Source organism: Elaeis guineensis, chromosome 7 (genome assembly GCF_000442705.2).
Source record: "Elaeis guineensis isolate ETL-2024a chromosome 7, EG11, whole genome shotgun sequence".
Lineage (NCBI taxonomy): Eukaryota > Viridiplantae > Streptophyta > Magnoliopsida > Arecales > Arecaceae > Elaeis > Elaeis guineensis.
In genome coordinates this window covers 75652830-75797008 of record NC_025999.2, presented here as the reverse complement: position 1 = coordinate 75797008, position 144179 = coordinate 75652830, and the positions used below count along the sequence as shown (strand labels likewise).

General features: G+C 36.5%; 4 protein-coding genes and 2 non-coding genes across 6 annotated transcripts; 2 read left to right on the top strand and 4 right to left on the bottom strand.

The window, feature by feature from the left end:
- The first annotated feature begins 32156 nt into the window (after nucleotides 1-32156).
- LOC140859241 (uncharacterized) lies at nucleotides 32157-32606 on the top strand. Its single transcript, XM_073260922.1, has 2 exons — nucleotides 32157-32400; nucleotides 32536-32606. The coding sequence occupies exons 1-2, from the start codon at nucleotides 32157-32159 to the stop codon at nucleotides 32604-32606; spliced, it is 315 nt and encodes a 104-aa protein (XP_073117023.1).
- A 7374-nt stretch (nucleotides 32607-39980) lies between these two features.
- On the bottom strand, nucleotides 39981-48392 carry LOC105048920 (large ribosomal subunit protein uL22). Its single transcript, XM_010928408.4, has 7 exons — nucleotides 48208-48392; nucleotides 48089-48125; nucleotides 47681-47721; nucleotides 40987-41217; nucleotides 40800-40902; nucleotides 40661-40728; nucleotides 39981-40270 (listed from the first exon to the last, which is right to left on the bottom strand). Exons 1-7 carry the CDS (start codon nucleotides 48208-48210, stop codon nucleotides 40205-40207), a joined length of 549 nt encoding a protein of 182 aa, XP_010926710.2. The 5' UTR covers nucleotides 48211-48392; the 3' UTR covers nucleotides 39981-40204.
- Nucleotides 42216-42346, bottom strand: LOC114914416 (small nucleolar RNA snoR74). Its single transcript, XR_003801466.1, has one exon. It is a non-coding gene; the product is annotated as a small nucleolar RNA snoR74 (small nucleolar RNA).
- On the bottom strand, nucleotides 43018-43151 carry LOC114914417 (small nucleolar RNA snoR74). The gene has a single exon (XR_003801467.1). It is a non-coding gene; the product is annotated as a small nucleolar RNA snoR74 (small nucleolar RNA).
- Nucleotides 48393-63595: 15203 nt separating the features above from the next.
- Nucleotides 63596-134015, bottom strand: LOC105048919 (uncharacterized). Its single transcript, XM_010928407.4, has 21 exons — nucleotides 133668-134015; nucleotides 133509-133594; nucleotides 125690-125791; nucleotides 120491-120597; nucleotides 120295-120395; nucleotides 117420-117507; nucleotides 111631-111719; nucleotides 101732-101871; nucleotides 101466-101628; nucleotides 101150-101285; nucleotides 97209-97305; nucleotides 91020-91149; nucleotides 89307-89366; nucleotides 73012-73130; nucleotides 70349-70473; nucleotides 69492-69716; nucleotides 68384-68544; nucleotides 65065-65225; nucleotides 64879-64961; nucleotides 64712-64797; nucleotides 63596-63906 (listed from the first exon to the last, which is right to left on the bottom strand). The coding sequence occupies exons 1-21, from the start codon at nucleotides 133878-133880 to the stop codon at nucleotides 63763-63765; spliced, it is 2616 nt and encodes an 871-aa protein (XP_010926709.2). The 5' UTR covers nucleotides 133881-134015; the 3' UTR covers nucleotides 63596-63762.
- On the top strand, nucleotides 84933-88130 carry LOC140859228 (arabinogalactan O-methyltransferase 2-like). Its single transcript, XM_073260899.1, has one exon. It carries the CDS (start codon nucleotides 85520-85522, stop codon nucleotides 85955-85957), a length of 438 nt encoding a protein of 145 aa, XP_073117000.1. The 5' UTR covers nucleotides 84933-85519; the 3' UTR covers nucleotides 85958-88130.
- Nucleotides 134016-144179: the final 10164 nt, after the last annotated feature.

Genomic DNA, 144179 nt, shown 5'->3' with positions numbered 1-144179 from the left:
ATTCTGGGCGAACACTCGTAACGACTAGTTTTCAGTCTATTTTTAATATATTTAATATATATTAAATACACTCCAATGACTCTTAACCGATACTAAGATACTCTCAAGATAAAATGAAGACTATAAATGCTCTCTAGAGGTGGAAAATCAAACAAGAAAGAAGCATTCAAGCTCAAATTCGTGAAAGAGAAAGAAAATCCTATAAAGAAAAGAAAGAAGCATTCAATCAGCTCACCAACCACTCTCCAACAGCATTCAAGTGTTCCAATCATTTGAGGATATTCAGTAAAAGCTTCTACTCTTTGAGTATTATACTTTTATTATTTTTATTATACTCATTTAAGGAGCTGTTTGTGCTGAAATTTTGTACACTCTTCTTTTGCTATTGTACATTGAGTTTTGAGTTTTGGGGGGTTCCAAAATTTGGATAGATTAATCTGAACTTGAAATCGAAGAGTTTGTGGTTGGTTTGTACTCAAAAATAAGTATTCTTGCTTGGATAGCAAAGATCGATGTTATCCGATGTGTTGTATTTGAAAATATTTTTAGTAGATTGAATTCTCAAGTTGGGACTTGGGAGTGGATGTAGGTGCAAGTTACACCGAACCACTATAAATCTTTTATATTTTGATGCTTGCATATTTTTTTTTGGGGCTCTATACTTGTTTATTAGTTAACTGTGGTTGATTTTTTTTTCTTTGATAATCAATTCATCTCACTCTATAAGTATAGCACATTGCTTGTAAGCACTAATCACAAAAATTTTAAAAACCTAATTCACCCCCTCTTGGCTCCATATCTGGGTAACAAGTGGTATCAGAGCCCGATGCTCTAGTCTTTACTTGATTTAACCATCAAGAGCCAAAGATCTATGAAGTCCAATTTGGCACATCTTTAGCCTAGGGGCAATCACAAACCGATCTCTACTTTTCAATGGGTCCAACTATACCTATTGAAAAGCTTGGATGAGAATATTTATCAAGCACTTGACTATGATTATGAAGTATCATAGTAAATGACCCACACACCTACTAAGTTGATTGATGGTGTGTCCCTCCCTAAGTCGGAAGGTGAATGGGATAAATTTGACAAGAAAATAGCTAAGCTCAATACTAAAGTCATGAATGTCTTATATTGTACCTTAGATAAATAAATTTAACCATATTTTTATTTATAATTCAGCCAAAGAAATTTGAGATAGATTAGAAGTTATCATAAGGCATAAACTAAGTAAAAGAGTCAAAAATCAATATGCTTGTACACAACTATGACTTGTTTAAAATGAACCTGATGAGTCTATAATACAAATATTTACTCATTTCACTAATATCATAAATGATCTAAAAATCTTAAAAAGTGTTATTCTAACGTGACCTTGTAAGAAAAGTTCTTAAGTCTCTACCAAGATCATAGGAGGTAAAGGTCACGTGATTCAAGAAGTTAAAGACTTAAACATTCTACCTCTAGAGAAGCTGCTTGGATCTCTCATGACTCATGAGCTGACTATAAAGCAATATTCTGAAGAAGCCAATCTATGCCTTATGGCACATAAAAATGAGGTAACCTCAAACTGAAAATGAATTTTCTTATGATGAATTGCAAAAAATATTTCATGAACTTTTGAATGATTTAAAAAAATTAAGACTTAAAAATAAAGATATAAAATTAAAAAATCAAACTTTGTTGAAAGAAAAAGAAGAGATCTACAACAAAAATAAAGAATTAGAAATGAAATATCAAACTCTATCAAAGAAAATCAGAATCTCAAGAAAAAGTAACCAAATTGAAATCAGTAGTTGATAAATTTATCCTAAACTCAAATAAACTTTAAATGATTATTGATAATCAAAGGACAGTGTATGATAAAGCTAGACTTGATATGATATTTTTAGAAAATAAAAATTTTTAAAAAATATTTTTGTAAATGCATCTATGAATAATTTGCCAAATATTACATATTTTAAATATGGCATGGTAGGACATCAAACTTATGCATACTTGTCAAACAAATATATTAGTATAAATATTAAGAAAATATGGTTCCAAAAGGAACCATTGTGACTAACCCAAAGGATCCAAGTTAGCTTGGGTATCTAAAGTTAAAACTTGATTCCATATGTGTGGGTGTGTCTTGCATCTCAAGCAATGAAGCGAAAGTGGTATCTCGATAGCAGATGCTCAGACACATGACAGGTATGAGTCTCAATTCATCACTTTGGAAGCTAAGAATGGAGGGATGGTCACCTTTGGAGATAATGACAAAGAAAAGATCATCGACATAGATAACATTGGTATCACTCCCTCTACTTGTATTAAAAATATTTTGCTTGTAGATGGTCTTAAGCATAACCTTTTAAGTATTAGTCAATTATGTGATAAAGATTAAAAAGTAGTTTTTGAATCATCCATGTATATTATAAGTAGTCCTTTTGATGATAGTACTAGTTCATTGGACATAGGCATAGTAATGTTTATATGATAGATTTGGATAATCTTTCATTACAAAACATGCAATGTCTTATGGTCATGAATACTAAAATCAATGAGACTAATTGACTTTGGTACCATAGGCTTACACATATTAGTATGCACACAATCTAAAATTATTAAAAAAGATTGATTTTTGACTTGCCAAAGATGAGTTTTGACAAAGATAAAATTTGTGATGCATGCCAATTAAGTAAACAAACAAGAGTTACTTTTAAATCTAAGAATATTGTTTCAACTTTTAAACCTTTAAACTTTTACATATGGATTTGTTTGGTTCTATAAGGATAAATAGTCTAGGAGGTAAAAGATATGGCTTTATAATTATTGATAATTTTTCATATTTTACTTGGGTCTTATTTTTAGCATCTAAAGATGAAGTATTTTCAACATTCTCTAAGTTTTACCAAAAATTTCAAATGAAAAAGTTTACTAATTATTTCAATTCATAGTAACCATGGTACTAAATTTGAAAATAAGAATTTTAAAAAATTTTGTGATGAAAAGGCATAGATCATAATTTTTTAGCACCTAAAACATCCAAGAAAATAAGATGTAGAAAAAAAAATAAAACTCTTAAAGAAATGGCCCGTACCATGCTATATGAGAGCAAGCTCTCAAAATATTTTTTGACAGAAACAATCAACACAGCATGTTACATCTTAAACCATGCTTTAATAAGATCAATTTTAAAGAAAACACCTTATGAATTATGAAAAGGTAGAAACATGCTATATGAGAGCAAGCTATCAAAATTTTTTTAAGCAGAAGCAATCAACATAGCATGTTACATCTTAAATCATACTTTAATAAAATCAATTTTAAAGAAAATACCTTATGAATAATGAAAAGATAGAAAACCTAACATAGGATATTTTTATGTTTTTAGTTATCGTTGCTTTATTTTAAATAATGGCAAAGATAGCTTAGATAAATTTGATGGCAAATCTGATGAAGCTATCTTTCTTGACTATTCCACTTCTAGCAAAGCTTTTAGAGTTTTAATAAAAGAACTCTGGTAGTGGAAGAGTCAATCCATACAATTTTTAATGAAACTAATGATCTTCCATCAAGAAAGAGAGAGGATGCTGATGATGCAGGTATCATAGAAGAAGAATGAAAGAGCTCACTATGAATGATTAAAATGAGCAAAACAAAGACTAGCTGGAAGAAAAATATGAGGATGAGAGCATCAATGATCAAAATATTCAAGATCAACCCCAAGGTACAAGTAATCTTCCAAAAAAATGGAGGTATATCCATAATCATCCTAAAGAATTAATCATTGGTGATCCGGCACAAGGGGTAAGAACTTGATCCTCTCTTAGAGATGTATGTAATTATATAGCTTTTGTCTCTCACTTAGAACCTAAAACAATAGAAAAGCTGAACAGGACTATAACTGGATAAATGCTATGCAAGAAGAGTTAAACCAGTTTGAAAAAATAATGTATGGACTCTTGTTGCTAGACCTAAAAATCATCCAATAATCGGAATAAAATGGGTATATAGGAATAAATTAGTTGAAGATGGCAATGTAATCAGAAATAAAGCAAGATTAGTTGCTAAAGGATATAACCAACAGGAAAAAATTGATTTTTATGAAACATTTATACCTATTGCTAGATTAAAAGCTATAAGAATGCTGCTTGCTTATGTATATTTCATGAATTTTAAATTATTTCAAATGGATGTTAAAAGTGCCTTTTTAAATGGTTATTACTGAAGAGGTATATGTAGAGCAATCTTCAGGCTTTGAAAATCATAAATATCCAGATCATGTCTTCAAATTAAACAAAGTCTTGTATAGTTTGAAACAAGCCCTTAGGGCTTGGTATGAAAGATTAAGTAAGTTCTTATTAGAAAATAATTTTTCAAGAAAAAAATAGATACAACTTTTTTTATAAAAAGAAAAGATGAATAGATACTAGTTATACAAATATATATTGATGATATTATAATTGGGTCTACTAATGAAGCTTTGTGTCAAGAATTTGCCAAGCTTATGCAGGGAGAGTTCGAGATGAGCATGATAGGAGAACTCACTTTCTTCTTCGGACTCCAGATTAAGCAAATGAAAGAAGAAATCTCTATCATCCAAAGTAAGTACACAAGAGAACTATTAAAGAAATTTGAGATGGAGAGCTCCAAAAATGTAAGTACTCCTATGACCCCTTTCTGTAAATTAGATAAGAATGATCATGGTAAGTTTGTTGATTCAAAGCTTTATAGAGGTATGATAGGTTCTTTGTTATATCTTACTACCAGTAGATCTGATATAATGTTCAGCGTATGTATGTGTGTTAGATTTCAGTCAAACCCTAAAGAATCTCACTTGAATGCTATTAAAAGAATATTTAAATACCTAAAAGGAACATAAAACCTAGGACTTTGGTTTTCTAAGCAATCTTTTATTGATTTAATAGGTTACTCAGATGCTAATTTTGCTAGATGTAGATTAGATAGAAAAAGTACTAGTGAAACTTATTAATTTTGAAGAGTCAACTTAATATCTTGGTTTAGCAAGAAGTAAAATTCGGTGGTATTATCTACGGTCGAGTACATTACAGTCGGAAGTTGCTGTGCTTAAATCTTGTAAATTAAGCAACAGCTCATAGATTTTGGGATTGAACTTAAAGATATTTTCATAAGATATGATAATACTAATGCCATTAATTTGACTAAAAATCCAATCCAACATTCTAGATCAAAATATATTAAAATTAGATATCATTTTATAAGAAATATGATCAAAATAATGATGTAATGTTTGAATATATAAATACTGAGAAACAATTAGCTGACATATTCACTAAAGCTTTAAATGAAGATAGAATTTATGCAATTAGGAGGAATTAGGCATCTTAGATCCTTTTGCTTGACCTCTCATCATGGTTCTTCTTTCAAAATTCTTTCAAAAATCTTTTACTTCATCATCTTAAATTTAGAAGGCATCTACTTTTATTTGAGGTCTGTTTCATGCCAATTAAAAATCTTTAGAGTTATTCAGATATGATCTCGAATTTTTTTTCGTTGAAATTTTTCATCAAAAATCATACCAAAATTTGTCTAAGCTCTACTTGACCATCTCAAGTTGACTCAAGCCTCTCCAAAATTTTTTTCCTTCGATTTTTTTCTCATTTTTGAATTTTTTTTCTCATCGTCTGAACCTATCCTAGATGGGACGTCCCAATTTATCGGGTAAATGGGTTTAAGTGGGTCGATCCATTAAATATTTTCACTAAAACCCCAAAGGGCTGACTCATTCGCTATTCCTCTTCTCCTCTTCTTGTCCCAAACCAAAACCCTATTCCAAGCTCTCCACCGGTCACATTCTCCTAAATCCAACCCTTTATCCATCCAAAAATCTCTCATTTCTACCTTAAAATTTTGGATAGATACTTCCTCTCGACCTATCTTTGACCAAAATCCTCTCTTTCTTGCTCTCTACCAAACCCTTAAAACCCTCATCTCAAACATCTCAAAATCCCTTACTCCTCTTTATTCCCATCAATCTTTCACCCTTCACTACTCTCTTGACCGGCTCTCTAACCCTCTTTGGAACAATGGCTCCTAAGATGCGGCTACCCCAAAGAAAGAAGTCTGTGAGGCCATTGAAGCTATAGAAAGAAGAAAGAGGATGGCTCAAATTTTTACTCAAGCCTCTCCTCCAGGACTCCAAGTAAGATCCCTCTCTCTACAAGAAAGGTTGCCTTAGGGAGGAATGTAGATTTTCAATTCTTGAGAAGAGATGGTTTTTCAATTGGTGAAAAGATAATTAAACAAGGGTGGAGATTCTTTTGTAGCCTGTTTGAGCCAGTGTACATAGACCTGGTTAAGGAATTTTATTCAAACCTAGTATTTACTGATGAAATTCTAAGATCAATTGTAAAGAATGTTGAAATTATCTTAAATGCTCCTAGATTGGGTAGACTACTTCAAATGCCCTATGAAGGAAGTTATCTTGATGAGCTTCCTAGGAAAGAGGATGGGCTCATGAACATTCTAGGAGAGATGATGTTGAGGGGTTCATGAAAATTGAGGCTAAGGACTTGAGTGTGGAGATGAGACTACTCCATCACATGATTTCTAGGATCTTCTTCCTCAAAGAGAGAAGATATGACCTGATGACTGGTCGGGATATCTGTCTGATGCATCATGTAGTTTCTGAGTCTCCACTAAATCTTTCATTCCTGATGATTGATACCATGAGGGAGGCCTTGAATAGATCCAAGGCTCCCTTACCTTATAGAATGGCTCTGACAGTTATTTTTAGGCAGTCTGATGTGAGTTTTGAGGGGGAGACTATATGCAGATTGCTGAACACTGACACCTACAATGACCACTCCTTCGATGTATGGGTTTCACTAGAGTGGATGGTCATTGGATCAAAGGTCGTGGTGCTGCAGTGGAGGAGGAGGAGGAGCATGCTAAGGGGGAGGGTCCCTCATCACCACCAGAGCCCATGTCGAGCCCTGATATTCATTTTGTATCGGAGCCTGAGACAGATCCTTCAGTTAGTGCACCCCCGTCTACGAGCCATGTTGTGCTATCATCACTTAGATTGGGGGAGGACGAGATGGGACAGCTAGCTGAGTGGGTTGCAGGCATTCTTTCCATCCAGCAGCAACAGTTGCAGGAGCAGATCCTTCAACAGTTTCTGTAGTTTCAGCAGTAGATCCTTTAGCAGATGCAGCAGCAGCAGTATCACCCTCCTCAGTCGAGCTCATTCTCTGCTTCCTCATCAGATCTCTCAGTTGTGCCACATATCTCCTCTTTGGTACAGTTATTGACTGACCTGAGCTCCAGATTGGAGAGTGTGGAGGGCTTTATGTTCAGATTCAGTGGCAGACTTTTCAATATAGAGAGGGAGATCAGACTGGTCTTGACTTCACTGTCAGCTGGAGCGGGCACCTCGAGCAGTTTGTCATCTCAGTTAGCTGATCTTGCTCAGGAGGTAGAGAGACTTCATGGCCTACTCAGATCGACACTTGAGCTGATCTGGGCTGATATTAGAAACTCGAAGGATCATATTTCATCTGATCTTGAGGGGCTCAGAGTTTCAGTAAGAGCTGCATTATCTAGCTAGATGCCATTGGACTCAGCTTCAGTCCAGACCCTCTATATCCACTAAGCCTATCCTTTTTAGCCTATTACGTTCTATCCCCCAACCTCTTCTACTCGGACCAGATCATCCAGTCGAAGCTGAGGCAGATGCAGTCATGATTTTATTTAGGAGTCATTCCCTCATTTTGTTTCTTCTGATCATGAGCCTGATATCTAGTCTCTCTGATCATGTCTTTGTTATTTTGTACTAGCTACTTTAGGTCTCATGCTACTTTAGGTCTCATACTACTCAATTGTTGAGTGTATGAGAACCTCATAATTATAGATATGTATGGTGATGTATGGATGACTTGATCATGTATTTGACTTTTGTAACCTCTTATTTTGTTATATTTAAATGAGTTTATCTATTATTATCTTTATTGTTAACTTATGATTATGACTTCTTGGATATTTATGAATGAATTTTTATTAAATTAAAATTACTTTGATACCTGCTTTAGGACCGTGGCTCATAACCTACTTCTCTCACTCATTAAAAATTTTACTATTTATAGATTCTCTAGTCCTTTTTGATGATGTCAAAAAGGGGGAGAAGGTAGTCTATTTTTGCTCTGATACCAAAAAAAAAAAAAAAAAAAGAAGGAGTTTTTATAATTTTTTCAATATGGCTACTTTTTATATAAGAAAGGAGAGAATTTTTTCAAAATGGTTAAAATGGTTACTTTCATCTTTTCATATAAGAAATGATAGAATTTTGCTGTTAGAAATACTTTGTGGCAAAACGTTGATATTTTACAAGCAATTTTCAGCAAAAATGAGAACGTATGGTTTAAATATTATAACTTGCTGATAATATGGAACTCATGATTCTCTATAACTTATGTTCAATTTTGGTATGTTCTCTTAACTTTCAAGTGCTTTAAAAACTCAACCTTTTGAGCTTTATGGATCTCTCTTTGTAAACACTCAAATATTTTGTCATCATCAAAAAGAAAGAGATTATTGTTCTAAGAATTGATTTTAATGATCACAAATTATTTGAGAGACTACTAATGAGTTTCTTATCCTAGGAAGATACCTTACTGTTATTTCAGATAGTCCAAAAATATTGAGTTTAAAAAGCTCCTTCATGGATGCCAAAATTGAAGATTCTACAAGTTGGAGATATTTTTGAAGCATTTTTAGAAGTGTCAAATTCATTCAAATCTATTTAAGAGTATTTGATAGTGTTATGGTAAGTTTCAGATCTTAAATATATGAAAAATTGGTTGGAACAAAATGGGTGACCAATTGGATCATCCCTTTTATTGGTAACTGGCACGCACCTGTTTTGGCTTGTGGCACGCAGTAGACGACCTATGGATCAATCCCTGAGACCCTGAGACCAAAACAGAGAGCCTAAATTTTTGTTGGCCAAATGAGGTGACTCATGGGTCTACCCATTCTCAGTGAGGCATCCCATGGGTCGACCCATTTTGGGTGAACACTCGTAACGACTAGTCTTCAATCTATTTTTGGTGTATTTAATGTGCATTAAACACACTCCAACAGCTCTTAACCGATACTAAGATACTCTCAAGATAAAATAAAGACTATAAATACTCTCTAAAGGTGAGAAATCAAACAAGAAAGAAGCATTCAAGCTCAAATCCGTGAAAGAGAAAGAAAATCTTAGAAAGAGGAGAAAGAAGCATTCAATCAGCTCACCAACCACTCTCCAGCAGCATTCAAATGTTTCAATCATTTAAGAGTGTTCAGCAAAGGCTTCTACTCCTTGAGTATTATATTTTATTATTTTTATTATGCTCATTTAAGAAGCTGTTTGTGCTAAAATTTTTTACTCTTCTTTTGTTATTGTACATTGAGTTTTGAGAGGTTTCAAAATTCGATAGGTTGATCCGAACTAAAATCAGAGAGTTTGTGGAATGGCTTGTACTGAGAAATAAGTATTCTTGCTTGGATAGCAAGGATCGATATTATCCAATGTGTTGTATTTGAAAATCTTTTTAGTGGATTGAATTCTCAAGTTGAACTTGGAGATGGATGTAGGTGCAAGGTTAGCACCAAACCACTATAAATCTCTTGTATTTGTGGTGCTTGCATATTTTTTTTCTTCGTTGTGCTCTATACTTATTTATTAGTTAATTATGGTTGATTTTTTTTCTTTGATAATCAATTCATCTCACTCTACAATTATAGTATATTGCTTGTGAGCACTAATCACAAAAATTTTAAAAGGCCAAATTCACCCACCCCCCTTTTGGGCTCCATTTCTGGCAATAAGTTGGGCTACTCTTGTGGAGAGCTCCCCGAAGAGGTTCTACCTCCTAAGAGCACCACGGATGCGAGGTTTTATATGGTAGAGGCGCTCGTTCGAATCTTGTCAGTGATCGAGAATGCACTTTTCATGTATAAATTAAATTCAAATATTATAAATTTAAATAAATTTGATAAATCTAAATTTAAATATTAAAATTTAAAGAGGAGGAAATGATATGTGGTGATGGCTCTATCATCATCGTCATTATTGTCACTAATACTCACCAGACGGCATAGGAAAGAAAAGGAGGCAGTGCAGGGACAGAGGCATGCATTCAACGGTGTGGCATTCTGACAGCACGGTAGGGGAAGAAGAGGGGAGGGGGGGATGGCAATCCGATGAGGGAAAGGTTGATCCAGCATGGGAACAATCAATCGTGTGGGGACGACGGTGGGGGAAAGAAGAGGGGAGATCGGGGCACGGGGACTGGGTCTCCGGTAAGTTTCTGGTAGCACTAGGGGAACAAGTGGAGAGGTAGGGAAGAAGGGGGAGGGTTAGGCTTGAGGATAGCTGATCCACATGAGGATGTCAGATCTGAGGAGGGGACGATGGTGCAAGGGCTGGGGCATGGGGACAGGGGCTCCGACGGCACGACGGGGAAGAAGGGGTATCGAAGGTGGGGAAAGAAGGGGGAGGTGGTAGAGAATGAAACCAAGTAGTCAGAGATGGGGTGATTTTTAGGATAGAGTATTAGCGATGGCTAATTTGTGTCGCTAAAACCATCGCTAATACTAATTATTTAAAATTAAATTGATGGCAATGGCATTACCATCGCTAATAATAAGAAAAGCCGTCACTAATAATTCATCACTCTTTTAATGATGGGTTTAATTTTCATATAAATATCACTATTAGTGATGACTTGTTTGCCCTCACTAATAACTGTCGCTATTATACTATTTTCTTGCAGTGAGAAGTACTATGGAGATAGAGTTGATAGCTCTTGATATCACCTCTCTAGAAGTCAAGTGGCTAAAAATTGATGCCCATCTATTCTTTGATACCAACTCATATATCTCCTATATCTATTTATTATGGTTCTAGAGCTATAATTGATTTTTGTAAAAAAAAAACTCATAAATTCTAAAGCTAATAGACATATGAAGTTAAGACAAAAGTCTATTAGATGTAACAAAAGTATGATATTATAATTTTAAATTTTATAAGATTTGATCAAAATCTTGCTGACTATCTTACTAAAAGTTAAACAAAACTAAGGTCCTTGAGACATTGAGAGGGATGGGACTTTACCCATAATGGCCCTTCCAATAGTGGGAACCTAATCTATGTAAGAGGTGATTTCTTGAAAGAGGTTCTATATAGTAAAGACAAGCTAATTGATTGGTCAAAGAGCATATTTTGTACTATTCTAATCCTATCCCTATGGTATTTAATGTTCTTATGTAGTGGTTAAGGAAGAGCTTTAGCTCTGAATGAGACTCAAGTTAGTATTTTCTAGGAGATGTAACTCTACACACATCTCTGAAGGGATTCACTTATGTGAGAGTATCCGTACATAGCCGTGCCATGAGATATGGGTTGTCTCTAGAAACTCTTATAAAAAATCAAGATACATATATAGGGCTATTAATGTACGGACTTGCAATGGAGAATTCTATACTATGTGTGTGATAGTTGAAATCTAGATAAAAAAAATATAGTTTAAGATCTGATGGACTCCAATTCTTTCAAATGGAAACTATTCATACTAAGTGATTAAGTCTTATAAAGGCATCTTACTCATCGCATAAATTAAGCACCCCATAATCTATAATTTTACTTCATAATTCAGTTTCTTGTTTTAGAAAAATTTGAGTTTTATGAGATTTTGTTAGAGGAAATCCTAATGAAAAACTTAAAATTTTTCTGAAATTCAAAATTTTCTCCAAATATTTTTTTCATTTTATAACTTATATTGAGATTCTTTAGTCCTATACTAGAAAAAGTGGAATCTTTAACACCGTATCTATGTGAACAGCTTGTCTAAAGCCACTTAAGGAATTAAAGTGGTTGAAAAAAAATTCTTTAATATGCATGCGTGAACCAAACCAAATCGGATCAAGTATTGGCATGGATGAAAGTACGGGCCAAGCAACCTACTGACCTGAAATCTTTTTTTTTTATTTTTATCTTTAAACATTTATACTACTATTAGTGTTTTTATTACTATTTTTGAATGTTGGACTAATTACAATTTCTGAACTTTGGGCTCTAAATTAAGGATTTAATTGGGTGAACGTGGGGCTACTAATTACCCAATTAAATCCTTAATAGGTGAGTATTAGGCCTCTAATTATAGGATTTAATAGGCCTAAATGGTCAGATTCAGATGGCTATAAGAAGATCATCTTGGGACCTAATCTATAGGCTCAATTGCTTCTCCTAAAATCTTCTCTCTTTCTGCTTTCTGATTTTCAATCTCTTTGCTTTCCAAGTTTTTCAATTCCTATTCATTTTGCTAGGTGCTGAATGTATCTCCATCAACCCTCTCCTTAGTCGTACTCACAGGTAGAGGATCCCGATCGTATTTTGGATAGTTTTTCTGAATTTTTCTGTTCAAGAGATGAAATATGTCTTAAGACAGTGTTGCACACCCTTTCATATTTGTTAGTTTTTTTTTTATTTATTTTTATGATCTTTAATATTTCTTCTATAATTCTATGATAAGAGGATTTAAAATATTGTTAGTTTTCTTAATCTACATCCAACATTTTATTAGTATTGTTCTAATAGCTACTACTACTAAAAGGAAAAGCTAGTTGTGTGATTATTCTTATAGACCAAATTCAATTCTCAATCGGAGCTTCCCTATGAGTTTTACTAATTGATAGTTAATTAGTACCACCATCAACAACTGATAGTTGCTATGCTGACTGAAAATTCGTAGCATTCTTTCAAACATCAAATTTTATGTTGACTGTGTTCTTTATTGTTCCAGCAAACTGCAAAACATCAAGATTTGGTTGGAGTGTTAAAAAAAAGGCTGCAGTGAATGATAGTACAGTCATAATCATTACACTTAATAAAGCATGGGCTGCACCAAATTCTATGCTTGATACTTTCCTCCATGTTGGTGAACAAATAGAACAATTTTTGAGGCATTTGGTCATTGTAGCAATGGATCCAAAGTCATTTGATCGATGCAAGGCAGTACATACTCATTGTTTCATTTGAAAGGAAAAGGAGGATGAAAGATTCTTCATCGTATCTATTTATTGGATAAACAACAAGTGTACAAGAGTTTATAGGATGAGGCATATAGAGTTCAAAAAATTGTCAGCTAGAGGGGTGATGCACTTGCGGTGCTAAGCTATTCCACAGCTTGCCATGGTTTTCAATCAACTTCTTAGTACGTAGTGGTTCTCAAGAGTGAAATGTATGCAATGATTTTTGAAGAGTTGAGTAAATGAAAGATTTCTTTTTGATGAAGATTCTTACATTTCTTTCCCTCTAAATCTCCCATCATATAGTTGTGCATAGTTGATCTCTTGCACTCTATAGTGATGGCTAAAATTTTTTATACCTCCGATTGGTCCAATGATCATGCATTTTTGAAGGCCACCCTCTCAAGTTCAATTGGACTTTGTTGGAGTTCCATAGGCTAAGAGCAAAGGGGCATTTGGAGAGCAAGTGGGAGATAGATTCTATCCTTAATCTGTAGAGGGTGCAACTTGAGCTTACTTGCTAAACTTTTCTAGCAAAAAATTCTTTAGTGTGAAGTTTGTTTCTCAAAGCAAGCTAGCGAAATACTTTAATTTTTTCTAGAATGGAAGCCTTCTAAATAACTTTGTAGTAAGGGTAGATTGGACCACCATTATTGATAAACCTATAATAGGAGTCAACTAAAAAGGTGTCATTCTGAATAAGCTTCCAAGTTGGCACATCAGGAATTCTTATAAACCTAACATGGAAAAGGATGGCTTGGAGAGTTTACAAGTGACTCTGCTTCTCCAAGTAAGATATCTCAATGACCATTGAGAACTGCTATATAATTTGACTTCAAAGCTCTGGAGTAAAGGTCATCGAAGAGATAGGATAGAGGTGTAGGGCTCACCCAGGAGTCCTCCCAAAAATGAACATGATCGCCATTGTCTAGCTTGAAAGATATATAATTCTAGAATACATCCATCTACTTACTGATATCTTTTCAGATGGGGAAGAGCTTTTTGGCACATTTCTTGATTTTTATACCAAATCATTTTTTTACATAATATGCACTTTTGATTTGTTTCCACTAGAAGTTATCTAATCTTATTATGAATTTTCAAGCCCACTTCAGGAGGAGAGAAAAATACCCAAACCTCCTTGCTCTTGGGACCTACACACACTATCCCAATTAACAAGACAGTGAAATCCATTGATAGTTTCCCTTCCTTTTCATAGAAAAGCTCAGTGATCTGATCGATTTTGTTTACCATCGATTTTGAAGGTTTAAATACTGACATATAATAAGAAGGTAATATAGTTAAAACTGAATTAATAAGAGTGACTCTACCACCCCAAGATAGTAATCTTTCCTTCCATGTAGCCAGCCTTATATTTATTTTCTGTAGCAAAGGCATCTATCACTATTTCGAAACTTTATTGTTACAAAGAGAGAGACCTAAGTAAATGAAAGTGAGCCTTTTTTACAATTCATCAAAAAGGTGAATCTATACACTTCCCTTTCATCAGTATTTGAGTAGATTATGTAGCTCTTGTTAAAATTAATTCTTAATCTAGAAGCACCTTCAAATCCAAGCAAGATAGCTTTAGCTGCTATAATGCTCTCAATTTTACTAGCAAAGAATAGTAATGTATCATACACAAAAAGAAGATTTATGATACCAGAAAATACCTTGTTGCAACCAATTCCTTCTATTAACCCCAATGATCCACTTGTTTAAGTAATCTAGAGAGTACATTTATTGCCAAGATAAAAAGAGTATGTGAGAGTGGATCTTCTTGTCTTAATCCTTGCTGGCACCTGATCCACTTTTCAAGATTTCTATTTACCAAAAGGGCTACAGAAGTAGAAGAAAACAAGTGGTGTATCCAGTCAATCTATTTTAGAGGAAAACCTCAAGCCTATAGTATAGCAAATAAGAAGTGCTAATTTATCTTGTCAAAAGTTTTTTCAAAATCTTGGTTGCATAAGGTTCCTCTCTGACCAGATCTTTTGTAGTTGGCGATCATTTCATGAGACTGAGGAACTTCTTAATAATCGATCTTCCTTTAATAAAAGCTAATTGTGATTCATCAATAAGCAAAGGAAGAAATTTAGTAAGAATGTAGACAGCACCTTTGTAATTATATTGTACAAGCTATTGAGCAAACTAATAGGTCATAAGCCATAGCAACTAGAGTGCCTCTTTCTTGGGGATGAGTATAATATAGGCAAAATTCAACCTAGATAAGTTAAGGGTAATTTTGTGAAAATCATAAACAACACCATGATATCATCACAAAGAAGATCACCGAAGCTTTTAAAAAATGCAAATGTAAAACCTTCAAGCCCCAGGGCTTTAAGGCCATCAAAGGAAAAGACTGCACTTTTGATTTCTTCTCTAGTGAATTCTTGTACCAAGTCATTTAAATTGATAGTTGGGTTATGATCAAGTAGGTTTCAATCTATGGAGAACTTGGGTGATGAGGTGAGATCGATGATATTCTTGAAAAATGAATATAGGTGAAGGATGATGTCTTCTTGATCGTGAAACTCTATACCTTCATCCAAGAGATAGGCTATATGATTTCTTCTTTTCCTTCCAGAGATGACTTTATGAAAGAAGGAGATGATGGGATCCACAGAGATTTCATGTATGCATTTCAAAAATTTTACAGTGAAAAATATTAGATTAAACTATTTAATCTATAAATACATGCATAAGATCTGATCTTAAAACTTCTACAAATGATCTATGACATGAATTTATATGCATAAAAATCTGAATCTAAAATAATATGTGATTAAAAATCAACATTTAGCAATAGATCTAATCTACTAGTACTAGAGTTTCGAACACAATACCTGAGCATGGGTAGTCAAATTCATAATGTGAATGTAAATCTAAAAATTTTTTCTAGTCCTCATAGCCGCACAAGTATCCGACCTCTACGGATGGTCCACACGAAGCCCTCGGATCAATCAGCCTTCGCGGGAGTGCTAGCTCACCAATCAGCTTCTGATAGCAGATCTATTTGATCTTTCTTCGATCCTCAGATCTTTTTGATGTCAAGAAGGATCAGAGGAGGATGCTGGATGGTGGAGGAAAAATAGATGAAGACACTCTTTTCTTTGATTTTTTCTTATCTAGAAACCTAGAACAGTTCTAGGTCTCTCACTCGAGAGAGATAGATTCCTCCCTTGTTCACGCCAAAGAAGATAGAAGCCCATCCAAACCTCACACCCAAAAAAGGTATTTGGACCCTCTTTCCCCTGGCATCTCATAGTAAAAATTAGAGAGTAGTTGGCGCACAAAAATGTGAGCTTTTTATGGTTGTCACACAAATGAGATTAGATAGGATAAGGGCTGGAGTTTGTTGCAATTCAAATCATTTTAAATTTTAATTTAATCTTAACTTTTTCTCACCTTTATCTAACTTAAAGAGGAACCTATCAAAAAATTTTGAGAATGGAAAATAATTAGGAACACTTCCTTTTGGTCACATATAATAGGCACCTTCACAAAGAGCCAACGTATGGATGGATAGGGATGGGGTTTTAGATTTAAATTCAAACCTTTTAAATTTAATTTAAAACCAACCAAATCCTATCCTTAATGAGTGATAAAAAAAATTGAAATGGATTTTTCAATTCACAACCCAATTTGTGTGATGGAATAAGGCATGGAGAGAAGGAAAGGCACAAGGGAGAGAATTCCATTCATCTGGGACTCTAGGGTTTAGCCAATTAGTTTCTATCAAATCTAATCTAATTAAATTCAAATAAAATATGATGAATCTAATTAATTAGGCTTCCATAACCTCAATTAAATTGATTAAATCTATGAATTAATTAAGTCATAGACCTGATCAAATCAGGATCATTTCTTCTTACCGATTAGGTCATCTCATAACCTAATCAGATCTGACCTGATTGAATCCAATTCTATCAGATTTGATCGAGACTTTAATGCTCAATCAAATTGAGTTAATTAATGATCTAATCACTAATTAATCCTCCATTAATTATAAATTTCAGTCCAGTGAGACTCTTCAGCAGAGTCTCCATCCAATGGGACTTTTAGCAGAGTCCCAGTCCAGTGAGACTCTTCACCGAGTCCTAGTCCAGTAAGACTCTTCAGATTAGCCATCTAATCGAAGAAAAATTTTAATGTGTGTGACCCTATAAGTTAAACTTAAGCGGTAGCATAGTAATAGATTTCGGTACCAATGGAGTAACCATCTAGCAATGGCACCCACATCCGGATAAGCCGAATATATACAAAGCAACACTCAAGACCTACTTAGATATAGTTACTGTATAATTCATTCCTTTGACTCTTGATGCTAGGATGACTTAGAGTTTAAACTATAACTCTTAAGTACATTCATTATGTGTCTCAACCAAATAAGTTCTGTGATCTTCACAAAGACTGTCCTGGCCAAGGTCTTACTAAATTGAAATACAAAGTATTCTCTTCAATCTTTTGGAGTGTCAATTCTATCTTGACTCATACACCGACTTCACAAGTACTTGACTGTGCCCAAAAATTTTTTGATCTTGAATTAGAAATTCAGGTAGTTTGGCACCAAAGCATAGTGAGTTACTTGTAAGTCATCGTGATGATCTCAGATCGGAGGGATACTTATACCATATCCCTTTGAATAACTCTTGATAGCAGAGTGCTCCAAATTAATCACGTTCAGTGAAATGTACTCCTACATTTCACCTGCATGCCATATCAGCATCTCCATGCTCCTTGGTTAAGAGGACAATCAATCTATATGGCACATAAGACTTACACTTGATATGTCTATCATCCTAGTAATAGCATATCATTTGATCACAAACTCATTTAAGGACTAAATGATAAATCTCTTTTATTGATTTAAAATAGTCCTAAGAACTTTTTATCATAACACAGAAGTTCGATATAGAAGATGTACAAGCTTATGATGAAAATTACTAAATAAATATTTTATTAATTAATTCATTATATAATTACATTAATTAGCACAATCATCAATAGCTAACGATTGGCTTTGGAAATATTTTTCAAAACTCTCACTTGTCTAAAGCCAATCGGTACAGTATCGTATACCCATCTTCATTTTGTGATCTTCGAACTCTTTACCATAAGGGTTTTAGTGAATGGGTGGTCAGATTCTTCTTTCTGTTGATCTTCTAAAATTGACATCATCTTGATCCATGATCTCTCGAACAAGTGATAGTGACGTAGAATATGCTTTGTCTGCTGATGTCCTTCAGCTCTTGCTTGAGCTATGGCTCTAGTATTGTCACAGTAAAGCAAAATTGACCATCAATGGAGGGTGCCACTCCTAGCTCGGTGATAACTTCTTTAGCCACATAGCTTCCTTTGCAGCATCAGATGCCATGATATACTCCACTTCGCATATGAGTCGGTCATAGTGTGCTGCTTAGAACTTTTCCGACAGACGCTCCATCATTTAGGATAAAGATGTATCCCGATATATTTTTACTATCATCACGATCTGACTGAAAATTAGAATCAGTATATCCTATGAGTTTCAAGTCAGATTCTCTATGAACGAACCACTATCCTTAGTATTTCTTAAATACTTAAGGATAATTTTTGCAACCTTTCAATAGTTCTCATCTGATCTAATTGGTATCTGCACACTACTCCTAGTGAGTATGCCACATTCGATCTCATATATGTCATGCATATATTATAGAACCACTGTCGAGTCACATGGATTCTACTCATACGCTCTCTCTCTTGAGGGGTTGTCGGAAATCTTTTTTCAAGAAAAATTTTTTGATCTATCGAAGATAATTTTTTTGAAATTCTTCATGCTGAACCGTTTCAGCATGGTATCTATGTACGTTGATTAGGAGAGTCTGAGCAGCCTCTTAGATCTATTCCTATAGATCTCATCCCTAGAATGTAGATTGCTTCTCCCAATCCTTCATGAGAACTATGACGACAGCCATACTTTTATTTTCTGTATTACAGAGACATCATTCCTAATTAAGAAAAATTATCTACATACAAAACAAGAAATATAATTACTGAATCATTAGCCCACTTATATATGTAGGGTTCCTCTCCGTTCTTAACGAAACCATATGTTTTGATCACCTAATCAAAATGTATGTTAACTCCGAGATGCTTACTTCAATCCATAATGATCTCTAAAGCTTGCACATCTTGGACTCATCTGTGGATGTAACCCTTAGTTGTATCATATATATCTCTTCATTCAGCTCTCCATTTAGGAAAGTTGTCTTCACATTCATTGTCAAATTTCATAGTCCAGGTATGCCGCTATCACAAGCATGATCCGAATGGATTGAGCATTGCTAAGGAGAGAATATCTCATCATAATCAACACCATAATGCTGACAAAATTTTTGCAATCAGACGAGCTTTATAGGTCTCCACTTTTCGTTTGCGTCCCTTTTTCTTTTGAAGACCACTTACACTCTATGGTTTTACCCCTTAGGTGGATCAACCAATGTCCACACATTATTGATCTTCATGGATTCCATTTTGAATTTTATAGCTTCTAGCCATTTCTCAGAGTTGGATCTCTACATTGCATCCATATAGTGACTGGATCCTCGTTGTTCTATCGAGTTAACAAGATTCTCTTTCGAACCAAGAAATCTAGGTATCTGTCTGGTTGATGTAGTACTTTACCAGATCACCTTAAGGATTTTGTATATTAGGCTTAGATTTGATCTTATCAAATTCGATTCAGATTCAGTCACTGTGTCGGTTCCTTTACCTGATGAACTTCATCAAGCTCAACTTTAGAGGCACTTATTCCTTCACTAAAAAATTACTTTTCCAAAAATATGCCTTACTGCTGATAAATATCTTTTATTCATAGGAAGGTAAAAATAATATCTCCTTATTTCTTTGGGGTACCCTACAAAATTTACTTATGGACCTAGTACAGCTTGTCGTTTGTAATCATTTGACATAAGCGGACAACTCCAGACCTTAAGATAGTAAGGTTCAGTCTATGCCCTAACCATATCTCATATGATATTTTACTAACTGACTTGCTCGAAATATTATTGAGTACAAAACAGGTGTCTCAAGTGCATATCTTCAAAAGAAGATCGATAGACTTACAAACTCCATTATGGATCGAATCATGTCCAATAAGGTTCGATTCCTCCTTTTTGAGATATCATTATGTGTGGTGTCTCGGAGGAGTCCATTATGAAGAATTCATTCTCTCCAAGATATGTCAAAATTTACTAAAAGATATTCACCCCCTCGATCAGACTGAAGAGTCTTAATATTTTTTCAGTTTGTTTCTCTACTTCATTACGAAATTATTTAAACATTTCAAATGATTCGGACTTGTTTTCATCAAGTAGACATACCCATACTTAGATAGGTCATCTATGAATATAATGAAATAGCTATATCCTTCTCTGCACTAATGTTCATAAGTCCAAAAATCACTATGTTTAGACCTAGAACTTTACTAGCTTGTTCACCTTTTTTAGTAAAAGTAATTTAGTCATCTTTTCAAGAAGACAAGACTCATAGGTCGGCAATATTCACAATCATTGATATTGAGGATACCCTCTTGTGCTAACCTATTTATCTTGCTTTTGTTAATATGACCGAGCCTGCAATGCCAAAGTAGGTATTATGACATTATCTAACTTTGGATATTTATTTAAGTGTACATTACACTCACAGGCTGTGACAAAATATAGATATCATTTCTTAATTATCCTCATATTATTGTAACATCATTCATAATGATATCACAATAATCATTCTTTATTGATAAACTATAACCATCTTTGGCTAAAAGACCAATAGAGATTATATTCATCAAGAAAGATGGACAATAATGATAATCACTTAAAATGACACTATTAGACTTGAAAACAAACTCGACAACTTCTAAAGCCCGATTGGAATTTGACTTCCATTTTTATATTTAGGAATTCTCATCGTTCTCAAATTTTCTACTAACTTGAAGTCCTTACAATGATCATATGTGAACTGAACTTCTGGTATTCAATACTCAGGTAGTAGTATCACATATAGAAAAATTACAAAGCATTATCATATAAGCACCTTGACTAGCAACTAATTGCTCGCTTCTCTTTAGCCTATTCGGGTCATAGTCTGCTTGACTCGATTCAGTTCTAAATTTTTAGCTAAATTGGGTTCAAGATCAATGTTCAACTTCTGATACTGGCTATCAAAGTTGGATCCAATAAGCTCATCACTGTCAAATAGTGAGTGAAGCGACAAATTGCTAGCCATTTCTGAAAAGAAAGAAAAATACAGACCTAATTAGTATATGAATTAATCAAGCCTAAAGACATAGACTTTAGTCTAAATATTTTCCACTATTTTATACGAATTGGTAGCCTCTAACTTCAATTCAAAGAATTATCTTAATTTCTTAGCGGCTACTAGAATCCACATAACTGCATATAGGTCGAGTATGGCTCAACCAATCCATATGCATCTATGGGTAGGTTCTCCATCAATTATTTCTTCAAATAATTTTTAGTAATTAATTTTACCTCAGTTTCTTTGTAGTAGGTGATGACTTCCACTGAAAATCCTGATTAGATCCAACCATTAATATGAACATACTCAGTGATTCTAACTAATAAATAATCAGCCCGAATATGGCTCGACCAATCCAACTATTCATCAAATAGTACAACAGAGTCATCATATGATGAATAATAATTCCATCATTCAGAGAAATACCAGACGGATGGCGCCTGCAATGTCAATCAGAAATGATGAACCCATTACCATTCACTTAAATGGAAGGCTATGATCTAGTTATCATCATAACTAGCTTATTTTATGGACTTAATAATTTAGAAGATTTGATTAACATAATTTAACAGAATTAAATACACAGACCAGTTAATTTTAATCCTCCCACTAACTTCATCAAGTAAGATCAGGATGGACTAGAAACATGATGGTTTAACTAACAAGTCATCAATCCTCCCACTGACTTCACCAAGTCATATCGAGAATAAAGACAAGTCAAACTAGGGGCACCTAAATCAATCGAACTAATTTTTTAGTAAGTATGGATTAAGCCCCAATTGTTAAGCGATCTGATCAAAACTTGATTCACCATGTTGGCCAGGTAAGTGAGATCGATGGGAGGATATGCCATTAACTCATCATAGATCCAATCTAAGCGAGTAGCTCCTAATTAATGATCATCGATCAAGACTGCCAAACTTACCTTAGATACCAACTGGTTAATCAGTTTCAATTGGATCAACTTATGGATTTTGGGTTCAACCGCTGAGCTTAAGATCAAAGTCTATTTGGGTCTAATCAAAGATATGGACTCGACCAACTATAACTATTATATTGGCTCTAGAGAAATCCTAATTTAATCTAATTTCTCTCTTTAGTCCATTTAATCTTTGATTCTAACCCTAGGATCTAACCCAATTAGGAGGACCTGATCAAACTAACACATAAACCCATCATCCATGTTTTATGCAAATGATATTAAATCTTTAATTTATAATTCTAGATCTAATATATTCAACTTAATTCTCAATTAAATTTGAGACTGTGGGTAAGAGTTCAGTATTTAAAATAATTTTAAATTTATAAAATACTTATATAATTAATTTTTATGCATAATTATTTATATCTAAAACTTGAATTGGCTCACTCCTGGATTGAGCCGACTCATCACAATGAACCTTCTAAGTTTCAAGACTTAGTTGACTCATTGATGATGAATTATTAATCATAATTCTTAGTCTGTTTCATTGAGTCAACTCAACAAAAATTGAGCTGACTAATCAGGATCCTGAGTCGACTCAACAAGTAAACTACAACAATTATATTAATTTTAGATCAAAATAATTTTACATAAACAGTAATAAAATCAATCATAAATTATTTTAGAACTATTCTAAATATGTTCATGATTCTAAATTTTATTTGCAAAGATTAGATGCAAATACTTTTCATATAATATATCATATACACAATCTTAAGATTTTGCAGAAAAGTAAAATTTTCTTTTCGCATTCATCTTCATGGGATATAGTCACAATGGCACCCCTACATATCATAGGAGGATCCAATTGAATGAAAAAAAGAGATATCTAATTTCTATTACCTTCTATGACTGGACGGTCTAATGACAAATTCGATCCGATTATTTCGCTACCCAGATCATCTAATCTAAATAACTTAGATCGAATCTAAATTATTTTAAATTTGATTATTATATTTTGATAATATTAAAATTAGATAATAATCATCATAAATAAAAATTATATATTTTAATTTAAAATCAAATTTATAAGGATCAACACAGACTCGGACAATCTTTGCACTGTAAGGGGTAAACCTTATAGTAGGACAATCTTATATCAGTTTGTACGATAAGATCTATAACTAATTTTAGATCTAAATATTACATATCAAATTTAATCTAAATTAAATTATAGATCTAAATATATATAATATCATGTCATATTGAACCATTGCTCTGATACCACTGATGGGATGCGCAGGGGTTTCATGCATGCATTTCAAAAATTTTATAGTAAAAGAATATTAGATTAAACTATTTAATCTATAAATATATGTATAAATTTAATCTTAAAATTTTTACAAATAGATCTATGATATGAATTTATATGCATAAAAATTTGAATCTAAAATAACAAGTATGTGAACCAAAAATCAGCATTTAACAATAGATCTAATCTACTACTATTAGGGTTTCGAACCCAATATCTAAATGTAGATAGTCGAACTCTACGATTAAAAATATAGATCTGAAAGTCATCTCTGGTTACTCACAGCCGCACAAGCATCCGACCTCTACGGATGGTCCACACGAAGCTCTCAGACCAATCAGCCCTCTACGGGAGTGCTAGCTTGCGCAGTTGATTTCTGATGGTAGATCTGATTTGATCTTCTTCATTAATCACCTCAAATATTTTCGATGTCGAAGATAGATTAGAGGAGGATGCTGGATGGTGGAGAAAAAATGATGAAGACACTCCTCTCTTTGATTTTTTCTCACCCAGAAACCCTAGAACAGTTCTATGTCTCTCACCCGAGAGGAGATAGATCTCCTCCTTTGTTCACGTCAAAGAAGATAAAAGCCCACCCAAACCTCATGCCCCAAAAAAGATATTCAGCCCCTCTTTTCCTCTGGTATCTCATGGTAAAAATTAGAGAGTGGTTGGCACACAACAATATGAGCTTTTTATGGTTGTCGTACAAATGGGATTAAATAGGATAAGGACTGGAGTTTGTTACAATTCAAACTATTTTGAATTTTAATTTAACTCTATTTTTTTTTATCTTTATCTAACTTAAAGAGAGACTTACTAGAGAATTTTGGGTATGAAAAATAATCAGAAACACTTCCTTTTGGTCACACATAATAGGCATCTTCACAAGGAGCCAATGTGTGGAAGGATAGGGATGGGGTTTTAGGTTTAAATTCAAACCTTTTGAATTTAATTTAAAACCAAACAAATCCTATCCCTAATGGGTGATAAAAGAAGGATTTTGGTATGAATTTTTCAGCACACAGACCAATTTATATGATGGAATAAGGTGTGGAGAGAAAGAAAGGCGCAAAGGAGAGAGTTCCATTCATCTGGGACTCTAGGATTTAGCCAATTGGATTTCTACCTAACCCAATCTAATTAAATCTAAATAAAATATGATGAATCTAATCTAATTAGGCTCCTATAATTTTAATTAAATCTGATCAAATTAATAAATTAATTGAGCTATAGATCCAATCAAATCAGGATCATTTCTCCTTACCGATTAGGTCATCTCATAACTTAATCAGACCTGATCTGATTGAATCCAATTCAATCAGATTTGATCTAAACTTTAATGCTCAATCAAATTGAATAAATTAATAATCTAATTATTAATTAATTTTTTATTAATTATAGAATATCAGTCCAATGGGACTCTTCATCAGAGTCCCAGTCCAATGGAACTCTTCAAATTAGCCATCTGATCGGAGAGAAACTTCTAATGTGTATGATCTCATAGATTCGAATCTAAGTTGGTAGTACCGAAATAGATTTCTGTACCAATCGAAGTAACCATCTAGCAATAGTATCCAATGTTCGGATAGATCAAATGTATGCAAAGCAATACTCAAGAACCTACTTGGATATAGTTACCATATAATTCATCCCTTTGACCCTTGATGCTAGGATAACTTAGAATTTAAACTGTCAACTCTTAACCATACATCCATTATGTGTCTCAATCTAATAAATTTTGTAACTCCTCATAAGGACTGTTCTGACCAAGATCTTACTAAATTGAAACACAATGCATTCTCTTCAATTTTTTGGAGTGATCAATTCTATCTTGATTCACACACCGACTTCACAAATACTTGACTATGTCCAAAAATCTTTCAATCTTGAATTAAAAATTTAGATAGTTTGACACCAAAGCACAGTAAGTTGCTTGCAAGTCACCATGGTGATCTCAGGTCGGAGGGACACTTATGTCCATATCCCTTTGGAATAACTCTTGACAGCAAAGTGCTCCAGAGTTGGTCATGTTCAGTGAAATATACTCCTATATTTCACCTGCATGCCATATCAGCGTCTCTACACTCTTTGGTTAAGAAGACAACCAACCTATATGGCACACAATGACCTACACTTGATATATCTATTGTCTTAGTAATAGCATATCATTTGGTAGCTAACTCATTTAAGAACTAAACGATAAATCCTCTTTTATCGATTTAAAATAGTCCTAAATATTTTTCATCATAACACAGAAGTTTGATATAGAAGATGTACAAACTTATGATGAAAATTATTAAATAAATATTTTATTAATTAATTCATATACAATTATATCAATTAGCACAACTGTTAACAAGCTGACGATTGACTTTGTGACACATTTTCTAACAAGAGATGTTCCCATCGCTTTCCTTAAGCCAAATAATTTTGGCTCTTTTTCTCTAATATTTCTCCTCCTTGTGGTAAAGCTTATCTAAAGATTGCTTTAGAATTCTCCTTATGTTGAATTAATCAGTGGTGAGATCCATACTTTTCCTCCTTTTTATCAATAATGCTCACATCATGCAACAATTTTTCCTTCAGCTCTTTGTTTGTGATTTTCTTTGAAAGTAACTAAGTTTTGAGAATAGATCTGATTTTTCTCAAGTTCTCCACCCATGCTGCCACCTAGTTAGATGCACATCTAACTCTCTTTCAATTGCTCCTCAAAAGATCATAAATTTCTTCTTCTTTGAGCCACCAGCCGTCAAATCTAAAAATATTTGGGCATGGGGATCTAAGTTGTTATCCAAAGCAACTGGAATGTGATTCAAGGTAGTGCTTAAGAGGGCATTTTGAAAGCTAGCTAGAAAAATATTTTTCTATTTAGGTGGAAGAAGGAATCAATCTAGGTGTGCCAAAGAAGGATGTTCACGTTCGTTGCTCCAAGTGAAGTCTCTATCCTTTAAACCTACATCTATTAGACCTTGTGTAGAGATGAAGTCAATGAAAGCTAGATTATCCTTCACAATTGTAGGTTAGCTCTTCTATCTTTTAGCATCTTGGTAATGTTGAAGTCAACTTCCAAAATCTAAGGGCCTGGATAGATATTACGGATATCAATCAATTCTTGAAAAAAGATATCCGTATGTGGTCTTTAATTCAGCCCATATATAGTAGATACGATTAGACTCTTCTTTAACACACAGCAATATAATTCAACTATAAGGGAGAAGGTTTTTTGGATAGGATAGGTCTTAGAAAAAAGTATCATGAATTCCATCCAATTAAGATCCCTCCAGCTTATTTAAGTTCAAGTGAGACCACTCATCAATCCTATTACTACTTATTTATCTAAGAAAGGAAGGTGAAGAGGACAACATTTTTTATTTTTATAGAAGGACAATGTTACATGAGGATGAGATGATGAGGTCCTTAATTGTCCTCCATTTAGTAGCTATACTTGATTTTCTCAAATTGATGAGACAATGATCATGCTAGTATAAGAGGAGATGCAAGCAAGAGATTAAATTAAGATTCTGCACTCATTTCTTTTTCTATACTGTTTCAAGCAAGCTGATTCTATTAATCCAAATGGAGTTTTAATCCATAATTCTCTTCTTAGTTCAGGTATCAAACCATGATGCAATGTCCAATACAAAATCTTAGAATTGGGTATAAGAAATAAGAGAGTAGCACCTCTATTTTTGGATTTAAGGGACAAAGCACTAATTCCAATAATACTACACTAGGCAACAAATCAAGCACAAGTTGAACCACATCCATCCACAATTGGAACAAATAAGTAGTCGGTGCCATAGTCATCTAATGCAAAGTAATAATAAAAAGGTTGCCCATTCACATACCCTTCCACCAATGTAGATACCGAAAACTTAACTCCAAAACCAACCATATGGCACTAGGGAAAACAAGGACCAGGGCCCAAAAATAAGAGTCCATTCACTAGAGCAAAACAAAGAGCTGCAAAAGACTAGCTGGCAATCTTTAGGCCACATCCAACAATACCAAAAACAAGCCAACAAACTATGACTAGCCAAGCATCCATTAGAGTAGGAATAGTTTTGACTATTTGCTACCAAGAAAGATTGCTTCCGAGAATCTAATCAAACACCAAAATATTTTCTTGCAAAAGTCCATAGCACACCACATGTTAAGACCATTCCTTTGCATCATCTACTTTACCTCTACAACGACCTTCTTCTTAAGCTCTAAGAGGGTGCTTACAATCTCAATGGCCACATCTTTCGTGAAAGTGAAGCTACATGCCTTCCCCATTTAAGTAGAAGTTGATGGGGAATGGAACTCAAAGACCTAATATGGTCCAAGTGGTTAGCTTCAATGGTATCTTTTTTCTTTTCACCTTGTTGGGAGTGATCTTATCTTTGCTTCCTTTGCTGCACTGAATGTCCTTGTTCTAGAGGCTTTATGAACTTTGAAAGAGGTATTCAAGATCTTTGAAGGGGCAATTTCAAGTTATCGAGCATGCTTTTCTTATGAGGCATTTTGCTCTCCAAGCACTCTCTCCTCAACACCTGTTACTGTAGGTAAATCGATTTGAAAATCAAGAACAACTGCTAAGTCAACATCCTTATCAGTTGCCATCTCATCATTGGTTTTCATTTGAACGTGATCCTCCATGGCATCGGAGTCGGTTGGTATAGCTTCTACTTTATTCACATGGCTTCAAGAGTGCATGGCATCCATAGAGGTTTCAATTTGGTCTCCAATATGCTTGCAATGGTTCAGCAACCTATAAATATTTTTAAGAGCCACATCCTTATCACACATCAATGAAACATAACCAGAGAAGGAGGGGTGAATTTGGGCTTTCGTAGTATCGATAGTGACAGAGCTTTCAAAGGAGATCAAATTGGTTCATTTGTCAATATTATCGAGCCCCTCGCACCTTAGGAGTGGATTCAAAATTAAATCAGATTGATTACTATCACTTGGTTCAATCATCTGATCATTTGAGCCAGTTTGGAAGGCTGGTTCTAGTTCTTGGTTGTTCTCCATAACTAGTTGGGCTATCATTATCGGAGAAGATGCCTCTGGCAGGGCACCATCTTTGGATTTATCTCCACATCCACCCCTATAGTACCTTGCCAGAGTAGATAGAGAGGATGATTCAGTAGTCCAGAATTCTTTGCTCTCCCAGGTTCTTTGTTGCCTTCCTCTTCTACCTACAGGCCATTAGAAACATGGTCCTCTTCCTTATTTCCATTAGTTTTTTTGGGATCTTGGACTCTTGCCTTGGTATTTTGATCATGAAGCCGCAAGGTTGGATCTTCTTGATGTATTGGGGCTCTTAAACTTTTACCTTATTTGAATAAAGGGCCTCTTTGTATCCAATTTAATTTTCAATCCTACCTTAGGGGAACATCAGATGGAGGTGGATGGCCATAGGTGGCATTCCTAATGTTAATTAACATCCGTTATATTGTTATGAAATTTGCGATAGGTTCCAAGCTCTCGCAATAAGCAAACACTTCATAAGTTAATAAATTCCTACCAACAAAGCACCAGGATGTCACCCTCTCAATAAGCTAAAGCTAGAGATGACCCTTCTAACAGTCGCAGAGTCCAAGGCATGAAAACTCAAAATTGCAAATGCTGAGGTGCTATGCCATTTCAGAAGAACCATGGTTGGATGGAGAATTGAAAAACTGGTCTCTCATGATCCTTTGCCGGCGAGCATGAAGTAGAGATCAGCATGAAAGGGAAGAATACTAGAAAGGTATTGTACCCCATGATGATGGGATCCCACAGAAAGCTGGGATAAAATTTTGTCAGAATTTAGGTGACCTATGGTTAAAGGTGGCAATCAGGTCGGGTCAAGTCATAAACGGATTAGATCATAAACGAATCGGATCAGAAAATCATCAATCCAAACCCGATCTGTTTATTAAACGGGTCAAAAATTCAAATCTGAACCCATTCTGTTTATTAAACAGGTAACACGACCCGACCTATTTAACTCATTTATTAAATAGATCAAATCGGTTAATGGATTAAACAGATTAAATCGGTTAAACAGGTTAAACAGATCGGGTTAAATGGGTCAGAAATAGGTTAAATAAGTTTTTAAACAGATCTTAAATGGGTTAAACAGATTAAACAGATCAATTAAATGGGTCAGAAATAGGTTAAACAGGTTAAATAGATTATCTGACTCAACCCGATCTGAATATTAAACGGATTAAATGGGTTAAATGGGTCAGATATCTAAAACCTAAATCCGATCCACTTATTAAACGGGTTGACTCGTTTATGACCCAAACTCATTTAATCTAAACCCAAACCTATTTATGGTGGGTCGAACACGGGTCGGATTGGTGGGTCGAGTCATATTTTGCCAGCCCTACCTATGATGAACCAAATAGTGGAACACTGCTTCTTGCCAGGAACCTCAGAGAACTCCAGCTTTGGACAACTTATTATATTGTTGTACATGACTTCTTTCATGGAGATGAAGGTTGATATGCTATCACATTGGCCCTAGATGAAGATTAAACCAGCATCATCCATCTTCTTTTTGTTCCTCTAACCTACCCTGCAAATATGAGAGGAGCAGAAAAATTTCTTGTAGAAAGCACTTCAAACCATTTTGTTTATCTCTTCTAGTGGCCAACCTCCCCACAACGAAAGCACACTCTAGGTTTAAATCCCCAAGCTCTTGATCGGGAGGGCGCTTGATGCCTTCTCGGGGCTTGCTCCACAGGGAGGCGAGCTCTATTTTCAGAAGTAGAGGAAGAGAGCCCAGAGTTGATGTTGAATTAATGAATCTTTCCCTGGTAGTTGGAATTGGTTGAGTCATTAAAGAGATTCCTCCAAGATCTTTTCAATACACTTGGCTGACTAGCTGCGGGATTAGGATAGACCACCTATCCACCCTAAAGAGATGCAGCAGATTTAGCAGGTCACTAGCTCAAAAGTCCTCACCTTGTTCCTCATGAACCAACATGATGGAGGTTGTTTGGGCCATCAGCTGGTTGATTCAAACATCATGTACTTACCGCTTATCCATTCTCGATATCCAACTGTGATCCCTATTCACTATAATGAAAAAGATTTATAATAGTAATCTAAACAATGATAAAAAATATAAAAAATTATTAATAAAATCTATACCAATGATTAGTAAACCGCAGCAACAAGTGGTGTTGCTAAAAGCTATTGCCATAGTTTTGGCGAGCATTGGTATGAATAAGTCCATGCTAATGATTTGGAGTCATTTTATAGTGATGATATTGTAACCATCAATATAACTTATTAAAGTGATTATAACCATCGCTATAAATATAATTAAAATTAAATATTTTTTAAAATATTATTATATTTATAATCAACTATTCTTTCTAAATTAATATTAAATATTTTTATAATAAAATATTATCATCTTATATTTAATTAAATTTATAACTTTAATTCATCATCTATATAAAAAATCAAACTTAAGATCTATTGGATAGTTACATATTACTTAGCCACCATAATAACATTAACTTTTGATATAGAGTTATAATTTATTATACTTACTCAAAATATATTCATATTATAAAGAATACTTACTTCAAAAATATTATGATATGTTAATTTTAATAATTAAGTATTTTCATAAAAGTAAAATCAATCCTCTTTTTTTTGAAAGAAAATAAAAAAATGAATTGTTCCATGTTATTCTTTATAATATTTTGAAAACCTTATTATTAAAAATATTTTTAAAACATAAATAATTTTAATATATTTCTATAATCATAAATCTTTTTCTTAAGTTCTTTAAAAGTATATAACTCATGATTTTTCTTATTAATACTGTAAGAAAAAATGGTATTTAATATATAATATTTGAAGATTTTATGTTATATATTTTATATCAGTAATTCATAAATTTTTTATACATTTTTAATGCAAATTAGGTTGGATCAGATCCAAATTCTTTGTTAAATTTTTTTTCATACACGGTAGTATTGTTATTCTGAGGTTGGCTATCTCCAAATATTGGTAATATGATAATATAGAAATCCATTGAAAGGGTCGGTAAACTTTCCTTAGATAATTTTTTGAGAACTTGCAAAAAACAAAGATGTCCTGTATAGTTACATGGTCCAAATTCGACATGAAAGATTCCAACGATTTGAGACCTACCTAAAATGGAAAGCAATTCAAGAATTGCCAACTCGGGCGATTTATTTAGATCCTTATTAATCTATTGCCTTAATTAAGATCGAACCATAGCAACCTATACAATAACAAATCCAAATCTTTACAAAATAATCGAATTATATGAAATTAAATCAGCAATACTGCAACGAATATTCTTATTTAATATAGCATGCCGCTATATATTTAGACTCGTGCATCGTAGTGATTTGGTTGATAAGTCAGATTATACGTACTAGGATCCCTTAAGGAAAATTACCATATTTACGTAAAAAATTCATAAATATCCGCAAGATTCATCTCCCAACCTCCACCAAGAAATCCCTTATAAATAGGGCCATCCAAAATTGCTTTTTACCCAGAGTTAAGCTTCATCCTGCTAATTTCTTATAAGACTAGTACGTAGTCGTCATGGAGTGTAAGCGTGTGAAGGCAATCCTCGGAATAGCTGCTATTCTAGTCTTGCTTGCCGGGCTAAGCTCGGCATCAGAATGCTACGATGATTGTTATGCCAAATGCAGATCTGAGGATAATCCACCTTGGTTGTGTAAATACAAGTGCCGTTTGGATTGTATCATTCATCCTTCTGCTGCTAAGGTTGACTCAGGTTGTAGCTTTGCATGTGCCAAGTCCTCCTGTGGCCAACTTGATCCAGGTGAGATCAAAATTATACCATCTCTGCTATCCTCCCTTGGGTGGTATATCGATCCTATTATGAGCCACTTGTTCGTTAAGGATGGATTTTATCAGATCTATCTCTCTAATATTTATCTTTGATCCTTGATGACAGAGGGTAATGATGTGAGGTCCTGCTTGTCTACATGCTCAAAGAGCTGCACCAAAGTGAGGAAGTCTCTGTGATGGAGGCCTGCATCCAGGAGAGATCTAAAGAATAAGCTCCTGGCTTTAAATTGTAATAGAATAAGAATGCCCTCCTAGTTTGGATGATGTATAAAAGAATATTTGGAAGCTAAATAATGCAGATCTCTCCTCTCCTTTATGAATGCGTCAAGTGTTTCTAAACTCTATTATGCAGCTTGTTTGCGTCTGTGTGATCTCTCTCCACTTAACCAGAGACAGAAATGAGTTTCATGCCGAAGTACGTACTTTAAAAAGAAATACATTATTTGCTACTCCGGTTGCTTCAGCTATGATTATTTTATTTCATATTCTTTTTTTTTTTTCCTTTTCTATTGATTTTTTTTTAAATAATAGAAACAGGGAGGGCTTTGAGCGCTTCTCCATTTTTTTTTTCGGAAGAAAGAGATTTTTTTTTTTTTAAAGGAAGAAATAGAATAAAGAGACTCAAATCCAAATAAGATAATTAATTACAAGATGATGTGGCGTCATGGTTTACTGGGAAGAAGGGAGACGTGGAGTATTATGGAGAACTCAGTTGGGCGGTGGTTTAGGATAATTATAATAATTAATTATTGGAAGCATTTGGCTTCGAGTAGTCGATTTACTTGAAAATATTTTGAATTGGAAATTAGAGTTAATCATATGATGTAGCTTAAAGATGGGGATGACTCGTAATTCATTAGATGATAAAAATTTGTCTTTAGATGAGATCATGTGGGCTATATTTGATGGCGACATATTATAACTATTAAATGACATGGTATAAATTTGGTAATGACATAAGCCTCATGATCAGTCTCTTGAACAAAACTGTCTCCATAACTTTCTCTTCGAGCCTGGCTTATTGGTGGTGCAGCATCATTGCTTGAGCACTTTCTCTAAACGTTTGAATGACAACATTAATTTATGATGATTTAGGGTACGTTCTTTTGTTCTATGTCTGGAAACCATAAGAACAAAAGCAGCTCTCTACTTCTCTTTCATTGTTAGACAACGGTTGCCTATCAAATGGTCCAGAGGGTTATTAGCCTAGACGATGAAGTTTTATGATCCTTTTTTTTTTTTGTCATTACTCCCACATAGAAGAGACTTTAGCTTTTATAAATTTTTAATATAGTACGAAGAATCTTTTTAACAGGGTTAAAAAATACTTGATGATAATTGCAGTTTTTCTCCACGGTCAACTCGGAGGGGCCATGCATCTTATTGGGGTCCAAAAGATTAAAATGGATAACATAAGAGTTAGGTAGGATGATCAGATGCTGCAACGCTCATATAAATATTATCAATATGATATATATTGGCTCTGCTAATGATAGTGTCCATGAAAATTTTTAGAATATATATATATATATATATTGGATGTAAAAGAGAAGCAAAATTTGCCATCGGGGATATATTGAATCAGGACTATTTACAGAGTAGTGAACAGGGCAAGGTAAAATAGGGTGGGAGCAGATTTCCAAGTGAATATAATTTAATCTATTACGGTCGACTCAAAAAAGCCTCTAAGGTGCTAAAACCAATGGATCTTTTCTTACCCGGTGCTTCATTCAAATTGGGCGATGGATGACAGATTGCTTTCTGATTTAACAAGTGGTATACTAACAAATCTCTCAAGAAATCTTTCCTTCCGTCTTCTTCTATACTTTGAAACCGGACATCTCGGCAACAGAATTCTTAGCCTGTACCATCCAAATAACTCTGTTCAAAGATAACATGGCACCGAGAAGTGAGGAGGAAGTGGCAATTCTATTATCGGTCATTATACATATAAATTTATCTTCAGAAGAAGACAAGATTGAATGGTGTTGGTGCCCCAAAAGCATTTATAATGTCAGCGATGCATATCTCTTCTTCACCTATAGGGGAGTTATTCCAGCATTTGCCCGGCTGAACTGGAAGCTTCCACCACCGAAGGAAATTAAAGTCTTTAATTGGCCAACTTATAACAACAGACTACTTACAGCTGACAATCTCGTCAAAAGGAATTTTTCTTCTCCTGTTCATTATCCCATGTGTGGGGAAGAAGAAGAGACAGCACAGCATCTGTTCTTAAACTATACTTTTGCTAGAAGACATTGGAGCTCGTTCTCTGAAAAAATGAATTTGCTTTAGTTATCGACGTCATTCGATCTGCTATAGGGACCATGGCAACTCAAAACTTTTAAAGACTTACTCAACCTCGATATGGAATAGCTTCCTCTCTTCAGTCCGTTGGTGCATCTGGAAATAAAAGAAACCAATGTATTTTCAATTTTGAAGCCAAGAATATTCTCTTGCTAAAGCAACAATGCATTGATCAAACAAGAAGATGGACCCCTTCAGATACTCCCAGGAAGCTGCCTCAGTTGCATAGCCTCTTGAAAAAGCTGGGTGAAGGCAGGACCTAAAAGGATAGGCCTTACCCCCTTAACTAGCAGATAGAGGTGGCCAACGGGCTGCGTCAGCCCAAAGCTGGCCGGGCCGGCCGGGCCCGGCCTAGTAATGAATAGTAATGGGCCGGGTTGGGTTTGGGGTTTGCAGCCCAGGCCCGAGACCAGCATGAGCCCGATAAGGATAAGGCCCAGCCCGGCCCGACATGATGGGCCTCCCATGGCGGGCCGAGCCGGGCACGATTAGAGTCGTTACGGGTTTATCCAGGCCCGTAACAGTAACATAACGGGCAAATTTTCTTTGTTTAGATTTTAAACGGTAAAATTTCATGAAAACATCATTTTTACTCTCTCCAACCGCGGCAATATTTGAGGATAGAGAGGCCATTTGATAATTTATATAATTTTTTGATAAAAAAAATTTTCAAAAAACTAATATATTTCCACAACATATTGCAGTGGATAGTCCAACGGCAACAGCAATCGGGTAGTAGTTCATCTTCATCATCTCTGTCGTCAGAATTAAACTTCTACCTCACCAATGACATCACCGCTGTTCTCAATCCCAATCGACTGAATAATTTTGATGTACCGCAATGATGAAAATTATAACAAAATATATTTTTGGTGCTTGCTACTATGGCACGCGCATCCTGGCAATGCCAAAATCTACTATCACTTTAAAGTTTGCATTCAGCGTCGGTAGATAAGTTTTAGACGAGAAGAGAAGTAGAATGAATAAAGAATCTATAAAGATGTGTATCTGCTTCAAGGATTGGTTAGATGTGAAGAACCGACTCCAAGACATTGATGGACATCTAACAAGTTCCGAAAATTATACGAACACAACCACCACCAATGAATCCATAATCTCTATTATCGAGACAAGATTTCAACAATTATAATTTATAAACATATCAAATTTTATTTTTTAATATGAATAAAAATTATGATATATTTTTTTAATTATTTTTTTTTAAATCTTTGCATTCTCTGTAATTTGAACAATAAGCAATTTAATTATCAATAAAATTTTTAAGATATTTTTTCATAATTTTTTTTATATGTATATTTCAATAACAAACTTTTTTTTTTTTCAATTTGTTTCAAAACCAAAAACTAAAAAATTAAACATTAATCTTAAAAATTAAAAATTTTATTTTTTAAAATTTAATATTAAGTAAAAAACTGAAAATGGGCCGGACGGGCTTAGCACGGCCCAAGCTTGCATGGGCCTAAACGGCCCGAGCCATAGTTTGGGCCGGGCCTGAAAGGGTATTTTACTGAACGGGCCGGTCCCGGCGCAGCCCGTTTACTTCTGGCCTTCCCGTGCCCGGACCTGGCCCCGTTGGCCATGTCTGCCTGTGCGTTCTCTGTCTCCCATGTTTTTCAGGAAGGTAACCAACCGGCGGACGCCCTTGCTTCCTCTCTTGTGGATGCCACCTTCTCCTCTGTTTCATTTCTTCCCTCTTCCTCTCGGTTACTGGTGTTTGCTGACATGACTGGCATCCGGTTTCCTATCCAAGAGTTCATTTCACAACAACTTGCTGTTCCACCCTCCTCCAAGGTCATCTATACTTACGAAGTCTTTGGCTCCCTTTCAAGTCCAATCCGAACCAGTCTTCTGAATCGAAGAAGACATCTTTACTCTTGGAGAAGGTGAAAAGTCAAGAAGAGATATGGAATTTGTTTGAATATCCGTTCTAAAGAATCTAGTGCATTCACAATCGGACTCTAAGCCCTTCACTCGTTTGTCCAGGGGATCACTTGCTTGTAGAAAACTCAAGAGAGAGTCGCATAGCTTTGACCCCTTCTTTTAACCACAGCACAGATGTTCACCTTCATAGTTATTTTGAATGTGTCAGTGGGTGGGAAAACAGGAGAATATATGTATTTGATAATGCTTAGCTTATAATTCCAAATTTATATGCTATCTATCAAAAATTTCTTATTTTTCAACAAATGCAATCAAGATTAGTAGGGAGAGCATTGGACGGTGATTGGTTTGGCACGATATAAATCCATACCTATGTCATTCCAAGAAATAACATTGCAAGAGCCAGGAAGGAAGAGGAGCAGAAGGAGAGAGACGGGAGCGAGGGGGAGAGGAATAGGAAGGGCTTGAAAGCCCCCTACTGCATCTCAAAATAGAGGATGCTTTTTTTTTTTATTTTTTTGTAAATCTCAAAATGAAATTAGCAAATAGTTTGCCGGGTCTCCCTTGGGTAAAGTTGGTAAGCTAATTGTTGGTTTTAGAAATTCTTTGTGTACCACGGACGGTGTAGAAAATTCGACGTGGAATACATCATCTTGTCTGATAGATCCACATAGTCATCACTTTCTAATGCGTATTCAATATCTGTAGGTCGATTTTTTTATTTAAAAATTTTATATAATAAAAATGCTCATATTTTTTAGAAAAAATTATGATATTCTCTGATGTAATATAGTTCAGTATGTCATAATATGGTCTTGGATATTATAATATGAGAGAGATATTTTTTTTCAATCATTTTTCAAAACGCATTTAATGCCAATAGATCGATTTTTTTGTTTGAAAATTCTGAAGAACGAAAATATTTTTATGTCCACTGGAGGTCAATTGCGCGCCGAAATTGGACTAACATCCTGGGCAACCCCAGAAATCCCAGCCCACGAATGATAATGATAATAATATCTAAACACGGTCTATAGCCAAATAGGTAGTCCTCCCCACTCGGCTTTTTTGGAGATTGGATTTGGAGTGGGCCAGGTGAAGAGCGTGGGCGGGAGTAAAGAGGAAGGAAGCCAACGAGGTAGAGAAATTATTGCATGAACCAGGGGACGCTGGGAACCGGATTGGCCGACGAGGCAGGCCCACTTGGGCTTCGGAACCGGATTGGCCATGGTGATGCGGGGCCAGGCTGGCATCTGCATCGACCTTTGCAGGTTTACCCGCTTGGGATCTGCGGCGATGGGGCCCACTGGGTTTCTTTGTCGGCTTCCAAACCCCACCGATTCCTCCCCCAACTGCGAACGTGGGGGGGACGTCGTTTACATCGGAAGTGGGCCCCAGATACGGACACGTATCAGGCGTATACCTGTTGCGTTGGTCAACCGGCCAATGGACATGAAGTCTCGCGCATGCTTAAGGCTGCAAATGGGTTAAATTGTCTCATCATTCAATCCGATTGATCTGATTCGATTTATTTAAATTCAATCTAATATATTTTAAAAAATTCATAAAACTGTTATTATTATTATTATTATTATTATTATTGTTATTATTATTATTATTATTATTATTATTATTATTATTATTATTATTATTATTATTTTGGAACATTGTTCTTATAAATACTTGCTTCACTTAAATCTAGAGAAAAGAAAAGGAAAAGAAAAACCATTCTCTTCTGTTTTTTTTGGATATTTTATGAAATTGGAACATGATTTTTTGGAAGGAAAATCAAAATTAAAGGACAAATGCGGTATTCTTGCGCTGCATTTGTTGTTTTTTTTTTTTTTTTGCTCTTGCTTTCCATTCAACAGGAATGAATAGAGGTTGGGACAGGTGGTGAGTTAAGTTTTTCTTTTTTTCCATTGATTTTCTTATACGTGCATGCCTCTGTATAATCTGAAGTAGAAAAAGATCTCTTCTATTTTTGAGGGAAGAAAATAGTTTCTTCTTTCTACTGTATGTTTGATGCTTGATTTTTTTTTTTTTTTTTTTGTTAGATGGAATACCATTCTTTTGGTGTAGCTTCAGGTGCGGAAGCCCGAAGGCGAAAAAAAATAAAAAGGTAACAGAACGAGAAAAGATGCTGGAGGTAGAAACTTCTGATAGTTGAAATTTCGTTCGACTAGATTTTCCCTTTGTTTTTTTTTTTTTTTTTCTGTTTTGATGAGATGTCAAGGTTCTGGTGTCGATCTAGTAGTAAAAGCCCGGAAGGGAAAAAAAATGGAAAAGGTGGAGAAAAACCCAATGGAGGTATAAGGTTTGAAATCCTCAAAACTATGGTGCAAATCTGAGAGTAGAAACTAACAAGGGGGAAGGGGCAAAAAGAAAAAATAAAAAGGGCAAAAGGTTTTGACGGGAGGTTTGGAAAGGGAGATGACCTATGATTTTTTGTTGGAAGATGGGGCTCGCACCGTGGTTAGCGGAGCGAAGGTGGGATGGATGGCAGGAGGAAGGGGAGGGTGGGTTGAGTCGAGGGGCGGGAGACTGAAATGGGCGTCGGTTGAGCAAAGAAAATGCTCTTTGAAAATACATTTAAGATGGAAATAAAGTTCATAAAAAATTCGATTTTCTGTTCAGGCTGGACCAGGTCTAGGTTGAGTTGGGTTTTTTTTTTTTTTTTTTTATTGACCCAGATTAAACTTAGAAATTATACAGATCAGTTTAGACCATCTCGGGTTAAAAATGCAAAATTCAGACAAAATCCCAATGTAGCCCCCTCTTCAACCCGCCTACAACCCTCCAAAAATGGATCACGGATCTGGTCACAATTCACACGGTTGCCCTTTTACCGTGATGTATTCGCATCAACCGTCAAATACCTTACCACAAAGGAATCATTGGATAACCAACCCACCATCGAAATACCCCAATCCTATCCACAATTTCTATTAGTAAAACATCCACAATCAAACCACTGCATCGACAAGGTTTTACATTCCAATAACCCTCTCTGCTAAAAAATAGGATCAGAATGGGATTTAAGTTGCGAAACCCATCCACAAGGAAGAGAAAAAAAATAAAAATAAAAATAAATAAATAAGAGAGAGAGTGTGAAAGAGAAATAGAGGATATCCTTCCAAATAAAATGAATCGATTTAGTTGTTGGAACGAGATAGAACAGCCAAATATTCTATTTCATGAAGAAATTAGAATACCTTAATCCCATAAAATTTAAAACCTTGACACCGACAATAACAATGAGGATTACTCCAGTGAAACAACGATTCTAATCTCAGCATAGGAAGATTCAATGATCGCGAGTCAGAAACTGACGTGACATTCTGGACAGTACCTACCAACTGGATTTATCCTTTCAGACTTTTGATAGAGGTAACATCCTTACAAAAATCTCCAACGAAAAACAGAAATAACAAATAGTGCAAGTAAATTAACCGAAAATATGTTCCGAAACATGTCAAAACAACCTGCATCACGCGAACTAAATCCAAAGTGGACCACAACCGAGTCCAAAATATCTGCGACTCGAAAACTACTTATGTTACTATTCAAGAAGAGGTCCCAGTGCGCAGAGCCACTTTCTTAGGCTTCCTGGGGGCAATCTGGGTCTCGGGCTGCAACATAGAATGGAAATTCAATCAGAGTCTGACAAACATTGAAAACCAAGTTGATCACATTCAAGGTGACGAAAAACAAAATAACTGCCAAGCACTTCTCTAATGTTTTTGGGTTGTCCATAATGCAATGAATCTTAATTCATCAACTATTTTTAATTTAAATTCTGAGAACTAAAGGAAATGCATCCATGGATAATTTAATAGACCTGCCCATTCGGTGAAAGACATCAAAAGAAAGTCTGAAATGCATTAGATGAATTTATATTGGGAAATGAAAGATGAATTAATTAATCACAAACCAAAAAGAAAACATGAACATAACATAAATTGAGTCATGCAGATCTTTTCAACATAATATACTTTTACACATTAAGTCAACATACTTACCTCCTTTTTGACAGCCTCTTCCTTCTCTGCCAAGATCAGCTCGATGTGACATGGAGAGGACATATAAGCTGCCATAATACATGAATAATTAGTTTTAGAAAAGCTACACAGGTTAATTCAGATCAGGAAAGGAACACACGGTTAATCCGTCCATGAGCACGGTAGGTCCGGCGCCTCTGCTTTTGGGCTTGGTTCACCTGGATGTGAGATATGAAAAGAGAATCGACATCCAAACCTTTTACCTGAAAAACCAAGGCAGCCAGACGCATTTAAGAGACAGCATGGTACTCATTAATCAATCAAAAGAAGTATTCATAGGCCCTTACTTCAGCATTGCTTTCAGCATTTTTAAGTAGATCCAAAATGAATCTGCAAGATTTCACAGGCCAACGCCCCTGTCCATTTGCATGGCGGCTTTTAGCCTGGGCTGTACGCCCTACACCTCCACAAAACCTCCGGAAGGGAATTGCCTGCTTGTGAGCAATCACATCTTCAAGGTACCTCTTAGCCTTGGCCAAAGGCAGCTTCCTAATTGCATGAGCTGTCTCACGGGTATTCTGTTAATGATGACACAACATCTGAGCATGACATTCAACATACTCAAAATTCTACATAAATTGAATAGACAATAATAAAGGACAAATCTGAGAAAGATATATACCAACAAGTTGATAGATATTCATGGTTACCGATGGTTTATGCATCGGTACAGAAACACATGAATTTTAGAACATTTTGGCACATTTGTCCATAGACAAAGGATCTACCTAAGGTATAACAGGTGCATCCCCAATTTAAATGTAAAGATCCTACAGCCAAAACTTCATGAATGCTGACCAAAAATAGTATGATACAACTTCCTGACACTAAAAGAGACCACCAAAAAATATTATGAAAAAATTGCTACGCATAAATATAAGCTAGCTAGATGAGAATCCACATAACCAACACAGAATATCATATAAAAAGCATACACATTAACCTACAAACTAAATTGAAGAAATGATCAGTCATATATAAGGGAATTTTGGGTGTAATAAAATAATAGTTAAGACCTTTGGAAACCGTCATTTCCGTAAAAAGAAATACTTAATGAAGGGCACATGGCATACTGATTTAGAGGATGCTACAAAAGAAACAATTCAAATGGAACCACGATGTTCATGGCGAAAATAACCCTGCTGCTGGTGTTCGAACTAGTCATTAATGGTCGGCAACATTCATACTCTTTTTTCGATGTGCGTTGCAAGCACTTTCATTTTTAGCATTTGTACAGAGCAGTGGCAGCCACTGTATCTTAGCGGACATAGTGCAGGCATATCCTAAAAAAATATTGGAATGATTGTTGGACCATTAAAACCATGGGTTCCATCAACAACATCGGCGCAAAACTTCCCACAACATTTGTGCACAGCATATTGACCCATAAAACAAGGCAGTCTGCCAGAATTCTTGAAACTCCCAACTTCAAAAGCAATATTTGATCCAATGTTCCCGTACAACCAGCAAAAAAAACTTACGACAGTCTGAATAGCAACATCTAAATTGAAAATTATTATGTTTCATTGTTTACTGAACCTTTTGTCATAGACAAAGTCTACAAAGGTTCACCCAATAACAATGCACGTGATTTTCCTAAAGTTTACGAGAGGCCTGTCTATAAGGAAAACAGGTCCCTGCTTTTATCTTTAGGTTATAGAAGTCAAACTTAATGAACATTAATTATACTCATCTCATAATAATCAACCAAATTTACTGATTTCATAGATAAAGAAGCATGGCCTTCCCACTTAGTGTAATAAAAAGCAACAGGAAATAGTGCATGTTACGCTGGAAATATTGGTAAATTGACAAACGCAAAATTTGTTAGTAAATTCTTAATTGCTTGCCTTGCACATATTCCCATGCCTACTGATGTATGAAAATGCATAATAATGTATCCATGACTTTAGGTATGCAGGAGAAAGTCAATTAACATACAAATGATCAGCAATAATGAATACAATATCATGCTGACAAACAATTTTACTGAGATGAACGGACTTTTTTATCATTGAAATACTAATTTTAATGAAGAGAAGTCATTGCTGAAGGTGGAGTAAAAAAGATTTAGAAAGAAATGATTCAGAAAGCAAATATAGTCAGGCTTAACTTACGATCATAAAACATCACACCATCAAATGAATTACAGGTTGAAGATGTAATCCAAGGGAATTCATGTAATGGTAACACCATGGAACCATGTATAATGTGTATCAACGACATGTTGAATGTAGCCAGATCACTACATGCAAAAACAAATAACACTACACAAACAGAAAAAACAGCTATCAGAATAATTGTGCAAAGATTACTGTCAATGTTCCATTGTTTACCGAACCTTTTGTCACAAACAAAGTCTACAAAGGTTCACCCAATAAACAATGTACATCATCTCCCTAAAGTTTACAGGAGGCCAATTATATATGAAGGAAATAGACCCTGCTTTTTTTTTTTTTAGGTAACACAAGCCTAGCCTCTGTTGTTAGAATCTTACGAGTCGCGAGTTGACTCGTACGATTCGTGATGATTCACAGCATAGCCGAACCGAACCAGAATGGTGAATCGGAAAATAAGAAGAATCGCACTTGAATCGCAAGTCCGTTAGCTGAATCGTGCGACTCGAAGGATCGTCTGATACCGTCAAGTCGGAAAAGATAAATTCCGATGGTGATTATTTGCTGTTTTTGGAAGCCGAAGAGCCAGAGAATCAAAATAGAAGTCAGATTTTGGCAAAATCTGCTTTCAAAATTGGTTCGCACAAGCAAATCAAAGAGATTTCTCACCTTTGAACTTCTATTCGACTGTTTCTCCGTCTTCTCTGGCTGCTTCAAGCCTTCGAAGACTACGACGAGAAGAGAAAGAGGTCACATGGGGAAGAGGAAGCCTCGAAGCCTTGAAGCATCCCCGCAAGTTCGCCGTAGGTCCGATAGGTTCCTTTTTCCCATTGCTTTCTTATTTCTCTTCCCCGATCTCTCTATTTCTCTTCTCGAAAGCTTTTTTTTTTTGATCAAACCGAAGACTTCTTCTTCCCCGATCTCTCTGTTTCTCCCCCAAAAACCCAAAGCTTTTTTTTTAATATCGGAACAAAGCCTACTTCCCAATCCCTCTATTTCTCCCTTGTTTCTCTTCCCCGAAGCCGCCCGAATCCCTCTGTTTCTCTTCCCCAAAGCCACCTGCGAACCCCTCTGTTTCCCTTCCCCGATGCCACCTGTGAACCCCTTTTTTTTTCCGATCGAACCGAAGCTCTCTATAAGCTGTGGTCCCTCTTTTTTTTTTTTTTAGGCGGACCTTCTCTCGAAGCTTCGAAGCCGAGAGGGGCAACTGGAGAAGTGTGGTCCCATTCCGATCCCGTTGCCACCAATAGCCACTTAAACCCTCACCAAAAAATAAATAAATAAATAAAAACAGCAATAACAGTAAGATTAAGTCTTTTTTTTAGCAATTTTTTTTAACAATTTTTATTATTTTAATAGGGATTGACTGTTACAGTGGAATTGTGTATTATTATTTTATTGAGCAATGGCACTTAGAAAAAAAAATCAAAAGTTGTGGATCCCACTTGGAATCATTGTAAAAAATTTGATGATGACAAAGGAGGCGATGGAAATTGATTACATCTTGTATGCAATTATTATAACAAGAGTTTTTGGAGAGGAATGAATAGAATGAAAAATCATCTTGCGGGTACATATAACAATGTTTCTCCTTGTACTCAAGTTCCTGAAGAAATTCAGAATTCTTTTGAAAATTTGAAGGGGGAGAAAGAAATAGAGAAAAATTTTGGTGATGATGTTGAGTGCTTTGAAGTAGATGAGCCAAATGCAAAAATAAGGGAACCATGGATTCATTTATGATGAAAGGAAGGAGAAATGTATGTAAACAACGGACAATGAATGAAATGGTAAAAAAAAGAGAACCAATGGTTAAAGATATTTGTAGATTTCTATATGGACATGCATTGGCATTCAATTTAATCAAAAGCCCTTTATTTGCTCAAATGATGAAATCTGTTGGGGAGTATGGGAAAGAATTGAAACTCCCTTCTTATCACGAAGCTAGAGTTACTTTCTTGAAGAAAAAGGTAGAAAGTGTTAATAAATGTTTGATAAAATATAAAAATGAGTGAAAAAAATGGGATGTTCAATCATGTCCAATGGTCGGACTGGTGGAAAAAGTCAGTCTATTACTAATTTTCTTGTGAATAGTCCAAGTGGGACGATATTCCTCAAATCATTGGATACCTCTGATGTTAGTAAAGATTCGAATAAGTTGTTTGAATTGCTTGACAGCTTAGTAGAAGAGATTAGAGAGAAAAATGTAGTTCAAGTGGTGACAGATAGTGCCTCTGCTTATGTTGGCACGGGTAGACTCTTAGAAGAAAAGAAAAAGCATCTTTTTTGATCTCCATGTGCAACCCATTGTTTAGATTTAATACTTAGTGACATTAGAAACATTTCAATTTTTTTTAATACACTTGGCAAGGTAAGACAAATTACAGTTTATATTTACCGCCATACTTGGGTTCTTAGTTTGTTTAAAAAAAATTCTAAGAACAAAAAATTAACAAGACTGACAGTTACTAGATTTACAACATCCTATCTCACTTTGAGAAGCATACTAAATAGGAAGATTGCTTTAAGGACTATGTTTGCTTCAGAAAAATGGACAAAGAGCACTTATGCATGCAAATTTGAGGCTAGAAAAATTCAAAAAATTATATTGAGTGATAACAGATTTTGAAAAGCTATAAAATATTGTTTGAAGTGTCATTCCTTTGGTAAAAGTATTGAAACTTGTTGATGGAGATGCAAAACCGGCTATGGGTTATATTTATGAAGCAATGGATAAAGCAAAGGAACAAATTGACAAAAATTTCAACAATGTTAAAAAGAGATATGATCCGATTTGGGAGATAATTGACACTCATTGGGATTTGCAACTCCATAGACCACTTCATACGGCAGCATATTATCTTAATCCCAAGTAAGTCACACTTTTTTTAATTTATATTATTCCATTAATAAATTTTATTGCTTTAAATTTAAATTTATTTTTTGATTCTTGACCTTTAGGTTTCAATATGATCCTAATTTTAATACTGATGCTGAAATAAAAATTGAATTATTCAAGACAATTGAGAAAATGTATCCAGATGTTGAGACAAGAGTCATCATTAATTCACAACTTGAAAAATTTAAGAAGGCCGAAGGTTTATTTGAGATGGACATGGAGGTATCAACAAGAAATAAAAAACCACCGGATAATTATAATTTTAATTTTATGAATTCATTTTTACTTGTCTAATTTAAATTTATTTTATCTTATGTTATTTGTCTAGCTCTATGGTGGGAGAGTTTTGAAGAATAGTGCAAAGAACTTCAAAGACTAGCAATTCGAGTACTAAGCCTTACTTGTAGTGCCATCGGATGTGAAAAAATTGAAGCACATATGAACATATTCATTTCAAAAAAGAAACCGTTTGGAGCAACCAATGTTAAATGCTTTGATGTTTGTCAAGTATAATATTCAACTTGAGATGAGACAAAAAAAAAAAACAAGAAAAGGGGGAGACATATGATCCGATATACTTAGATGATGAGTGGATAACTGAACAAGAAGAGCCATGCTTACCGGATAATGTGTGTTGGTTGGATGTAAATGAATGTTTTAATGTTGATGAGGGACCTAATAACAAGAAAAAAAAAGATATGCAAATTATTTTCTAATTCTTTTTTTAGTTCTTAATCTTTTAAACAATTGCATTATTTTCTTATTTGGCTTTGTTGGTTCTTAAAATATTTTTGTAGGACCAAAAAACTTAAATGTTGATAGTAAAGATGAAGGGAAAGAAAAGGTTGTTGAGGAAGATATTGAAGTGATAGAAGAAGATGAAGGTAATGAGAAGAAAAGGAAGAAGAAGAGAATCAAGAGATGATTATGCTTGAAGATGATGATGATGACGACGACGGCGGTGGCGATGACGACATTAGCCTTGAGAATGATTATGATGACTAAAGATTCTATTTAATTTTTTGAGTGAATAGTGAATTAGTAATACTTCATGTTTACTTTTAATTTATATTTTGGACTTAGTATTTTAAACTTACCTATACTTTTTGAGTGTTCATTGATTAATAGATTGGTATACATTTTGATTGTGCTTTTTATTACTGAATCTTACGATTCGAGTCACGATTCGAGTCGCGATTCGAGTTAAGACACGGGCGATTCACGAGTCGAATCCCAATTTGACAACTTTGAGCCTAGCTTACTGTGCATCAGTTTCTGCTCATCTAAGGGTAACAAAATGCATCACAAAATCAGACAAACATATTATTTGGTGGGTGCATTCATACATATCAAGTTGGAAACAGTTAGCATCTCAGTACAACATTTTCATCAATGAATGTTACAATAAAATCAAGGTACCGTTACACAAGGGAATATTTAACATGGTATTCTTGGGTATCAAAAGGTCAAAAAGTTGACATGAAATTCTTTTCTTGATTCCATGTTCCTAAGAAAGGTGCGTGATCTATCACAAAATTTGGTCAGGCGAACTGCAACAGACACAGACCCACAAATAAAGAAAGACACGAAGACAAAATGAACCAAAAACACGGATAAACAAGGGCAACATGCTCTTTGATGCAGCCCATGACCTCGGCAACTCCAAAAAATAGAACGGAAAGGAAGAACCACAAAGAGAACATTATCCGATGCAATCAAGTGCAAAATCATGTCTTCTCAAGATATCTACTAACCTGGCCAAATTTGACTCAAAATCTGTGAACTATTCAAAGAATAAATAAGCAAACTAATAGAAAAGTCAGTAAAGCTCCAGCAATCATACAGACAAACAGGTGTACATGAACCAGACCATCAATAGTAACATATTGAAATCAACCAAGACATTGAACTGCAGTGAGTATAAACATCCAAGCACTTAAAACTATAAAGTTATAAACCGCAACGCACCTTGAAGTGAACCCTCAAGTCCCGGCCCATCGCCTTGGCGGCTGAGAAAAAAGAGCCACAAGTTAGAGATCAAACAGCGAATAATCACAATACCATCTCATCCAAAACATCAGATGTTCACAACAAAAAGATGAAAACAAAATTGACGTGAAGAAGAATAACTAATCAAAATGTTCAAAAATAGAACTTCAATAAGCCAGGTTTATCAAAATAATCAAGACATGTGTAAGTCAACAAGCTTTTGTCAAAAGAATTTCGCAAAACTAAACACAAAAAAAAAAAAAAAACAGCATTCGGAGTTATGAGAAGACCAGATCGAAGGACATCAGGTGAACAAACCAAAACTAAAATTTTACGCATGCACCAAATCGGGATAAAGATGGGGCTAAAGAGATCGAGAAAGATTACACTTGGTAGGGTTGTCGGGTTCTTTCGAATACTTCACCTGATTACAAGAAAAACATCAACATAACAAAGGATTAGGGCATCAAAAGAAGCAAAAGAGAGAGAGATTGAAAGGATTCTACCATGGCTGCAGAAGGATCGGGGGAAGGACTGGTCTCCGCTTCCCTTTTCTCTTTGCTCTCGCTCTGCGGCAGAGGAGAGAACAGTTTAAGATGAGGCGGCTTTATATAGAAGTGAAACCCTAACCCTAAAAACTCTTTAAACCCTAGCCAACCTGTTGCATCGCCTTCTGTGACGCTAGGGTTGCAACGCCTTAAGGATTTGCAACTTTGTTGGTTTAGATGGGCGCTCGCAATTAAGATGGCCGGGTTGGGAGGCTGGTCGCCAACAACGCTGGACCTAAGCGAACCCGAACGATAGTTTGGGTTGGACTCGGGTAACACTGGACCCGGTTAGAATGCTTATCCTTTGAAGCCTGTTCTTTTCTCATGGAAAAGTTGGTTAATTTTCTCATTAACCAATTTATTCATATTTAAGATTGTTCATTTGATTTTAACCAATCCGGTCCGATTTGAATCCACTCGATTTGAAAATCAAATAATAAAAAAATAAAAATAAAAAATCGAATCGAATAAGAGAGGAATCGAACCGAGAATTTCGATTCGATTCGATTATTCGATATTTTTTAAAATTTTTTTTATTTTAATTATCTATTTTTAATACAACATATTCAAATAATTATTGTGGATTCATTGTTAGTTTGTTATATTATATTTAATTAAATTTAAAATCGATTGAATTTGTTGATCGATAATTTTTTACATTAAATATCAATAATTGATAAGTAATGATCATTGATAATTGATAATTGATAAATAATAAATCAATAATAAATAAAATATAACATATCAAAAATTACATTATCTATAATACAAACAAGCAATCAAGCATTATACTCAATTATAATAATAGACTAAATCTAAATATCCAATCATCCATCTATATAACCAATAAGTTCTTAACATACTAAATAATATAAAATTAAATTGTGACTTCGATTTTCAGTTTGATTTTCGAATTTTTTGATTATTGACCAAATCAACCTGTGAACCGAAATTCTTAAAAATAAAAATCGAAAATCGAAAACTATATTCGATTCGATTTTTTGGTTCGATTTGGATCGATTTTCGATCTGAAATCGAATTATAAACAATCCTATCCATATTCTTATACTTTTCAAAATAGATAAGTTACTTTTTATCGAGAGTTTTTGCTCATAAAATAAGAGAAAAATCTTATTTACCTAGAAGATGGCTAAATCATTTTTTTATTAGCCAGTAAAGTAGGTATTTAATCATATATATATATATATATATATATATATATATATATATATATATATATATAACAATACTCTATGAAGGAGTATTGGAGTGTTGCCAATTTAGCTTCTCAAATGAGTTTTATTGTGCCACCTAAAAAGAACACCTCTTCATATTAAATTATATTATTAATGTATGATATTATTATATTTTTATAATTAAAGTCTATTTATATAGGTAGTTGAGAATATGAAATGATCTTAAGAATTTGAATGAATATTATTTTATTATTTAGATATAATTTTTTTTCAAACTGATTAGATCTAAAAAAAATTATTTTTATACATCCGATCCCGTGCAACGTGTAGGTTTTCAATTAGTTTTTGTTGGGTATAAAATACCCCCCCAATCGAAATTCGGGTCGGGAGTGACCCTCCCAGGACTCTACCGGCGTCCGACCTTGGGCGACATATTTTCGAACCTCTCCGACGGTTGAGCTTCCGCAACATTCTCAAGTTCTGCTGACGGATAAACTCCCACAGCTTCTTCCGCAAGTGTCGACCAGGTTCCTCCGACGGACGAACCCCTGCTGCATCTCCCGAACTTCTCCAACGATGAGCTTCTTCAGTCGTCTATCAGGCTGCTCCAAATACTCTCGGGATTCTACTGTCGGCCGACCTCCTACAAGGGTCAACCGTTCTCCGAACCTCTTCCAGATTTTTTCCCAACAGGATTCGATCGACTCCAATCCGAATTTCTTCCAGAACTTCATTAGTTCGTCAGTGGCCGAACTTTCCCAACAGCAGATCTCCACGATGGATGGACTCCATCCAAGTTTCTACGACGGTCGACCGCCTTCCGGACTTCGTCCGAGCTCCTACGGGAGCCGGACTCCTTCCCCGAACTCCTACTGCAGGTAGATTTCGTCCGAGCTCCTACGGGAGCCGGACTTCAGCCCTGAACTCCTATTGCAGGTAGGCCTCATCCGAATTCTGACAAGGGTCGGACTCCGAGCCCCCACCACAAGCGATCTACTTCGAATTTCTACTACGAGCGGTCCACGTCAGATTTCTACTGTAAGCCTCCACCTGAGCTTCTATTGTGAACGAATTTCCTCCGAACTTCTATTGCAGGCAGGCTTCGGTCGAGCTTCCTCTACAAACAATCCCCATCCGGACTTCTACGGAAATCAGACTCCGACTGAACTTCTGTAGCGGACAGATTCCAGACGAACTCCTATGACACACGGACTCCAGCAGCCGGACCCCTCCAGCGGGTGAACCTCTCCAGCGCCATCCGACATCCACTGCCGGTCGACCTTTTGCCAGATTCTGCATGAAACCGAACTTCGTCCACAGAAAGCCCCTGACCGAGCTTCTACAGTAGATGACCTTCGCCTGCAGCACTAGCGCCCAAGGTACCCAATGGTAGAAGACTCGCCAGCAACATCCGAGCTCCTCTTAGATGGAGAACCACCTCTCTCCACCAGACACCCCAACCGAGCTTCGGCCAACAAGCCTAGACTCCCTGGCAGGCTACAGTAATGGCCACGACTTTGCTCCACTTCCTGTAACGGATCCCACGCGGCTCCATCATGCTCTGGTGAGTCACGACAACGGACATCACCCCACTCTCCACAACAGACTCCACGTGGCAGGCCACGGTGATGGCCACGACTCCACTCCACTACTCTCCGTAACAAACTCCTCATGGCCCCGAACGGCCCACTACCAGGCGGCTACAGACATCGCTGTCAATCTGTTACGCCCTCCACCTATAAAAAGGGACCCCCAGATACGTTATTCCTTAAGCTCTAATCTCTATCCCAAAACTCTGTTAAAAATTTTCGTTCGAACACTCCATTCTTGTTGAGGTAGAGAACTGACTTGAGCGTCGGAGAGTTTTGCCGGAGCACCCCCAACTCCGGTTTAGACTTTTTTTGTAGGTCCCAGCGGCGACCGCGACTCTCTCGACTCCAGCTTCTCCGACGCCGGCGAATTTTTGCACCAACAGTTTTATTTCTAAAATACTCCATTATTATTTTCAATACTTCCATTATTTTCAATATAGAGAACTAGATATAAATCTCTAGCTATACTTTCAACTTAAAAATAGCTATCTATTTGAGTTTCAAATAAAAATGACTATCCATTTAAAACATAAGTTAAAAACAACTACCCATTTTGGCTGACATGATTTTATAGCCTTATATCCTTTGAAATACTATAGCATTATATTATTATAGTATAATATTCTTTTACAATAAGATAGTATTATATTATATTAGTGTAGTATTATTTTATAATAATAAAATATTATTTTATTATATTATATTAGTGTAGTATTTTTTATAATAAAATAATATTATATTATATTAGTGTAGTATTTTTTTATAATAATGCAGTGTTGCTTTATTGTATTATACTAGTATAGTATTCCTTTACAATAAGATAGTATTACATTATCATAATATAGTATTTTTTATTATAATATTATTTTACAACAATATAGTGTTGCTTTATAATAGTGCAGTATAATTTTATAATAGTATCGTATTACTTTATAATAGTACAGTATTACTTTATAACTACCAGGATAATTAGATTATTTACCTCTATTTAGGTAGTTATTTTTAAGTTATGTTTTAAATAATAGCTGCTTTTACTTGAAACTCAAATAAATATCTACTTTTAAGTTTTAACTCAAATGGATAGTTTTTCTTAGTTTATCTTATTCAATATCCAATAACTTAGTCATCCATTTTTTTTAAACCTAAAAAAATATAAAGGATATTGTAAAAAATATTGATAAATTTTAGCAACTTATCTAGAAAAATAGTGATATTAAAGAACATGGATAATAAATTTCGAAGCTACTTTCTCATATATAAAAAAATATGAATAAATTATTTTTCTGTCTAAATATTTCTAAAAAATATTTAATCAGAAAAATATATATTCTTAGATAATTTTTTTACCCACAAAAAAAGGACTCTCCAGAGAGAGGAGAGATAAGAAATTATATTCTATATGACGTACACCACATGGACATGCTTGCGACTATCATAGCTGGTCATTCCTATAGACCCTATTCATCAAACACCATCTCAATACCTCATTTGATGGTGGCATACACGCCATATAGTGTATGCCATGTAGGATATAATTGAGGGGGGGGGGGGGGGGGGGGGGGACAACATCTACAATGCCCAATTTAGAAGTCTAGAGCCTCTAGTTGCTAGACAAAAGAGTATGACTGGCAAAATAAGCGTCAGTTTGTAGTTAGATTTGTTACTCTAAGATGGATCAAACCTACGAGGTTTGCCAGAATATTTTCTATAGCCCCCATCTGAGCTAAATTGGTAAAAATCATAGTGTTTGGTTGTTTAAGAGTTCTGTTAAAACATACCAGCATTGGGCACGTAGAGTGCATGCATGAGAGTGCTTCTCATCCTTCTACTTGAAGACCGACGATGGCAATGTAGCACAATTGATGCGTGCCACCCTATCAATGTTTAGTCTCAGATGGGAGTTTATGGTTGTGATTGGTCAGTCAAAAAGATAAAAAAGGCAATGCTCCGGCTCATATTACCATCACCACTGGCTCCCACCTTAATTACTGGACCTACGCAGTGCCGTCGTACGCTAAGAAAGATGGCTGCAAGACAAACCCTTTTGTTGGTGATCTTTGCATGGATTGGGGATTTTCTCGGTGATCTATATATTCCATCACAACATCCAAAATCCCAGGTTTCATAATTATGATAAATAATACATCTTAAAACATAACTGCAAGGTCTAACAATCTTCACAATAGATGGAGTGGCATTTGTCTGTATAAGCTGCCCAATTAATAACTACATGTTGAAAGTGCTACCGAGAAGGTTAAGAAAGGGGTGAGAATAAAGTAATTCATTGTCTCCATCAGATAAAGTGAACAACTTTGGCTATTTTATATTTGACTTGGACATCTTATAACCATAGAAAAAAAAAGTTAGAAAATAAAAGAAATGACCATGGATCTTTGTGGTACACTACAATATGTGGTGCATCATAATAGCTGTTCATCACAGAATAGACAACCAGCAAACGATACACTCACAGGCGCAAGCCATATATACACGCAGCACACATTGTTTGCTGCCTAACCATCATGCAATGGATGGCTAGCATGATGCACCGCATATTGCACTCGTTCCAATATTAAAGACTTGATATAGTGTATATGTGACCTAATCGTTAAAGATAATTTAAATAATTAAGATGATAATAAATAATTAAAAAAAATAAAATAAAATAGACTGTGGTCAAAATAAGGACTCCACTACGATAATAATTCTTTGATAGAAAGAAATTGTGTTAATTTAAAAGGGTCCTAGTCTAGCCTATAAATATAACCTATGATTCTCTATCAAGTAACGGGCATCGAGATATTCAGGCATAAATTAGAAAAATTCTTTTGTAGTTTTCTTTTGCAGGATAAAAGCGAGGCAAATCCATCTGACAAATTCGTCTACAAGATTAGTCTTTCAGTATCTTGCAGCATTTTTATCTTTGATTCATTTTGGGCTTGAACAACAATGGCTAGAGGCATGTTTATTTCCACATTCAGATTAAATTTTCTACATTCAATGGTATCAGAGCCCCCTATATGCTGTTTTGTTCAATCCATTGATCTTATTGCTAAACGTAAAATTTTTATATGCCATGTTTCTCTTTATTTTTTAGCATATTGGAGATTATATGATTATTATTTTAAATAAAATGAAGAAAAAAAGGATTTTATTCTTCCGACATTCATAGGATGGACTGACGGTGAGTCCTAAAGCCGAGATGATGTTGGTCTGGATCCATTTTTGGATCTTGTACGGGATGTATAATTAATTTTTTTATTCTTGAATTTTTTTTAAGACTTGATTATTTTTGTAATAAATAAATAAGAATTTTTTTAAAGGAAAAAGAAGGCTGCGAGCCTTCTTTCTTTATCATGGTGTCCTGACCTCCCGTCTGTATTAGTCAGAATCAATATCCACAAAATAAATTGGAAAAAGAGCAAATGAAGAACATCCCATATGCATTTGCAATGAGAAGCTTGATGTATCGTAGGTTTGTACATGACCTAATATTGCAAATGTATTAAGAATTTGGGTAGATACCAAAGTAATCCTGGTCTTGATCATTGGAAAGCTGCAAAAAAAAATTATGTAATATCTATAAAGAATCGAGCATTATATGCTTATTTATAGATATATTGATCATTTGGAAGTAGTTGGTTATTTGGACTCAGATTTTAGTGGATATATGGATATAAGAAAGTCTACTTCATGATATATATATATATATATATATATATATATATATATATATATATATATATATATATATATATATATATATATATTGCTGGAGATGCTGTATCTTGAAGAAGTAATAAACAATCCATAATTACTTCATCTATCATTGAGGTAGTTTATTGCATGCTATGAAGCTACTTCACAGACAATATAGATGAGGAATCTCAATCTTGATTTGAGAGTTATCGATTCTATTGCAAGGCCAACAAAAATTTATTGTAATAACTCTACTGTAGTTTTTTTTTTAAGAATGATAAAAGTGAAAATTACAGCAAGTATATCGATATAAAATATCTTACTATTAAAGATCATATCAAGAAGCATAAAGTGGATATCTAACATATCAATACTGAATTAATGATTGCAGATCCCATGACTAAAGGATTATCAGTCGAACAGTTTAAAGATCATGTGGATCATATGAGAATCATTAGTTTAATTTTTATTTGATTTACTTCTTGTATAAATATTTATGACATTCTTAGAAATAAAAGATATGATTTTATTTTGTACACAAAGTTCATGTCATAAAGTTGGATCCTGAATAACTTATAGGAAGTTATTCATAAAAAAAAAATATAAAGTGCTTAAAAAAAGGTTTCGTGCATGCGATATATGAAAGGGAGTATTCAATTTATGGGATACAACTGCCATGATTCGTGTATTAAAATTTCTTATTTAAATAGGATTTTTGACCTGAGTTAGTTTATGGCCATATTATAGTTTTGTTTATCACTATATAATGTCTTAATTGTAACACATGGGCCAAGCGGGAGAATGTAGTATTCGTCATAATATTAAAAATTTTAAAAATAATTTAAGATACTTATGATGATAATGAATAATTAAAATTTTTTAAGATAAAGATAGACTCTGGTCAAAATAAGGACTCCACTACGGTTATGATTTCTTGATGGAAAGAAAGTTGTGTTAATCTAAAAGAATCTCTGATCTAGCTATAAATATAACCTGTGACTCTCCATCAAATAATAGGCATCGAGATCCTAAGCATAGACCGGAAGAACTCTTTTGTAGCTTTCTTTTGTATGTAGCTTTCTTTTGTATGATAGAAGTAAGACAGATCTATCTGGCAGATTCATCTACAAGATTAGTCTTCCGGTATTCTTGCAACGTTCTTGATCTTTGATTCATTTTGGACTTGAATAATAATGGCTGGAGGTATACTTATTTTCGTATTCAAATTAAATTTCCTACACTGCACACTATGGTACATCCTATGCACCGTAGAGAAGCCGATTCCAAAAGAAAATTCTTGATGTATTTGTCTACCCAACCATTGTAATACCCCAGCTTATCTAGGCTTATCAATGAATTGGGCTTAGTCCACTTGACCAACCCAGCCATTAGAAATTGGGCCCAAAAAGAACTCTGTATGAAGTTAAATCATGAAAAAAAATGGAGGAAGACTCCCGATAGTCTTCTTCTCTGATGGACTCTGATCGGAGTCAAAAATCAATGCCGAGAGAGAGAGTCAAACTCTTCCCCTCCAGCTCTATTTAAATAGAAGAGAGTCTTCCCATCTTGCCCATCATGGATGATGCCCCAAGTTGAAATATATGGTCGGAGTTCACCAAGCTTTACGAGGTTTCTACCAAAATCATAGCCGGAGCACCACCACAAAGGAGGTAAGGATTCTAATTTTTGAGTTTAATTGTATTGCCATCTTTCTTAACCCTCAGAGCCCTTAATTCCAATTAGCAAACGTTGGATTTTTCTTAGAAATCTGATTCTCTTTTTTTTAAAAGGTTTTAAGGATTTTTCAGCTCCAATTGTTGCCCCAGATCACTGGTTTGATCATCTCCAGCTATGCCACCGTAGCCAACATCATCAATAGTAGCCACCACCATCGGTGGAGGCTGCTGCGGTTTGGATTTAAAGGCAACCACAGGTCCCTGTTTTGCCTAGAAAATGAGGAAGAAAGAGAAAAAAGAAAAAGAAAAAAAAAAGAAAAGAGAGATTCTCTCTCTTCCCTTTGTCTCCATTTTCTCTTTTTTTTCCCTAATTTTTTCTTCATTTTCTCTCTCTAGATTGTCTATCTCTTTGAAGGTTTTTTGAATCTTCGAAAAGATATTTTTTCAATAATTTTCACCGACCCTAGTGAAGAGGAATTCTGATCCATGGCTAGTAGAAGTATGCCAATCCTCCACCCGACCCGATCAGGCACCACTAGGTTCCACAATCAATTGCAAATTAGCATGATTCTTAATTTGTAGTTGATCGATTGGAAGTCTTTGATTAAAATCGATTGGAATATCCAGCTCTACCATATGGAGAATTTTGAAATCTAGGATTCTTTAATTCTTAAAATAATTATGATTAAGTTTTGATGATAGTATGATTTTGGATATTTGATTTAAAAAAAAAAATTGAAAAGCTCGTTGTTCGTACAAGATTAAGATGGCTCCACGTCGGACAAAAAGGTCCACTCGAGGTGCTGCTAGAGAAGCATCAAACTAACAGTATGGCGGCACTCCTTGGCAAGTTTGTGGCACCCCTCAACAAGAGGGAGTCATTGATCTTATCAAAAATACTCAAACTAAGCAATAAGAATCAAATATGGCCTAACTAATGCTCACATTAGTTGGCTTGATGCAATCACAATAGTAGTTGCAGTAATAATTATTACAATAATAAGTACAACAACAAACACAATAACCATAAAGATGTAGAGCGTACAAAAGCAACAAAATGATATTGTAGAATTTAAGAATTTGTCTCCATTAGCTTTCAAGGGGACTATAAAATCGTGGAAGTTGAGAATTGGCTTATGGAGATGAAAAAAGGATTTACCAATAAGAGATGCCATGATGATGAAAAAATCTTACATGCATCATACATATTGTAAGATGAGATTTTCAATTGGTGGCAGAGATTGGAATACAAATATAAACAAGATCAGGAATAACTTACTTAGGAGAGATTTCAAAAGACATTTTGTGATCAATATTTTTCTTGAAGTGTAAAGACTCAGAAAGAATAGAAATTTATTTATCTAAAATAAAGGAATATGGTAGTTAGAGAATATGAAGTTAAATTTATAGAGCTTATCAAATTTATTCTAAATTGGTCGAAGATGAGTATGATCAAGTGCATAAATTTGAAATGAAACTGAAGATAGAAATTAAAAAATAAGTGGTACTATATGAATTAACTACTTATACGGATATGGTGAATAAACTATTAATAACTGAAAGAAAGTCAACAAAGAATATGCAAAAAAAAAATAAAAAAATAGATCAAATGATTCTTAAGAATAAAGTAATAAAAATACTGGGGGTTTAAATGAGAGATCAGTGAGTAACAACTAGACCAACCGACAGCATTAAATGTTCTAAGTGTAATAAAGCTCATGCTAATAATAAATGCCATTCGGTCATTGGTGCTTGTTTCAAAAATGATATGATAAGCCACAAAATAGCTGAATACCCATAGAAAATTGAAAGTCAGTCTGCCCTGATAGTTGAATAAAATAAGGATGAAAATCCAAAACCCTAGACCCAAGGAAGGGATGCTTGTATGTAATAAAATGCATAGACTTCTGATTAATGGTAACAGACTCTAAGAGATATTCTAAAATTAATTGGACTGATTAACTAATTTTACTTGTAAGATAAGTAATGATTTATTTTCTTTAGATTTTTCATTTATATAACATTACTTTGAATATCGAATAAATTGTTCATGGATTTATACGTGATTTATAAATTTTACTAAAATATGTTTTGAATGAAAATTGATATGAAATTTCAAAATAATATTTCTTAGACTATTACTATAATTATTTACTAATCAAAATCATATATGTATTTTTTGATTTGATTATGAAATATGTGTTGTTTTATTAAAAAAAATTTGATATGAATTAAAATTGGACTCTCAGTCTAATTATTTTTTAAACCCCGCCAACTAGGGGTTATGCCTAATACGAATCAGAATTCGTACTCTGACTATCACTGAGCTCATGATTCTATATCTGATCTGAGCATAGGATATAAATATGGTATTCTAATCTTATTATAGAGTTTAAGTATGGTATTTCAATCTGACCATAGGATATAAATATGATATTCCAACCTAACTACAGCATATAAGTGCAGTCATAGTTAAAGACTGATGATTTGAATGAAATTTATTTTAAATCAGATTATTAATATGATTGATTTTGAATCAAATATATGATTATATATATGAATATTTTAAAATACTAATATTACTAAATTCATATTTTAAAAATAAATTTGATTATATTATCCTATCTTATATTATCATATAAATTATTTAGTCAAGATATTCATTACTTGCTAGACTATCGAACTCATTATTTCTCTCTTTTTTTTCAGATTTAGATGTTTATTTGTAGATATAGGTACTGCTTTGGAAGTGAGATTAGATGTGAGATTTGACACTATCAACATAGTTTAGATTTGGATTTATTACTATATTTTATAAGACTATTTTTTAACCTTCATTGGATATAAGACTTTCAAATTTTAATTATTAATTGGGTTCATTAATAAATTAAATTTTAAATTTTAATTATTTAAATTAATTTCACTATGATGCATTTAATATTGTATTAAGATGCTTTGTATGTTTGTGAGAAGTACGCTCCATGCGTATGCTGCAGTTGCTATGACCCCTGACTCACGATTTTGAGTTGGGAGCGTAACACCATCCATGAAATTTGATTGGATGGTCGAGAATTTATATTTTTGTTGATTGCTATCAATTAAGTCCATACCATGCTGATAGTAAGCATAGATAACCTGAAAAACTTCTAAACAAAGATCCTTCGATGACCATCGAGGAGTTCCCATGCAGTCATACGAATTTGATTTTGTAATGCAATCCTTGCAAGATAGAGGGAATAAGGAATCCTTCCTTCTATATCCTCTCTACATATATTTTTCTAGTTACTATGCTCTTGATCATGACTGCTATTGTACGACTGTCATCATCCACAGCTATCCATTTCCCTCTCGCAACGAACTCTCCAAGCTCTTACCGTTATCTCTTTTCTCTCCTCTCTTTAGCTCCTCAAGCTTCTTATTCTTTATTGCCACCATTAAGCTGGGTTAGCCTCCATTTTCAATTATTGCTCATGGATCAACATTTTAAGTATGTTTCACCTGTTATTAGTCCCCGATGCTTAAGTCAGGTGATTCTCAAGAAAACAAGGATGTTTTATGTAAGTGGTAGAGAGCAAAAAGAGTTTAGGAAGAAGAGTTCAGTCCCAAATGGACTTTATTTGACTTTATTTAACTTAGCTTTACTTAGATTTCACTTCTTAGAGTAGTTTATATAAGTGAACGCCGGAACCTATCACGATGATGGCCTTTTTGAATAACCGCTCGCATATTCAAAAAATATCGGACATGTGATTCTCCTATGCATTACATGACTATAGAAACTGTTTCTGTGTGCCTTCGGACTGGCAATGTGGCAAAAACTAGTTAGTTTTTTGAGAAGCTTGGAGGAAAGGGATGTTCCCCTGAAGATATTCATTAGATAATGTTAATGTTTATATGTTTTAGTGGGTGACAAGTTCTATAAAGTGGCCTCGATGTTTATTGCCCGAGAGACTCGGGGTGAGATACAGCAGGGGAGTTCAATGTGCCAGCTAATACAGTCTTCGACGTTGCCCAAATAGCGATTCCAATAGTTCTCTTTCTAGCTTGTATGATAATGGCTCTTGGTGGCCATTAGGGTCGTCAACCAAGATAGAATCTGATCTCTGATTATGTGAAGACCTGGCTGCCCACACTTTCCTCAATTTCATACTGTGCGAGTGCATGTGTTTCAACTCTTCACGTAGCTTTAAGTTTTTAGATCCTCCTTGGTCCTTTGCAAGCATTGTCCATTTTCGAAGGTCTGAACAGTTTTCTTTGTTGTTTTCATTGCTGAGTGTGCTTCAAAGCGGAAGATTCTGTTATTGCGTTCTTTCCATATCAACCAATGGGAGGTTAAAAGGAGTGAAGTAAGCATTCTGCCTTGTTCCTTGCATGGGAATGTTTGAATCCAGTCCTTCCATACTTAAGAGATGTTGCATAGAAGCTGTGGATAGTGTATACCGTAGTTTCGTTGCTCCTATAGCATATTTGACACAGCTGCTCAATCTGCACTCCTTTTTTGATCAGATTTTTAGATGTTAGGATTTTATTGTAGAAGGTCAATCAACCAAAAACTTTAAACTTCTCAGAAAGTAGTAGTAACCATAGTATCTTTCCAATGGCTTGATGTATCCCTCCATCAATTAAGAACAAGTAGCAATTTTTAATTAAAAACTTCACTGTCTTACTCCATTTCCATAGTCTTTTTCTTCATCCTTTGATAGACTTATATTTGAGAGGTATTCAATAAGCTTCAGGTAGTCCTTAGTGGCAGCGCAGCCTAAAAGTTGGTCGAAGTTTGAATGCCACTCGAAATGAGAGAAGAATCCATCAACGCTGCTTAGTGGGTTGATAGCAAAAGCATGGAGGTCAGGTAGAATCATGTTTAGAGGCATGTCCTTCAACCAAATATCATATCAGAAAGATATATTTTTATCGTTGCTTATTCTTGAAGTGGTGAAATTTTGGAAGGTACTTCCAAGCTTGATGACACCTCTCTAGAAGGGTGAAGCACATTTTAAAGATATGCTGAGAGAAGGCAATGGCAAATAGGATTTGTAGTAAATGCTCCAGATTAATTTCTTCTAAGATTTTTCATGTTGTATGTAGAAGTTCCACCACCATTTCAGTATCTGAGAGTGATTTAGGATTTTGAGATTTCTGATTCCCAAGCCACCCATGTGCTTTGGGCGACAGACTATTGACCAATTTGCAAGGATCTTGGTTCTTCCACAATGCTCATCTCCTCTCCACAAGAATTTTTTGCAAGCTGTGTTAATTTTCTGTATAACTGACTCTGGTAACAAGAAAACCGATATTTAATAAACCAGTATTGCTTAATAAACCAATATAGCATTAAGCACTGAGCTTATGAGGGCTTTGTGGCAAACTCATGACAAGCCCTGATTGATCTGTTCTACTACATCGATCATGGCCAATTCTGAGGTGTATCACTTCCTATTCTCTCCTATATTCCCATCACACCAACATGTAGCCAAGCACAGTGTAGTGGGAGAAGGGAAGGAAAAAAGAACTAATACAATAGTGGAAGTTCTCCACGCTAAAATCCTTTTTCTATTTTACCCTCATGTATTCGTACCATTTTCAATTAGAATCTATTGGTGTTTAGCGTTGAATTTTGTGGTAAATCACGGTCGGCATGCGAATATTCAAGTCCATGACTTCCGCAGCTTCGGCCATGTTGCCAGTGATGATGTGACAAAATACATGATTTGGGTGCCATGGTATTACTTCTTTTGGCAAGAAGATATCAAATATGATGCAGCAGGATTAAGAAACTTCCTGGCATTGCGAGGTTGCATTTGAAATGCTTCTCTTTCTTTTCTTTTCTTTTTTTGCTTTTTTTTTTTGACTTTTTTTTTTTTTTTGGCTTTGTTCTTATATAAAGCTTCTATAGGCAAACAAGACCAAGTTATAATAAATGTCGTTCATGAAGAATTGTCTATATATAAATTATGAGAACTTAAATAATGATGACTATAATAGTTGCTGTTTTCTATTACACTAAAAAAAATAATGATTATAACAGTAAAGTAGCAATATTGTGCTTTATGGTATGAAAATTTTTTGAGCGGCAATATAGAGTTCATCATCCATGACATAGATCACCTAATCATCAAAAGCAACTGTCTAGAAGAGCAACTGTCTCGCACTTCTCTTAGATGCTCCAATTAACAACAGGAGACAAGGAAAAGTGGGAAACAAATCCTTGGATGATAGGTCCAATTTATAAAACGCATATGATATGATGAGCAATCCCACATCTATGATCCAAATCATTGAATATGATTTATTATTTCTAAACTACTTACATATTAAAAGTCATGTGATTTAAAAACCCCAAATTTATACATCAAATAGTCAAAATATCGAACAATTTAAATAAATACCAAACAATTCATATTTTTTGAATATTTAAAGTTAAGAATCTCTAAATCATAAGATTTTTTTTTTACGCATAACCATTTTAAAAATAACATATTATATTCAATGACTTGAATCATCCTTGTAGAATATCCATCATCCAATCTAAATTTGAACAGAAAAAAGATTCATCTAAATGTGGCAAAGTTTATCACACCTTTTCCCTTTATGTGTACTACATATAAAACTAGTTATTGAAGCAAAATCAAGCGAGGATAGGTCAAACAACACTATTATCTTTCCTCGGAGATAGCCTACCATTTGTATTTTGATATATTGTAGAAACACCAGGCATTGATACCTAAGTTTGCTAGTTTTTGGCAAGTTCTATGGTTTCCTTAGCTCAAATAACTAACATCATTCATGACATTAACAAGCATTTGAAATTAGAGGTGAGTCACAAATATCATTCACTTGCTGCTTTGAATGTTACAGCATAATTAACCACGCTGGCCCTCGAGCCACAAGTAGATATTTATATAGGAGTCACCGTTAGGCTCTCTCAGAAAGAAATCACACAATACAGAGCTCCTTACCCTTCTCTCATGTATCAAGGACAATAGTATACGTAACAAATTACACTGGAACATGATTAACCTTAGTCTTCTGATTTTTTACTGATAAAAGTTAGAAAACTATTAAACCGGATCCCAGATGGAGCAAGGCTGAGATGATGCCATCTCAAAGAACACCACCACCAGAACTCAACCTCTGGGTCTTTGACCATATGTTCTCTAAAATTCAAAGAATGAAATACATGTACCTATAATTACTTATGTGACATTTATAAATCATCAGCATTCACAAGCCCATCAATGGAGATGGGAAAAAGACTAAATATCTGAACGACTTATTGTGTTTTGATCAATGTACAACAATTAATTATTCAGACCAAGAATACATTTGCAGAGAAAACAAAATATGGCTTTAAAAAGAATAGCTTGACAGGAAGGTGGTGAAAGCAGTCACATCTGCCCAACTTGGGAAAAGGTTTTTTAATTTCTGTGTATTGTAGAGAAGATACTGGTCAAGCACCGCAACATCAACTCTCAAAGTTTCAGAACTGTTTGCCTGTTGAATACACAACCAATATAAGTCAACTGCATTTCAGAAAATGTCAAACATAAATACCATTATACAGACTAAAAAATGAAGGGCAGTCAGCCAGAAACAAAGCAGTGCGGCAAGCATGCACCACAGAAGGAAAAGAACGAGGTGCAGTGCACTCATCAAAATACCCAACTCAGACAACTAAGCATTTGATACGAATGTGATATGAATCCCTTTATTTTAGCATAAATTCCTATTCTTCTGTTGCTGATTAGGAGAATCTTCGGGATTGACGTAATCTGACATGAATCCCTTTATTCTAGCATAATTTTTTATTTTATTGCTGATTAGGAGGATCTTCGGGATTGACGTAATCTGGATATTTCTTTTAAAATTCTTTTTCTAAGCTTTTTATGCAGTTTAAAGCTCAAGGAAAGAAGTACTCATTGCGAGATAAGAGAGACCCATCTATGGAAATGATTTTTATTCAGCATAATCAGCCATATGGCGTCTACATTCTTATATAGAACTTTAACAAAATGAAAAATACTAAAAATATTCCAGATTACATCAATTCCGAAGATCCTCCTAATCAGCAATAAAATAGAAAATTATGCTAGAATAAAGGGATTCATATCAGATTACGTCAATCCCGAAGATTCTCCTAATCAGCAACAGAATAGGAAATTATGCTAAAATAAAGGGATTCACATCAGATTCGTATCAGCATCATCAGCAAGCAAAAACTCCTCTTTCTCATATGTACTGCAGTAATGAGGATTTATTTAAATCCTACAGAATGAATCGAGCAGATTAAGCACTATACCTCCAACCAGAAAGTCCAATTCTCGTGGCTTCTTCCACTAAGTCTACAGATATATGATGGTGGCCCACCACTGATTGTTTCAGGAGCTGCAAAAAAATTTCACAAGATAATGACTGTAGTGAAGAGAAAACAAGCAGGAAAAGCAGATATGGTTCATCACATTTCACCTGGAAGCCTATTATCAGCGAAGGACCAATTTGACAATGGACCCGTAATGTTAAGGACTGTAACCCAAATCTCCTCTAATGAGCTGCAACAGTCAGGAAAAGGAAATTCATAAGCAAAATTGAAGTTTTGCATAGGAATGAGAACATATGAAGCTAAAGATGGTTAAAAGTTGCGTCCATCATCACCCCAAATAGAGTTCGAGATGCACTCTGCGAAGCCCAGTAGAAACCGAAACTGGCTCACGGACAGATAAGTGAGGCATGTGTCTGTAATGCTTTGAAACATCATCAGCTTGTGCAGGGAACTTCAAGCTTCCAGAGAACAAGAAAGATACAGGGAACAGTGCCTGAATAGGAGGTGAAGGGGGAAGCAAAATCATCAAGCATTGCAGGATGATTAAAAACTAAAGTAGCATTTTCACTCCAAGAGCATCACTATTTATACAATTTGTAGGCACCTGCAACTACAAGTTAGCACCACTTTCCTGCAGTTGACAAATATCGATGCAAATATGATGCACACTTGGTAACCAAACAACACAAAATCCTGCAGCTAGTTCAGCCACGAGTATGGCAGATTATCAACTTAGAACACGCAATAATAAACAGTTTAGGGCAATGATGTTTCCTCTTAAAGGAATAGAAAAATGGATGCAAGAAGTTTTGCGCCTATTCATTAAAACAGAAAAGAACTATGAAATGGTCACCAGATCCAATATGATACTTTTTCTGCATGATTGCATGCAGTAAGTCAGTTTTTCACTAGTTTGATAGGGCGATAAGTGACATAATGGAAGTCCATCTAGTGCATGGATTGTCAGAATTTTGCAATGAAAATGTGCTTTCCTTTTTCCTTTTTCTTTTATTTTCTTTTCCTTTTCACGTATGGGAGAGGGTGTCTTCTGTAGAGCATAGCCAGGTGTTGAATGAATATTGATGCAATTTGATGTCATGACATAGCATCCGCATACAGTTATGCACCATACAGTTACTTATTTTGTTTTTGATATTTCAAGGGTGTCGTCACATAAGGCTCTAAGCCTTCTCAAAGAAATCCGTGGGATTAAAAGATTGGAAGCATACAGGAAACAAAATATGTCAACAGAATATGTCCATAAATATCTAGAAGAACTGGAGTGTGATGCAAAGTACAACATTCATAAACTAGCATTGAGTTGAACTATAAACTAGTGCTGACCTGGAATTAAACCAGTTCATACAAGGATGCACCCCCCACTCCCCCCCCAAACCCCCCCACCCCACCCCCGCCCCCCCAAAAAAAAACAACGATTTTAGAATAATACCCAATCCACATCCTAGCTTTGACTTGTTAGCAGGCATATCCTAGCTTATAATTATAATCTAATATTTATCCTAGGGTATAACTTAGCACGACCATATACTAGCATAAGTATACAATTGGGGCTAAGAGTTGGGTTGCAACAAAATCTTGGGCAAATTTTCCCTAGGAAAACTCAGGGTTTCAATGGAGCAAGCTTCCTGTAACAAAGAGCATGGATTAACCCAAAACTTTATTTATGAGCTACTTGTAAGTTGTAAAGAAACATAAATATGTGATGTAAGTCTATAATTATACAGAAAGAGATGGAGCAAGAGGCTGTGTGTGATATCTATCTAAGTTTTATATAAAAATAGCTCGAACTTTTTTGATCTTTGAATCCCAGGAACTATGAAAAGGTTGGTATTTCCCTTTTCTTATTGGGATTATAGGAATGCACTTTCAAATGGAATGAGGCAGATGCTTTAATAGCATTTCCAATTCAAGGTTGTTCTATTTATCACACACCTCCCAAAATTTCCTGGATATTATGGCAGACCAACTCGAAGTGTCGAAAGCATCTATCGGGTAGGGCCAACAATTCTGGGAAAAGCTTGTGATCTGGCAGACAAATGCATAGACCCACTCCAATGAGTAACGATGAGTCGCTAAGGTCTTTAATGGTGATAGGCTGGTTGTGATGACCTTGTGGGATGACATTCCATTGCTTCAGAAAAGTCAAATGGGAAAATAAAACTCTCCAATCTTAGTGGGTCAAATTTCAGGATAAGCTCTCATCTCCTCCACCGAGAAACAACCAATCTGCTTCTGTAGGGCCTTAAGGCAAGCCATACCTCCAGAAGGCTGTTTGAATGGCTAACAGGCTCCAGGTTGGAAAGCTCATGATTAGGACTTGAAATGCAATCTAAGTTTAATTATTCAGTAAGTCAATTTGGTGACTTGCTGTAAGTCACATTTTTCCAAGCAAGTAGTAAAAATTAGATACAAATGATATGTTAAATTTAAGCAAACAATAAAATCACAAAAATATTGACTCAGACAAATTAACTTGTTCATCATATGCATTTTTTGGTGAAAACCATGCAAAATATTTTCCATGAAATATTTTATTTTGAAACAGTTAACTCAAAATAACCTTAGAAAACCCAAGACAAAATTTGCAGTATATTGAACGTATCTTTTCTGTTAGAGAACAATGAACTTATTGGCTATTTAAATTGCACTCTAAGAAAACAATGGTGAACGAAGGGCCTGACTCCTGAGTTAAAATAAGGCAATAAAGCCAATCAACTTTTGCAATGCTTTACTTAAGAGCAAAAGACAGGATCTTGAGTTGTGTTCCAAGTGATTAGCATGCTTGCATGATGAAACTAAGATTTGCAAAATTTTGGTAGTAGTAACCTTAACGAAGGATCAGAACTCGAGTTAAAGGTTGAAGAAATGCCAGCAAACCATAGAAAACGTGCGATGCACTCATGCACCCAAAAGTTCGTTACAATGCAATGATATTCATGGCTCTTGGTTGAGAGATGGTCAAGTAGATACGATTTTGCAGTGACCCCATGGTGAGGGATGACCAGTAAAATTGTGAAGCTGAAGGTTTTCTGGAACTTTATGAAGGTAACAATGATGCATGTCTCGGATAGACATATACCTTCTTCTGCTGTGATGAAGTAGATTTGAAGAGAAAAAAAACTACCTTGAAACCCATGAAATAGTGGGATCATCCTAGAGATTCCTAAATTCAAATTAACACAAGAGGCGGTTTCAAATAGTCAATGATGAAAACAAGGTTTTCCTCACATGTTACATATCTACATGCTGTGTACTTATCCTCAAACATCACCACAACGTCATTCCTTCTAAAGCATACAGAATGATGCCTGTAAAAGCAATGAACATCAATATGAAGATATTTTCATACAAATGTGTTATATATCTAAGCTCAACCATATTATTTATTTTATTATCATCCAAGAAACTGCAGGCCCAGGAATTATAACTCAAGTAATTTGGATTATTTGGATCACTTATTAGCTTTGTCTAAATTTGAAGAAAAATAAAGAAGCAGATGCCTGAGCATCTGGAACACAAGGTTGATGCTGGAAGCTGGATGCGCTCTCATAGAAGACATACATGGAAAATTTATGAAGACATCACTCCTAAGCAAATCAAGTAATCAACAACAATCAAGAATTTACTTACCACCCAAGAGCTACTGTCAGAATGATAACCCTCTTCAAAAGACATTTCTGAACTAATATGTAGCATTTTTGCAGCTTCAGGTACATGCTTGAAAAGAAAGGCCAACGAATTTGCATCAACTACAGAAAATTCATAGCTTGAATCTACAATTTTATTTGCATCTGTTAAATCCACCAAAAGAAAATGTTTAAGAATTATATAGTGAGGCAGAACCATCCATGCTTAGATTCATGAAAAAAAAAAAAGGGCATTATAGGACAAAAAATAGTTTGCAAAATCAAACAAACTAGCAATTAAACTGTTGAATATCACAGCAATTTCATATGACAAAATTTCTAGAAAAACTGCATCTCTAAAATAAGGAAAAACATTCTTCTACAGATGTTACTATGTTTATTTCTATTTAGTGTAGCAATAAGATACCATGCACAATAATTTTTTTACTGATAAAGAAGAAATAGCACTTTCCAGGATTTGCAATGTTGCCAAAAAGGAGGAAGAAGAAAATGACTGCAATATCACCAGCCTGAATACTTTTAACAAGCTTGCATATTCGAAGCAAGAAATTGGAAAGATGGAAGCTTGTGATATCACACAAATAATGAACACATGATGTTTAAAAAAAGATTGTAATAACACAGATAACAAAACATTCAAGACCAAGACAATATACACATTAGCTGTAGGCAGACCAAATCAGTTACAGCTACCAGCACATTTAATGATTTCAAAACACAGTAAGTACATAATAAACTTATACTTTTACTGAAAACAACATGCAAGTATATACACTTGAGATCTGGATGTGAAGAATGAGTTTAATTTCTTATATCAAACTAATTCTAGTGGACATTGAATAGCATAGTTATTCAACATTAAACAGCACCAAGAAAAGCAAAAGATTCAAGTTAATTTATGATGAATCTAGAAACTAGAATAACAGAAGTGAACTTAAAAGATTAAAGTTGCAGTGGTCTAAGACCATAAAACACTAAATGCATTTGCAAAGCTGTTCCATGTACCAAAGCACCTAGGAGAAGCATACTAACCAAGGTTACAAAAGCATAGGACTTGTAAAAAAGATTCTTTTCTTTTTAACATAGCATACCTGCAGTTATAAAGGTGTGCTGAAGCACGACCCTTTTAGGTGCATCAATACTGTATGGAAAGAACTGGGATGACAGAGCTAAAGCAATCACTGTAACTTGCATCAAGAACTTTAATATGGATGACCTGGCCAACCACCGACCAACAACAGGTACTAAAGGACCCACACACCACCCTGTCACGAGTCCGATAACTGTCGCAACAATAACATCCGGTGCAAAATATCCTGCAAAGGGGAACATTTGTATGATTCATCTAAGATTGCAACTTTTTATTATTTTATTTTATTCACAAATGGCGACTAGGTCTAACTGATGATGGGCACAAAATCACCTAGATAAATCACATAGGCTTATTGGCCACAATTATGGTAATGTTTGGCAGTCACCAAATTATAACAAGACTCCAGTGGAATCCAATCTTATAAACAACATCAGCATAAAGTATAAGGATGATCCTGTTGATTCTCAATGTAGCAGTAACAAATTTAATAACAGTTTGGTCCAGCATGCACAACTGTCACTCCTATAAAATAGCTCTCAGCTTGTCAATAACAGTCACACTATTAGAAGAAAGCTGATGTTGCCATCACTTATAAATTTCAACTTCTATCTAGTTAAGCCCTTTCCTCAAAAAAAATGTCACCATAAAGAGAGGTGAGTAGTAGATTGTCTATTTTATGCTGGCTGTAGAGACATTGGGAAATAATGGGGTTGCAGAGCAGTATCATGACTGCAAACATCATCTAATTCATAGGCTCAACATTATACATGCCAAAGTATCCCACAGATGTCTAATAATAACACCACCTTAAAAAAAAAAAGTTTACTTGAAAGAGAGGGAACATTGAAAACTAACCATAAGGCTGTGGAAGAGACCCCATCATCCCCATCTTCTCAACCAAGAATTGGTCTAGAAACCCACCATAATAGGCAACATATGTGAGGCATGGAATTAGTGGGACCACATATCCAGCTAAAGACCTGTAAACTTTTGTCATTAGCATATAAAACTGGAAATAAACATGTAAATATACTTTTCTTTCTGAAAAGGGAAACCAGATGTTTGTAACAAAGCAACAACACCTGAAGAAGTGCTAACCATATGCATAACTCTCAAGAAGATTTCAAATTTGAAGATTTGCATCCATGAATAAATGAGAGCACAAAATAGTTGGGAGCATGTTTGCAAGCTACTGGTTTTGGTATTCCTCATGTATAGAAATCTTCCAGCTTAAGCCATAAAGAGACCAGCTAATGAGAGGGTCTTGTAATGCGATTGAAAGTTCAAGAAGAGCAGAATAGTAGCTTGGCTAAGCAAGAAATGATGTCTGTGTACCTTCTATTATGTCCCAACACCCAAGGATATTTTGTAAACTGGCTAAGCATAGTGTAGAAAGTAGAAACTAGTTATGTTAAAATATATCTAGCACCATGCTATTTTAGTATTACAAAGTCAACAATCTTAAACATATGATACCAATATGCACCATCAAATAAAAAATTGAACAGAATATATGAACCATTTAGGGCCTATTTGGGTATTTCTGCAGGAAATTCCTGCAGGAATTTGGCCAGCATCCATTGACAGGGTCAAGGCCATATCAAGACTGATGCTATCAGGCCCGCATCCATGAACAGTAGAAAGGCAAAAAGTCTATTTTCCTTCTGCAGGATTCAGGGAGGGGGGATGTTGAGTCGATTTGGGCCATGCCCGGATGCCCTGCCTAATCCATGAATCCAACAAGAAATCCAGCCCAATCCTCCTGTATTACTCAAACAGGTCCTTAGCAACATCAAATTAGATCAGAAAGTATGCAAAGAAAGTACCCACATGCTATTTAGCATTATAAAGAGAACTATCATAAACATATGAGCTCAATAAGTATGATCATATATATTAAATAGAACATATATGCCACTTCATAATGACAAGCTAGGATCAGAAAATATTCAAGAAAGTATCTAGAATAGTTGGCATAGTAATTGCTGATATCTAGCTTTTAACAAGCACAAACATGAGCAGGTTAAAAGCAAGCTGCTTCTACATTCCTTCCCATGAAAGAGAAATCAACAACACACCATCTGCTTTCCTAACCTGATAGAAGAAATTTGTTGTTCTGTGTAGGTTAAGGGAGAATGGAACTTGGGATCTAGTAAAATTAGTAATCATAATATGCTAACTCTAATTAAAGAAAGAAAATTAGTAAGAATTCATGTCTTTCAGTGTAATGTGCAAAATTCAGCACTATTAGATGCAAGGTCAATACTAATGTTCGCGGACTTGGTGTCGAAATCTGCACCAACCACCGACGATACTGGTCCATACTGAACCGGACCAGCATGAACTGACACAGAGGAAAAGAAGCAACCGGGAGGAGGAAAAGAGAAAGAGAAGAGGGAGAAGTGGGGAGGGAGGGAGAGTGCGACCAGAGGAGATGTCGGTAGTGGCCACAGGCGGGCCGCCGGTGTGCTCGGAGGCCACCAAGGCTCCGCTTCATCCGCCGATCCTCGATCAAGAGAGAGATAAAGAGAGGGGGGAGAGAAAAAAAAAGAGGGAGGGGAAGCCGCCAGAGAGACTGTTGGAGGGCCTCCGGCTGGCACCAAACGGTGCAATCGTGGCCTCAGCGCTGTGAACGTGAAACAGAAGCAGTTGCTCATGTTTCACTAGTTTTTTTTTAAATCCCTGATAACAATGAAGCCGGCAATGAGTTTGCTGGCTTCACTTGTTTCTTAGATTTTTTTTTAAAAAATTCTCAAACAGTGAAACCGGCAAATCCAATGCTGGCTTCACTATTCATTTTTTTTTTTAAAAAAATCAGATGAGTGAACAGGGGCGATTGCCCTTGTTCTGCGGCCACGGCTCCATCCATATATTTTCCACTGACTGGTGGCCATAACAGCCACCCGATGCCCTCCGAAGCCCCTCCACTGGCTGCTCCTCCCTCTGATACGGTCGATCCCCCTCTCTCTTTTTCTGCTCGATTAAATGCTCTATTAGGCGACACCGAGCCGCAGCGGCCTCAGCGGGCCACCACCAGCCTCCAGTGGTTTGTGCCATCTCTCCCTTCCCTCTCTCTATTTCTCTCTTTTCCTCTCCCTCCAGTGTGTCGTTTTCTTCAATCGAACCATTCTAGTTTGCCGCCGGGACGGCTCGGAATGCCCTAAACCATCTAGTTTGGAACAGTTCGGCGTTCCATGGTCAATACTCAATGCTAGCTATAACAGATCTAGGTGTGACGAAAATTGAGGTTATATTTCTTGACCAAATCCTAATTGGAATTTTTTTCTAAAAATCATTTTCTTTTTTCTCTCAAACTGTCTGCAAAAGCTCATGTTTGTACATCAAATATTTACTCTGATTATTTTCATATGAAATCAGCAGTGCAAATTTAAAGGCTGCTTAAATATTGCAGGCTCTCTGCCAGATTTAGAGAGAAAAGCTGAATTCTCAGATAAACTATATGCATGCTTCAACAAGGTCATTGTTAAGAAGCCAGAATTAGCATGAAGTGGACATACCTGAGCGATAGATGACCACAGTGCTTGCTCACTAGATAAAAGGAGAACCATGCAAGAAGCATAGATATTGATATCAAATATGTCAAGAATCCTCCACCCAACCCAGCTAGTAGATAAACCTGCTCATTAATAAATGTATCAGTATTACATTATCTGAATGCGGATTGAGTTAATAATAACCTGAAAATGAACTTGGACACCATTGCGATAATCAATATCATACACCAAATTAAATAAATAATAAGCTAGTCTTAGGAAAACACAAAATACATAAGGGAATAACAGAGCTAGATATAGCTATAACAAGGCTTGAGCTTCTCAAGGTTTTGCTTTCAATAACAAAATTAATTAATTATGAAATGGTTTCCACTTACCAGAACCCTCTCTTAAATTCATCTTATAGGCTTGCTCAGAGTAATAAGGTATTAATGATTGCTGAACTTTTTGTCTGTTCTTTGAGTTCACTATACCAGGAAAAAGAGAAGTCATGAAGATCCTCTTGTTTGCTTTTTTGTTTGTAGATAAGATTTCCTTCAAAAAACTATGAACTTAAATGAAACTATCTAACAAGAAACAGTGAACCAGAGGCTTGATGTTTTCTCTTTCCTTCAAATCACACCTCACATGACAAAACATATTCTATGAAAAGCCACCACTTACAGGGCAAATGTAGCTATTTTTTTGTAAAAGCTCATAACATGATACACCTGATCATAATAGTCATAGTTGCATGAGATAATGATTTTTCTCAACACTTGCTCGCTCCCTCTAGCCTGACCAGCAGTCCTCTATCCGGCATGTGGAATAGAAGTTGGTGTCCCCATCCTCCGAGAAGATGGACAAGCATCTATGCACAGGAATCCATTGTAGGATTCTTAATTATGAAAAAGCATATTGCTTACGAATTGTTTAGAGTCTTTTTAGCATTCCAATTCTGAAAGCATGCCTAGTTCCAAGAGAAACCTACTTGAGTCCCATGTGGATCACCGTCACTGCACTGTTATTGACAGCAGAGAGCTTAACTGTAACACATCATCGTAAGTCCCTTTTGACATCTAGAAGCATGGAGAAGAGTCTCTACAATCAAAAGAGGAATTAGTTTCCTGAAGGGAATGAATGATTTCTAATGTTCTTGGAGGACCTGTACACTTCTATCATTAAAAACCAACATAAAATCACTTCCAGTTGTTAGGTGTATGTCCTAGAAGCCAATATGGCTGACACATTGTAATAAGTCTAGAGCACAATTTTGTACTTTGATTTGATCAATAAAAAATAAATTTATTATTCATTCAAGTGTGATATGTCTTTGAATCGTCCATGGAATTAGTTTTGATACATATTCTCAAGATGTTGAGAATTAGAGACATGTATTTAATTCCTAAATGCTCCGATCATAGGATCATCATGAGGACGATGATAGATCCGATAGACTGGCACACAAATTCTTCCTTCGGGATAGATGAGTCTCTAATCTACTGCATAGAGACACAAGACAACGAGTGCAGATAGTTGTTAGACTAGTACTGAGCGTGACCATACGAGAGATCACTTGGATTTCTATTCGATTGTCAATGATTATCTCGATGCTGTAGTTGTATGACTGGTCCTTTGACTTGAGATGGTACTGCTACTCGCAGTGAGCTGCTGGAGATTGATTGACATATAAACTTGAGTTCAATGAGCCTTGTAGTGGATGTTGATGACAGTTGGTCCACTGTAGAAGTGAGGTGCGCATCAAGATAAGATCTATCGACCTTGATAGAGAGTAGTCCTATGAGATTTGAGAGGCTAAGTCCAAGAATCTGTGGCCACAGCAGTGTGATAAATGAAAAAGAGTTTCCATAGAAATCACAACTGGACTTGAGCTAATCGAATCTATCATATGACTGATGATGAGGTTTGATGATTTATCCATAACCTGCCATCTAGTCGAGACTCACGATAGAGGACTGAATCACACGTTAATACACCTAGAGGTTCATTTCAATTCTACTGGTTGCTACTACATACTGCTAGGTATCACTAATGGATTGTGAGAGCTCACTAGGATTATTCTGGATCGATAATCCTTACTGAGTTAGAGTAAAATTATTCCGACCCATTGAAAAAAATTTCAATGATACAATGATAGAGATCATTGTATGTCTCACTACCAGATAGAATTGAACCTATGGGGTCACACAACAAAGGGATTAGGTCTGAAATAAGTAATTGAGCTTATGAAGTGTCAATTGGGTTTAGATAAATTTATTGGGTTCATGTAACCTTGCTAGTACATGATTGGACCCAATTCCTCTTTCCGTTGGGAATACTTATTTGATAAGATAATTCTAACTTAATTACTGCTAATAACCTATATGAATAAGATTCATGAGACTCCAATTGTTGAGTATATAAGTTATGGATCATATAAATTAAGGACGCAAGTTCCTAATTAATTTTCTTGATAGTTATTCTTGGACGCCACCTTGATTTGACCAAGTTGGGCGTATCCATTGATTAGAGGGCCTTTAGTTCTCCTATGGGGCATCTCTTGGGTGTATTTTGGGGTGTCTAATTATGGGTGCAAGGGCTCCAATTGTTGGCGCCTAAAAGGTCTCCTAAAGTAAGTTGGATAACTTAAATTAATAGGAAACCCAATGCAAGTAAGACTTGTATTATGTGATTGAATAGGATTCAATCCTTGTGCCTATTTAAAAAGACCTCCCCTAAGGTCCCTAGAGCATCCAAATCGGCAGCCCCTCATGCCTAGAAGAAACCCCCACACCGTCTCTTCCTCTCCCTCTCTCCCTCCCTTGGACGTCCAAACATCCTTCACTTGGGGCGTCCCTTCCTCTCCACGCCAAGGGGTGTTGGGGCATCCTCTTGCTGCTACTCCCTGGTGTTTTGTTGTAACACAAAGCAAGGAAAAAGGCTAGAGAAGAGGAGAAGAAAAGATCAAAAAAAGAGATAAATGTTGATCGCGATCCAGGTTTCGTTCAGATTTAGCAGACTGAATTTTTGGAAAAAAAAATTCAGATTGAAGAAAGCTGTTCCAAGCTGATCCAGAATGAATACTCGTGAAGGCCGGACACTTGTGCGGCTAAAAGAGAACCTCTTCTCTTTCAGATCTAGATTTGAAGAAAAAGATTGCGAAACAGATATGTAATTTGATCACAATCTGAATTTCAACATATATCAATTTCAGCATATGAGATATATCCATGTGGTTATATGTTTTCATGCATAATTCAAATTAAAATGTTTTAATCTTGTTCTCCGCTGCGGTGTTTAGAAAATAAAATTTTTGAAACACATATACATGCACCAAACTCCGAATTCCAATAATGGTACCAAAGTCACGGATTTTCATATACTGAATTTTGATATACATATTTTTGAAAAGATTTCAAAATCAGATTTTTACTTGATACATGAGATGTATAGATGGATCTTCAAATCTGGATTTTGATTTTGGATTTAATTTTAGAACATATAGTTGATATGTTATTGCATGCATAGATCTGAATTTTGATCTAGAAAAAGTTCTAGTTCATGTTCATATGATACATAAATGCATGCATAAAACTTGAAATTTTTATATGATCTGAATTTTTTCATATATGCGATATATGTTTGCATATTTAGATCATAAATTTGCTTTTAATCTGATCCATGATTAGTATATGAGATATATGATATCATGCTTAGATCTGAAATTTTATTTAGATCTGATTTTACATGCATATAAATGATATATGTTTGTGTTAAAATCTAAAAATTATTTTCATATTTTAAAATTTACTTTCATGCAAAGAATTTAGATCTGAAATATGATTTTAAAATCTGAAATTTGTGTTTGTGTATGAGGTTTTAGTCATGAGAAAACTATTAATTAGGTCATGTAATAAGATTGCATTTAAGATTTTTGATTTGAGTCATATGGGTCTAATTCGATTAAGTAATTGATCAAACCAAGTCAAATGTTGATTAGGGTTAGATCAATTAAGTTAATGATCATACGATTGTTGTTGATCAAATTAATTGAATCCCATATGTAGAATCGATTAATCTTAGGACCTAATTTGATCCGTTGGTTTGAGTCCGATTCGTTTGAGCTAACCAATTCTGATCAATCGATCTATTGGTGTCTAAAGCAAGTTAATGAGACATGATTATTTTATCGATTCTGTTAGCCGATCTGACCAATTTATTGGTGTCTAAGGAAGGCAACGGGGGGACCCCCACCGTTCTCCACTTGATCAATTTGAAGATTGGGTCTTGAATTAGGTTGCTTAGTGGTTTGATTTAGCCCATGCCAGTTAGATCGGTCATATGATGACTGATTAGATGAGACTTAAACTTAAACCTCCCCACAAAGATTAACTCCATAGGTCTTCCACCATTGTAGATGTGCAGGCGTGCTACCGGCTTGATTGTTCTCGGCTGGTTACAGTGGTTCAGTTGCATCGAGAACACGCAACCACTCTATTAGCAAAGAATTGCTCCATGGTAAAAATGGGGTTGGACCCAATAACTGTTAGGTGAGGGACCCAATGACGGCCTTGCACCTGCTTGTGAACGGTGGATCGGACTTAACTGAGAAATGTGGCAATAACTGCTAGGTGAGTCCACATGACTTAGAGACCAAATCACTGCAACATGCTTAGAGAAGCATCTGGGCAAAGAGTTACCTACGCATCGATGTGCATGTTATCAATAACTGTTAGGTGAGGTGCATGTCATCGGTGGGACCGCAGCATCCACTAGGAATCTTTTGTCGCGTTAGGACTTCTGTTTCCTTCCTGAGGAGTGGAGGGATCTGATAAATTAGTGGAGTCATTATTTGCATCTTAAAGTCCCTAGAAGCAAATTAAACAATAAGTACAAAAGTCTAACTTGAATCTCTACTCTCGCAGTTAAACCATCATGTCAGCCTCAAATCCTCTAGCCCGCATCCTTGAAACCAATCGTTTGATCGATAATAATTTTAAAGACCGGCTCAAAAACCTCAAGATTGTTCTGACCTCAGAAAAGTTAAGCCATGTTCTCGATCAGGATCTCGTAGTGCTACCAAACCGTCCTACTATGAGCAGAGAGCTGCTTTTAAGAAGTGGACGGATGAAGACAGTCAAGTCAAGTGCTATGTACTGGCGTCCATGTCAAACGAGTTGCAAAGCCAGCACGAGCATATGCCCACTGCCTGAGCCATGATCACTCACCTACAAGAGTTGTATGGTGAGCAGAGCTGTACTACGCACTTCGAAGTGTCCAAGAGACTTCAATCTGAAGATGCGCAAGGGGCAGTCTGTCCATAAGCACTGTATGACAGTGACCAAGAACATGAGTTTGAGAAGCTCAGACTAGATATGCAAAAAGAATTGCAGATGGATCTGATCCTTCAATCCCTTACTAGTTCATATAGTCAATTCATTATGATTTTCATACGAACAAATTTGACTGCACTATTTTCGAACTCGTCAACATGTTGGTCACCACAGAGGATACTTTGAAGAGTTCAAGGAGCACTGTTCTCGCTGTGGAGCGAACTTCTTCTTCTAAGAGAAAGTCTACTGGAAGGAAGAAGGTTAAATCTGCGAAGAAGCAGAAGAAAGAGAGCAAGCCAAAGAAGGTTAGTCCAAAGGCAGCTGAGGCAAGGGGAAAGTGTTTCCACTATCATGCTGAAGGCTATTGGAGGAGGAACTGTCCTAAATACCTGGAGAGCCTAAAAACAAAAAGGGTGATAAGCCTTCCGAAGGTATGCTCGTAATTGAATCTAACCTTACGATTTCTTCTACTTCTAGTTGGGTATTAGACTCTGGCTTAAGTGCTCATGTATGTACCTCAATGCAGGGTCTGATAGAAATAGGAGGTTGAGAGAAGGTGACATGATCCTTCGAATTGGCAATGGAGCAAAGATTGTTGCAGAGGCTGTTGGCACTTACCCTCTTCGATTACCGTCTGGTGTTATATTAGATTTGAAAGACTGTTATTATATTCCTGTAGCTAGTCGAAATTTAATTTTCGTGTATGTGCTAGCACAGAAAGATTTTGAAATTAGTTTCAATAAAGACTTTTGTTCCATTTATTTACGAAATAAATTGGTTGCAGGAGGTCTTTTAATTAACAGTCTTTATCACTTGCATGTTGATGCAAATGTGAACCTAAACGAACAAATAGTGAGTGCCTTAGGCCAAAAGAGATCCAGAGATAAAATTAAACAGAAGTACTTGTGGCACCATAGACTAGGCCATATCGGAGAGGATGTGATAAACAAACTGAAAAAAGATAGGATCCTTGGCTTTCTTAACCCAGAGTCGTATCCAGCTTGCGAATCCTGTCTTCGAGAAAAAATGGACAATTACTCTTTGTGGGACGTGGGGAAAGAGCCACTGAGTTACTCATCCTGATACACACCGATGTGTGTGGGCCATTTGATGTGCAGGCCAGGGATGGTTATACATACTTTATTACCTTTATCGATGATCTGTCTAGATACGGATATGTGTATTTGATGAAACACAAGTCTGAGGCTTTTGAAAAGTTCAAAAAATTCAGACATGAAGTAGAAAAACAGACAGACAAATCATTTAAGGTTCTTCGATCTGATCGAGGAGATGAATACCTTAATCGAAAATTTCTGAGATACTTAAGGACAATGGTATAGTCTCTCAATGGACGCCTCTTGGAACACCTCAACTCAATAGGATATTCGAAAGGAGGAACAGGACCCTATTGGATATGGTCAGATCCATAATGAGCTTCACTGATCTACCCTTATATCTTTAGGAACATGCCTTGTTAACTGCAATTCACCTGTTGAATAGAGTTCCATCAAAGTCCATTCCTACCACACCGTATGAGATATGATTCGGTAAGAAGTCGAGTCTGGATTATCTTAAGACTTAGGGATGTCCGGCCTATGTCAAGAGACAGATGACGAATAAGTTAGAGGATAGATATATTATAGCTCGCTTTATAGGGTATCCAAAAGAATCCATGGGATACTACTACTTTCCACAAGACCACAATATGATTGTGTCGAAACACCGTATTTCTAGAAAAATAATTTATCCAGGATGGCAGCAGTGGGAGGTTAGTGAACTCGAAAAGAAAGTCTCTGAAGAGCCAAGAGTTATAGATCCTCAAAAATCCGTAGTCCATGAGCCAGTAGTTAATGTTCCTCTACCACCTCGTAGATCTAGCAGGATCTCCCGACCTCCTGAAAGGTACATGGATATGCTTACGGAGGAAGTAAAAAAAATATTCTTTATGAGAGATAGAGGTCATACTAATAATCCTAATACCTTTGACGAAGCGATGTCTGACATCGTTTCAAAAAATGGTTAAATGTGATGGTCAGAAATTGACTCAATACACTCGAACCATGTCTGGACCTTAGTAGATCCACCTGAGGATATTGTACCTTTAAATGGATCTACAAAAAGAAGATAGGTGCCGATGATAAGGTAGAGACCTATAAAACTAGGCTTGTGGCTAAAGGTTATAGTCAGCGCGAAGGCATTGACTATCAAAAAATCTTCTCATTCGTAGCCAAGCTGAAATCTATCCGCACTCTGCTTGCTGTTGCAGCTTACTATGATTATGAAATCTGACAAATGGATGTGAAAACTGCCTTCCTAAATGGATCTCTTAAGAAAGATATCTATATGGAGCAGTCTATGGATTTCACGTCCGGTGATGGTGATCACAGTCTGCAAGCTGCAAAGATCCATATATGGATTAAAGCAAGCTTCTCGAAATTGAAACCATCGTTTTGATGAGGCAATCAAATCGTTTAATTTTATCAAAAACGAAAAGGAACCTTGTGTATACAAGAGAGTCAGTGGGAGTGCGATCACCTTTCTCGTACAATACGTGGATGATATTCTTCTCATTGGGAATGATATTTTCATGCTGACCACGGTCAAAAGATGATTTTCCAAGAAATTCTCCTTGAAAGATCTAAGGAAAGCGCCTATATTCTCGAAATAAAGGTCTATAGGGATAGACCTAAACGGATGCTTGATCTGTCATAAAATCTATACATAAAGAAGATGCTGAAGAGATTTAGCATGAAAAGCTCCAACAGAGATCTCTTATCTCTTAGGCATGGTATTAGTCTCTTCAAGACGATGTGTCCGACCACATCTGAGATGCAACGCATAAGTAGAATTTCTTATGTCTCGACCATCAGAAGTCTCATGTATGCCATGCTATGTACTCGACCTGATACTATCCTTGCTGTGAGTGTCACAAGCAGTTATCAGTCGAATTCAGACGAGGAGCACTGAATAGCTGTGAAGAAATCCTTAAGTACTTGAGAAGAACTAAAGATTTGTTCTTGATCTTGAGAGATGATTCTGAGTTGCGAGTCGAGGGGTATACCGACTCAGACTTCATGTCTGATCTCAATGATAGAAAGTCTACACCAGGATACGTGTTCGTTTGCAATGGTGATGCAGTTAGCTGGAAGAGTTCCAAGCAACCCATCATAGCATATTCGACCACGAAGGCTGAGTATGTCGCTACTTCGGATGCTGCAAAGGAAAGCTTTTGTTCAAAAAGTTCGTCGCGGAACTTGAGGTTATGACATCAGATGCCATACCGCTATACTGCGACAACAATGGAGTCATAGCACTTGCTAAGGAGCCGAAGTCTCATAAAAAATCTAAGCACATCAAGCGGCGGTTTCATATTATATGCAACTAACTCAAAAAAAACATGTCGAGATGTGAAGAGTAGACTCCGTAGACGTGGCAGACCCGCTGACTAAACAGTTGAGCCAACCGAAAATGAAAGTCCACCTTGAGATGGGACTTAGATTTGTGGCTAATTGGCTTTAGTCCAAGTAAGAGATTGTTAGATGTATGTCCTAAAAGCCAATATGACTGACACATTATAATAAGTCTAGGGTATAATTTTGTACTTAATACATTGATTTGATCAATAAAAAGATAAATTTATTATTCATTCAAGTGTGATGTGTCCTTGAATCATCCATGAAAATAGTTTCGATACATATTCTCAAAGTATTAAAAATTAGAAATATTTAATTCCTAAATGCTCCCGATCATAGGATCATCATGAAGACGATGATACATCCGGATAGACTGGTGCACAAATCGCTTTCTTCGGGATAGACGAATCTCTAGTCTACTGTGTAGAGACACAGAACGACGAGTGCGGATAGTTGTTAGAGAACAACTAGTACTGAGTGTGACCATATGAGAGATTATTTAAATTTTTATTCGATCGTCAGTGATTATCTCAATGCTGTAGTTGTGTGACTGATCTTTGACTTAAGATGGTACCACTACTCGCAGTGAGGCTGCTAGAGTTTGATTGACATAAACTTGGATCTCAATGAGCCCTTGTAGTGGATGTTAGCGATAGTTGATCCACCGTAGGGGTGGGGTGCCATCAAGATAGGATCTATTGACCTTGATAGAGAGTAGTCTTATGAGATTTAAGAGGCTAAGTCCAAGAGTCTATAGCCACAGCATATGATCGATGAAAAAAAATTTTCATAGAAGTCACAACTAGACTTGAGTTAATCGAATCTATCATATGATGATGATGAGGTTTGATAATTTATCCATGACCTGCCATCTAATCGGGACTCACGATAGAGGAACTGAATCACACGTTAACTACACCTAGAGGTTCATTTCAGTTTACTGGGTTGCCACTACATCTGCTAGGTGTTACTGGTAGATTGTGAGAGCTCACTAAGATTGTTCTGGATCGACAATCCTTGCTGCGTTAAAGTGAAATTGTTCTTATCCATTGAAAAGAATTTCAACGATACGATGATAGAGATCATTGTATGTCTCACTACCAGATAGAATTGAACCTATGAGGTCACACAACAAAGAGATTAGGCTTGGAATAAGTAATTAAGCTTATGAAGTGTTAATTGGATTTAGAGAAATCTATTGGGTTATGATAACCTTGCTAGCACATAGTTGGATCCAATTCTCTTTTTGTTGGAATTACTTATTTGATAAGATAATTCAACTTAATTATCTGCTAATAACCTACATGAATAAGATTCATGAGACTCCAATTGTTGGATGTCTAAGGTTATGGATCATCTAAATTAAGGGTGCAAGTCCCTAATTAATTTTTTTGATAATTATTCTTGGGCGCCACCTTGATTTGATCAAGTTGGGCGTATCCATTGATTAGAGGACCTTTAATTCTCCTATGAGCATCTCTTGGGTGTATTTTGGGATATCTAATTATGGGTGCAAGGGCTCCAATTGTTGGTGCCTAAAGGGTCTCCTAAAATAAGTTGGATAACTTAAGTTAATAGAAAACCCAATGCAAATAGGACTTGTATTATGTGATTGAATAGGATTCAATCTTGTGCCTATTAGAAGGACCTCCCCTAAGGTCTCTAGAGCATCTAAACCAGCAGCCCCTCATGCCTAGAAGAAGCCCCCATGCCCTCTCTTCCTCTCCCTTTCTCTTCTCCCTCCCTTGGACGTCCAAACGTCCTTCACTTGGGGCATCCCTTCTTCTCCACGCCAAGGATGTTGGGGCGTCCTCTTGCTGCTGCTCCTGGTGTTTTGTAGCAGCACAAAGCAAGGAGAAAGGCTAGAGAAGAGGAGAAGAAAAAGATCAAGGAAATAGATCAAGTGTTGATCGCGATCCAACTTCGTTCAGATTCAGCAGGCTGAATTTTTGGAGAAAAAAATTCAGATTGAAGAGGGCTGTTCCAGACTGATCCCGAGTAGATACTCATAGAGGCTGGACACTTGTGCGGCTAAGAGAGAACCTCTTCTCTTTCAGATCCAGATTGAAAAAAAAGATTGCGAAACAGGTATGTGATTTGATCACAATCTGAATTTCAGTATATATCAATTTCAGCATATAAGATAGATCCATATGGTTATATGTTTTCATGCATGCATAATTCAGATTAAAAGTGTTTTAATCTTGTTCTCTACTGTGGTATTTAGAAAATAAAATTTTTGAAACACATGCATGCATCAAAATCCAACATATAAAATACCCCCAACCCACCCCCCTCTCCGATTCGACTACTGGTCCCCCCCCCCACCCTCAGCCACCCATCACGACTCACTGCAAACTTTCCGACTCCTACAGCATTCGCACGACCACTGCAAGACTTCCCGGACTCCTACGGGAGCAGAGCTCCGTCCACAACTTCTACTGCAAGGAAGACTCCGCCCAGATTCCTACGGGAGCCGGGCTCCGTCCACAACTCCTACTGCAAAGAAGACTCCGCCCGGACTCCTACAGGAGCCGGGCTCTGTCACCAACTTCTACTGCTAGTAAGCCTTGTCCGGACTCCTACGGGAGCCGAACTTCGCCTTTGATTTCAATTGCAGGAAGGCTCCGCCCGGACTCCTACGGGAGCCGGGCTCCGTCACCGACTTCAACTGCTGATAAGCTTTGTCCGGACTCCTACGGGAGCCGGACTTCGCACCTGACCCCTAATGCAAGGAAGACTCCACCCGGACTCCTACGGGAGCCGGGCTCCGTCCACAACTTCTACTGCAAGGAAGACTCCGTCCGGACTCCTACGGGAGCCGAACTTCACCTTTTCTTCTACTGCAAGGAATTTCTCCCGACTCTGGACGGCCCACGACCCGCTCCACTACCCTCCGCAATAATTCTCTGACTGACGACACAGACGTAAGGCTAGTATTGTGTCTATAAAAACAATACGTATGGATAAGCTATTTTTCTCTTCTTTCCGTTCAGCATCCAGACAGAACTGACTTACGTCATCTTATCGCACCCCATCTCCCCCCCCCCCACGACCCCCACTCCACCCCCCACATTCCCAACTAGTATGCTTGAATATGATAGTAGATGGATAATAGATAAATTTCTTCCAATAGAATACAACATATATGTATGTATGTTGTGTGTGTGTGTATAGAAAGAGAGAGAGAGAGGAGAGAGTTAGCAACAGGCTTAAATACTAAATTTTTGGTAGAGCTATTAAGGTTATACAATCAGATAATTAACCATCCAAAATGGTGATTTACCATTAATTATGATATCTAGCACCAAAATGCCTAGAACCAACAGGTGAATTGTTTTGGAGACCCCTAACTAGGGCTGGAAGTGGGTCGGGCCGAACTGGACCAAGCCATACCCCTGCTTAAGCCCGGCCCGAAATATTTTTTTGGCTTCAAGTCGGGCTTAGGCTCGAAATTTTTTGAAAACTCAGGCCCAATCCCGGCCCAAGCCCGATCCCAGCCCGAGCCTAATTGGGCTAGCCCACGACCCCACAGATCTCTTTCCTCACTTAAAAAATAAAAAAAGAAAAAAAAACCAACGATTGCTAGGTCTCCAGCAATGACGATGACCTCCTAAAGCTCGAGCTTGGCCTGGTCGATGCTGGCGACATCGGTGAAGGTGGCTCTAGTCTCCGATGAACAGTCAGTTGAAATCCACGACAAAGGCAACGTCGGAGAATGAGAGATCGAAGGGGAGAAAATGGGGCATCGAAGGGGAGAAAAGGGAAGAATAAGAGACCGAAGCAATGCGTGCGCTGTCCGAGAAACACCTACTCGTCGCCGCCGCAGCAGCGACACTTTTGGCAGGTGCCATCCTCATCTCCAGCTTCGTCCGCGCCGACGACCACTTCCTCCTCTGCTCCTCCGCCTCCTCCCCTTTAGTGGATCTCGCAGTGGCGCTCTTCTACGCCACCACCAGAGCCATCCCCCAACAATCCCACACCGAGATCTACATCTCCTTCGACATCCTCCGCCACCACAGCCCCTACAACTTCCTCATCTTCAGCCTCGGCCATGACTCCCTTATATGGTGTGCCTTCAATGCCGGTGGCACCACCATCTTCCTCGAAGAAGAGCCCATGTGGTTCCGATCCGTCACCAAGGGCTCCCCCACCCTCTGTACCCACACCGTCTGCTACCGCACCTGCCTAGCCGACGTTGATGATCTCCTGAGATCCTATTGATCCGAACCCTCCTGCATCCCGTCGACGCAGCGCCTCTCAAGAACAACCACCGCTGCTGACTGGCCCTCATCAATCTCCTCGCTGAGATCTACGATCGGGAGTGGGAGCTCATCATGATCGATGCCCCTAAGGGGCACAACAATGAGCACCGAGATGGATGGCGGCAATCTTCTCGACGATGGGGAGAAACCTCTCGAAGGGTCATGAAGGTCCACATGAACCAGGGTAAATCTCGGAGCATATGCACAATGGATAGCGTGCAATCGGGAATTTGTGACATACAAGGGGTATCATGGCATGTTATTCACCGTGGGATTTGGCTAATCAGGTTGGACTTTAGGCCCGGGCCGCCTCCTAATCAGGCTGGACTTCGGGCCCTAACCCAGTTGGACTTCGGTCTCGGGCCCGGGCCAGGTCAAATATATACTCGAGCCCAGCTCGAAATACAAACGGGCTCTATAATTAAGCCCAAGCCCGGCCTAAATTGTTTCGGACTTAGCTCGAAGCCCGATCCGAAGTCGGGCCAAGCCGAGCCCATATCAACCCTACCCCTAAGGTTACAAATTGGATGACTTTAACAGCATGGTATAATATTTTGCTATAATCTCAGCATCGAAACATATTTCCAGATGTTTTAGAATGCGTAGATTACAACCAATGGTATGGATTTCCAATTTATATACCCTATGTTGTATTTTAAACTAACAGCATAATTTGTAACAAGGTTGGCAGATTCGGTACCGAAGCCCATGTCGGCTAGCCCGCGGTATGGGTCTATACATGCCGGAGAGGACGTCGGACAATGCAATCGTGGCCTCCGATGCCGCGAGTGTGAAACAGAGACGATCGCCCCTATTTCATGAGATTTTTTTTTAAAATCTGATTACAATGAAGCTGGTAATGGGTTTGCCAGCATTGTCGCTTCACTTAAGTGAAGCGGGCATATCCATTGCTGGCTTCACTATTCATTTTCGTTTTTAAAAAAAAGCAAACGAGTGAACAAGGACAACCGGCCCTACCCCTGTTCCATGGTCGTGGCTTGCTAGCGCGTTTTCCACCGTCCGATGGCCACGGTAGCCACCCGACACCCTCCAGCAATCTCTCAGCCAACTGTGCCTCTCTTCGGTACCATCGCTCCCTCCTCTCTCTCTCTTTCTCACTCGATTAAATATCCTATCGGACAACACCAAGCCACAAAGGACTCCACGGGCCACTGTCGGCCTCTGTGGCGACATCCCTTATCTCCCTCCCCTCCTCTCTCTCTCTCTTCCTCTCTTTCCCTCTTCCTCCGATGTGCCATTTTGGTCGATCGAACCATCCCGATTTGCTGCTGGGATGGCTCGAAACACCCTGAACCATCCAATTCGGGACAGTTTGGCGATCTTTGATTTGTAATTTGTGCTGTTCATTTTGCATCAACTTGATTCATTGGTAAGAGACCACCAAAACTTATGACTTCTGGTTTCTAGGCATTTTATATGGTCTAGATTACAATCAACAATGCAATCTCCGATTTAAATAGCTCATTATTTATTATCAAACCATTATAATTTTTATCAAAAAATCTAACATTTATAGCCATATAAAGTTTCCCAAGAGGTCCAATGCTAATAAGCTACAAGTATACATATACAAATCAATTAACAGCATACAACCCTTTGTTACAAGAGATATAGGAGTGCAGCTTCAAAAGCATTTCCCTTCTAAATAGTTTTAAACATTATATACACACACTTGCATGCATATATACATAAAAACATTTGCATACCTACGTACACAAATATAGGTGTTTCAAATTAAGAATCTATAGCAAGGTATGCCATACCATACCAACTGGACGGTATGAGCCAAACCGGACAGTACCGGGACATGATATGGGAGGCACACCAACATTCGGTACGCCAAACCGGCACCCACACCAGGGCGTATTGACATAGTGATAAGGTGACAATGGTACGAGAACTTGTATCGAGAAGGTGTACCTAGATCTATATCACTGATCATGATCAAAAACATCTAGACTGCATAGAAATCAGATATCATTAAGTTTCTGAGGTTGTCAACTTATCACCAAGTAGTCCTAAAAAATAAATAGTTTTAATGCCTCTATCAAATGTTTCCATACAATCTATAGTTTGGAAGCACCGAAGCCATTTGGAAGTATGTTCATAAATGTTTTAAGATATGCATATCGTTCTTAATGGCATGAATTCAGAATGTGTTGTAATCCATTTTAAGATAGTATTTATGCTAATATTGTGCCCATTTGATGCATCGTAAAAATGTTGTACTCACAATTTTTCCCTTTTAAGTTACTGTAGATGCAACAGGTCATGATTGACTGTTTCAATGATCATCTTAAAATGCCTATAGCTGTTTTAGAATTGACAAAATTAAAGCATCAATCCTAACTGAAGAATAAATTACAAATTAGATGCTACATCTCAGGTAAAAGGCTCAATGATTCAAAACCAATAATGTGCCATCAAATTGGACATTCACACCATGGACCATCATCGCACCAATAAAAATGCCTGGAGACCCAAAAAGGTCATACATTTTAGTGGTCTCTAACCTCAAGTGAGTGCAAAAATGGACAGTTTTAATGTCATGATACAGTATTTTGCTATGATCTAAGAATCAAAACCTATTAAATTATGAAATTTGTGTTTTAAGGTGCATAAATCAATGGTGCAGATTTTCAGGTTATATACCCGATCACATATTTTAGCACACTAGCATAGACCATCCATTTTTTGTGCTAACTTGATGCAAAAGTTAGAAACCTCAAAAGCAAATTGGTCCTTACCCTTCAAGCGGTCTGGGGTCATGATTAGCTTTATGCATTTTCTATTTATACACAAAAGTTAGAAAAACCCTCAAAGCATACATTTTTTTTGTTAAGATTATGATCAACAATGTGGATATCCAATCTGGATGGCTCATCATTCCACCTACCTCCCCGTGTGTGTGTGTGTAAACATGCAGTTCAACTTATCCAGTCATACTTAACTACTCTAGTCCAATATTTCTCTATGAAAAAATTCAGCACTTATAACTACAAAATTATGTGTCAATTATATACATTTGTATCTACAACAAAATATTTAAAGATGCAATACTCAGACACACTGTGGATGCATGCTGCAGCAATCACAAAACAGAATCACTAAACAGTGTTCGACAGAAAACCATGCTGTCTGACCTCATACTACACAGAAAAATTGATCATCATAGTTTTTTCTGGCATTCCTAAACAAAAGATATGGACCTTACATTAATCAATTTTGTAAGGTCCATGTACTTATGACTTGATGGAAAAGAAACCAAAAGCATCAGATGGACTTACAACAGTCGTTACGGCATACAGTCCAAAAGCTCCCCAAAAGCGTGCTTCATCAGATAAAGCCTACAATGTTTGAAATAACAAATCAATCAGAATAATAAAGATTAACGATCATGGATTTCTTTAAGTAATGACACACTTAAAGATAATTAGACCAAATTGACAAAAGTCCTAGCCATACAAGCAAACAGGTAGTTAACATGCAGTTTGGCACATAGTTAAAATATCTGAAAACAAACGAAGTATAAAGTTATGCCAAATAAAGAATATCAGGATAATACAAAGTGTAATCTGAAAATTAGTTTCTGAATCCTTGATCTCCTTATAAACCAACATGTTCTTTTGTGAATGTAGATGTCTTTCTGTAGTTTAGTGTGCAAAAGAAGTGATGATCATCTTGATACCTCCACCCACTGCATACAATGCCATATGACAGTGTTATTTATTGTATGATTCAGGTTAGCTAGAATTCACGATGTTAATGTTGTTACAGGAATGGAGATCAACTAAGGACTCACGTTGTCATTTTTGTTACAGGATTGGAGATTAAACTCACTCAAATTAAAAAAAAAAAAAAATCAACATTACCAACTTAGATGACATTTAATCAGTAATTGTTGTGATACTGATGGTAAGTCCATTTCAAGGAATGAAGTAAGCTTTGAAGTTTTGTGCTGTGCCAATCCATCCAAGAATAGTAACGATGATATCTCTAAATTATTCTTTTCAAAAATCTTTTTTCGCTGAAAGATGATAAGGCCTTTTTCAATTTTTCATTTCATCATGGCTCAACAATTGTGTCAACATGGCAGAGCATATCATGTGCCACGACAATTGGTCACCACTTTGCCCATTGGCACCAGAACATGAATATTTGATCTCCATTTAGGGAGCTATATAACATTACTCTAAATCAGATTTTTAGAATTTTTTATATTCCATCACATTGGATTTTAGAAGAATATTGTATGGTCTATCCTCCAACATGGAAACATATGCAAAGACTACTTACACATCATTGATCAAGGTAGCCATTTGACTCATGTAGCTTTTATGGTTTACAATCTAATATCAGAATAGATTAATGATGCACAACATCTAATAGCAATAAATCTTGCATTTAAAATGTTTTGACATATCAAAGCCTCTGGAGTTCAATTGATCAACCATGAAAATTAAAGAACAGAAGTCGATGATCGCATGAGTAATATATTAAGGCATGACTCAAATATGTGATTAGATGCAAGGTTTTAAATCCCGTGGGACGGAGCTGTCACAATTTTCTCACAAAACGGGACGTACCACCGTCCCACTCCATCCTGACACTTGGGACAAGGATGTCCCAAAATATCCTGATCGGGATACTGGGACAATAATAGGATGATCTTGTCCCGACACATAGGATGGTACCCTGTTCCAATGTCCCATGGATTCCCAATGGATCTGAATCCTTGATTAGATGCAACAGATGGTAGCGCACTAATGGAAGCCAGCTTACAAAAAGTTAACTTGATAAGTCAAATCATACCCTAAAACATAATTTTGAACTAATCAAGGGCTAAAACTGATGCATTTGATGCTTAAATCTACCAGAATACAAGAATAGACAAACCCAAGAAGGCAAGAATTATTGAAAGGCAACATAAAACATTTAAAACAATAACAATATACATTATAGCATAATATTAGGCTTTCCAAATAAGGATTGAAAGATACATCTTTTGAGACTTGAAGACGTGATGTATCTTGAGAGAGTGGGAAGAATCCCCAAATAGTCATTGGAAGTAATAAACCAACAAGTGAGCTCGGGACAAACATCAAGAATGCCAAAAATGGGTGAGCAAACCTGCATTTATCCAAAATATCTTCATAAGCCCAACAAAAAGAACAGCATGAAAAGAAGACTTGAAATTAATCATCTGAACGCCTGGATAACTTGAATAACAAAAGCACATGAATACCCACCAGCAGAAGAAGGAAAAGAATCGAGCAGTATTTTAAGAGACGACATATACATCCTTCAATGTATTAAAGTTTTAAAAATCATAAATTGCACATTTCTGTTTCCAGTAATAAAGCCATTTAACAAATCTTTTATTATTACTTTTCACACTAACTGGATACTTGTTTTTAAATGACAAATTGTGAAAAGAAATCCATTGTAAATGTTCATGAAAGACCTCAAGCAGAATAGAGGTGCACTATGAGTAGAATATCACCATAGTTGTCACTACCATAATAGAATGAAAGATGTATTCCATGCGGAAAAAATTATACCAGTGCCTTGAGAACTAACAGCAGAATGAATGGAACTTATTTACAAGGTTATGCAGAAGAGGCTTCTTAGGTTCGAAGCAAAAAGCTAAAAACAAAACAAGCAGAAGAAAGGACAAACTAGAATAATCATGTACTAGTGCACTTTGCTAGCTATGCCCGTTAAATGTAGCAAATAATAAGAAATTGCAAGAAGAAATCTACAAAATGCATGGTTGCAAAATGCTAGACCCTTCTAAGAACCTATAAGCAAAGGAGGATTCATAACGTACAACAAGTAATCATGGTTCACTGGTTACAATTTTGAATTTGTAGTTCACTTTTTTTGTGAGAATTTATATTTTTTTTTTCCTGGAAAGATGAATTTGAGCTTTCCAATAATTAAAAGAATTAATTTGCAAACATCACTAATAAGCAATAATTCAACTAGAAAACATCAAAAAGTTAACCAAGTTTCTATGACAGTTTTCTTATGCATGTGCACTGCCCTTCTGAAAGAGGTGAAAACAACTTGGGCTTTTCAAATGAAAATCATGCCCAACCATGTCTACAAGTCCATAAGTTGTTATTTTTCACCTTTAACAAGAGATATATCTCCGCATCTTATTCATGTAGGAACATCAAGTAACGTTATAAATTTGTGCTACAATGGTTCTTTCACTTAGATATTAACTTCATTTTCTAACCACAAATTATGCTAAATAAATGGAATGGGAACCATTTAAGATGTTTACACTATTAGCCCTAGCACGTTTTTCTTCTCTTAAGTAACACCCTCCACACTTTTGATCTGTACAAGGCCATTCTATCTACTTATTGGCATGTTGTGAAGTTTCAGCATATGCAGATAATGTTTCAAGATAAGCCCTAGTAGTCAGTAGTACTTAGTAGTAGGTGTCCTCATAGCCATAAATGAAGAGAAAAAGTTTGAAAATCTTAATAAAATGAAAAGGAAAAAAATGAAATTAAAAATAAAATCTAGAGTGACCAAAGAACCCAGCCATTACACCTATGAGAAATGTTTGTCAGCATAGTAAAGCTCCAAAGCAAGATGTATCCAACATCAATAAGGACAAAGTCAACTAGCAAGAATTCTAAACAGCAAAAGCAATGACAATGATATCATCAACATCTATTCATACGTGCATCCTATAAGTTGGTGAAGTAATAGATGGTGAAAAATTAGAAGTCAAGTCCCAATTTACCAAATTGCAGAAAGAGAAAATGCAAATTTGGATCTGTTAGTTCAGCTACTTCATTGAAGAAATCCAAATTAAATACAAAAGGGATAAACCAAGGTTCATCATCTCGATAGCGGACCCCGTACTGGTACCATCCTCTTATAGTGTCGATATGCAGTATGGTACAAGAGGACAAGGTGTACCAAGTACCGGCATGGTACAAGATAGCTACCAATTTAGTACTAGTATGGTACAATACGCCAGATATGGTATGGCACTGAATGGTACAGCAAACCATAGGATAAACTGATAAAGTACCACTTACCATTAAATTTGAAGTAAATGATAAGAAATAACAATCATCCATAGAAATCAAGTAAAAGAAGATTTTAAAGTTCTATTCTACTTGAACATAAACATTTGATAAATCAAAAATAGATTCCTTAAACTGATATTTGTGTGTACATTTATACACATTTGTGGTCTAAGTGAGGCCTTATTGGTACTTGATCCCATGTTTATCTACATTACTAAAGGAATAAGAAATGATACTTAAAATCTTAATTATTTGTATCTTCTTTGTCATTGTCATTGTTCACAGCTATCCTTTGGCTACTTTTACAATTTCAATTCAGATTATTCCTCGGATAGTAGATTCAGTTGTAAGACAACTCAAGCATTATATTTCACTAAAATACCTTATACACATTAGATCATGATTTTTAAGTAACATAATAAACTTTCAAACAATTTCACAACGAATCAATCTAACTACACCCTAAACATAGTTTTCTACATTCAAAGGCCAATATAACCTGTATTTCTTTTGAGATTCTTTTCTGAATTTTTGCCTTCTTTCTTTCACTCTTTGGTATTTCTTAATAAGTTTTATACTGCAACTCTGAAGCCCTTTGAATCTGCTGAAGCTACTGAAATTAAGAAAATATTTTGGTCCAACATTCAATTGAATATGGCATTAAAACAAAGTTTTCAAACCTCAACACCAGTTGCTTCAAATTCCAAAGAATGGATATAGTTCTACCCTATATTTTACATCCTACAGACACATGAACCCCACCGACAATAAAAATTATGAAAACAATTAAGCCTTGTGATATCTAATTTTTGTTCAACAACTTACAACAGGAATCGAGACACAATCATAAATCACTTTTAAACCACATTGGTTCCTGCAAAATTCCAAGACCGGGAGTCCAGGACAATTTTAGATGCCTTGCTAAGGAACTGATCGAGGCATTATACAGAGTTGCAACAAAGAGACGAGACAGAGGAAAAACGTCAACTAGCTGATAGAATCATCAGCCAAAAGCACCATCAAAATAGTCTACATGAAGAAGTGCAATGCCCTTCGCATAACTCATTTCAACAGTTGAGTCCTGACATCATCTTAGACATTCCAGTATTCTTTTAAAAAATAGATGGTAAATTTCGGTTGGTATGGTAATAAATGTTCTTTTTAAATATGTCCAAGCTCTTCTATTCATAATTTCATTTATAGATCCATGAAAGAAATAGCCATTATTGGAACTTTGGAAGTACCATATATCATCTCTGCAACATCTTTAGATTGTCTCAAAACTTCTGTGGGAATGAGGGCAATTTACAGAAGTTTTTGTTTTTCTCCGAGAACTTACTGTAAATTGTTGCTCATCCTCACGGCGAACATAATCCTCAAAATAACCAGCATAATCAAACTTGAAATGACCTTTAAATGTTAGCTCATGTTTGATGAGGGAAAGCCTAGGAAAGGAGACCAATTAGGGTTCAGAAAGTCATGTGATCTATGGCTTGCCAGATGTTAAGACCTGAGTTTTCAATAAAACTGAACAGGAAAGGAACTGTTTTCAAAGAAAAAAGGTAATGGATGGATAAAATCTAGCCCAGGGTTCAGAATTGTAGAATTTAAATAGGAATTTTAAGGATTTATGCAACTGAAAAATTAAAATCAAGTGCTTTCAGGATTTCCAGGGAAAAAGTCTGATATGTTTATGACATGAATGGGAAATAAGTGTATTTTTATAAAAAGCAGCTAGAAGACAGTTGACCATGGGTAGAAAAAATAAAAGGGAGAAAAAGGATAAAGGAAGGAGGAAGGATAATGTGCAACTCACTTCAAGACCAAGGAATCCTGCATAGGGTTTGAAGACCTCCTAGCTATGTTGCAGAAGCACAACATGAGTAAACAGAGGCAAAGATGTCATTCTTTAATTCACCACTACATAAAATTTCTGACCAACTAACTCCCTTATTTCAAGAGAGAGATAACCATAACAAGATTCTTAGTGTATGGTCATCGTTCAGGATGCTGTAGTGTGAACTGTGAACAGTGCTGTGAGAAGACCACTACAGTAACTTGGCTCATAAAGCTATCAAATAAAATATGAGATCTTTTAATCTCAGTAGTTGATTCTAAACGATCCACTAAAAACTAAAATCCAGCAGAAATAAAAGAAAATACAAGGATGAGATCTATAGGCCTCTGATACATCATGGCATGATCTTTGATCTCCATCAATGTTTCATAATCATTGTTTTTGCTATTATTTACTTGCAACTTCATATCTAAAGAATGTATGACTTTTGCCCTTTATGAAAGATACATAAGTCTGTTAATATTAAATCTTATACTCTAATAAACAAATTCAAAAAGCTGACCATAAAAATGTCAGTTAGGTCCTAACAAACTCAGCTTCATTGACTCCAAAACATGCATGGGGTGGCCAAGGACCCTTATCTCCTATTTACAACATGATTAACCTGAAGCATTGTATTTTACTTCAAATTCCAACAGCTCTAATGAATAGGTTACAATACCATCAAGCCAGGTTTGCAATATCGGTGCTGAACTCCATACTAGAAAGTAGAAATGTGCTGATGTAGTATCAGTATGCACAATATAGGAGTCAGTTCGACATATTGTGACTCAGTTCCCCCCCCCCCCCCCCAATACCAAATCTCGATTCGATATTGGTACAGTATGCCCGATACAAGTTGTACGCACCAGTATAGCAAACCTTGCCATCAAGAGTTTTAATCAAGTAGTATTCAACTATGCTTCTGGTTGATGGAAATTCAGATCTTGCTACCAACTTTATCTGTACAGATGAGTCCACAAGTTGATCCAGAACAAATAAACTCTTAAGAACAGAGAGCACAGTTGAAGGCACATAAGCATCAGGAGTATCTGAAGGCTGAGCTTACATGTTAGTTGAGGATGTTAGAGCAAGGATTGCTGCACTGGTACCGAAGCCCATGCCAATTGCCTGGCAGTACGGTTCGGTATGCCCCCGTATCATTCTGTACTGGCCTATATCGACACCGCAAAGAGGGCGAGGAAGATAGAGGAAAAGAGAGAGAGGAGGGGAGAGAGGGACAGGAAGAGAGGGAAAGAGAGGGAGTATGGTGGAAGACCAGAGGAGGCCAGCTAAGGACCAACGAGCAGTGTGGAGGTCCGAAGGAAGGGCCCCATTTTGCAATTCCCTTGTTTCGTTCCTAAAGGGGGGCCCCTTTTTATTCTGAAGAAGTTAAGTCGACAACCCCTCGCTGACTTCACTTAGCTTTTTTTATATTTTTGAAAAAAAAAAAAAAATAAGTGAAGTCGGTAGGGGGATTGTTGACTTCGCTTAACTTCTTTAAAATAAAAAAGGCCCCCCTCCGAGACCCATGTTTTGAACAAAATAAGGGAACTGGAGGGCCAAGTCCTTCCTCCACCCCTCCCTATCCCTTTGCTGGCTTCTGCCGCCTTCTCTCTCGCTCTCGCCCCTTCCTTATCCCTCTCCCCTTCCCTTGCCAGTTTATCAATATGAAGGCCAGAACCATCTCGATCTGCCTTCGGTACGGTTCAATATGTCCCGAACCAGTCGATTTCGCTGACATTGTGCCAAAGTGACAATAGAATGATAATGTATTACCAATAGTACAAATAGGATACATTATCATGCTACCACAATCTTTCTTAGTGCCACCAATTGGTGATGTTTGCAAAGATATTGTTATTAGGATTTTGAAAGAGTATTCATGGAGAACCAAATAATCATCGGGAGACTTGACTAAAAGCTTCAAGTTAGAGATCCCTCAACAAACACTTGAAAATTCCTATTATTGTCATAAGTCTTTTCCCCTCTCAAATACATCTCATAAGTTTTTGTATTGGCAACATTCACTCGTTTCAGATCAGGCAATCATGTTAACATTCCTAAAATTCAACTTCATAATCGAGCTCACATTCCAAATTCTGCATATTTGATTCCCCATAGCAGAATAACCAATATTGAGATTCAACCAGTACTGTAACATACAAGATCAAAAATGATTGATATGTAATGTATTCAGACCTACTGCATAAGTTGATTACAGCCAATAGAGTACGCAATAATTTTGAAAGAAGTAGCATATGTAGAATGACATTCGAGGAAAGATAAATCTATACCAACTCATTGCATGGCTTGAGAAAAGTAATCTGAGTACTGCAAACACAACTGGAATGATGATTGCAAGAACAACACCAATAGCATGAAACAACATTCCTGCACCCAAAAAGAAAAAAATATATATCATATCCACTTAAGCCAAGATCAACCAGTGCCCAGACAGATCTGGCAAACTCTAAATCAAAATATGATATAACAGACATCAGACCATTATATGAAGAACCCCAATAACACTAGGAGAACAAATGCGCACTATAGAGAGTATTGATTATTCAAAAAACAAGATTAGGAAAGTCCGTGGTTTCTGATAAAATCAGCAAGAAAATAAAAAAGCATGACGTGTAATGGTGAAATATTTCCTACCAGAAAAGGCTCAATAAAAGTTTTAAAAAATAAAAGCAAAAAATAATTCAGGCAGTAGAGCAGACTGATGTGCAAGTGATATTTACTTATTTTCTGCTGTATCATCTTGTCAGATGCATGTATCTAATTTTCTAAACGATGTCCATGGAAGATGACACTTAAACATGCAGCAATTATGCACAGAATATAAATTGTCGCTACAAATTGTTGGAAACAGTAAGAGAAGAAAATATAAAAGAATCTTCGGGTTACACTTACTCTCAATGCATTTGCTTGACACAAAAACTGAAATTTTGGTATTCTATCACTATGCCAAGAAAGAACAAATTAACTTTAAAGTACCTGTACATGGAACTAACCTAGATAAAAATAGCAAATTAAAATATTCTAAATCACCAAACTGGAGTTAAATTTTAAATCATGTAGCATCAACAACACATTTTTAAAGAGAGAAAATAAATCAGGGAGCTTATCTAATGTCTTCCAGGCATATCAACATGAATTTAAACATTGGCAAAATTAAAGATAAACATAAGACATAGAAGTGTAAAGAAAACTGCTACCATGCAATTAGAGAAATCTAAGAAGTAGATGTAAAAATCATAAAGGGTCTATAAGCCAAGTCTTCCATCCAAAATATAAAATTGCCCTTTGAGAAGAATTTAATTTGAGCAACAGAAGAGCTCATTGTTAATGATAGGCATGAGACATTATCGCTGTGAACTTATCTTTTTTACAAATTTTGTCAGCACATCATTATAATATATACTTCACCGAAGAGGTCAGTAATTTCAGACATGAGGTTGTGAGCTAACAAAAAATTTATCTCTTCACTATAACATGCCAAATCATTGACCATGTAATGAGTCAATAGCCTTTATAATATAGATGTGCAGATAAAGACATTAATGCTAAATTGGGTGCACCATATCATACTGTCAAACTATGTGTCCCATTAACTCAAGGGGACAAGAAAATCAATTGTGTTAGACTTTTTTAAAAAATAGAAATTAACCAGAAACAAAACTTTAGGATAGAAAATTGACTATAATATGAGGTGGTGGTGGAGACAGCACTACATTCAACAGAACAAGGTTATGCAAGGCCCTCAGACATCAACATTTATCTTATGATTATGTTAACACATATGCATGCATTTTCAATTAACGGAGGCCATGCACAAGATTAAGATAAGATTCTAATGCATCAAAAATAACCTATGTCCATGAGAAATGAGTTTAAAAAATTAAGGAAAGAAAGAAAAGAACCATCCATCCCAGCCAAAATTGGTCATACCACAAGATATGCCAGCTTGCGAGCAGTGAATATGCCCTGTATCAGCAATGCTAGCCAGTGCCGGCATTGGTGTACCGGCACCAGCTCTTCAATCCTTACAACAATTTTCGCACATGCTGACATCCTAACCTAGAGCTGTGAGTGTCAACCCAATTGATCTCTCTCTGTTTGCTTTATTAATGAGACAAAAACAGCTTGGCGATAGAAAACAATGGACACACTGTTACAAAGTCAATCCCTATGTTAACTATGGAAGGTATAAAAGCAGTGGTCACCAAACCATCCCGAACCGGCTGGTTCAAAACGTGCCAAACTGTAACAGCAGCTGACTGGCACAATTTCGGCATAAAAAATGGTACACCGATTAGGAGGGAGAAAGAAAAGAGAGGAAAAAGAGCGAGGGGGGAGGAGAGGAAAGGCCAGAGAGACTGTCGTAGCCCTCGCTGAGGCCACCGAAGAGCTGCCGAGGTCTCTAGAGCTCCACCCTCCTCCACAGAGAGGAAAATAGAGAGAGATAGAGAAAGAGAAAGGGAAAGAGAGGAACGGAAGGAGAGGGAGTGGCAGTGACATCGACAGTGGTTGCCGGAGGGCCATAGAAGCCCCCAGAGGGCGAGATCTTCCTCCCTGCCCTCCGTCAGGTTGAAACACGGGCGATCGCCCTTGTTCCGATTGTGATTCATTTTATTTTTTTCATGATCCATAAAAATAAAATCACAATCAACACAAGGGTGGTGCCCTTGTTTTGACTTGATAGAGGGCCCTCTGAGGGCCTTTGCGACCTCCAATAGCCACTGCCGGCCTCCTCGCCCACTCCCCCTCCTTCCATTCCCCTCTCTCTCCCCCTCTAGTTCTCCCTCTCCTCCACTTACTTTGTCGTGTTGGTTCCGGCCCAATACGGAATGGCATCAGGGCATACCACCGCCAACCGGCATAGTGTCTAACAAGGTTCGCAACTCGGTACCGGAGTCCGTGCTGGCCGACGATGGTATGAGTCGGTACGGTTTTGTACCGTACTGGACCAATGCGAACCAACACAAGAAAAGGGAACCGGAAGGTGGAAAAGAGAGAAATAGAGAGAGGGAGAAAAAAAGAAAAAAGGGAGGGAATGAGTCGAAGGGGCTGCCGGACGGCCTCCGATTGGCTGCTGTGGCCGCCGGATAATGGAGTTCACGCACGCGGCACCGCGGACATGAAACAGGGGCGACACCCTTGTTTCACGTGATTTTTTTAAAAAATCGAAACTTAAGTGAAGCCGGCAAACCATTTGCCGGTTTCACTATTTTTGCTTTGAAAAAAAAAATCAAAAAATAAAGCCAACAATCCAATTGCCGACTTCATTATTTTTAATTTTTTTTAAAAAAAACTCTAAAAAAGTGAAACCGACAAATGGTTTGCCAGCTTCATTGTTCATCTCCGTTTTTAAAAAAGGCTGACGCGTGAACATGGATTGTTGCCCCTATTCCGCGATCGTGACTCCACTCGCATGATTTTCCCGCTTGCTAGCCACAGCAGCCGTCCGGAACCTCCTGCAGCCCCTCCACTGTCCCGTCCTTCCTCTGATAAGTCGCTCCCCCCCTCTCTCTTTCTCTCTTGTTTAACAGCCTTATCGGGCGAACCAAGCCGCAAAGGCTTCTACGGCCCTCTGACGGCCGTAGTGGACCACCGCCGACCTCTGGCGACATCCTCCTCTCTTTCCCTCTCCTCCTCTCTCTCTTCCTCTCTTTCCTCTCTTTCTCCCTCGGTGCCGGTGTGTGCCGATTTTGAAGCCGAAACCATCCCGATTCTCCATCGGTCCGATTCGGCACGCCCCGAACCATCCGGTTCAAGACGATTCTGAAAACCTTGATGTCTAGTTTTAGCATGGCAAACCTTGTATAAAAGTATACTAAAGTCAGGAAAATGTGGCAAATTGAAAGACTAAAAGGAAAAGCTGACAAATATCATGACCATATCAGTTAAGGATTAGAATTCCTAGTTTTTAAATAAAATCAAAGTATCCCATATGATGGAAAGTAAGTGAAGTTACGCTATCTCATGAGCCTTCAAATCAATTGAACATAAAACAACTATCCATATCCCTTATATGGCCACTAGACACTGTAAGAAGCACCAAGCATAAGGAGCTACAGGAACAAAAATCTGGAAATAAGCAGAGAGATATTCAGGTCAAATTTCCTGTGAGTGTGCATGAAGGGATGCAGTGAGAAAAAGATGCGTTCTAATGTATAAACATCCAAAGCCCTGAGAATTTATCTTCATGAAGTTCAACATAATGGCATACCTTTGAAGTAGTCAGAGAAGGTTGCAAACCAAGAGTGCATTGCAAAATTTGAAGGCCGCAGAAACAGTGGCATCAGAAGGAATATGACGAATGGCAGACCATGAAGTACCACAGATACCTTTCGGGAATAAAATATCTGAAACACATAAAAAAAAGGAAGCAACATGATCTGTTATTTAATTTTGCAACTTAATCAAGTCACTTCACCTCTTGCCATGATATTAATGTAGAAGCATGAATTACAGTAGCAAGTAATCATGCAGGTGATCCAAGAACAATATGTAAAAATGCCTCAATCTATAAAACAAAATCTCACCATAAACCAAGACAAATAATCGAAAAATACAGCCCGATCAGTTTTGGCTCCATTTGCTGCAACTTCTAAAGTTCTTTCATTGGCATTCAACACCATTGAAGAACTTGCAAATGCCTCAATCAATCTGAACAAATTCTCACCACGTGCTTGGATGCTTCCAGGTCTGGTGTGCAAATGTTTTAAAAAATTAAAAAAACCCTACTGCACTGCGAATTCTAACTTGTTCATGAAATGGCATAATCTAAAATAGTATCTTTAATGCATACAATAGTCTTTCCAATGTATCGTAAGAGGTGTGATAGAAATAACCACCAAGGACAAAGATAATATCTAGTCCTGGAATATCGCCATAATCTTCAGCAAAAATTCTATAATCTGTATCGCCAGGGATAATGCCAAATACATCCTGCACAAGCAAATTCGCTCACTAGATTAATGCTGTACAGGACAGAAATGTATGAACTTAAGAAAGATGCATACATTGAAACAATGAGAGAAATATCCTGCTGAAAACATATCGACACATATAATTCACCCTAACAGTTAAAACATCAATGCTGTACAGGACAGAAATGTATGAACTTAAGAAAGATGCATATATTGAAACAATGAGAAAAATATCCCGCCGAAAACATATCCACACATGTAATTCACCCTTAACAGTTAAAACATCATCTAGGAAAAATCTCTCTCCATTGGACTCTTCCATTTAGGTATGACTAACTACAAAAGTCAGTGTCTCCATCAGCCTAAGGATTGGACAATCATGCCATGCCAGCCAACATTATGAAAAAGATTTTTGTTTTCAGCAGCTACCACAGGTTTCATACAGCAACATCATCATAGAAACATGCTAGTGAATGTCACAACACACAGAATCGTTTGGACAGTGAAGATGCTGGAAAACAACATACTACCTTAATTGCACCAGCAACCGGATCAAATGATAAGTGGAAGATTAATGATGTACAGATAAACAAATTAGTTCCTCTAGGTAAATTTGACTTCAAAGCAAGAGAAAAAGAGTTCCAGTTTGCGTCAAGCCTTAGTTGGATGTTTCTGACCTGCTCCAAACATGATATAATCAGGCAGTCTACTTAAACCAAGATACTAGAGCTGCCTGAACTAGACCTTTAGTTCCATATTTATTATCAATAAAAGTAACATTTATGAACACAATCTACCAGATGCAATAAGAGAAGGATTTTTATTTAAGTGCGAAGTGCATAAAGCAAAGAAGAGAGCCAAATTCATCAGATAGAGGATATATTACAAGATTTAGAGAAGCGAGAGAAGGGGGAGTAACTAGTACTGGTTGTCAATAAGAAGAACAGTGGGGCTGACACATACATTTTGCCTAGAAGAATCTCCTAGTCATTTGAGATGCCATTCTTAAGGTGCATCAAGAAAGTCAAACTCCAGATACAAGCAAGCCACACCCATCTTCATAAATAATAAGATAGCACAGTGACCACCATGATCACTGCCTTGCACTACACGGTTGGCCTATGAAAACCTCAAAAAAATTAGGTTGAGGACCTTGAAGAAGATTGATGAATTTGAAGAGCCAATGTCACTGTTTAATGTAGAAGGAATCATGATAGCCATGGCATGAGTGACAGAAAGCCCCATCTGGCCCATCATTTTTCCCTTTCAAGTCAAAGTTGCCATCTTTCTAATCAACAAAAACAGCACTCAGGCAACCCATGGAGTTTGGAATAGAAAAATGCATCTATCAAGCAATCCAACATAGAAGGCAAATATAGTGGGTCAAAGAAACAGGAGTTGTCTCCCAGCTGCCACAATAGATGCAGAAGATATATTTCACCAATTTTATTTCACTGTAAGAAGAGGACATTTACTCGCAAGCAGAAATCCCTATTTCAGACCTGGATCATATCAGACAATCTTGTCACAAACACAAACAACATGCAAAATTGAGACAGACATGCATGAAACAGACAGAATCAAGCATATCTGCTGAACAAGACCAAAAAGGCTAAATTTTATAAAGCAGGAAAGGGAATCAACATGTAATGGGTCAAGATACATCTTGTCCTATGAATCTCCACATGAAAAGAAAAAAAGACAATTAAATTGCAAAATGGGATTCAACAACTTCTTAACTCTATCTCCTATGAATCTCCATCTCCTCCTACACATCTCCTAGTCAACCCAAAAAAAGGGTAAAACGGGGAAAAACTCCATGTCTCATGAGATTCAACACGAACCGACTTAGAGCTTTCTCCTTTGCTCCAACGAGTGTTGATATGAACTTTCATAAATTTCTTTTCAATTTGCAAAACTGATTAGACCTTCAGAACTTCTCAGCCTCACAACCTCCTTTGATCTTACAAGAACTCTAGAAGCTTTTCTATTTTATCCAAACATTAAAAAAATCATTTCCCATCTATTCATCTGAACCTCAAAAATCTTTATGCTGTTTTGCTTGTTTTTTATCATAAAATTGCCTGAAACCTTTACTGGTTTTGTTATCAATCGATTACAGAAAAGATGTTATTTAATATATATATATATATATATCCTTAGTTTTGCCCAAAATCCTGTTGTCCTACATTGTTCGGTAAACTCACTATTCACAAAATTGTCAAAGGCACACAAAGGCACCAAGGTCTCTTGTAGCCTAGGTGTAAGGCACGACATAAGGTGTGCGCCTTGACGAAGTGAGCTGCAAAATATAAATATACATATAACTAATAATAAATACATGACACCAAACATATAACAATGAATTACTAATTCACAAATATAAAGAGAAAAAAGCATCAGAATTCAGATTTACACACATAGAAAGGGAATGGCATGTTCTGTCCTTTGTTTTGTTTTTGATGGACGGAAAGTCGGAAACTATAGCTGAAGAAGAGAAAGAGGAAGAATAGGAACAAGAGGAGGAGGAGGAGGAGGAAGAGGAAGAAGGAGAAGAGGGGGAGGAAGAAGAGGAGGAGGAGGAGGAGGAGGAGGGGGAGGAAAATGGGGAGGAGGGGGAAGATGGAGAAGGGGAAGAAGATGAGAAGGAAGAGCATGGGGAAGAAGAGGAGGAAGCAGAGAATGAAAAGAGGAAGAAGAGGAAGAAGAGGAGGAGGAGGAAGATGATGAAAAAGAGAAAAGATGAAGAGGGAGAGGAAGAAGAAGAAGAAGAGGAGGGAGTAGAAGAGGAGGAAGAAGAAGAAGTGGACTTTGGCCCCCTGTTTGACATGGCAGCATGGACACCCCAGTCCAAAGAAAAGAAAAAGGAGAACAGTAGAAAGCAGAGGAGGAAGTTTACCTAGTTGATAGCTTGATGTTGATACACAAGAGAGAAGCTAGCTGCACCAAACCTAGTTCATCTTTTCACCCATTTTCCCTTACTGAATTAGCCTCTTCATTAATTTCTCTTCAATTTTTAATCATGTAACTTTGAAAAATGACTAAGATTTATTGCTGCAAATCTAATCAAGAGATTGAACTTTGTTTAAAAAAAGCATGCCCTTTTTGTGCCTTAAAGCCTCAATAAGGCATGCAGCCTTGAGGCTTTTTGTATGCCTCACTAAAGGGGCTTCACCTTGCTATAGGCAAGGAGCTTGAGTGGAGTTCACCTGTGTCTTGCACCTAGGCATACCTTTCCCAACACTTCCCATAATCCCTGAACTTCTTTCCACCCTCACATTCTTCAACTACCATGATTTCTTCTTTCCCTCGAACATGTCTCCGATAGTGAACTGAATAATCATTTTAAGAATTTTTCTCGATACAATGAAAACAGCAAATAAGGTGTTCTCTAGTTACAAGAAGACATGACCACAATGAAGGCAAAACACTTATGAATGTCAAGATGACATCCATGAATACCTCGATAACTGATTTCAAGACAACTATGTATGCAATTGCAGTAGCATTTTGGAGGCAAAACCAATGTAACAGAAAAGAACGTAAATGATTGGCCTTCGATTGTTCACATGTACAAGAACATATATACCTCCCAGGCAAATTCAGATTTTGCAGTTAAAGAGTAGCGTTCTGTCAATATGGACCCAAAAGCAAAGCTTTAAGTAGTTGACCTTTATGAAAATCATAATCCAGAGGCATTGCTTGATTGGTTGTACAGCATTAAAAAATTCTTTCAATAGGATAAGCTGACAGATGAGAGGAAACTATATTCTGCTAAGAGAAAACCATAAACTGTCAAGAAGAAATTGAAAGGGACAGCCAAGGTTTGATGGATGAAGTATCCAAAAACCTATTATACAATACGAGGATCGTGGCTTTAAAAAACACAGGAATGGAGACAGGGCAGGTTTTGGGTCACTGCATCAATAGAAATCAGCACTGTACTCGCCATCCAGATTGGAACAGGTTGATATCGCCCAGTACCTAGTCCAATTTGGATGATGTGATGCACAAATCATGCGTGGCTAGGCCAAATGGGTCAGTACAAGCTGGTCCCATATGAAGACCATCTTGAATAGGATGGCAATTTTTTTAAGAAATTTGGTAGGACGAACAGGAGGGCATGCAAAGCAGTGTTCATTTTGAGCTGCCTCATGAGGCTCTGTTTGCCTCTTTTGACCAAAAAGCAGGGACCAGGGAGAGTGAGAGGGGAAGAGAGAGGGAGGAGAAGAAGAAAAGGGGAGTCCAGGGGGATTTTTGGGCTAAGCCACCCCCTTCTTGACAGCTTATGCACCAGAGCATCCCCAAATCCCATGAACCACTCCCCCCACTTTTTTTGTTGATCATAAAATGGCAAGAAAGGGCAAAAATAGGCAAATTCATGCTAAATTTATTTTGTTTGGCAAAAATTTGGGACATGTTGTAGGGTAGACCACATTCTACAATAAAATATTTTTTGTTTATCTGTCATATGTTAAATTTTATGAAATATTATTAAAATTGTATTATAAATTTATAATAGTTATTAAATATAGAGTAAAGGGAATTTGAGAAGAAAAAAATTGTAGCATGTGTGCATATGTAGTGTATCCTTGTGGTACAACACAACCTTTTGGCTTAGATCAAATTATCAGGTTGGCATGTCAGGAAGCCCAAAGCCTAAGCTCAAACATTAAATACATCTTAAATTATCCCACCAAAAATGATATTCAATCAGCCATTGAAAAATATATTTGGAGGTTCCTTAAAAAGCCCTAAAAAAATTCTAATTTTTGAAATTTATCTAATTTCTAACTAATTTCTTGTGAAAAATAATTAAGAATTACAGAAATCCCAGAAAAGATAAAAAAGTGGAAACATATATGCACAATAGAAATATATTTCTAAAAGTATAAGTCATGCATTTCACTAGTTAACAAGTTTTTGTGATTTTTAAGCTATTTTAAAAGAAAAAAAATTTAAAAAGCAGGAAAAAAATGATTAAATGTAAGAAGCATGGATTAAGTCTCGATAATTAATAAAAATCAATTTTAAAATAGCTACCTTGATATTTTTTGATTAACCTAATTTATTGATTGTTAAGCTATTCTTAAGGTCTTCAAAGCTGGAACAACAACAGGAAAGGGCTTAGATCTAAATCGGATTTCCCTTGCTGCCACAAGGTGATTTGAACTCATAAATTTCCTTTACATTTGCAGATCTGATTGCACCTTTGGAATTTCTAAGACTCATGACATCCTTTGATCCTATAGGAACCCTAGAAGCTTTTAGATTTAGTTGAAACCTTAACAACCCTAGACACCTTGATCCCTTATATTCATCTGAACCTCAAACATCTATGCACTTAGTCCCTTGAATACGTTATTGACCTTGTTACCAAACACCAACCAATAAAATAAGGGCATCCAGAAGATGGTCATCTACTCTTACTCCCTTGTGTCCTCCATCACAATTACATAGTCAAAGTCAAAAATTTTACCATGACATCACACTAATGCTAATGGGAGTGCAAGCCCACTCCCACGAATGAGATGAAACCTCTTCTTGACCACTTATAAATTGAAAGAAATGCCTTCGGATAGAGATGGTATGATATTAAGACAGTGCACAAAAAGCCAAAAATTCTTGTATCTAGCTAACATTACCACCATGGTAAAGTTGAACTTTTCTTAGGAAAACAATATCAGGCATAACAATCTATAATTAAGTTCCAAAGAACCTTTTTGGGATTCCCACGCAAAGAATAAGGCCCACGTAGTAGCTTTTGATATTGACACAGCATAATAACTCATCTATATATATATAAACAAAACTGAGGCATCAGCCTCCGTCCGCCATGTGTTTATTTTCTTCTTTGACACACGTATGGGGTTTTACAAGGAGGTGTTTTGATTTCCAATAGAGCGCGAGGCGTCTACGTTGAGGCTAGAATGATACAACCAGTTCTAACGATGAGAAATGCTTAAGGGAAGAATCGCAGGTGAGAACAGAGCAAGGGAACTGCATACCTTCCTGTAGCATCCAAACAAACTGGAATAGAAAGAAAAGAAGAGCGATGAGCCAGTAACCAAGATGGAAACTTCAAGAGACCAGAGGAGGAGCTCCGCCATTGAGTGGCGGCGCCCCATCCAACATCCTAAGTGGGTGGCAGAGGAGAGGAAGAGTAGGGCTTTCAGAAACCTAAAATTGGAGAAAATTCGAGAGAGGGGGGTGGGGAAAAGAAAAAAAAATGAAGGAGAGCGGAATAAAAAAATTCGGGGACTCCGCTCACCCACCAAAACTAATAAAAGAAAAATAGAGCAGTACCAATGGGTTTAATTTTTCCACCTTACTTTGTTGTCGTTGGTTTTTCCTATGTTTTCCCCTACATGATGTAGACAAGAACAAGCAGGCGATTACGGTAGCTGCGGCAATCGTGACGATGGCGAAGGCAGTTGTGGCCACCACACAAGCGGGCGGAGCGTCTCGCAGATGCATACACAGCGGAGCATGCACCAGGTGGGGCCATCAGGGCTCCAACCGATGTTGGCGCCACCGTAGCTGATGATGCGGGTAGCAGAGAGACATCGTGGTTGGCTAAGAAAAAATTGGAGGGGAGCGGAATGGGAAAAATTCGGAAAAAAAATGAGAGCAGTACCGATGGGATGATCGAGAGAGAGAGAGCGAGAGTGGGGAGGGTAGGGGAACGATCTTGGGGAGCGTTATATGAGAAATAAATGGAGAGTATATATTTGTATTTTTTTGAAAACACCATGGCATAGGAAAGGAGGAGAGAGAAAAATAAAATATAACAAACATATTTACTATTCTCACAAAAAAGAGTCTGGAAGGTTCAGGATAATTTTTTTTAAAAGAAAAGGTTGGAGAGATTTACTGATATTATAATGATAAAATATTATTAAAATAATCTATTCTAATATATATATATATTAAAATGAAGGCTCTACCAATGCAGAGCTTCGTTTGACACATGTATCCATCTTCATTTATAGAAAGATGTCATCCAATAGTGGAAGAGGCATCGTTTCAAAAGATGACGCATCGGCAAAAAGTAATTTTGGAGAAAAAAATCAGATCGAATTTGAGAGAGATTTGGGTTTGCGAGGAGAGGATCGAAGGAGAAGGGGAAGGAGAGATGGAAGGGTTTAAAAATGATTAAAGATAAAAATAGTAAGAAATGATGGGTTTATGAAGGGGCTTCGTAAAATCAAGGTCGTCGATCTTCATAAGATTTATTTGATAATTTATAATCCACGCTGTGCATAAAATTCACCCTTAGCATAGACTTTGTTGGGTTATTTTCTGACCTACATGATTTTTTGAAGAAGGATTCAGAATCCATCCCAAAAACTCAAAAATCATTGCTTCTGATCTTGGGTTCATGTATTAGATGAATCTTATGATTAAACAACATTTAATCCTGGTTAGACAAAATAAAGAGTTTTTTAACAGAAAATCTTATTTGGAATTTTTTGAAGCAATAAGGAAGAAAATGAAGGGAGAAAATTTACTTAGAATGCTTTTTCAGCTCCACAAATCAAAAACCAAAGCATCACTCCTGCAAGCTAACCTCCTAGGTAGTCTTCCCTTACCCCCTACCTAATTTCCACCTTCAAATAGTGGAGAACAATTACAAAAGCGGGTTGTTTTAGATTTTCCGAGTGACATCAACCTGCCCTAAACTGCACAATCTGAGATGGATTCAAGCAATTCGGGTGCAGTCCAAAAGATATTTGCCTGAATTAATGCCCCTTTGTACTGCCCGGAGGTTAGTATGGCACTTAGTTGATGCATGGGTTGCACCAATCAGTATTTCAAAACTTGATATCCATTATTAGAGAATTTCAACTTTTCACAAGCTCACAAGTAGAAATGTAGAAGTACTTGAGAAAGAATCTTAACTAGGTAAACTCTAACTCCCATTATTTATGATTAATGTTTCAAAAGTGTTGACCAAGATCCCTTAGTTCTCGTGGTTGGATCACAGATCCACCATTCAACCACACTCAAACCCGACACCAAACTTTTTTACCAATTTCATACATAGATAGTATTACTTAGGGATGTTCTCGCTTCGTTCTCAAGCCTCCTCTCTCCTCTCTATCTCACCTTCCCAACCTCCTTCCACTCCCTCCTATACACCAATCAATCTCTCATTTCTTCAAACTAGAGGAAGAGGAAGAGGTTCTCTCCTTAAAACAACAAATCTAGGAACCAAACCTCAATCTATCAAATCACACCACCCCAGGCCGTCATAAGAAAAAGAAGTGAAGGGGATTCTCTCATCTGGAGATCTCCAAATATGACCGCCCAACCCCTCCACCACTATCCTTAAATTAGCCACTCACCCTTGGAGTCCCACCTCCAATGAATTGCCACCTCCACAGACCTTGCTTTTTTCTTGAGCATGGAACAACTCTATGATCCAGCATGAAAGAAAAGAGAGGGGGTCAATGATTAGAGTCTTCCCAACATCAACAATATTTATATATGATAGAATCAAATAAGGAAAGAGAACTTACTAGTTGGAATTTTTTACCAAGGGTAGTGCACCCACTTCCCAATCTTCCTTGAGTCCTGACCCTAGACCCACTTCCTAAATGCTTCCTTAGTAAAAGTATTTCTAAATATCTGCTTCACCGCACTCGCACCAGTACCCATTCCCATCTTGCACCAAATTCTGACAAGGGTAAGAATTTGAAAATGTAAGATTAAGAGATTGGTTGAGTGGGTAATTGAAATTCAAGATTCTCCCCTTCCTATCTCACTGATAACATGTTTGAGTCATTGCCATCTAACTTGAGCAATTTGGACAATTGAACCTGTCATGGATGGTCTAGATGGGTTTCTGGATAAACATGTTCTAGACCAGTCCAACACCCAAAGTATGAGGGATGACGGGTCGACCAGGCTTACCCAGTCAACAAGCTTGGGTCTGCAAACATTGTGTGCATCAGAGTTCAGACTAAAGTCCAAGCATTTCATTGTTAACAAAATGGTGTCATTAGCATTCACCCTAATGCCATGGACTACAAATTTTTCACCACAATCATATGCATGGTAACAAAAACAACATGGCACCAAGATGAAAAGAAAAACTTTAATAGCTCATCATTAAATACTGTCTTAAACATCTTCAATAGGCCTTAAAATGGTCACATTGTAAAGATAGAGAATTCACAATACAATTGCAAAGATATTTAATGATCTGCCACAAGCAAAAAGAAAATAAAAAATAATAGGACACAATGAAACAAGCTCCTAGCTACCCTTTATAGCCCTTAAAACTGATCAATTAACAAGGACAAATTATTAGATTTTGTTGTTTAAACAATGAAACCGAATTGCTTGTCTCACTAAAACTTAATTCTTATGCACTCAAGCCTACAAATGCCTTCCAAAGATCTTAAACATGGTTTCAGATTCTGAACAGCACAAATAACACTGATCTCATCCGAACAGCACCAGTTCAAAACAGAGCACCACAATTTAATTTTACTACCAATAAGAAAGGAAGCTCCAATGATAGCCATGTCAATATAACTGTTTCTTAGAACTTGGAAAATTGCTATTCGGTTTTACAACATAATTAAATTGTGCCTGCATTAAAAACATATGACTAGTGCTAGATCTTAATCCTCGGTATTTATAAAGCTAGTGGATGCATACGGCAAAATGCATATGTTAATTTCCAGAATACATAGATTTCTAAATAAATCCAAAGCATATGAAACAGTATCAAAGAAGTGAGACACCAAGGATATGAGAAAAATGGAACCTGTGCTACACTGTTTGCCATTGGATACTGTGCAGATTGAGCATATACATGGGAAGGCCAAGACCCAGGTCCGGACTGACAAACCAAATCTGTTGACCAGAAGGCAAGTTAAAGAGGCAAGGACTGCAAAATATAATATCCACCCATTTTCATAGAAAGTGATTATTATAGAACTCATAATGATGTTGACTTGTCTGCCAATGTTCATAGTTCATACTAATTATCGGACATGACAAATTAGAAATAGAAAAAAAATTGTCATGGCAAACAAGCTGTATGTTCAGGCTCATAGCAAGTATAAAAGATACTAGAAAAGACTAGTAGAGAATTCAAAGATACACAAGTATAATCAACTTCCAATCAAACAAACCAAACCATGTAGCGGTTGTAACAAAACTTACTGGATAACCAAAAGGAAAAAAAGGATTAGTTGTTTGTCAAGGAATAAAATATAAGCTTCTACAATAAGATTTAGGAATTGGAAAAGCATGCATAAGATGTTGATCATATGACTGAAAACATGAATTATAGACAGGTGAATCATCATGCTCTGTAGCAATGAAGAGCCAAAAAAAAGTGACTAATAAAAAACGTAGAACATTAGTCACTTTTTTTTCCTTTCAAATATTAAAGTCAGATATTCTCTTTTAGTTGGGACAAAAAAGTGAATGGTAATTCATCTACATCATCATGCTCAGCAGTATGAAACTATTGTTTGTTAAATAGTCCCTGATGCCCAACTCCAAGAATCCATCTGAACACAAATCAGCAAGTGGTCACTAATTCATGCTCTATAGACTCGTAATATTGGGCTGATATTGAAAATACTAGACTAGGTATACCAGCCCATACCAGCAGATACATCCCAAACGGACAGGAACTGCTACCTAAGACCCCTCGAAATCAATTCATGAAAAAATTACCCAAATCAACCCAAAATCAAGCCTCAAATCAACTTTGCAGTGCTCAGTGTTGAGCTTGAAGGTGTTTATGTTTTCACTCATTTGAGGAAGGAAGGAGAAGGTTGTAGTCATGGATAGCACAGACCAGTAACGATTTCTGGCAACTGAGCTGCAAATATTCAACAAATTAACAAGGCCATTTCCTTATTGTTAGCTAGGTAATAACTCATCCATTTTCTCTTTTGTTGCAAATTATGAGCCAAAATCATGTATCAAGGCTACTTCAATTATTGGTCCATGATGACATAACCATCTTGCTCCCATGAGGCCACATGAAAGGAGGGGAAAGGGCAAGGGAAATGTGAAGCCTATGATGGGCAGGAGAGCTACCAGAGTTATGGATGAGAAATCAGGAAAGCAAGGATGGTGTCATAGTGGGAGTTGGCTTGATAGGGTGGTCCAGCGCTAATAATCAATATTTACAAATAGGGTGTACCATTCCCATCCCCTCCATCCTACCAACATGGATGATACAACATCTTTAACTCATGGTTGGTGTACAACTTCTATCATTTCCGATGATTAGCGTTATGTGCAAAGCCCATGCCCAAATGTGATGCCTATAGGTATGGTCAAGGCACCGTTAATCAAATAGGGTAATATGATTACACATGCTTACACTCCACATGACCAGATAGCTCCATATCAGCCCCTTGTAGTCGGTGCTCTGATGATAATGTCTGTGTCGATTTTTCAATTCATTGGTATTCATGATTTGATGCACATACATGCAGTACATAAGAAGGACCATTAATGGTACCATAATGTGGCACTTCAACAATACTTACATCCATACACGACAAGAATCAAGCAACAAGAAGGAAATGTACAACCTTGCCCGGCACTTGATGTGGCAGTGAGAAAAGGGCAACATGAAATTAATGTGCATTAAAATAAATTGAGCTTCAATGAAAGACACAAAACCTGTTTTTTAACAAAGTTTGACATGCAATTCCATGTATATGTCTTTTCACATATATTCACACACAGATGCATGTATTTAAATTAAACTCAAATAATTAAGTTAAAATAACATTTAATAACAAATAAAGCCCAACTAAATAAAATGGTCATTATAACGACACATATAAAAAGAAAGGAAAAAAAAAAATCAATTTTGGGGGCAAAAACTGGTCATGCCCCAAGGCATACTAGCCAGCTATGAAAGTACTAGAGAGTTGCTTGTGTCAGTACCATATGTACCATGGTCATATTGTAGTTACAAGCCCATACTTTTAAAACCTTGGTTGGCCCTATGATTCTAATGATCACTTTTTAATATCTAGAGAAATATCACCAACTTAATGGCATACACATTTCAATTAGCATATAAAAATACAACCAATGGAATATTTGAAATCAAGGATAAGATTATGAAACAATTATTCACTAATAAGGTAAAACTGAACAACTAAGAAAAATTTGATCTATGTTACATAGACAATAGAATACCTTAATAAGATCATATTTTAGTGTACTAAGACAATTGCATAAATAAATTACATTCAATTCTACAATGTTGAAAATTAACAAGAATATAACTTATTAAGTTTTTCCTAGTATATATACTATGTTTTATTCCACTTACAAAATCAAACAATTGAATACAAGCCCAAACTAAATTCTTGTGTCCATATCCATGAAACAATGATGCAACTTAACTAAGCCTTGATCCCAAACTAGTTTGTGTCAGCTACATGAATTCTTTTACTCTAGTCCACTCTGTTTAGGGCCAAACTTTCTGATAGGCATGGCAACATCAAGTCCTTCCATCCTCCTCGAGCCCATGTGATTTTCGGTATACCTCTACCCTCTCCTTCTACATGTATCAAATCACTCCATGGTACCAATGCATCCCTCGGCCACTGTTATCGTGTCCAAGCTATCTAAGTCGTCTTTCTGTTAATTTGTCCTCAAATGATGCTACTTCTATCTTTTTACAATGACTTTATTTATTATTCTATCTTTTCTTGTATTCCAACACATCCATCTCAACATTCACATTTCAGCAATATTCATCTCGTACACATGTTGTTTTCTAATTGTTCAACCAAGCTCTTGCATCCCAACGGGACAAAGGGCATTCCGACTGTCCCATCTCATTCCTCTTAGAAACTGAGATCAGGATGGAGTTCAGACTCCTAAACCCATCCATGAAGGGAGAGAAGAAGAAAGAGGAACGAAAAAATGAAGGAAAAAGTGAAAGAAAAGAAGAAGAAGAAAAATGAAAGAAAGGATGGGAGGAAAAAAGAAAGAAAGGATGGGAAGAAGAAAGGAAAGAGAAAAAAGAAGAAAAAGGAATGAAAGAAAGAAGGGAAGGGATAAGGAAAAGAAAGACAAAGGAAAGATAGGAAGATAGAAAAAAGAAAGAAAAGAAGAAAAGAAAGCAAAAAAAAAAAAGAAAAAAAAGAAGGAAAGAGAGACGGAGGATATCTATCAGGATGCATGACCGAGACCCATACTAAGATAGAATGGGATAATGAGGCATCCCATTCCATGGAGAAACCAGGACACATCCATCCCACAGCATCTAAAACCTCGTGTCCAATATTTTATACCACAAAGCTAAGCTGATCATATGACCAAGGTTTTGCATCCCAGTGGGATGGGGGACATTTTGGTCATCCCATCCCGTTCCTGTAAGAAAATGAGGGTGGGACGAGGTCAGGACTCCAAAACCCATACATGTGGGGAGAGAAGAAAAAAGAGGAAAGAAAAAAAAGGAAAGATGAGAAAAAGAAAAAGTGAAAAGAAAAAAGCAAAAGAAAGAAGGATAGGAGAAGAGAGAAAGAAAGGAAAGAAAGAAAAAAAGAAAGAATGTGATGAGAAAAAGAAAGAAAAAGAAATAAGGGAAGCTAGAAGAAAAAGGGAAAAAAAAAAGAAAGAAAGAAAGGAAAGAAGAAGGAGAGAGAGATGAGGGATATCTACTAGAATGCATGATCAGACAGCTGCTACAACAGAACGGGGCATCCCATTTCATGAAAAAATCGAGATAGCTCCATCCCACAAGATTTAAAACCTTGCATATGACTGTTCTATAAAATTCTTCCTTCAATTTGACAGGTATCCTATGATAAGATTTTAAATCCCATAGAACAAAGTGTCTCGATTTCTCCATGGAACAGGACGTCCCACAATCCTGCCTCATTCCAGCAATAGTCCAATCGAGAGTCCCATAGGTACCCTTCTTATTTCCCCTTCTTTCCTCTCCTTTCCCTTTTTTCTTTCTTTTTCTTCTTTCTCTCCTTTCTTCCTTCTTTCCTCCATTTTTCTTATCCCTTCCCTTGCTTCTTTCTTTCTTTCCTTTTCCTTCTTTCTCTTTTCTTTCTTCCATTTTTAATTCCTTTCATTCTTGTTCTTCTTCCTTCCTTTCTTTGTTTCTTTTTTTCTTCTTTATTTGCATGAATGAGTTTTGGAGTTCCAATCCCATCCCGATCTTGTTTTCTCATAGGAAAGGGACTGGATGGCCGAGATGCTCTCCATCCAGTCGAGACTTAAAACCATGTCCTATGATCATACAATATCCAAATTGTACTTTTCCATTTTATCCATTCTGCTTCAATCCTTTGGATAACATTTTTTTCAATTTTCTTTCTTATGAACATCCTAAATACCGAAAATGATCACTCTCATGAACTTCATAAGCCTCAATTTTCACTCTACCTTCATCTCTATTTCTAATTTTATTAAAATTATTTTCCATGTATTGTATCTTGGTCCTTGACCTAAAATACTTAGATTCTAATGCACTCTATAATTCCAACTTACAAATAGCTCCAACCTTCGTTTCATCCACAAAGAATATGTTACCTTCAAACAAAATACACCAAGAAAGACTTAGAAAAGATCGTAGTGTAAACTTATTAGTTATTATAATTAAAAACTCACTAGTATTATCACAACTAGTTTTGACACTAGTAATCGCTTCATTACTCATGCACTATAATTTAGTTACATGGAATCCTACGTCTTTAATTCCATGAAAGTACGCAAACTAATAAAAATGTGCCATTTAGTAATCCTTCCTTTACAAATTGTCTTATACACAAAGAACCAAGCCCACTAGTTTGGAAGCTAATCAAAATTTTTACAAAGGTCATAGTTGCCATAGGTGGTCACTTAGGTGCCTACCAAGGATTCAAGTCTCCATGGGACACCAGGATGGAGTACCATCGCATGTGTCAAGATAGGGCTATCCCTCTAGCATCCTAGCATCCCAATTAGGACATCTTGAGATATCCTCTGTCCTAAGTGTCAGGATCGGATGGGATGGTGGCGCATCCAGTTCCATGAAAAAATCAAGATAGCCCCATCCCACAGGATTTAAAACCTTGGTGCCTAGGATAGCTTCTGGCACCCTAAGCGAGACCCATCCAATTGACTGATTGGAGATGCTCACCCAGCAATCTGGGTACCTGTTGAAGCAAATGGGTGTTGTGCAATTCACCTGATTGAGGTAGGTGATCCCGACTCAACCCAATTTGAATAGAGTGCCGAGGTTCCAGTTGTGTCTGGCAAGGATACTTGAGTCAAACCAAAGAGATGAAGAAAAAGGAGCCTGACATATAGAAAAGGGCTCGCCCCTGTTTATGGGAAAAAATGTTGCATGGACACTTGCTTCCGTGCTTGGGCAGTCGCATAGGCAATCACCTAGGATATAGAAGCGTCCATCAGCTAGGGTCACCTAGGTTATTTGACAACTATGAAATGAGTCAAGGTGGATGAAATTCATTTTGATCCAATTCTAACTGAAACAATTTAGTTGCACGAAAGTGTGTGTTGCCAACACATAAAAATAATGCAAGTTAAGACTAAGGAGTTCATTACCAAGACCACCAGTTCCAGATGCTTCAATATTTATAAAAGCACCAATTGTATTGCTCCATCTATGTGTCTTGACAAATCCATGAGAACCCTAGCAAATAATAAGCATAAAACAGTCAGTAGATAATGTAAGAATGTAAAGATGATATATGTGAACAAAAATCTAAAGACAGATGATTAAATTAACATTGACTTTCCTAATAAACATTTTTGAGATAAACTCTAGCAATTGGTTCTTAATGTGCACAACTAATCAATTCCCAGTTAGTATCTAAAATACATTCACAGCTGACCACAATCACTCTCAAGAAGGAAAGGGTGCTGCCACGAGGAAAAGCAACAACCTCTAGCCAGCATCTTTTTTAAATTTAAGAGGTGTCAGATCCATAGAGTCTTAGGTTACATAAGTAGCATCAGTTTCAGCAAGATAACAAACTTGCGGAGGGTAAAGGTCCTTCCAAATCCCTGGCTGCTCCATAGTCCCCACTTAAAGCCTTAGAAAGGTTATAGCACGAACATTGGCAAGATAACAAACTTGCAGAGGGAAGAGGCTCCAAATCCTTGGCTGCTCCACAGCCCCTGCCTCACTAGCTAGAGAATCCTCTACCAACTTACCCTGTTGAAATATCTGTGAGGCCTGGAAGTTGATGAGAGTCACTTTGAACCAGTTGATATCTCTATGGCAAGGATGATCAGTCCTCAGAACCATTTACCCTGGTGATGACCATTTGAGAATCACCCTCACTATCCAAACATTAGAAGCATGCAGGACCCCAAGAGACATAAGATACCCTCATGAGCAGCTCTAAGTTCCAAAAGAGGTACTGTTCCATAAAAAAAAAAAAAAAGGGATTGCTATAGCAACTAAAAATCTTCCCTCATGATCAGAATGATCAGACCAGCACCGGCTTGACCGTTTGAAAGAACCAAACCATTGAATATTTTCATACCACCTGGCTGGTGGCTCTGGACAGAATTAGACAAACAATTCTCCTGGTTGACTGTGATATGAATCAAAGCAAAGCTTGTGGCCAATTAAGTGTACCATCAACCTATTTAAGCTCCAGCAACAAAGAAACAAGATTTCAGTCAAAGAGCCATTTTCTTAGCTTTGGATCCAAGAGCCTTGAGACCCTCAACAAAGGGTCGGCATGCTTTATACAAGCCACACAACCAGCCAATTACAAAGGGCCATTTCATATAGAGTTGGAATATGAGCCAAAAACTGCATGCAGAAATGGGGAATGCTTGATCTTTAAAGGAGAAGTTTGTGGGAGTGACTGAAAATTATTTTACGATAATATTTGTAGTTTGGATTGAACATATCGAAAACTTATCTAACAGTATTATTAACAAAAATGAACTTTTCTACTCATTGAAAAATAAAAATAGAAATATTTAATTTAAAGATGATTACAAAGATAAGAATTAAGAAGCATGTAGACTAGAAATATAAGATGATTAAAATAATGGATGGAAAAGATGGTTAAAAAATCAATAGAAAACATGATTGAAAAAACTGATATATGGCATTAACACCTAGTAGTATGTAAGATAAGGGGCATCAAAAAGCAAAAACAAGAGCAATAACAAGTCTCTGTAGCGCATGCAGCATCCAAGATAGAAGGCTCTCCCTGGTCCTAAAACAGCATGTCATAGCATTTCTACCATAAGCAGGACTCTACTTATTTTATGCAAGTAGTTAAGGTACTCATTGAGCTCACTCAGTAGTCCTAACCAGGCATAAGACAAATTGACCATGCAAGCTTTATTAGCTGTTATGTTAAGAGAGAGAGAAAGAAAGTATGGTTAACTTATTGTGGATTCATACACGTATGTCTCTCTCTCTTTGTGTGTGTGTAGAGAGAGGAATGCATCCTCACACCCAACCCACCCCAAAAAATAGAATAAAGTTAATTGGACTGTCTGTTAGATAAAATTATCTCTCTGGCAATATAATAAAGCCCCCAATATCGAATAAACAGCCAAACACAGCTGGTTTTCAGTATTTCTGCCGATTTTCCTTTCCCTGCCACCAACTCAAACCCTTACTTAAACAGTCCTCAGCTCCAGAAAAAAACATATGTTTAGGACAACTTGGATTGCGTCCCAAATCTACACCTGAGAAGTCTGTGACCATGAGCAAATACCTGATTGCTTATATTTCACCTGACAGTGAAGTTTCTACAGGCAGAGACATGCACACTGACATTGCTTGAAAGATTTTGGTGTATTTGAATGAAACAGCGGCAAACAGGGTGAGGCATGCAGGAGAGAGAGAGGGTGAAAAAACTGGCTCACCACAATATTTACTAGGGTGATTTTAAGGAACTGAAATAATACAGATATAATGCAAAAGTCATCCATATATAACTAAACAATAAAATAATACCACAAAATGTGAACAGGTGCAAGATACTCTAGGTGGTTACAGAATCATGAGAGGTAAGCATGGTAGCATCCTAATGAGTAGTCATATCTAGACCTAAGAAGACTACCAGCAAGTGAATTATGATATGAAACGAGGTAACTGCTAGTGGCAGTCCTGCACCAGCATGAAAGTGTTATTTTCCTCCATCATTGTAGTCACACTTATAATGCAGTTGAATATCTTTGAAAAGTAAGATTGCCCGGACAAGCTCCTATCTTGAAGAGCTCCAGGATGCTAGTTAGGATACACAATTGCAGTGTGCACCACCGATTATTTATTTAAAATTTTTTTAAAAAAAAAAAGATATCTTAGACAAAGCACAAGGAAATTTATAAGAATGATTAATCACTCAGCAGGAACTTTGTAACAAATATAGCATGGTCATTGAAACTACACACACAGAGAGAGCAAAGAACTCATTCACAAACTGAAATTGAAAAACCTTACCAACAGAAAGAGTTCTTCTGCACCATTGAAAAGAAAGATTATGGGTCGAGGTGGAATCCAATTAGAATCAATAATAAGTCGTGCTAATTCAAGCATTGATGCTGCGGAAGTTTGAAAGACAAAGTGTTAGAGGCACAGAAAAAAATGTTGCTTAAGGTATATAATCATGTGCTTCTATCACCGTAACTGCACTCACCAACACAAGAACCACAATCGCCTGCACCAGGAGACCCAAGTGGACTGTCAAAATGTCCATTCACTAAAACAGATGAATCAAGGTCATTTGAAAAATTTGATGAAATCCTGTGATTAAATTGAATTTTATTAGAAACCATCATTAGGAGACCATAAGATACAATCACAAATTACTAAATGCCAAAGGGATTAAAAACACAAAGTATCTGTACATCCTAGGTTAGATTTAGTTCATTTAAGTCTATATAATCATCAATGAAATTGCTTCAGGAGTAACTAACATTATAGCAAAGCTATCTCAGGCTGTCAGTAATCTTTCACTACCACAAGAAAACTAAAATGCTAGATGCTAAATAACATATTTTGCTTCACATTGAATTTCATTAGTTCAACCATGAAAATTTTATGGTTATTTAGATCCCAACTAGTTTGGTTAGTAGTTAGTGCCATAGTATTCCATACCGGCTCAAACCAGCTGATATATCTTGTACCATACCGTACCAACGGAAAATCGGTTTGGTTCAAGCCGATTTTTCGCAAAATGGCTTGAACCAAACCAAACTGATCGATTCGATACAATATCGACCTGAACCGCCTGATACCGTGCGGTTTGGTCCGATATGGTACGGTACGGCACCGGTTCGATCTAGTACGACTTGATTTTTTTTTTTTGGCCATTGGATGAGATTTTTTTTTTAATTTTTTTATTGCTAGTACGATCCTATACGGTACCCACCGACAACCGGCACGGGTCCAATACCGGTATTTAAAACCTTGGTTAGTGCAGATTCGAAAAATTCAATTCTAAGTTTGCTGTTATTTTTTAGAGATGCCTATGACCTAAATTATAGATTTAGCTCCAGTCCCTGCCTTCAGGAATCGTCCCTCCTCAAACCTGACGTACTCACTCCCTATTGCCTTAGAGTTATATCGTCTGTTCACTCTCCTCTATACTTTAAACTTTTCTCAAGAGATTTTTTTTCCTTTTCACACAATCATAAAAGAGAAAGTCACACAAAATTCACAACAATAGGGATTTATAGATTGCACACAGATATACACATTAAGCACATAATCCAGCCTCAGCACAGTTAGTTGGCATCCCTCTCCACTTGAGAGAGGTCCAAGGTTCGAACTAGGGGGTCTGAAGTCATAAACAAGTCGACTGATCTAACACATTTACCAAACAAGTTAGGTTCAGGTTTAGTGTCCAGACTGTTTAACCCATTTGTAACCCATTTAATAGTTGGATTGCATTATGACCTAAATCTGCTCAACCCATTTATAACATGATCTGACCCATTTATTGAAAACAGGTTATGAAGGTCGAATCAGGTTACGTATTTAATAAAAAGGTTTAATTTGGGTTTGGATTCTTGATCCATGTAATAAATGGGTTGGATTCAAGTTTAAAAAGAATTGACTTGACCCCATCCAACCCAATCCATATCTAACCCAACCTGATTGCCATCCATAGTTCAAACACTAGTGGTGGAACCCCTACTATATTTCTCAAAATGTTATATTAAGTATATTAAAGAACTAGCTCTTGTTCTTAAACATAGCTCATAATCAATCACTTTTTCCCCAAGTCATATCAGAGAAATTAAAAATTTCTTCTAAATCACGATTTCCCTTAAAGTTGTCTCTAAATAAAGTTGACCCACTTGCTAATTATTTTCTAATGTGGCTTGCTCAAAAGTTGTTTCCACAAAAATAAATACAGTTCCCTATATCAAACTTAACCTTGTTCCATCCTCATCCAAACTCTTTCCATGCCTAGACAACCCTTGAACTCGCTTCATAGTTCTTCACAAGCCTAAGCACTAATCATTAAGATGGGTAGCTTTGACAATACGATCTTTTAGATTTCATGATATGACGGATTTCCTGCTCATAAGTTATCGTGCAATTAATTTGGTGCCAACTAGGGTTAGAAATGGGCTTGGACCAGCCCACAGCCTGTCAAGCATGATAGCTTTGGGCCAGGCTTTGAGCCAAGCATATGGATGTGTGAATCAAGCTTAGGCCTAAAACCTAGGGCCCATCTAAGTTTCAAGCCAAGTTCAGGCTTCACCTTGGTCTAGCAAGAGCCCAATCTGGAGATTGAATTATAGTTTATATACAATTCTATCATATATTAATACAAGATTGACATGGTAATTGTTCTTTTTAATTCGATCCTAACCATTTATCCAAAAACAATGGATGGCTTAAATTCACTCTTTTAAAATTTAGAAACCCTAATCCCATCCCTTTAACCTCCCATCTCCTAAAAGTTCCCCCCCTCCACCTCTCCGCTCTTGCCTTTCCTTCCTCTCTCAACTCTGACTTAGGGGTTCCACTTCAACACCATTGAATTTTTCAGCCCCTCACCTTTGCCAAGGTCGAGGAGCACCACCTCATTGACCCTCCTCCATTCCCTCCTCCATCAATCTTAACATCTAACCTTCTCCTTCATTGTCACTAGTGATGTGGGGTTCCTCATCAATGACCCATTCCCTCTGTGTGAATCCAACACCTCCCTCTGGTTACCGTTATTGCTTGCACAACTCTCCTTCCCATCTCAACACCTCCTACTCCTTCTGGTCAACACTAACGTTGAGGAACAGCGCTCCCTCTCCATCTCCTCCTTCAGTCATTGATCTTCGCACCTCCACATCTACAGCTGCTACAGATAACCCATCCCTTCTCCATAATCAGCTCTCTTAAGCAATCACTCAAGGAGCAGCTCATCATTGAGTTAGAGAATTTTGGGCTTCAGACTAATCTCAGGTCAAGCTTTAGGCCAAACTTGGACCAAACTATGAGCAAATTTTTCAGACTCAGACCAAGCCCAAGAGGCCCCCTCCTCCCACCCCATCTTCCAAAAAGAAAAAAAAAAGAAAAAGAATCAGGCTGAGTCTGGGCAAAGGGGTGGCATGGCCTAGCACAGCCTATTTCCAGTCCTCGTGCCAACCTAAGGTGGACTATATCTTAACGTGCACAGGGAAAGATATGTTACGTAACCTCAACTCCTCAAGCATGTAAAACCACCCGGCACCTGACCTACGATTTCTACTAAAGAACTATCATATAAAATTTTGAGGGGGGAGATGCCACTAATTGATAACTTATTCTCAGGACCAAACATCAAGTTAATTATCTACTGAAGATGAATTGGGATGTGAAAAAATATACGACAGTGCACGATTGATGTGCAACAATTCGAAACGCCTCGACTTTCATTTTCTTTCTTTCCCCAAATAATAGAGTATGGTGTGCATATCTATCAAATGATCAAAACTGGGACCATCAAGCACCTTTTTGGAGATTAAAATATGGAAACCTATGTCAGGAAACCCTAATTCTGTACTCCAATATCGAACAAGTTATGTAATCAGTTATTCCAACTAGGTCCCTTGGTAGCATTTCCACATATTGTTTTAAGATGAAAGATTAGCTTTTAGAATACCAAGAGAGCCAATGATGGTTGCACATGACATTGTTGTTGGTCTTAAAGTTGGTCTTCATTTTTTCCACCTGTATCTTTACCCCTTGAAGGTTTAGTTGTATGCTTGTATGCCATTCAACCCATCAGATTTTTTTGTCTTTCTATTTGGTAACAGTTTTTCTAATTTTTTGAGTATGTTAACAACCAAGTGCCTTATGACCGAAGTCAAGCTACATGCTTGTCCCATTACTTCAAGATAAAAAAGCAAAAAGAAAATAATCGCCCTAAAATATTTTATAAAACGGTCTAAGTATGCACTTTTCTTCCTATATCATACCAACAAACTTTCTTCCTTGGGTACAACAGAACCCCAATGCTTCTCCAAAATTCCTAATTCTTTGTAAGATAAGTAGGCCAAGCAATTGGTAGAGGCACATCCTCACAGTTCCAAGGTTCTAATATACCATATTTTTCCTTCTTCCTTAGGTTTTCTGCACTTGCTTTCTTTTAATTTCACAGTCTATAATCTCTATTACAGTTTGGGCATGCTTGTATTGTTGAAATTTATTTGATTGTATATTATCTTGTATCATCCCTTTAGTTGACCAACTGCAATCACAATTTTCTACTTTAGATCCAAGAAAGAAGAAAAGAACTTAGATCTTGTTGTTTCCCATGGTTGAAGAACTTCCCTAATCCCTACTAGAACTTAAGCGGAATGCTACATAAGATGATTACAAAGACAAGTGTGATTTTATTTTGTTAAAACATTAAGATTTTGCGAGTCACCTATGTTTTTTTATTGTCAAGATATGCAGGTTATGTTTTTGTACTTGTAAAATCAATGCAATGTTTCAGCTTTTATCATATATTCTCCTTTTAGATAGTATTCAAGCATGCATGTCATTTAAAAACCCTCAATGCTCACTTAGGAGAAAAAGTTGATGGCACCTAAATAAGCTTTAATCGAACTCCAAGAAACAACTTGAAGATGTACATGGGCAAAAGAAACCATTAGAGAAGAGGCAAAGGATATTCCAGTTTCTTGAACATTCTTAGACAATGACTTTGAAACTATTCATAGATAACCGAAAGATGCATTCTTCAACTGAAGGATAGATATGGGAAGACATCAAAAAGCCAACCAAAACCCAAATGAACTTATCAAATATAACAAGATTATTGGCAGACGATAAGGTTCTGGATTTTCCATGGACTGACTAAGAAAGGCATTGAGTACACAGTCTAAGAGACGACATCATACAATGCTGATGGTCTCACAATGCATGCATAACTTTGGTAATAAGAGATAGAAACAATGTGGTGATGACATAATCAATTTTCCTTTTAAAGAAAGAGTAGTTAAATGAACTAGTCAAATTAAATGGATAAAAATGCAACAAATTATATAATGACACATATATAATGAGTTTCATGAAATGAAAGTTTATCATATTTCCATATATGCATTAAAACAGTATATGATCCACCATATAGTTCAAAAGTAAGACATTATAATTGTCCATATTTTATTTCTGAGAACATACCATTCAATTCTCACGAATGTTGTTCTACCTAATGATCCTTAACATTACAAAAATATCCTAAAATACAACATATACAAGTAGTTAGTAATAGCACTAAGCCCTCATGAAAGTACAATATGAATTCATCCTCAATACATCTTGGATGCCTAAAGTATTATAAACAACAATTAATCATCAATGAGCCATGTTTCTTATTTTAAGCTATTGACGTAAAACATACCTCATAAGAACATTCTTATGACTCCTATAGGCAACAGATATGCTATGCCGCAAAAATATCATGTTGAAAGAACCGCTAACAAGTGTTTCCTCGATCTCTACTCTGCAACAAAAGATATAATTTGCTTATGCATGAAAAACTCAAATAGAAAAATACAAACAAAGCAAAAAGTATTAAGAGCTTTGAAACTTAAGTGGTCAAGAAAACCATGCGCAGCTTCACTATTTTTTGGAAGGTCATAACTCATAAGGCAACTTTGGCTTTTTCTCCAGTTCTCTTAAAGCTTCTTCGAAGCATTTGGAAAGAAATTATTATGAAAAAGGCACTTCACCAGATGTTTGGTTTATGTATGATTGCAGTGCATGGATGTATCGGTGCAAGTGGATCAGACTATGTCTTAATCCAACCTGCCCTAAAATGGATTTGCTTTTAGTATTTGACTACAAACTTAACTCATTGAGTTCTCATCAGAGTGAGTTACCATCCAGCTAGGGTCAGATTCAGTCACTACCAAATTATGTGGTTCTAATCAATATTAAAATTATATAGTTCTAATCAATACCTTTGTGAACCTTCTAAATAGAGCTTTTTATGTTTTTGTGGAGTTCTGTTGCATTTTTCTAGACCAGATGCGAAAGTTGGTTGAGGCTTGTAGTTACGTTTAGAATTAACATCCTACCAATAAATATTAAGTTTGGGTTGGAATTAAATCAGGTTAAGTTCAGGTAGAAGGTACAGCGAACAAATAAAATAGTGGAAACAATAAGAGAAGGGCAGTTTACCCTTATATGTGGTGACTTTGTCACATTCAAAAGATAGAGATAGCAACTTCCAATAAGCATTAAATGGAAACTAGCTTTTGAAATTCCCCAAGAAGCCACTTTCCTCACTTTTCTTAATCTGCAACGCTTCTAATACGACATGGCTAATTGTTTGTTTTTTGTAAGAGAACCTTTTCTTCATTTGAAACTGGTAATGGGACCTCTTTTTTAAGCCACACTAAACACAATTTACTATTTTGAGATGATTATAGAAGTTTTCAACTTTTTAACTAAATGTCCACTATCTCCATTGTAAATCTGCATAATTGATTAAAAGGTGATCTCTTGCTTCTACAATCACTCCAAGTTGCCTTTTGCTATAGCTAGGGGATCTAGATGTGGCATGACATGATTCACTTATGTGCAATCGGCACATCATGTGATAAAGAGATGTGCTAAATACTATTACTAAAAGTTTCATAAAATGTACATGCTGCAAAGGCAACTTAGACAATCAAAATTAAAAAAGAGGACTAAATGCACTCAAACAAAGAGGATATCAGTCAAATTTAATCCCTGAATAAGCAAATGAAATAACTACAAAAGTCAATCAATGTACCTGCACAAATCCAAAAGCAAATTGTGTTGCTTCGCTCCTTCAATGGACCTTTTAATTATGCTAGTCCTAAACTCAAATTTCACATGGATTAAGCTATGTAACTCACCTAATTAACACCTTATAAGGCATTCTTGGGATTGTTCGCCAGTTTTTAAGAGTGAAGCAGCTGCTAAATTAGTAGCTTGCTTCTCAGGACTGTTGTATCTTGACTGTGCAGAATGTTTATCTCTAAAGCAGCAACAAGGCTGGAATACATCAAGTTTCTCCGTTTGACAAATTCCTGAACTTCTAACTCTTAGATTCAAAGGTTTCTAGGCAAAGAACAAGCTGTTGTTCTTGCAAGTTTTAATGCATCAGCTACCATATGGATCATAAATCAAGGTACTCTATGAAGTTGATCCATTCCATATGATATATACTGTACCAACAAGGTACAAGAATCTACAGGGCTATGCAACCTTTGCATCATGTGTGCCTGACGATGGCAGCCCATCAGGTTTCATGCCATTTTGTGCCTTTTCTTTACCATAATCCTCGGCACATGCTTGGGCATGTGAATTGGCGCAGATTGGCACAAAATAGTAGGGTTGAGCATAGGTCGGGTTGAGAGAAAAATTTCATCCGATCGAACCCAATCAGGTTGAAAAAAATTCAACAAGTTGCCGACTATTTATCATGTATAAACCATTTAAAACCAAAGTGAATGGTTTGTAGCAGGTTCGGATGGGTTGTGTCGGTTTGGATTTTAATGTTAACCCAATGTTGGCCCACTTAAGCTTACTTGATTTCTTTTTTTTATCAATTTAATGCAAAAAAGGCCTAAACTTTATAAGTTACAAATTTTGGACTTATTTTTGAACATATACAAAATAAAACAGAAAAAAAAAATTTACTCATCTGAAAGCTTTTACTTTAGAATTGTCTCAAATTGATGTGCTTTCATCAATAATTCAACATTAATATTCCCATGAATCCAAATGGGTGACACGGTATTTTTTAGAATGAAGTATTGAAGTCTAAATGACACCATCCCAAAATGAAAGTGAGTTTATGAAATACTACATCGGTTAAGTTCGTTTCATATGGTTTAAAAGTGTAGAAATCGAATCCGACGATAAATAACTGATTTTTTACAAACTCCAACCCGATTCCACCCGATTTATGTCTTTCAACCGAATGAAATCAATGTTTATTGGGTCGGATTGGATAGGTTTCTTTAGAGGTTTCGGTTATTTGCTCAACCCTACAAAATAGTATGTAAAATGTCACACAGGGTGGTAGGGATAGGGGCATGCATAGGGCTAAATAAGTGGCACTTCAATCTTGTTATGGAGTTTGTATGGAATAAAGTTTTAAATCCATGGGATGAGGGTGTCCCGATTTTCTCTCAGAACGAGACGTCCCGCATCCCATCCCATCTCGATGGCGTCTTGATCGGTCGTCCCGGCACACGCTTGAAACAGATGAATATGATTTATTTGAATATATATTATTTTTTTGAATTTATCTTAAAATTTTACTAATCTATTTATTGTTTAAATATATTTGATCTTCTAAGATAAGACGCGGATGAATTTGCCTGATTTAAAAAAATATATAGGATAGGAATCCTGGCCTAAGCAACATCTGACCACGCATGAATAGATAAGTATCGAGCAGAGTCATGGACGCTGATTGGAGCAGCTGCATGGGGCCGTGGGTGTGATGCTCGAGTCGAGAGAAATCACAGACTCAAAATATTTTGAGAGCTATCCTGTGGATGCGATCAAATGGACGAGATCGAATGGCTCGCATCATGCAATACACGGAGAAATCCATACCATGATTGTATGTACCAGAGTAATTGGACCGCTTCAAATCCCACGATGGATAACACGCCACACTACCTCTTGTATTTCACCAATTCCCGACTGTGCACTGTCCATCGTGCATATGCTCTAGGATTTGCCCTATTTCACTTGGACCTACTGCATGTGCAGTTGGACTGCATCAAATCCCATGGTGGATAACACGCCATGCTACCCCTTGTATCTCACCAATTCCCGATTATGCACTATCCATCGTGCATAGGCTCCGAGATTTGCCCTAGTTCACGTGGACGTAGGAACTGTATCAAATCCCATGGTGGATAACATGCCACGCTACCCTTGTATTTCATCAATTTTCAATTGCACGCCATCCACCATGCATCGGGCCGAAAGAGGCAAAAATCACCTCAAGGGTTTCGACAGACCCTCCCTCCTCCCTTGTTTCCTCGTCAGAGATCCGAACGCCTCCTTCCTCCTCTCTCTCCTCCCTTCTCCTCGAGCGACTCCTCCCTCCCGTTCGTGCTCCTTTCAGCTCCTCCCTCTCGTTCGTGCTCCTCCCTCTCGATGATGATGACGACAGCAGCGGAAAAAAGATCAGTGCAGCTCCCTCCCTCCCTCACTCCTCCCTACCGATGACGAATCGAAAGAGGAAAATAGTGCAAGTCCCGATCGAGATGGCTGTATCGATGCATGATCCGATCGGAGAGAAGGCAGGACAGCTGGGACAAAGGTCGGATGCTCGTTTCGGGGTCCCACACCCATCCCAGATGCCGGAATCTCGGAAGAACAGGATGAGACGGGCGAGACGGCCCCCGTCCTGGCGAGACTTAAATCCTTGGTATAGAATTTATTGGTTTCTATACTGATGGTTTATTCTCCTTAAAAATAAATTAATGAGGTGCAATAGAATAAAATCATAAAGCTTCAAAAATAATCTGCCAATAAAAATGACAGATTAAAATTTAATGTATTTTATTTTGTTAAATAATTACCAAGACAATGGACAGTGGCCCACCCATTAGCTTGATGCCAGCAATCAGATCAAGATTGAGATAAAAACGCTACAGCATTTGCATATCATGGCAAATAAATGTAGCCTAAATCCATGACAATCACTAGTTTATCATTAGATTATTAGAAGTCAAGCAAGGGATTGAGGCCATTAAGAGTAGTATCGTATCCACAGGTCAAAGGCACTTGTGCTATATAGATTTCACAAACAATGTTGCTGAAATCAGTCGGTCTTTCAAACTTACTACTTATGAGGGTTTAGAATAGTTATAGGTAAACACAGAATTATATCTGAACATCGGTTCTTCATTAGCTACAGATTGGGCTTAGTCTTGATGTCATTAATTATAAACCAGCTATTATTAAAATTTGTAAGTTATGGTGCAACACGTATAAAATTATAGAACTAGAAGTTAGAAGTCTGAATTTTGTATAAAGAGCGCCAACTTCTAAAATGACTAATGTTAGTCTATCTTTGACTTCATTCCAATAGTTCAACTTTCTCTTGTAAATTGAGTAGTTTAAAAATCCACCATCAGCTATACTTGTGTGCAAAATCTTACAGCCTCAAACAATCAGTGGAGAGCCAAAGAGAAAATGATCATGTGAGAGCCCAATCCAACATGGAACCAAACTTTCCGACGTCGGTGTAGAACAGTAGAGGCTGGTGCAAAACAACAGCCCAGGTGTTGAGTAGCTCAAACCTATCGCAAGAATTGCAAGTGATCATGGAAACACCGGAAACATGCAAAATAAAGCACATCTGAGCCTCTTCTTATTCTTCTCTTCGCCTGCTTTGCCACCATCACCAGCTTCATCCTCCCAACCAAGATCCTCTCTTTCTCTCTCTCCCCAAGTGTCACTGGAACAGTGTTCGCTACTATAACTACAATGAGTGGTCCCTTACTTCCCTTGTTGCTAGATCATATCGCCTTCCCTTGTCACTGGGCTCATCCCCTACCTTGAAGCTGGAAACCGCCAATCTCCTTTGGCTAGATCTCACTTTCTCTTCATCCCTCTGAGTCAATGTTGGAGCTTAGCAGCTGACAAGGGAGCTGAGGCTGAACCCAATGCCAAGCCCATCCAGTGAATTCCCTGTTCAACCCTGTTCTCTCCTTTTCACTTCTTATCTTCCATCAGCCGCCGCTACCACTTGTCACCAAACCTCTACCACAGTCATTGAACCCCTGCCTCATCAACCCCTCCCATCCTTCTTGTCCATGGCTGCCAAGCCTTCATGGTTGAGCACCATTGTATGATTGGCACCCCAAAGTCCTTTGCCTACCCTTATTTTCTATGACTAATCCCCTGTTCAGCTCCCTGTTTCTTTTCCTTGTAGCCATACTCATCGCCTCCACTGCCTCACTGGAGACTCGCCACCACATCCCATCAGACCAAGGACCCAGGTGAGAGCTCTCTCTCCCTCTCCCTGCTTTGCAGAGGGCAAAAACCCTCACCCCCTTCTTCCCCTGTTTCCTATAGAGGATGGCATGGAGGTCTGTCCTCTCTCCTCTCCTCTCTTGACTCTTCTCTCTATCTCTCACCCCGATTTCTCCTCTATCTCACACTAACCTCTCAAAGCACTCAAACCCCCCACTCTGTCTAAATCTCGCTCGCTATCTCACTTTCTCTCTGTTCCTCTCTCTCCCCTCAAATAGAAAACGTTCTCTCTCCCTCACTTTAATTTTCTCTCTAATCCAGTGAGATATGGTACCTTATTCTGTTTCTCTCTTCTCTCTATTGATTGAATGTTGATAGTGTCTGTTCTGTTATCAGGGTCTTCAATTTAGTAAAGCGTCCAGTCTAGGGCCAAGACACAAGGTAACCACTGATGAATTTTATCATATTTGTATTAAACTAAAATCCCCATTTTAAGTTTCAGATCTATGGGTGGATGGGTCTTTGGATGCTACGCCAAGCTAGGAATGCCTAAATCCCAGCTCTAAGCCATAAACGGGAAGATCTGGAGCTACCAACCCTATTATGGGAAGGGATCTTAAGTTGTTAAGCACTGAGACGGTGTCACAACCCTAGTAGGATTTTTGAATTATAGAGGTTGATTTGCGGCTGTGAAGGAAAGCCTAAAGTTTCCAATATATTCATTTTTGGTTGTGTATATCTATATTGAGAGTAGTTTCCGAGTTTTGCTAACTTAGATCAGTAAGTACCTCTACCTCTGGTAATTTAATAATGCACGCCATATGATCTACTTTAAAATTTATACTGCTTAGTTTTATAACAACATGTGTAAAATAGCCCACATATTTAAAATTGAAAATATGAAAATTACTTATACATTTATATTTATGTTTGAAATAAATATTACATTTGCATAAAGAAAAATTTAAAAATTTGGGATCAAGCATGAAATGCTTTGGTTGGACATGAAACTAAATTATGATGCATTTGATTGGGCATGATTAAACTGTATGAAATGAGTTGTCAGATCATATTTGTAAAATTCATGGACTTTTATATGACTAAGAAATTGGTTTGGAATAGATATTATGTTCACTCTCTAATCTAACTACAATTTGAGCCTAACCAATGGGATTGATTGTTGGCCATACATGTTCAGAAACTAATTTCTTTCAAATCTAACTAGTCGAGATGGATCACTAGCATGTTTTGTGTAACTCAAGCTAGTTTCCTTCCAGGTCTAACCAGTTAGGGCTAAAATCACTGGCAATTGCCGATCAACAGCATGTTTGTATTCATAAGTTAAACTCTTGTAGATCTAATCACGGGGCTGATTGTAGCCATAGTTGCAAAGACTAAGAGAGGACAGATTGTCAAATGACTTTGATTAAGAATTCATAAAAAAAGGGGATTTTCTTTATCAGCACATTAAATACATTGAAACTTAAGTTTATGTTGATAAGCATGTTTTTTGTGAAATTCCATCCCAAGTTTAGTAAGATGACTTTCATTTATCATTGTTAATCATATGGTACGTAAATTATCATTTCCTGTACATTATATGCATGATCCAAGAGGTAAAGCTGACTTACCAAACTATAGCTGCTTACTTTTCATTGCATATTTTTTTAAGATGTCGAGGAATAAATCGGATGGGGTCTGTGGGCTGAGCAGCATTGGATTAGGGTTTAGTCATTTTCTATTTTTCATTTAAATAAATACTTTGAAAAGGCATGATGTACGAGTCTTCAAAATTTTGTAATAGTATTCTTGAACTATTTTAAATGGATGTTATGTTATTTTTGAATTAGTATGTCCAAGGTGTAGATGCTTTAATATTACTACTGCCTAATCCTTTGTTGTGTAAAATACATTAATGGAAATCAGAAGGCAGGCCTTGCACATCCTGTGGGGTCAAACCTTATGGAGGTGAGGCTGTCTGCCAAATTCCTGGCTCCTGCTGATGGGTTGGGTGTGACAAATCATTACCACTAAAAAAGGAAAGGGATGTCGATTCAATATTGGATCGTTTTTAATTGCTGAAACTAAAATAACAATCAATGTAGCAAATGGTTTATCTACCAAGCACAAGCCCGATCATCAAAACAGTCAAAACAGAATCAAACACACGAAAAGTTGCAAACTTTCATATCGAGGCAATCCAATCCAACTATAAACACACCAAATCCAGTCCCGCTTACCGATAATTCGGCCCCGCCCGATCCGCGAACGCCTCCAGCTGCCCTCTTATATACCTCGCCGCCTCTTCCAGACCCGGCCGTCCTTCCTGAGATCGAAAACACATCATAACCCCAAATCCCAGCACCAATGATCGAAAAACAACGGCACGCGAGAATCACCTGGCGACCGTCGATGTCAACGGTGAGGTGGCGGATGTGCTCTATGGCTCTGGCCTCGGAGAAGCGGTCGGGCGGCGCGTCGGATCCGAGAGGGCGGACGTGGCGCGTATGGATGACGGTGTAGGCGAGGTAGGACATGGCGCCGTACATGAGGGCGAGGGCGAGCAGGCACTTGAACGCCCTCGCGTCTCCAGAGCTCAGCCACGACACCATCTCCTTCCCTCTCGCGACCAAGATCTCCAAGAGGGGAAGAAGAAAACCTAGCGAATAACAAGACGGGCTCGAAGGGGAGAGTAGAGAACTGAGAGGGGCCTGTCTTTCTTCGCTTCTCTCTCACTTCGTCGTTCTCGCCGTCATGGGGTCTTCAGATCGGTGGGACGAACGGGTCGCGCTGGAATTTTATTGATTTTTTTTAATTTTTAGGCATACAAGACAATATGAGAGTTCATTTAAGTAAAATGGGCGTCGCTTTATCGTGTTTTTGGGGAATGGATCTCGAGGGGGTTAATTGCCGTGAAATCTGGTGGGGGTGGGAAGTGCATTTTTGAGCCCGTCGGATATTCTATGCGGCTGACAGATCTGCGGTCCGTTTGGAATATTGACGGCTGTGATGTGGTCGGGAGGGTTCGTTGGGTAGGGAGATCGTGATTGCGCATAGGAACTTCTATACGGTAGGTTGTAAGATAAGGTTCTCGTGGTTCGTATCGTAAGTCAAACGCGACGGACGATGTGATAAGTGTTTGACTACGCCACCATTAGCCGACAGAAGGCACCAAGTCAGACCGATTCCGTTCATATTTTTTATGCGCCGTCTGCCGGGAAGGAAAGCCGGGACACCATTCCGGGCAAGGGCGCTGGATTACCGCTCGGCTGCCGCTACTTGGATTCTACATGTTTCGGTTAAATATAAAATAATCATGAAAGGAGAAATGGATATAAAATTTATAATTAGTAAAATCAAATATGAAACGATCGAAAATCAGTAACATGACGTTAGGAAAATTAAGAGCTTAATAAAAAAAATGATGACAACATGATATCCCAAGGGTATCATAGTCATTAGGATGAGATATATATACTATCATTTTACAAAAGATTGGTTGCATAATGATAAACGCAATTATAGTAATATAATAAAGATATCCTATAATTATTGATATTAAATAGTTATACAATATTATAAAAAATATGTATCATAATTTATTTTTTATATTTTATTATTTAGTTTTTTTTATAAAAAGATATATGATATGATTTGTTTCCTTGTATACCATGATTTATTCTCTTGTATGCCATTATTTATTTTCTATGTAGAGAATATATATCATTATTTATTTTCTTTAGAATAGAAATAAATCTCAATACATTGTTGGTGAAGCAGATTTGGTGGCATCAATTGATGATATATTATCTCACCCCCATAAGCAAAACAGCACATAAGTGATATTGAGCTTGGATCAAAGCTGGGTGAACCATATTGTGGTGCAACCCTTGGTAAACATGTTTGCCAATTGATTAGTTATATACCAACAAATCGAACCTCAATATCACTTATGTATAACTCGCTTATGAACACCATGATATTTCACTTTGACATCCCTACTATAAATATAATAAATTGGGTTTAAACCAAGAGATAGAGCACTAATATTGTCACAATAAAAAATTGATGGTGAAGAGTGAACACATCTAACTCAAGCATAAATAGTGCTTAAATTTGAGATTAGGATAAAGATCACCTATCTAGACATTGGTAAGTTCCCAAGCCATCTTAGGAGTTCCCAACCTGTAAGCTCTATTTTTTTTAGCGGGGAGGGGGGAGGACAATACCAAGCTCCTACAATAATATAAAATCCATGATAATTTAGTTATAGTATAAGTCAATAATTAAGCAGTGTTCAAATATGGTACTAAACTAAGCAATGGTAGCCTATTTCTTGGCACTTCAAGAGATTAACTTAAGACCAAAAAAAATACATAACAACCATTGGTGGATCGACAATTATCTAGATGCCCAATATAGTTAGCATCAAAATAAGCTCTTAATTAAGAGAAATCATAAAAATTGTATAACCTCTAAGCAATAGAGCCTTTGAGATAGTATACAAATGCGCTTCACAATTTTTTTGTGAGCTAGACATGGAGCACACATATATTGGCTGACTTGGTTGATATCAAATGCAAAGTCAGATCTTGTAAAAAATTTTAAGTATTGAAAAGCCCCAATAATACTTCTATATTCAATAGGATTAAGCAGGGGATCATCTTCATAAATGGAGAGTTTAGAGCCTAGGGTTACAAAAAAAACTCAATACTTTAGCTCTGATCATTTTTGCATTATAAAAAAGATCAATGATATAGTTGGATTAGCTCAAATAAAGGCTTATAAAGTTTAGACAGCTTCAATATCAAGAAAGTAGTTGAATGGATTAAGGTCATTCATAGCAAAAAGATAATGAAGTTCCATCACGCAATAAAGTAGAGTAGATCCATAGATGCTACTGATGATAATATCATGAATATTAATAAGAAGAGTGAGAGTATTACTATCTGTACAAAGAATAAATAATAAATTATCTACAAATAAGGACCAAAGACACAAACCATGAACACAAGATATGAGTTGAAGAAACTAAATCTGAGAGGCTTATTTGGGGCTATAGATAACCGTGTGAAGTTTGCAAATATGATTATGGTGAGAAGGATCTATAATGCCCAGTGTCTAGGTCATGTAGATTTATTTAATAAAGACTCCATATAAGAATGCATTATTAATATCCATTTGATGAATAGACCAACCGTTAGAGATGGCAAGCGCAAGCACTAATTAAATAATAGTTGTTTTGATGATTGAGCTAAATATTTCAATGCAGTCAATACCCAATTACTTCAAACAAATCTTATGTTGTTCAGTTGTGACATATAATCATTGCTTTACGTGATACATGTAATGATACCCAACAATATTCTATTGGGTCATGGAGGACCCACATCAAACTCCAATGCCATAGGTTCTCTCCACTTAGGTTGATAAGCTATTCAAGAATAATAAGTTTAGTAATATGGAGGGTAAACATAAGTGCTATATTTGGTGCTAGTGAAGATCTTAGGCTTGAAGAAACCTGATTTAGAAAGGGTTTGCATAGGATGAATGTTTTTGAGCATATGATGAAGTTTGAGTGAGTGTAGTGGATTGGAAGAGTATTGTGCAACAAAAGTAGAGGAGGACTTGGGTGAGTGATTTGAGATTTCATGTGAAGCCGAGTAGACAAGTGTCATATTGACAGCTCAAAGGATCAAACTATGTAGGAGTCTGATGGAGCTCTAATGGTACAGCACATTGAGTTTTTATGGATCGGAGAGGATAAAAGAACTAAAAAGTACGTAGGAAGATGTGGGATTGAATGTCGATAGCTCAGGTTTCATTTTATCAAATGAAATTCTACTTTCATCAAAAACTACATATCTAGATAGGTAAATTCGATAAATATTTGGATCATGACACCTGTAATCCGTATGATTTATAGTCTAGAAAGACAATGACATTATCTCAAAAAAGGGCTTGTGAGAATATAAGAACGAAGATATGAATAACATGCACAACCAATGCTACTGAAGATATTATAGTCAAGCTTACCAAATATTCAAGTTGACATTCTGCTCATGTGAAAACAATTGGAGCAAAGGCATCAATCTAGAATTCATTGGATACTTGAGAGTAAACTAAAAGAGTAAATGGCTATGTTAATAATGTGCCGATTTTTGTACTTGGCCAAGCCATTTTGTTTGGGTATAAGTGGTTAAGAAATTATGTATTAAATATTATTAATAGAAAGGTAGTCAGAAAATTTAGTTTTATTATACTCTAAGCCACCATCAATTTGAATTGATTTAATCTTTCTATTAAATTTCTTTTTCAACTAAAGCTTTAAATTTGTGAAAAATTTCAAAGGCTTCAACCTTAAAACGAAAAAGAAAAATAAAGCAAAAATCTATTAAAATCATCAATAAAAATAATAAAATAATAATAATCATTTATTTAAAAAAATCAAGAGGAGGTTTCCAAATATCGATGTGAATCAATTCCAACAAAAACTTAGATAAAGACTTAGAATGAGAAAATATCAATTTAGTACTCTTGTTCATTTGACAAGAAGAACATATATTCATAAGTTTATTAGCACTAGAAACTAAAATGATGAAATTAAAGGTTTAATGATCTTGATGTACTAAACGTTGATGCCAAATAATATGAGTAACATGTCAATTAGCAAGGTAAGAAGGAGAGCTGAAAATTTTATATTGATTTTGCGATGAAAGTGAAAAGGAGTAAAAATCATCACTATTAATACTATGAAAAAGAATCCTCCTTAAGTAGCCGATAATCACAAAAATATCAATATTAGTAAAGGTGGAGAAATAATCATTATCTTGACAAAATTTTTAGACAACAAATTTTTCACTATTAATGAAATATAAAGAAAATCTTTTAAAATAAATTTTAAATTCTTTATGAGTAAAAGAGGTTAAAACCATGTGATAGATTAGAAATTTATTATTATTGACAATTGCAAGTGTATAATGCCCAAAATATTCTAAATGATGAGACAACTTATGGAGACTGGCAGTAATATGGTTGACGGCATCGGCATTCAGGTCTCTAGTATTATCATGTCCTTTGGCAATAACAATATCCTAAAGCTTTTGAAAGTACTGTTTTTCACACTATGATAGATTCAACTAATGAAAACAATCAAAAGTAGTGCAATTTTCCTAATTACTAATTTGATAAAGCCTCATATTTTAATGAAAAAATTAAGAATCCAAAGCATCATAGTTTGATGAAATTTATTGATTGTTATTAAAAGATCGGAATTGATTGTCGTCATTGTTCTTTGGAGAATAACATTGATTTTGATTATAACCTCCATGAGTATTATTTTTTGGAGAAGGTTTAAATAAGTGCGCAAGCATGCCACTAGTATCAATAATTTGGAAATAAAAGAGGGTGAAGGGTTGATAGCATAAGACTTCATTCCTTGAACTTTAAGGACTTTTTCTATCATAATGCTGCTATCTGAAATAGGAGATATGCTATAGCTGGAGCTACGATTCTATTATAAGAACTACAAATAGACTAGGATAACTAAATCAAATAAATTAAAGGTAAATATAGGATTAATGTAAAGACAAAGATAAAGATAATAATGCGTGGTTGATTGGCCAAAGGGTTCTGCCTTAGAGTTTTATCTCTCTATTTATAATGATATTATAACCATTCTGATAACCGTTTATCTGTAGTGCTAAATCTAAGTCTGATTTTTAACTTTTCTGAGAGTTGCAGTATCTAATGCTAATTATCCTTTACTTGCAACATAATTGCCAAGTATCATATAGAAGTTAAGAGAAAATATTCATAGTATCAGAGTGGACAACTCCGACATAGTCGTTAGTAATTATTTTCACGTGAGAGATTAGTTTGAATGCCTCATCTGATGCCTCAATAAAGAGCATACATATAGCATTTATGCTACTGTCAACCCAAAGAGATGTAGAGGCCCAATAAGTCATTGGATGGATTGGTGTTTCAAAATGAGACCCTAAGCAGGTTGAATTTAGATATTGGCTAAACCATATTCAATCATGTGATATTTATCATATAGTGTATGTGTATCTTCATATATAATATGTCTAATATTTTCTTATCATTTTCTCATAATCTTTTTTTTTAAAAATTATCTCCCTTTTCTTCTCAAAAGTAGTCATAGATTTCTTCTCTTTCCAAGGTGAAACGGTGATAACTATACTAGTAAGTATTGCTACAATAAAAATAAAAAGAAAAAAAATAATAAAATAGTGATGACTCTCTTCCTGCTTGTCCTTCCACCAATCCCCTTCAATATTGCCCTTGCACCTATTCCTGCCTAGGATATAACCAAATTAGATAATAATTGCCTAATAGCAGCTCAAGACCTGATTGGTACTGATATTTTTTGGGTCTACAGTTCGGCATAGGCATAGACCATAAATTTGGGTTTGGGTTTGGATTCACATATTAATTTAGTATTGAGTATGACATATCCTTTCTACTGACACCCCCCATCAAAATTGCAAATGCTAACTTGGATTCCGCATTAAAGACCAGAAAGTTCCACAGCAACCAACTATCTAGTCTTTCTTTGAGTTGAACCATTAACTAATAATACAACAAAAACATTAATATTTTCCTCCTCAAACTTTGCTTTTCTATCAATTTATAATTCCGATTTTCTCTCACATTGTCGTATTGGTATGACAGTATAGCCAGAAATTTCATTTCTCCAGTACTGCATCACAATTAAGTAACCTCTAAAAGGAAATATGGACCTCCATCTGAATGGATAACCAAACAATGGAACAAACAGGCCAAGTCAATGTGATGTTCAAACATTTCTCCTTCAGAAATTGACTTATGCCTTGGTATGGGTGGAAATCAATGGTCAGACAAAACCAAGTATATCAAATCAATAGTCATAGGTTATAGATTTATGCAATGTTGATCGTGGCTTTTTTTTTTTGTATCTGTATTTATGGATGGTCTTCTTCTATACTAGAGAGAAGGTATATATCAACTTTCTAAAAAGAAAAGAAAAAAACAATAAGACATGTTCCATCCAGGTCATTCCATGCTCCAAGTAACCTCTTTGTCGGGGTATACAATTTTAAAAATGTTGACCACTTCCCTAGTTATCTAAAGTTCGCTGGTTTTGATGAACATTAGCTCCCTATTTCTAGTCACATAAGAAACGAATAAGCTAAATCTGCCGGCCAGTATCATTTTATATTCCATTCTTGCTTTTTTATTAAATCTCCAAGCAACCAATTAAAAATTAACAGTGGCCAAACCAATGGTGGAAAATATTCAATCATCTAAGAACCATCCAACCAATGGTCCACAAGATCCACCTAGTTCTAACCAGCTCCTAACCAAGCATTTCAAGATTGCTGCAATTTGATCTTTGAATTACATACAAGAGAGATATACCACATGTCAGAACTTACATTCAGGGAATGAATTAATGACCAAATTTTTGCATTTAAAGTTTAAGAAAAATTATGCCGACATGCATATCAAAACTTTGTTTGTTACCGGAGGACAATTTACTTCACCAATTACGCCAATTGATCCAAGTGAGCAACAGCCAAGCTAGAGATGAGTGTTGGCCATTGGGTGATGAATGCCGGCGACAAATGTTCGTGTTTTGGTATAAAGAGGCGAATACTAATCTAAAAGCTCATATTTCATACCACTATTCTGATGCAACTACTAGGCCTGCCATTTCCATTAAATTGATTTGATTCTGCATTGCTGCCTTCTGACTTTCTTACATATCAAAGAAATAAATCTTGACTAAATGGGGACACCCTCATCCATGAAGACCATGGTATTTGCATGGAGCCATGTTTTAAGAAGCCACATGTTCTAGCATCAAAATTCAAATATCTTCTTTGTTGGCTAGCGGAAAAACAAACGAAAACGGTCCATGTTTTCATATCAACCTTACTTCATTGTCATTAGAGCCTGGGGAATAGCACTTTGATTTCAACAATTCCCTGTCGTCAAAGGCAATGACGCCACTTGGGGAGTTGACAAAATTCCTTCGCTTGCTCGATTCATCACTTTATCCATATTGACCTAAGATGTGCGCTAAGATAGCCCTAAAATTCTTGTATTATAGACTAATTTAAGTATTAAAAAATAAAAAGTTCGGGTTGTATTTTTGAGCATAAAAATGATTAATTTTTTTGCATGACGTCCATCCATCGTTAGATTGTGTTTTGCACAGCTGTCAAGATCTTCTTATCTCTTCCTCCTATCTATTAGTATAGATTACGAGATAGATATTATGCTTTGAAAGTTATGCAAAATATGTTTTAATGATTCATGCAATGAAAGAACATTGCTCATCCTTTTGCATGAGAAGTACCGTCTGCACCCAATTTTATTTTGGGCCATGTCTATAAGAGAGTCGGTTGATCTTTTGAAAAATACTCAACTAGGCATGGGTTTTCCTTGTCCCATTCGGTCCTCTTTTCAGATGAAGTTGTAATATGTTTGTTGCAGCCCCTTCAATATGTCAACAAATCATGTCAAAAAGGGCAGGAAGGCCTGCACCGGCTCTTAGTCATCCCTCACGTGTACCTTTCTTGGAAAGACAAAACAATGTGTTTCAAGAGAAAAACATGGTTCTGGTCAGATTGATTCTGTTTGAATGAGATCCATGCCTGGCTCGCAAAGACCTCTGACTTTAGGAAGGGAATTGAACGTAATCATTATTGAAATGGATTGATGAGGTGATGCATGGTTATCTGGTCAAAAATATGTTAACGTTGTGTTTTTATTTATTTCTTTTGAATTTTAAAAAATATATCTTTTTGATAGGACTATTATCGTTGAAATCTAGACCACGATCGAAAAAGGCTGAAGCGATGGCGCATCCTTCCGAAAGAAAAACCTACAAGCAAGTCCAAACCAGATTTGGCTCCGACGGAAATCCTCCGACGCTTAAGTCAGATAACAGAGAAACAGAAGAGAAGGAGTGTAAAGAGATTATAGTTGTGTATCTTGGGAGGTTTCCTATAGGTCTTTTTGTAGGTTAAAGTCGTATAACCATTTAAAGAAATCATAGAGCCGATTTAGACGTGATGTGATGAGACTTCCAATTGAGATTGATGGAGTAGTTATTGCACCTATCTTTTCTATTTCGGAGCTAACTGGAAGTCATGGGTGTTTTTAAATTTTGAAATAAGATGCAGGTGGGATCGGCCCTGTCCTTTAGTTGGGGGTTTGGACTAATCCGATGGAAGCGGGTGCTGAGAAAAGAAACGATCGAGTTGGATCTTACCCAATGAGATGAGGATCGGTGTATGCTCATAGTCGAAGTCAGAATTCAGCATGTTCAAGCATTCTACCATTTGTAGTCGAGGTGTTAAAGGCCAGTCATCGTGGGGATAGAAGTAAATCAAATGTTGAAGTCAGGAATGGCTGATCATAAGAATTCCACTCAGGATGATGGTCAGGGTCCAAGGATCATCACGGACCAAAGCTAATATTGGATCATATTACCACGTCCATCAGCCCATACCTAGTCATGTGCCTATGTTTTTAGTCATGTGCCTACTTTTGAGTTCGATTTGAACAAAGAGAGTACTAGAGTTTCGATCGGTCGAAGACACTATCCTTTCCGTAAGAGTGGTGCATATGCTTCTTGGGTGAACCGCATAGTCATTCCAAACCGTAATCATGACTAAAGGGCAATCAGCAGAATCAGAGAAATGACGCATCTCGTTTCTCATGCATATCATTAATTAGCCGATTGACGCTTTTCTACCATCAATTGATTACACTACATGTCGATTGTCGATCAGTCGGATTAGATTCAGTATCGGATGGTTTCGATTTTTCATATTTAAAAAAGGAGGCAGCGTCTCTAACTTTTTCTAAATATTCTCTGACTTTTTTTCTTCTCTTCTAACTTTCTTCATGTCTCAAGGGTTTTTCGGTCGTCGACGGTTTTCTTTCAGGCAGTCATCTTCATCTATTGAAGAATCATCATCTTCTCTCTTTTCATTGTACCACTGCAGGTTGCATTAGAAGTATGCTCTAGAAGTCAATTGTTGGCTGACACATTATATAATTTCATAACCTATTTTTGTACTTAAAAATTTTTTATTATTAATAAAGAGTAATTTTATTTTAATCATGTTTATGTATCCATGATTTGTCCTAGAAATTAATAAAGATGATTTATATATTCTCAAGATATTGAGAATTTGAGACATACAATTATTAGTGGTTAATTTCTAAATGCTTTCAATCAAAGAATCATCACGGAGGACAGTGATTAATTCATTTAAGATCGCTGCACGGATCACCTCCTTTCTGAATAGATGAGTCTCGGGTCTATAGTGTAGGGACACTACAGTGAGAATGCAAGTTGTTATTAGAGAACAACTTACACCGAGTGTCACCAACATGAGAAATTACTTGGATGTCTACTCACTCGTTAGTGGTCTTCTCGATGCTACAGTGGTATGACTGGTCCTTTGACCTGCTGTGCATTGACTATTCATAGCGAGACTACTGAGTTTGACCGTATGTTCTCTTGGTCCTTAGCCATTCAGATTCTTGCTATATATGTTGGCTACAGTAGCTTCAAGTTCACTGTTAGAAGTAGGATACATTTAGATAGAATCTATCAATCTTAGTAGAAAAGAAAAAGTCATATGCGATTTGCGAAACTGAGTTCAGAAAGTTTTTAGTCAAAGCAAGTGTGAATATTGAAAAAAAGTTTTTACGGGATTCACAAGTGAACTCGAGTCGAGCCAATCTGACTTATGACTGATGATGGAATTTGACAAGTTTTCATGACCTCCGTCCAGTCGGAACTCACAATAGAAGGACTGAATTATATGATAACTACACCTAGGAGTTCATACTTTCACTCTACTGGATTACCACCATATATTGCT

Excerpts from the sequence above, each read along its gene's own strand:
- LOC105048920 (XM_010928408.4), bottom strand. Across the intron at positions 47,722-48,088 it reads ACCCGACAACCCTACCAAGT|CCGCCAAGGCGATGGGCCGG; the intron begins GTAATCTTTCTC and ends CTTTTTTCTCAG. Across the intron at positions 41,218-47,680 it reads ACTTGAGGGTTCACTTCAAG|AATACCCGTGAGACAGCTCA; the intron begins GTGCGTTGCGGT and ends CATCATTAACAG.
- LOC105048919 (XM_010928407.4), bottom strand. The coding sequence starts at position 133,880 with ATGGTGTCGTGGCTGAGCTCTGGAGACGCGAGGGCGTTCAAGTGCCTG. Across the intron at positions 111,720-117,419 it reads ATCTGGAACTGGTGGTCTTG|ATTTGGTTTGTCAGTCCGGA; the intron begins GTAATGAACTCC and ends TCTGGTCAACAG. Across the intron at positions 101,629-101,731 it reads GATACATTGGAAAGACTATT|ACCTGGAAGCATCCAAGCAC; the intron begins GTATGCATTAAA and ends TTTGCACACCAG.
- LOC140859241 (XM_073260922.1), top strand. The coding sequence starts at position 32,157 with ATGGAGTGTAAGCGTGTGAAGGCAATCCTCGGAATAGCTGCTATTCTA. Across the intron at positions 32,401-32,535 it reads CTGTGGCCAACTTGATCCAG|AGGGTAATGATGTGAGGTCC; the intron begins GTGAGATCAAAA and ends CCTTGATGACAG.
- LOC140859228 (XM_073260899.1), top strand. The coding sequence starts at position 85,520 with ATGCGTGCGCTGTCCGAGAAACACCTACTCGTCGCCGCCGCAGCAGCG.